Genomic DNA, 139,292 nt, shown 5'->3' on the forward strand with positions numbered 1-139,292 from the left:
ACAAAAAAAAGTACAGAACATATTTGTGAAACTGAAATAAACACATCATGAAACAAAGCATAGCCTTGCTCAAAAAGATCATAACACATAAATCAAATATACTTCAATAAAATAAAATTTTAAAAAATTTAATAGTGAATGGATTATCATATTAAGTGAAATAAGCCAGACAAAGACAAATATTATATGATATCATTTATATGTGGAATCTAAAAACTAATACAGATAAATTTACAAAACAGAAAGACACACAGACATAGGAAACAAACTTACAGTTACCAAAGGAGAAAGGGGGGAGGGATAAATTGGGAATTTGGGATTAACAGATACACACTATTATATATAAAATATAAACAGCAGGACCTACTGTATAGCATAGGGAACTATATTCACTATCTTGTGATAAGCTATAATGGAAAATAATCTGAAAATGTGCGCCTGAAATGTTGCATATCAACTTTAGTTTTTAAAAAGGTAATATCAAATGTGGTTTTATAAATGGTTAACCTAACACAGGAAAAAAAATTCTAAGACACACAGAAAAGAAACAGATTCCAAAAGCACTGGTGGAGACTTACTAAACTGATTTCCTGACCTACAAATTTTGTCCACAAGCATATTATTAATATAGGAGCAAATATATATGTAGGTTGTATCACGCCCTGGGCACTGCTCTAAGTACTTGACAAATACTGCTTAATCCTCACAACAGTCTTAGGAGGAAGGTAACATTCACTCCCATCTTAAAAGTAATGATACTAAAGCCGAAAAAGGTTAAGTAATGTGCCCAAGGTCACGCAGCCAAGAAAAGGTGGGGCTAGCTTAGAATTCTAGGCTGCCTTCACAAAAGGCCTTGCAAAAGGAATGTGATTATCCCTCATTTGACAGATTGGGTAACCAAGGCTCAAAGAAACTAAACGGCTAGTTCACGGCCAGGATGATTCTGAAAGCAGAGACTAGTTCTCAAGAGCAGACTTGTATAATCAGGGAGAAACGATGTCGGTGCTTAGATCCCGAACCAGGAACCCCTGTTTGTTCATCCAACCCGGTTACAAGAACAAGCCTCCTACTTTCACCAGCACTCAGGCCGTCGGACAAGAGCTTCGCTGTCCAACAAGGTAGTCACAAGCCACAAGCGGCTGATTAAATTTAATTCAAATTAAACCAAATTAAAACTTTGATGGCTCTCACTCACCACCTTTAAACATGCACTCATGAGCTCATTGTTAGCACAGTGCACAACATAGGCTACAGACCATTTCCATGGTCACTGGAGGTTCTGTTGGACAGGGTGGAATCTAGAGATTGCCTTGCAAGGGCTTGACAATTGTTTTTTTTCAAAAGCAGGGACTGATATTCTGGATTTTCTTTAATATATGCTAGAGCACATCCTATCCGATTTTTTCCTAACAACCACATCTAAGTGTGTTTTTATTGAAGTCACAGGCTTCCCTGGTGGCTCAGATAGTTAAAAAAAAAAAAATCTGCCTATAATGCAAGAGACCCAGGTTGGATCCCTAGGTCAGGAAGATCCCTTGGAGAAGGAAATGGCAACCCACTCCAGCATTCTTGCCCGGGAAATCCCAGGGACAGAGAAGCCTGGCAGGCTACAGTCCATGGGCTCACTAAGACATGACTGAGCATCTTTCACTTTCACTTTTTTTCATTCATTGAAGTGACATTGTCAGATTTTTCATATAAACTAACAAGGTAGTAAGTAAATAAAGCCCATAAACTCCAACTCCAACTTGGGTTTCAATCCATGGCCATGATTACTGATGGCATTTGTAAACTCCCACCTTATAAATTTCTTTTTTGTTGTTTTTGTTTGTTTTTTTCTGGCATGTGGAACTTCCCCAATCAGGGATCGAACCTCCACCCCTTGCAGTGGAAGCTCCAAGTCTCAACCACCACCAAGGAAGTCCCGCCTTGTAGATTTCTAATCCGGTGGCTTGAAACCCCAGATCTTGCTTCTGAATGTGGCATTCTGTGCCACATGATGTAATTATTGCCCTGAAGAATTACAAGTGCAGAACTCAGAAAGCAAAGTGTCTGCAAATGACAGCAGCTACCAGTCATTAAATGTTCTACCCACCTAGGGCTGGTACAGGCCTAATTGTCACTATTTTCATGCCAACCCTAAGAGGGCTTACTTGATAGCTCAGTTGGTAAAGAACCTGCCTGCAATGCAGAAGACCCCGGTTTGATTCCTGGGTCGGAAAGATCCACTGGAGAAGGCATAGGCTAGCCACTCCAGTATTCTTGGGCTTCCCCTGTGGCTCAGCTGGTAAAAAATCCACCTGCAGTGAGGGAGACCTGGGTTTGATCCCTGGGTTGGGAAGTTTCCCTGGAGAAGGGAAAGACTACCCACTCCAGTATTCTGGCCTGGAGAATTCCATGGACTGTAAAGAGCCGGACATGACTGAGCGACTTTCACTTTAACCCCTAGGAAGTACCTGTGATGATCTTCATTTTACAAAATGAGGCACAGTGGCTCACAGAGGTAAAGTCACCTGCCCAAATCCACATAGGCAATAAATATAGAATACAAACTAGATCTCTCCACCTCAAACTCCACATTCATCTTCTTCCTTTACCTAATCTAAAGAAAGGTTTCCCAGCTTGTGCTAGTGGTAAAGAACCGGCCTGCCAATGCAGGACACCTGAGTTTGATCCCTGGGTCAGGAAGATCCCCTGGAAGGGGCATGGCAACCCACTCCAGTATTCTTGCCTGGAGAATTCCATGAACAGAGGATGCTAAGGTCACACAGAGATGGACACAAATGAAGTGACTTAGCATGCACGCAACCTAAAGCAAACCAAGGAGAGACACGATTCTAGCATAAAAATAATTCTGATTCAGCCCACTGGAAATTCCTCATGATATGGATCAAAGCAATTAGGATTACAATAGACTAATCACTGAATTTATGCTGATGATAGAAATGTCAGAGGGAGGGTGGAGAGTTGGAAAAAATAACAGGCTTATGGGGGCAGATGAAAAGCCTGCAAAAAAAATAATAATAAAGATTAAAGCTAAGAGTGAGGAGAGGAAATGTCCAGCTGGCTAAATTTTTCCCCAGTCTGTTGCTGACACACCATCTAACTGGGCCCCAGTGCTCATCAACATCACCTCTGCCGTGGGATTGAAATTATACACTTTTCCATCTTATCCACTAGGGTCCAGCGCTGTGATGGAAGAAATTTTCACAAATTGAGATTCCAGGAACTCATTCTGGCTTATATATGAGCTAACAAACTTTCTCTTTTTTTGGCCTCGCTGCTTGACATGTGGAATCTTAGTTCCCCCACCAGGTATCAAACCCAGACCTTCAGCAGTGAAAGCACAGAATTCTAACCACTGGATCACCAGGGAATTCCCAAGCTAACTTAAATTTTATGCTAATTAGAACAGCAAGTTTTGTGGCGTATCAGAAGAAGTTCATCTGCTTTAACCATGAAAGAAAATGCATTTAAAAATTCAAATGGGGTAACTGTGGTTCAGTCATTCAAAATGGAGCTGAGTGGCTGCTGCGGATGTGGTTTCAGACACATTCCTGCATCACTTGAGAACCTGCATTTTCTGAACTGCACCGGATTTGAGAATACCACCAGCCATCTTCAAAACAATATCTGCTAGCAGCTGCCAGCTGCAACCTTATGGTCTCAAGAACTCCCGTTGTAACTAAGCAACCCACTTTGGATCCCAACCAATCCTTGCTTAAACAGCACCCTTACTTCTCGCCAGCTCCAGTCCTGACTCTTGACAAACAATTTATGTAATTTTGTGGTTTTTGCTTTTACAAGCCTCCCTCTTTTTGTAGTCTAGCGGAACACAATTCAAGCGCCTCTTGAATCTGTGTCTCCTGGGCTATTGCTCTGTTTGGCTCAAACAAAAACTCAAAATTTTCTAACACAATTCAAGCGCCTCTTGAATCTGTGTCTCCTGGGCTATTGCTCTGTTTGGCTCAAACAAAAACTCAAAATTTTCTATTCCTATTAACAGTTTGTTTATTGCTTATGTCCATTGACAGCTGTAATAATGGGAAGTTTTCTGTCTGAAGCTGTTCATACAATGGCCACAGCACTCAAAGAGCACCGAGAAATTGAATTTACATTTTTTATTTAATTGTAATGATTTAAAGTTAAATGTAGGGACAGGACTTCCCTGAATCTGCCTGCCAATTTGTGGGTCACGGGTTCGATCCCTGGTCCAGGAAGATCCCACATGCCTCACCACAACTAAGCCCAAGCGCCACAGCTACGGACCCCATGCTCTGCAAGAGGAGAAGCTGCCGCAATCAGAAGCTGGAGCACAGGCGCTAGAGAGGAACTCCCGCTCAACCGCAACTACAGAAAGCCCACTGGCCGCAATGAAGACCTGGCACAGCCAAAATAAAGTTTTAAAAGAACAGGAAGTGGAAACCAAAAAAAAGTAAGATATATGTAGCACGTGTGGCTGGCGGCTACCGTCTTGAACAGCACAGCACTAAATGGCAAGACGCAGAAGTCAGGGCAGGGCTTTCCCATTTGCGTCCCCCGAAACCTAACGTGTGAACCATTTGCTTAAGGGGCACCGTCTGAGGTCAGACTCCCTGGGTCCAAATCTCTGTTCTGGGAAACTTTGAGGAAGCTCTTAATCTTGTTTGTACCTCAGTGTTTGCATCTGTAACATATATATATATAAATGTACATATATATATAATGGAGTATTACTCAGCCATAAAAAGAATGAAATAATGCCATTTGCAGCAGCATGGATGGAGCTAGCAATTATCGTATTAAAGTGAAGTAAGTCAGAGAAAGACAAATATCATATGATATCATATTCTGGCTATTGTAAATAGCCCCAGTGAATACTGGGGTGCATGTATCTTTTTGAATTATGATTTTTTCCGGATATATGCCCAGGAGTGAGATTGCTGGGTTATAGGACAGTTCTATTTTTAGCTCTTGAAGGAACCGCCATACTGTTCTCCACAGTGGCTGTACCAATTTAGAGTCCCACCAACAGTGTAGGAGGGTTAAATCCACTGGTTTAAACCTGTATGTTTTTTCCCAACACTACAAGCAAGTAACTCAATTCTGACACTATCTACTGAGAGATAGCATCGGATTCCACAGGTTAAAAAAGCTCAGTCCAGGCCTCCTGCCACCCACTACAGATGTCAATCACAAGTCCAGGTTGTCACCTGTGCTTCTGACTGATGGGCTGTAGCTCAGAGGTTCCCACAACCCTCTCCTTGGTGTTGGTTAATTTGCTCGAGCAACTCAAGGAACTCAGACAGGGACTTCCCTGGTGGTCCAGTGGTTAAGACTCCTCTATCCCAATGCAGGGAGCCTGAGTTTGATCCCTGGTTGGAGAACAAAGATCCTGCATGCTGTGTTGCCAAAATAGAAGGGGGAGGGGAAGATAATGTCTTGAACTGAATAAAATGAAAATACAACATAATCAACTTTAAAAAAAATTTTTAATAAATAACTCAGAAAGACATTTTACTTACTGGATTACTGCTGCTACTGCTGCTAAGTCGCTTCAGTCGTGTCGGACTCTGTGTGACCCCATAGATGGCAGCCCACTAGGCTCCTCTGTCTCTGGGATTCTCCAGGCAAGAATACTGGCGTGGGGTGCCATTGGCTTCTCCAATGCATGAAAGTAAAAAGCGAAAGTGAAGTTGCTCAGTCGTGCCGACTCTTAGCGACCCCATGGACTGCAGCCTACCAGGCTCCTCCGTCCATGGAACTTTCCAGGCAAGAGTACTGGAGTGGGGTGCCATTGCCTTCTCCAACTGGATTACTGGTTTATTACAAAAAGATGTAACTCAGAGACAGCCAGAAGGAGGAGATGTACAAGGCAAGATACCAGGAGGGGGCGGGGGAGTTCCAGACACTCCATCCTCCTAGGACCTCTACAATTCATTGACCCAGAAGCTCTCTGAACCCCATCTTTTGGGGGGTTTTGGTGGAGGCTTTTGGGGTTTTGGGTGGATGCTTCATTACCTAGACATGACTGATTAAATCATTGGCCACTGGTGATTGATTTCAACCTCCAGCCCCTCTCTCTTCCTGGGAGGTGGGGGTTGGGAGGGCCTGAAAATTCCAACCTCTCTAATTACATGGTTGATTCCCCAGGTAACCAGCCCCCATCCTTAGGTGCTTTCCAAAAGTCACCTCGTAAGCATAAACTCAGGTGTGGTTGAAAGGGGTTTATTATAAATATCAAGACTCTTTTACCACTCTTATCACTTAGGAATTTCCAAGCATTTTAGGAGCTCTGTGTCAGAAACGAGGATGAAGACAAATATGGGTTTCTTATTATAAATCACAATATCACAGTATCTATGGTTGAATCTTGCTTGAACTGTCATTATAAAGGTTGTCAAATGGTGACCTTTACAATGATAATTATTCTTCTACATCATTCTTTAATTTGTAACTCTAAGAATGTGCTTTTGCTCCTTTTTATTTTAAATCAGTCTGTAGTCATGAATTCTTGTTCATTTAGTAGATTATAATCCTTTTTTTGTTGCTGTTGTTTAGTGGCTAAATTGTGTCCAGCTTTTTTGCGACTCCATGGACTGGAACCTGCCAGGCTCCTCTGTCCATGGGATTTCCCAGCCAAGAATACTGGAGTCGGTTGCCATTTCCTTCTCCAGGGGAAACTTCCCAACCCAAGGATCAACCTTAAGTCTCCTGCATTGGCAGGTGGATTCTTTACCACCACGCACCAGGGAAGCCCGATAATCCTTTACTATCTTTATTTAATCTGACATTCAATTTGTTCCAGATTTGGTCATAAGACGCCTCTTTAAGATGTCTTCCTGCGTCCTTCTGACATCCCCATCATTCTCTGAGTATTTCCTTACTTCTAGATTGCTTTTCTTTTAAAGATGGAGAAACTGAGGCACAGGAAAGTTGAATAATTTGCCCAAGTGGTCCTGATGTTAGTTGGCAGGACCAGATTTGAACGCAAGCAGTGTGGTTCCAGAATCCAAGCTCTTAACCACTCAACCATATTCCACCTCACAGGGGCAGGAATCATGACTTTTTCTTGGTAGCTAGTTCCCTGACCAGGGACTGAACCCTGGATGCCAGCAGTGAGGGTGTGGTGCCCTAACCGCTGGACAGCCAGGGAATTCCCCTTAATATATACACAAAGTGGGCTTCCCAGGTGGCTCTGTGGTAAAGAATCCGCCTGCCAATGCAGGAGATGCGGGTTTGATCCCTCGGTCAGGAAGATCCCCTGAAGGAAGAAATGGCAACCTGCTCCAGTATTCTTGCTGGAGAAAAAAATCCCATGGACAGAGGAGCTTGGTGGGCTACAGTCCATGGGGTTGCAAAGAGTCAGATACAGCAGAGCAGCCGAGCACATACTCGCACATAGATGTTAAGTATACATGCTTGGATTTATTCTGGCATTCTTTTTTTTAACTGAAGCATAGTCGATTTACAATGTTGTGATAGTTTCAAGTGTGCAGCGATGTGATTCAGATACATACATATCTATATCTATATTCTTTTTCAGGTAAACCATGACTTCTTGTTCAAAGCTATATCCGCACCACTCAGCATGATGCCTTACCCACGTAAGTATTAAATATAAATATGTTAAAAATGAAAGTGATGAAAGTGAAAGAGAAGAGTGAAAAAGTTGGCTTAAAGCTCAACATTCAGAAAATGAAGATCATGGCATCTGGTCCCACCACTTCATGGGAAATAGATGGGGAAACAGTGGAAACAGTGTCAGACTTTATTTGCGGGGGCTCCAAAATCACTGCAGATGGTGATTGCAGCCATGAAATTAAAAGACACTCCTTGGAAGGAAAGTTATGAGCAACCTAGATAGCATATTGAAAAGCAGAGACATTACTTTGCCAACAAAGGTGCGTCTAGTCAAGGCTATGGTTTTTCCTGCGGTCATGTATGGATGTGAGAGTTGGACTGTGAAGAAGGCTGAGTGCCGAAGAATTGATGCTTTTGGTGGTGTTGGAGAAGACTCTTGAGAGTCCCTTGGACTGCAAGGAGATCCAACCAGTCCATTCTGAAGGAGATCAGCCCTGGGATTTCTTTGGAAGGAATGATGCTGAAGCTGAAGCTCCAGTACTTTGGCTACCTCATGTGAAGAGTTGACTCATTGGAAAAGACTCTGATGCTGGGAGGGATTGGGGGCAGGAGGAGAAGGGGACGACCGAGGATGAGATGGCTGGATGGCATCACGGACTCGATGGACGTGAGTCTGAGTGAACTCCGGGAGTTGGTGATGGACAGCGAGGCCTGGCGTGCTGCGATTCATGGAGTTGCAAAGAGTCGGACATGACTGAGCGACTGAACTGAACTGAACTGATAGACCAGATAGAAGTATATTTAGCCAACATAGAAAGAATGCTGAAATTTCTCGGGCAGGCCAGTGGTTAAGACTGTTCACCTTCCAGTGTAAGGGTTTGGGTTTCATCCCTGGTCGGGGAACTAAGAAACCACATGCCTAGTGGGGAAAAAAAAAAAAAAAGAAAAGAAAACAGAAACAATATTGAAACAAATCAAATAAACACTTTTAAAAAAATGGTCCACATAAAAAGACTCTTTAAAAAATGAGATTCAAAATGAATTCTTGTCTTACAGAGTGATAAAACCTTACTCTCTGGGGCTTTATTGTTTACTGGGCAGAAGTCATTCTGTCAGAAATTATTTTCTTTACCAAACAAAAATTATTTGCAATGGTCCGAACTGTGAGTCAATAAATTTCTGTTATCTTAATCACTAAAGGTCCAGTGGTTAAGACTTTGCTTTTCAATGCATCAGGGGAGCAGGATGCAGTTCTTAGTCAAGGAACTAAGACCCACATGCCTTGCAGTCAAAACACTAAGACATAAAGCAGAAGCAATATTGTAACAAATTCAATAAAGACTTTAAAAATGGTCCACATCAAAACAAATGAAAAAAATTTAACTATGATAGTAATACTAAAATGATATGAACTGATAACAATGCAAATATTCCTGCCTGGCAGATTGTAGTTGACTATTTCTCTCTGGATACTGACCAGTTCTTTTAGCATTCCCGATCGTCTATATGCATGTGCTCTTGGAATTCTCCTTTGAACTGGTTGCAACATTTTACATAAGGGTCTCATTCATAAATGAGTTAAATAAAATCTTGGACATCCTGGATCTGTGTAAGAGGCTGATTTTACTTTTTGAAAAATAGTATCCATCAGCACCCACTTCCCAAATTTGGAACTTCCTCCAAAAATTAGAAAACTCTCACCCCTACAGAATGAGAGGTGATAAAAGGATGATTTCCAGTCTCAACACCCTCAGAAACCCAGGAGTCCTCTGACTTATACTAGTGAGATTGCAAAATACAGACTCAGAGTTACCTCTAAAGAGTGTAACACGCTGGTTAGTAGGTCTTGCTCATCAAAGCAAAAATCACACAGGTTACATTAACAATCTTCATTCCAAGGTGTTCCAGGGCTTCCTTCTTGACTCAGCGGTAAACAATCCGCCTGCCAATGCAGAGGATGTGGGTTTAATCCCTGACCTGGGAAGATCTCACACGCCATGGAGCAACTGAGCCAGGGGGCTACAAATATCAATCCCGGGCTCTAGAGCCCGGGAGCCACAACTACTGAGCACACGTGCCCTAGAGCCCATGGTCAGCAACAAAAGAGGCCACAGCAACAGGAAGCCCAAGCCCTGCGATGAAGGGTAGCCCCCTCTCGCCGCAACTAGAGAAAGCCGACATTCAGCAACAGAGACCCAATGCAGCCAAATACAAAAATAAATAAAATCAGATAACAGTAAAAAAAAAAAAAAAGATGTTCCAATAAGGTGGACTTCCCTGGTGGTCCAGTGGTTAAGACACAGTGCTTCCACTGCAAGGAACACGGTTTAAGCCCTGGTCAGGGAACAAAGATCCCACATGCCTCCCAGCACGGCCGAAAAATAGAAGGAAAAAAAAAAGGCATTCCAGTTAAGAGACAGGCTAGAATTCAGTCTGAACTCAACTTGGCTGAAACAGGCAGTTGAGTTTTTAAGAACTGGGGTGGGAAGTCGGGGTGGCAGGTCATCTCTGTTTGCTGATTGTCTTCACCCAAGGGAAAAGGAAATGGTCTTGCAACATCAGGACGAGGGGCGGTGTCACAAGCTGGACTGAAGTCAGGAAACTGGGAGACAGACGTACTGTCTCCTGTGATGTTTATATTTCAGAGAGATAGAACCCAGGTCCTTTCAAATGACAGTTCCTGGGGTGTAAAACTGGCAAGAGGCTTTTAGAGATTTATATGCAAACCCACTCCAGTATTCTTGACTGGAGAATCCCTTGGACAGAGGAGCCTGGCAGGCTAAAGTCCATAGCGTTGCAAAGAGTCAGACTTGAGTGAAGGGACTTAGCACGCATGCATACATCTCAAAAGGGCAAAAAATTTATGATGACAAGTCTTCTAAAGTACATGCTCTAAGAAACAGGAGGTCGGGGCATCTGTGGTAAGGCTGTCTGGATTCTGGAAGGGATGAGGGTGATAGGGAGTACAGTGGTTTAGAGGCAGGAAAAGTCTATCTAAAGTTTAGTTAAGCTGAGGGAAAAGTTACAGTGCTTGTGATCATGCTCTATAAAGCTGGTCAGCTTGGGTTCAAACTTGAACTCCATTGCTTATTAGCTGGGTGACATGAGGTAAGTTACTCAACCTCTCTGGGCCTAGTTTCCTCATCTTATAAAAAGCAGATGATTACTACTTAATTCATTAATATTTAGTTCAAAAAGCAGAGATATCACTTTGCCAACGAAGGTCCATATAGTCAAAGCTATGGTTTTTCCAGTAGTCATGTACAGATGTGAGAGTTGAACCATAAAGAAGGTTGAGCACCAATAAACTGATGCTTTCAAACTGCGCTGCTGGAGAAGACCCTTGAGAGTCCCTTGGACTGCAAGGAAATCAAACCAGTCAATCCTAAAGGAAATCAACCCTGAATATTCATTGGAAGGACTGATGTTGAAGCTCCAATACCTTGTCCACCTGATGTGAACAGCCGACTCTTTGAAAAAAGCCATTATGCTAGGGAAGATTGAAGGCAGGAGGAGAAGGGGATGACCAGAGGACGAGATGGTTAGATGGTGTCACGGAATCGATGGACATGAGTTTGAGCAAGCACTGGGAGATGGTGAGGGACAGGGAAGCCTGGTGTGCTGCAATCCATGGGTTCACAAAGAGTTGGACATGACTTATCAACTGAGCGACAACAATACTTAATTCACAGGATGGTTGGTTAGATTAAATATGTAAATCCAAGTACAGCCCTTAAACCACTATCTGGTACATAATAAATATATGACTTGCTGTGGGTTAAATTACTTTGCCGTTCTTAGCCTGCATTTCCCCAAACCATGCCATCTAAGAATTATATGGAAAATTAAATGAGAAGATGGATGCACACAACCTTAGCCCAAGCCTGGCATCTGGTAAGACTCTTTTAAAGGACCAGTATTCCCGTAACTATAGTTACCATTACTGATACTTGTATTATTTGTTGCTCAGGCTCTTATTCCCTATTTTGTTGCAATAATCACTATTTACTATTATTATTATCTCGCATATTCCCTGTTATGAATGGTAATATCAGCAATATTACTTTTTTTTTTTTAGCCGCCCCAAACCGCTTATGGGATCTTAATTCCCCCAACACAGAGTCCTTAGGACTTCCCTCGGGGTCCAGTGATTAAGACTCTGCACTCCCAATGAGAGGGCACAGGTTCATTCCCCAGTGGGGGAACTAAGATCCCACATGCCAAGCAGCGCAAAGAAAAGAAAGGAAGAAAGCACGGAGTTCTAACCGCAGGACTGCCAGCGAATTCCCAGTATTACTATCTCACTATTCCGCACATCTGGTCCCCCTCTTCAGGCAGTCCAGAAGCCTGCCAGGGTTTCTCCTTCCCAAGCCAGGCTTTCCCTCGCTGGCCCCCCAACCCTTCATCTGATTGGAGAAGGCGGTGGTGAGGCTCAGGCCCCAAGTTCCCAACAGGAAGCAAAGACTGACAGCAGCACCTGCCAGCCCTTCGGACACATGGGATGCCATGACCAAGCCACTGAATGATTCTTTTTTTCTTTTCATCGTGAAGCTAGGCTATTTTTTCCTATATAATTGTTAAAGGTTACTTTCCATTTACAGTTACTAAAAAAATACTGGCTATAGTCCCCGTGTTGTGCAATGATTCTTAAGAAACCAGATAGATAGCAAGGCAGGTAAACCCATGAAACAAAACTCCCCTCTGCTCCCAAGCATTGCTAAGAGTCCCATTCACCCCTCCACATTGCTCAGAGGTCTCACCTGGTCTCCCTCTCACCGGGTGGGACAGCCCACGTGCGCCGTTCAACTCAGGAGGTGAATGGTGTTCAAGTGTGACTTCCCCTGGGAGCTGTAACTCTGGATCTCAGTTTCTCTATCTCGGTCTTGGCATTCCCATCCTAGGTCAACTTCCCACGAGTCTGGTGTCAGCAGCGAACTAGGAATAACTCCTATAAAACACTACACAGGACTTCCCTGGTGGTCCAGTGGCTAAGACTCCACACACTTAGACTCCTTCAAAGCAGAGGGCCCAGGTTTGACCCTTGGTCAGGAAACTAGATTCCCACGTGCCGAAACTCAAACATCCCTCACAACTAAGACTGGGCACGGTCAAATAAAGAAATAAATATTTTTTTAAACTTTAAAACAAAACACTATACAAAGTAATCAAACTTTTATTGAAGCCTTTATGTGCCAGACACGGCACGGGCCCTGCTCTTGAGGAGCTCACAGTCTAGAAAAGAGAAGATGCCAAAAAAATGTTTCCCACAAAGATGGAAGGGCCTGGGGGGGCGGGGGGCAGAGCCATCAACACCCCCGCCTCTCCTATTCCAGGTTAGCTGGAACAGAGAGCAGAGAGCTTATCAGCGTCTCTCCCTCCTTCCCTGGGACAGCTCTGACTTCCCACTGTCCTTAGTATCAGGAGGACACCAGGGAGAGACAAAGATGCGGGGGATACAGCTGCTGCCCTCAAAAAGCTAGAACATCCCGGCAGGATATATATATACATATACAACGGTAACTTTATGTCCCAAAGCCGCAAACCAGTGCAGCAAAAGCTGGGGAGAACAGGGGCTGGGCCAGCCCAGTCCAGGGGGTGGGAAAAGAAGTAATGGAAAGGGAGATATCCAGGGCCCAGGAAGTAGGGCGAGAGGTGGAGAAGCTCATAGTAGGGCGCCAGCAGCCACAGCCAACAGAAGAGTCACCCATCCAGCCCAAGGAGCCGCAGAGCCTTTACTAGGGGTCACATATTTTACGGGGTATTGCCCCATATTTCTGCGGTCCTGGTGGCCACTAGCACCTCCAGCCAAGCTAGCTTCCTCTTCCTGGAAGGTCTCATGCCCCACCTCTTGCGGAGACGTCTGGTTGGTCTGAGCTGGGGTGATGGGTTTGGTGGTGGACCGGGTGGTGGTGGAGACTGGGGTAGCTTTGGTGGTGACAGTGGAGGATGGGGCTGAGGTGGAAGTACTGACAGATTTGGTTGGGGCCAGGGTGGTGGACCGAGGTGGGGGCAGCAAGACGAGAGGTGGGAATTGAGGGGAGAAGTAGGTCTTGTTGCGGAGGTCCGAGTTACAGCGGGACCCCTGGCAGCAGGAGCCGCTGAGCGTGAACCCTGGGCCTGTCGCCGAATCCCGGGTGCAGAACTCATCCTGGACGCAGCCCCGGACAGGCAAGGACACGGTCACATTGGCTGCAGGAGAAACGCGGGTAGGTCCATGCTTAGGGGTAGGGTAGGCACAGCCAGAACGAAACTTAGCGGCAACACGAGGTCAAGAACATCCAAAACAGGGGACGGAAGGGCTCTGCATCCATTAATCCCTATGTCTCCATTTGGGCCCCACTTTGAGAAACACTGTCCCGCTGTTTTTTGTATTCACTAGACCACATTTCCCATAGGACTTAAGAGGGAAAATGTGTAGAATGAACTACAAGTTCCACAGTGCTTTGGAAGAAAGGTTTGAACTGTGATATAACACCTCTCAACAGGATGAAAGAGAAGAACATTGCCTCCCTCTTCCTTCCGTGACTCCACCGTTGCCAAAATTCAGTCTTAGAGTCAGAACTCAGTTCAGTCACTCAGTAGTGTCTGACTCTTTGCAACCCCATGGACTGCAGCATGCCAGGCCTCCCTGTCCATCACCAACTCCCAGAGTGTACTCAGACTCATGTCCATTGAGTCAGTGATGCCATCTAACCATCTCATCCTCTGTCATCCCCTTCTCCCACCTTCAATCTTTTCCAGCATAAGGGTCTTCATCTCCCATAGTACACCCCGCAGAGGATGGGATTTCAAGAACTCATGGTTCCCTGAGGCAGAGACCTGGAGGCTGAACCACATCTCTTCTAACACTTTGGGGTGGACAAAGTATTAGGAGACACTAACCTTTGAGTTTTAAGGACTAGATTCCCCACGATGCCTGGGCAGAATCTTAGAGACTTTAATACATTTCCCGTTGCACATCCTCCCATTCTGCACCTGGCAAGCCTCTGTGAAAACATATTTCCTCCAAAACTCTGGGGCAAAAGTATTCCTATTCCCGTGCTATCCTGGGAATAGGACTGCATTTCTCATGACACTCTAGGACAAGCCACCAACTTAGGCCTACGGTTCCCAGAGGGCGCGGGAAGGTGAGGGAACCCTTTGGGAAGGGGTACTATTACCTACCACCCATGAGGCCTCAGAAAAGGCTACCACGACCAGTGCAGGCCAGGTGCTTTGGAGCGCCTCTCACCTGCTGTCAAGGTGACATTGCCGTCGAAACAGCCCTTGTAGAAATGGTCGCTGGCGTTGTAGCAGCTCACGACGGGAGGCGCCCTGCCCTGGCACTCCTTGCGGCTCAGTCCCACGCAGCTGTAGCACTCGACGCCGTTGGGCTGGTAGGCACTCTCATTGCCTGCGAGGGGGGCGAGGAGGAAGGAAGCAGTAGACAGGGTTCAAGAAGCACTGACCTGCTCGTCGTCCCTCGAGTCCATGCCTCCGCCCCTCGACGGACACGCAGCTCCGCCTCTAACCCCGCCCCCAGGATGTGACCCCGCCCCCAGCCCTTGAGGATTTTTCCCGCCTCCTGCTGGCGGCCGCCCCAGCCGCTCGGCCCAGGCGTGGCTCCGCCCTCCAGAGTTGTGGCTCCGCCCCCACCGACCTGCGGGGTTGAGCCCTCGCGAGGTGAGGTTGAGTTTCGCGTTGCAGCGGTCCTGGGGACACTGCTGCAGCTGGATGAAGGCCAGAATCCCGTAAAGGTCCAGTCCGCGGTCATTCTTGCCGGGGATTCCCGAACCGCAGCCCCGCACTGCCACCGAGAATTGCCCGTGGACTGCGAAGAGGGGAGGGGGCGGGGTCAGAGGGGCGTGGCCTCCTGGCGGGGCCTCGAATAGATCGGCCCAGAAGATAGGCAGGCCAAGGTGGGAGCACCGGGGAGAGGGGGGTTCAGAAGAAAGAGCAGATCCGAGGAGAAAGAACAGCAGACTTGAGAGATCTGAGTATGAGGGGACAGAGAAGCTGACAGGTACTGTACACAAAAGCTGGGACGGGGTAAGAGTGATAAGAAGGGGCACGACCACAGGGAGTCTCACCCGGAAAGCAACAGCAGAAAGAACTGAGACTGACGAAGAAGGCACAGGCTCAGAGATAGATGGAGCCTCCTAGCAGCTGTGACCTCAGACAGGGGCCGGTCAGAGGGACCCGAAGCCTCAGCCTTGGGACCCTAGGACAGTATCTCTAGGGTGGGTCTCCATCACCAAAGGCCCCATTGGATGGGGGAGGCTTGGTTGGGGTGGAGAGGATTTTGGAAGGGTCAGAAGGCGATAGCGAGATCTCAGTGAGCCAGGCTGTGCCCTTGAAGGAGACGAGGTCCCAGGTCTGGATTCTCCCAGGTCACCTCACCCCTGCGCAGCGCTCAGTCCTCACCTCTCTAAGCCCTAAGGGCGTGGGTGTGTTGAAAGGCCCAGGCCCTTGCAGACTGAAAGGGAAGAATGGGGATGCGTTCGAGTGAGTGTGGCCAAAGTCAGAAGGAGGGGCTGGACTATAGGGAGGCGGGGCCCGGATGGAGAAGCTGGAAGCTAGTACGCAAGGACCAGGAGGTTCCACTCACTAGTCTCCACGGCCCCCACAGCTTCTGTGCAGACTTCCACGCCTGGTGCACACTTCACCGTCTTCATCTTCTGCGGCGAGCACCCGTCATCTGCGTTCTGCACGCAGCTGTAACACTCCAGGGCCTTCGCTCCTGGGGGTGCAGAGGCAAGTAGAACTGAGCGATCCCAACTGAAGTCTCCTCCCCAAAGAAGAAATAGTCCTTCCCACTCCCTCCACCCCTGTGCAACTGTACCGCACATCCTTTTCCGGGGCAGGGAGATAAGGAAATGTGTGCGCGCTAAGTCGTTTCAGTCGTGTCCAACTCTTTGCTACCCTTTGGACTGTAGCCCGTCAGGCTCCTCTGTCCAAGGGATTCTCCAAGCAAGAATACTGGAGTGGATTGCATGCCCTCCTCAGGGACAAGGAAAACGTAGCCGCAAATCTGAGGCCAGGAGAGACACTGTGTCCCTTTCACGCCTACAGTGGGAGTATCTTTTTCACAGACCCTTATGCCCAAGGTGGGGGATCCCTGACTTAAATGGGGGGGGGGGACTCCTTCTTTCAGTTCTCCTCTTAGGATGGGAGAATTCTACCCACAGTCAAGTCATTCAGTGAGACTTCCCTCCCCACCCCCACCCCCACTCACCCCCAGACGTCTACTCAGGATGGAAGAAAGTTTCCACAGTCCCTTCTGCCCAGGGTAGCAAATCCTTCCTAGAGCACACCCTCCACCACCGAAGCAGGTGATCTTTCCCACAATCCCCCTGTTCCAAGTGGAAGAATTTTCCCCACAGCTCCTTCTGCTCTGGACAGGAGATTCTTCCCACAGCTCTCTCCATTGAGGGGTGGCAGGGTGGGGGCAGACTCTTCCTTAGACCTCCCACTGTGCCCCCTCCGCTCCCTTCTGGCAACAGACTCACTTTCTGGAAGCAGCAGGACAGCAGGAGCAGCCAGCCAATAGTCCAGATCGCTGCCCAGGAGCCTGCTCTCCTGGCGGGGTCCATGGTTCCGTCCTGCTCTCTCGGCTTCCCCCCTAGGTGTGCCGGCTCCCAACCCAGGCCCTCTTACCTGAGCCCGGGATGAGTAACCTCCCCCCAGGCAACCCTGGCCTTGCCCAACCGGGCCAAATCAGCGTCCGCTGTGGGGCGTGACACCCGCCCCTGGGTGCGTCGTCACCCACAGCTGCCAAGGAGGGAAAGGGCGGGAGTCATGGTTCCCTGGCAGTTCCCAGGAGAAAGTCTGTGTGTTTGGGGTCTGAGACGGGGGAGAGAGGAGAGGACTGAGGCTCACTGAAGGGGCCTGCTCAATGCTCAGCATCCAGTAAATATTAAATGAATGCAGGTTTGGGGTCAGGTGATGCTGGAGACTAAACAGAACCAGTGCTGGTCCTCCCAGAGGTCACTTTCTGATGGGGGAGAAAGATATGCATTAAATAATCATCCAAATTGTTATTTCCAGCCAAGACAATGAAGGAAGAAAAGGAGGGAGCCAAAAGGAGGTGTGGCGTCTAGAAGTAGGGGGCTGATCAGTGAAGCATCCTTGGAGATGTAGATCACTGAGTTGCCTGATAACCTTAAAGACTTGGAGGTTTAAACAGGGAAGCAGGTCGGGATGGGCGCAGAGCACATGGCAAAGCCCTCGGTGGGAAGCAACATGGACCATTCAAACATAGGAGAGCAGTGCCCCTGGAGCTCAGAGGGTGAGGGGACTGAGAGGGAAGCTGAGGCGCAGGAGCCAGGCAGGGGTCACACTGTTCCAGGCTTGCCAAGCCCTGCAGAGAGATCTGAACTAACTTTGAGCAAGATGGAGAATGTCTCTGGGGGTCTACGTCTGGGGGACACAATCAGACTTGCTTTTTCATCTGTCAGTCTGGCACCTGATGCAAAAACTTCTCAAGAAATGAATTCACTAAACCCAAGGAATTACGCAGCAATGAAAATGGGCCAACTACTGGCCTGGGCAGCAACTGAATCTCAAAAACTCTATGTGGAGCTCAAGAAGTCTTAAACAAATGAAAGATACCATGTGGCTCCATTTCTATGAAAGTTCTAGAACAGGCAAAGCTAATCAGTGGTGATAGAAATCGGGGTCATTTTAGGAAGGTATTGCCCCAAAAGAGTGAAGTAAAGAGTAAGTAGCCCCTCCTGTCTTCATCTGGGTGGTGGTTACACATGTAACTACAAATATGTAAAAAAATCACCAAACCATATGCTGTATATTTATGCACTTTACTGTATGTACACGATTCTTACAAAAAGAAAGGGGAGGGTCTTTCTTGACAGTGCAGTGGTTAAGACTTTGCCTTCCTATGCAAGGAGTGTGGGTTCGATCCCTGATTGAGGAGCTAAGATCTCACGTCTCATGGCCAAAATACCAAAACAGAAAACAGAAACAATATTGTAACATATTCAATAAAGACTTTAAAATGGTCCACATCAAAAAAATCTTAAAAAAAAATAGTATTAAAAAAAAAGTTAAAAAGAAAAGTGAAGTCACTCAGTCGTGTCCGACTGTTTGCAACCCCATGGACTGTCACCCACCAGGCTCCTCGGTCCATGGGATTCTCCAGGCATGAATACTGGAGTGGGTTGCCATTTCCTTCTCCAGTATTAAAAAAAAGAAAGGGATAAAGGCAGGGTGGAATGCCACTGTGGCCTCTGTAAAAAACGGAAAAGACTATAGTAGGGGCGAGAAAAGGAGGGCAGGAGACGAGGGAGGGAGCAGGGCAGTCTCCTGGGTGAGAAAGACAGCAACAAGCCTGATGACTGGGAGTTGGAGGCCTGTGGGCTCCGTTCCACCTCTGCACCAACACAGATGAGGCCGCACTGTGACTGTGATGGAGTGAGACACAGTCAGGACCACTGCCTCCCATGTCCAAACACAGAAACAAATAAGAACCCGGGGCAAACCACAAAGTGACTAAACATCCCCGTATATAAACTAATATAAGTGACTATGTATATTATTTATATTCTATTATTATTTAAAGCTACAGCTGTAATCTTCCTTTGTTTCTCCTGACTAATAGATGATGAGATTTACCTGTGGCAGGAAAATAGCGGCTGTGTTCATAAAAATTTTATCCGTTCCCTGGACCCCATGGGGTACCTCCCCCCACACACACTGCCAACAATGACTAGCACCTCAGTCACCTAGGCTGGGTCACTTGGCATCATGCCGCAGCTCAGAGAGAGAAAGTGAGTGACTGTGAAGTCATTCAGCACTGCCCCCTACCTTCCTGCCTCCCAGCCTGGGAATCTCAGCCCCACTTATGGTTTGCTCTGTGACCCTACCTAAGAGTCTTCACCTCTCTGAGCCTCTGAGGTGTCTTATAATAAAAAGAGAAGAGTCTTTCGTGGTGGATCGAGGCAGTGGACAAAATTTCAAGTTTGGAGTCGGACAGACTAAAATTTTACCCCCGCCTCTGCCATCCTCTCGCTCTGTGACTTCCAGCCACACCATCTCCCTCTGAATTTCAGCTGCCTTCTTTGCCAAATGGGTCTGAAACCCCCTGTCTCCTGAGGGATGGAGTGAGGCAGGGTGACAATACAAGTATTATTGTGCACTCCAGAGCAGGAGGCCCTGCAGGCCCCAGCTGCGTGGGAGAGTTTCAGGGAGGAACCCCAACTGGCCAGACCAGAAGAGCTGGCGTCTTGGGAGGGAGTGGGACCCAGGGTGGGGAGTCTCCTCTTGCTCAGGCCTGCCCGCATCCTGGGTGCTGACAGCCTGCCCCCCCGCCCCACCACCCCTGCAACATGGCCTGTGACCGGAGAACACAGCGAGGTTTAAATGCAGGGTCTATGCTTATAACTACTCTATGACTCTCCCCACTGCCCTGCACAGGGGTCATTGCAAACAGGTTTAGAATCGGTTCCCCAGAGATGAACAGAGGGGTCAGTGTGGAGGCACCAGGTCCGCAGCCCCGGAGGTCATGCCAGGGTGTCAGACAAGCCTGGGGCCATCTGCACTATGGATTTCCTGTCCCCTGGGGAAGGGTAGGCTCTGGGCCCGGTGATGTTCCCAGCCTCCCTCAGACCCACTCCCTCTGGGATGTGTCAGAGAAGGGGAGGGGTCAGAGCCAGGGCCAGCTACATAATTTGCTGGGCCCAGTGCAAAATGAAAATATGGGGACCTGATTCAAAGGGTAGGAAAGAGTGTAATGAAAGGTATTAGAGTAGAAATGCTGGGGACTTCCCTGGCAGTCCAGTCCAGACCCTGAGCTTCTACTGCAGGGGGTGTCGTGGATTCCATCCTTGATCTGGGAACTAAGATCCCACATGTCGCATCGCATGGCCAAAGAAAAAAAAAAATCTTAATAAATGCTACTTTCCTTTCTTTCTCCATCTCTCCCAACCTCACATGTCATGTTCCCTTGGTCTAATGTCTAATGTCATGTTCCCTTGTGCACAGGGATACTCATAGGACAAGCACAGACCCTCACAGGTATTTAGAGACCCTGCCCCACAACTAAACCATTCTGGTTGCTGGGTTCCCCTTCCACCAGTTGCCCACTGCTGTGCCCACCTGAGATGCTAGGAGGCATAAGTGTCTGACTCTCCTGTGGGCTTCCAGGCCCCTGCCGGGGCTTGTGGACAGCAGAGGTCACAGGGCAGGAGCGAGGAGGGGAAGGCAGACAGAACCTATCCCAGGGAGGTGGGAGATGACAGATGTGGGGCTTTGTTTGAGCCGAGGCCCCAATCCCCCCAGATCAAGCTCCATGTCCCTTCAGACTTCACTTCCAAAATGCAAATTCAAATGCAAAACTAAGAATTTCCAGATGGCAATCGCAGATGATTAAATCCAAGAGGGCTCTTCTTAACGCAGGGACCTGTCAACCCCATGAGTCACATGCCTGGGAAGCTGGTCCCTGTAAGGAGACCCAGTTTGCAGAGGGGCTGAGGATGAAATAATCCAAAGATCCAGATATCTCATACCTGGAGGTAGAGGCCAAGGAACAGTTGGGGTCCCCAAAGGCCTGGGGTTTGGGTTGTTTGCATTCTGGGGCTTCAGGAGGACAACTAGATCCTTAAGGAATCCTGGGACAGGACACCCTATCACACTGGAGGTGATAGGAACCAGAGGAATTGAATGCCTAGTTCCAGAGAAGTTTAAGGGAGGAAAAGGCCTATTCCACACAGGGACAGCCTAAAGGGGTCAAGGTTATATCTGGGAAGCTCAAGGGACTGTGGAAGCCCACCAGGTATCAAGGAGAGCTTCCTGGAGGAGGGGACACCTTGCTGCTGCTGTTGTAGTTGTTTACTCACTCAGTTGTGTCCGACTCTTTGCGTACCATGAACTGCAGCACACGAGGCTTCCCTGTCCTTCACTGTCTCCTGGAGTTTGCTTAGACCCATGTCTATTGACTCGGTGATGACATCCAACCATTTCATCCTCTGTCGCTCCCTCCTCCTTCCTCCCTCAATCTTTCCCAGCATCAGGGTCTTTTCCAAGGGGACACCTTGGGTGAGCCCTAAACGGTAACAAGTTCTGTCTGTCCTGTTCACCACCACCCCATCCTCAGCATCTCTCTCATCAATTTATTCAACCATCAGACATTGCCTCAGCACCTACTTTGCAGACGGGCCCTTTGTTGTGTGCCAAGGACTCAGTAGTGATGGAAACAGTCCAACCTCTGCCTCTTGGAGCCCCCGCCCAGCACATAAAACACTCATCAGCACGGATGACCGAGAGTAGTCAAGGCTCCAGGGGGAAGGTGCAGGCAGAATGATCAGGGCTGGGACGGGAAGCCCTGAGGAAACAGCTGACTCAGAAGAATCAGGGAAGGCTTCCTAGAGAAGGAACCATCTGAGTTTTGACCAAAATGATGAGTAGGGTGGAGTGGGGAAAGGTAACTTAGCAAAGGGAACATCGGGTATATTATTTACCAAGACTGAGAGATGAAAGGATAGCTTTATTTTCCCCTTTCGTGGAATGAAATGTGCCCTATGGTGCTGGAAATACATCCATGACCAGGCCAGCCCTGGCTCTGCCTTCTTGGAGCTCCCAGTCTGTCGGGACATTGATCCATCACCAGTGATGACCCAGGATGCTAAGGAATGGACCATGTGTGCGTGACTGCTAAGTTGTTCAGTCGTGTCCAACTCTTTGTGACCCAATGGACTGTAGCCCAGAGGAGCTCAAAGGAGAGGGTGTGTTTGATCCAGGTGGGGGAGTCAGGAAAGGTTGCCTGTAGGAGGCGACAATCCAATTAAGAAGCTAAGAACAAGGAGCTAGCCAGTTAAGGGAAGGGCAGAGGGAATCACATGTGCCAAGGCCTGGAAGGCAGGAACCTAGGAGTTCCTAGAAATTGCCAATTGCCTAGAAATTGCCCAGTCAGGTCCAAAAGGGTGGAAGCAGGCGGACCCACAAAGTGAAAAAACAAAATTGCCACATGCCTCTCTACACCCACCCCCTGCTCCCATCCAAGACCATGGGGTTGAAGAAGACCTCCATTCCTTATGGGAAGAACCAGCTGAGGGATGGCTGGTTGGTTGTTTTGGGTATCCGTAACTCAGATGCCTTGCCTAGGGGTCGAGGGGTCCCGTACGTCTATGCTGGGAACCTCAGCAAACTGTTTTCTTCCATGTTTAATTCGGTATCACAGGAGCAACAATAAATAGTTCCTTCCCGCCCCCGCAATTTTTCTCCAGTCCGGGGCAGAGCCCGAGGGGCTGGCTTCCCATCCGGAGAAGGCACCCGCAGCCCGGAAAAGTCGCGGCTCAGACCAGCCGAGCCATCAAACCCACAAAATTCCCTGGAGAGTTACAAAGGGGCGGGGGCAGGCTTCCCGGCAGTGGGCGTGGCTTCGAGACACTGCGCGGGGGCGGAGCTTCACTGAGACGTCCCCCGAGAGAGTGTGGTCAATCAGGGGGCGTGGTTCTCATCAGCCGCTGTAACGATGACGTCCATCCAAATACGCACCGCCTCTGGGCTGGGGGCCACCATGTAGAAAAGGCGTTCGTAGGTTTTGACACAGAACGTTAGGCGAGGGTTCGGGCTCTGGAATAAGTAGTGGAATGGAGGTGGTTAAGAGAACAGATATGACTCCACCGTAGTTCAAATTCCAGCCTTGCTATTTACAGGATGTGTAGAGTTGGGCAAGTAATTTAAACTCCCTGAATGTATGCGGATCTGTCCTCCTAAATGATGCTACCTACTTCTATGGGTTATGAGGGTTAAATGAATTAACACAGGAAGGCGCCGAGAATTATGGGAGCAAGAGGAATTTAAAGGAAGGACCCATGTCCCAATCCCCCAGCTCTACCTTCTCCTGTATTAGAAACTGTTGCTGTTGTTCAGTCGCTAAGTTTTGTCTAACTCTTTTGTGATCCCACAGACTGCAGCCTGCCAGGCTCGGCTCCTCGTCCAGGGACTTCCCAGGCAAGAATACTGGAGTGGGTTGCCATTTCCTCCTCCAGGAAGTCTTCCCGACCCAGGAATCTGAACTTGTGTCTCTTGCGTCTCCTGCACTGCAGGCGGATCCTTTACCACTGAGCTCCCTGTGCCATGCTTAGTTGCTAAGTCATGTCCAACTGTTTGCCAGCCATTGACTGTAGCCTGCCAGGCTCCGTGTCCACGGGGATTCTCCAGGCAAGAATACTGAAGTGAGTGGCCATGCCCTCTTCTGGGGGATCTTCCAAACCCAGGGATCAAACCTAGGTCTCCTGCATTGCAGGCGGATTCTTTACCACCTGAGCCACAGGGAAGCCCTACTGAGTCCCCTAGGAAGTCCATATATTAGAAATACAAGCATTCAAATTTCCCCTCTTCCTAATCTAGGTCTCCCTGGTTTGTAACTGGGAAGAATTTAGTCTACAACCTATTTATTGAGTACCTACTTGCCAACCCCAAATTAAGTAAAGCCTTTATGTCCATTTTCTGTCTTTAACCTCAACTCTGGAGACATGGGTTTGAGTGCCCATTCTGCAGGTGAAAACACTGAGGCTGGAGACTGGAAGTCACTTTTCTGATGTCCCACACCTGGGATTCCAACCTAAGCTCTAGAGACAGTTACTCTCCAGAGCTTTCTAAACATTGTATCAGTTTCTGGCACTGCACTTTTATAAATGTTCCAATTCCAGAATTCTCTGGGGAAAAATAAATCTGATAAGACACCACAGGACCCATTCCCATTTGGCAACTGTGAGAAGATGCTAAGAAATGATCCTCTCCTTTTGATGCTCCCAGGCAGCCTCAGTCCCCACCTTGCCCAATTCAGTCACTCATTCTTGACTTGGCATCTGAGTTTCCCAAATTTCTGCTCTCAAACTTTTGTTCCAAGAAAAATAACTGTGGCTGAGAGCCAGAGACTGAACTCTTAATTTCTGGCCCCTGCAGTGAAATGACCTGTTTGGGTTTCCTGTGCTGGGTGGAGTACCCTGACAATAGGGGCTGTGGGTGGCCCTTCCCCAGGGTATAAGCTAAGATTTGACTGGCGGGGCTCCATCCATGAGGGCAGGGCGGCACCCAACAGGGGCTTCACCTTGAAGGCACAGCGTAAGTGGTCATAGTAGACTTCCTCGATAGCCTGGAAGTAGATGACACCTTTGAGCTTGGTCTCTTCCTTATCTGATGGAGGGGGTGAGGGAGAAACAGAGCCAGTGAGAGATGGGTTGGGGTTGGAGGGGAGGGTACCAAGGGGGAGAGGAGTCTCTGAGCCCAAGTCCAGAGACTGGGGTTGGGGTGAGGAGCATGGTGATAGAATCTGAAGGTCCCTAAAGCGCTGTGGTTAGGAGGTGAGTGAATGTCGGTGGGAGACTGGCGTAGTGAATGGATAAGGCTGGGAGGTGGAGTCTGGGGAGCTGGAATCCTAGGTCCCCAAGTCTTTTGGCCCCTGAGAAGGGCAGAGACTCAAGGAGAGGTCCAGAATCATCGATTACCCTAAAGAGGAAGGAGGAGAGGCTTGGAACCCTAGATCTGGGGGCTAGGCACTGATAATGCTCCCCCTGGGTATGGGGAAACTGGGGTCTGGGCACACAAGTGATACCCAATGAGGGCTGGGTCGCTGAAGGAGGAAGCGACTAGGGGGTCCAGGCACATACATGGACCTAAGAGAGGAGAGACCTGGGGGTGGGGCTGCTATGTCTCTGGGGTGAAGGTCTGGAGTGGTCTCTTTCACAGACTTGGAGGCCCAGGCACCTCAGGCAGAGGGGCTGGGCTTACCGGCATAGTAGGCCAGGCGGCGGGCCTGGCGGTCAAAGCAGAACCATCGCTTCCTCCAGGTCTTGATACGGCCACCCATCTTCACCAGGGGTCCGCGGCAGCAGCCTCCGGAAACCTGTAAGTGTGGGCAGTTTTCCGGATTGTGGCCCCAGCGCTCCAGGTGCTGCCGGAGATCCAAGACCCGAGGGCCAGCAGGGCTGGATGGCGGCATGGGCGGGGCCTGGGGAGGGAAGAGAAGGGGGCTGTGACGTCACAGGGTCAAGAGCTGGGAGGGAAGTCTATAGCCTGGACCTGTGAGGGGAGCCCGTCGCAGTAGCTCAAGTGTAAGGACCAGCACAGCCTTTAACTTTGGCAATGACAATTAAGGTGGTATTTCTGACAGCTACTCTGACTGACTGACACACTGCCCAGGGCTTTACCAGCATCCATTCCTCAACTCCCCTCAATGGCCACTCTTGGGTCAAGGCTACTATAAGTCCCGTTTTTCAGATCACACTGAGGTACAGAGAGAAACAATCCACCTGAGGTCACACAGAGCTTCTAAGTGACAGAGCAGGGATGTGAAGCCAGGTCTTCCTGACCTTAGTGCTCACCCTGAAACACCAGAGATGTGTTAGAAAAGTGATAAACCCCAGTAAGCCCTCATCTACTGTATCTGTAAAACAGGAACCAGATGGTGAGTGGTTATAATGAGAATGCTGATTCCATTATTATTATTGTTGTTGTAGACAGCATTCTTGCTGTGATGAAATTGGTGATCATTACCTGTGCTAAAACACACACACACACACACACACACACACACACACACTTTATAATCTCTTTGCCCCCCTTCTCCTCAGGAGGTAGGTACGTCATTGTCCCCATTTTACAGATGTGGAAACCAAGATTCAGAGAGGTTAAGTCACAGGCCCAAGTCACACAGCCAGAGCTGATGAGCCAGAACTCCCCAGGCAGAGTGGTCAGCTCAGGTGGCCATAAAGTGGAGCACAACGAAGGCCATCAAAGCATCTACTGTTACAAGGTCTAGCCTGATCAAACCTATTCTTCCCGAAAGCTTCCTGCAAAGAATGGTAAATGATCCCCAAGGTCACACTGAGGCCTCAGACTCCAGCATGCAAGCAGACCCCTAAGGGATTTTCTTAAAATGCAGACCAGGATTCAGTTCAGGGATGCTGATGCTGCTGGCCCGTGGACCACTCTATGAGTACTGAGGGTTGAAAACACTGAAATAAGGCTAAAGCAAGAAAGGATGAGAAATAGAGGGGAGACTAACTGCATGGAGACAAGGGAGAGTGAGGAGGGGGTGGTGGGAAGAGCTGGGGAACGCACAGGAGGGGGAGGGGTGGTTAAAAGGGCACCCACTGGGCATCCTGCCAACTCCACACAGTAACACTAAGTGATCACCATGTACTGGAGGTCTGCTCTGCAGCCAGCACTGTGGCAAGTGATCACCTCTCTGCTTCTCCAAAACAACCCATTATTGTCCCCATTTCACAGAGGAGGAAACTGAGGCTCTTAAAGAGGAAGTGACTCACCAAGGTCGCCCAGGTAGGACATGGGTGGAGCCGGGCGCCAGGCAAGGAGAGCAGGGATGGGCTTGGGACTGGCAACTCCCCCACTGCCCACCCGTGTCACCTCCAAGGAATCCCTGCTCCTCTCCAAGTCTTGGTTTTCCTCATCCCAGCACCCTCCTCATGGGGCTGTTTCCTGGATGAGCTCGCTGTTGTCACCTGGTGAGTCCACCCCCAGGCGCAAACCCCAGGGACACGCTTGCTCACGGACGCAAGAAGGCAGCTCGAGGTGTGAGGGGGTGGGGATGGGGGACAATGCAGTCAGCAGGGGACTGGTTAATAAATGATGGTGCTACACAGCAGGCGTGTTTCATTTTTAATGAGGCAGAGCTTATGTCTGACAACCCGGAAGGCTCCACCAGCCTTCCTGCTTTAGTTTATTCCCGGCTCTTATCAGCACCTGACATGCTACTTATGTTACTTACTGATGCTGCTTTCTGTCTCTCTCCCCTGCTAAAGGCCAGCTTCCAAAAGGCAGGGATTGCCACTCCGCTGTCACCCAGGGTCTACCACACAGGGCGTGCTCACTCACTCAGTCACGTCCGACTCTCTGCGGCCCCATGGACCGTAGCCCGCCAGGCTCCTCTGTCCGTTGGATTCTCCAGGCAAGAGTGCTGCAGTAGGTTGCCATGCCCTCCTCCAGGGGATCTTCCCCACCCAGGGATGGAGCCCGAATCTCCTCCATCCTCTGCATTGACAGGCGGATTCTTTATCACTGAGCCACTTGAGAAGGCCACCATAAATAGACACTCCATAAACACTGGGTTGAAATGAATAAGGAAAGGCCTAATGTTTGAGAGAACCAGAAATGGGTTGGGAACCATGTACTTGTTTGTGAGGAACATAAATTCACCAAATGCAGGCTGATCGGTGAATGTGGAAAAGCATAAACACAGATTTGAAGTCTCCTCCACGACAGAAAACACTTGCGCCTCCAGGCTGGGAGAACTTCACTTTCCCAAATTCTAAAGTGTTTGCTCTAGGGGCTTCCCTGGTGGTCTAGGGGCCGGCACTCTGCACTCCCTCTGCAGGGGCATGGGTTCAATACCTGGCTGGGGAACTAAAATCCCACAGGCCACACGGGGAGGCCACAAAGATAAATAAATACGGTGTATGTTGTAACAAAAAAGTATTCATATTCTTAGTATAGGTAGAAATAAAAGCTTAATGAGGAGCTGTCAGCTAAACTCAGAGTAGGAGAAATTCTACAAGATAAAGGACTTTTCCACCCAATAAATGGCTTTTTTTTTTTTTTTTTTAAGCAGGGAGGGAGGACTCAATCTGAGAGATTTAAGACATTTTTACTAAAGGCACTGTGTGTGCTTTGTTTGGATCCAGATTTGAATAACCAACTATCAAAATCTATTTTCGAGACAATTTGGAGACAATTAGGGATTTTGTTAAAATGCAGACTGGGATTCAGTCATTCCAGGATGGGGGTCTGGAGGGGAATGAAGTTCAAGGATCCGATGCTGCTGGTCCATGGACCACACTATGAGTATTGAGGGCTGAAAACATTGAAGTAAGGCCAAAGCAAGAAAGGATGAGAAATAGAGGTGAGACGAATTGCATGGAGACAAGGAAGAGTGAGGAGGGGGTGGGGAGAGGAGCTGGGGAATGCACAGGAGGGGGAGGGGTGGTTAAAAGGGCAGCCACTGGGTCATCCTGCCAACTCCACACAGTAACACTAAGTGATCACCATGTACTGGAGGTCTGCTCTGCAGCCAGCACTGTGCCAAGTGATCACCTCCCTGCCTCTCCAAACTAGCCCATTATTGTCCCCATTTCACAGAGGAGGCAACTGAGGCTTCTAGCGAGGAAGTGCTCACCAAATGTTAATATGGACCATGTATTAGAATGCTACAAAATTAGTAATAATTTCATAAGCTATGACAGTGGAACTTATGTTAATATATATACAGATAGATAGATAGTAGGTACATAGTGATGTATGGAGGAAATGATAAACTATGTGGAACTGGCTTTAAAATGTTCTGCTGCAGAATGGGAAGTAGGTGTGGGTCCAGAACAACAAAGTCAGTAAGTAAAATAAGATTCCATATTGATAACCAGCGGAGCAACATGGAGGGCTTCCCTGGTAGCTCAGCGGTAAAGAACCTGCCTGCGAATGCAGGAGTCGCGGGTTCAGTCCCTGTGTCAGGAAGATCCCCTGGAGAAGGAATGGCAACCCACTCCAGGATTCTTGCCTGGAGAATCCCGTGGACAGAGGAGCCTGGCGGGCTACAGTCCATGGGGTCACAAAAGAGCCGGACACGACCAACCAATGAAACAACGGTCATGAGCTGCATGGTGGGCACATGGGAGGTTATTAATCTAGTCAACCTTTGTTTGAATATTTCTTAAGTAAAAAGGTTGTTTTTCTTTTTTTTTAAGAATCAAACAAATAAAATTTTAAATACGATTTAAAAGCCCCAGCTTGTGGTTACCCTCATACTGCAGTAACTGCTGACACCGGCACCCACTTACAGAAGAGGAAACTGAGGCACAGAGAACTGAGTGTGTCACATACCATGGATTCAGAGGACCCTGATGGGAACAGAAACTAGGTCTTCAGAGTTCCCCTTCTCTTGCCAAGCCCAGGACACTTTGGAGAACAGGAGAGGGTGAGATGTCAAAGGGCAGAGGCCAGGGGAAGTGAGGGCAGGGGCGAGACTCACCATGATGGCAGGTACAGGGGGGCCTGAGGGACTTTCCTTGCTTCTTGTCCCTTCCTGTGGGTGCAGAAAGAAAGTGTCAACAAGACTGGAAACCAATAAGAAGTGGGGGAAATGTACTGCGTTCCTGGGTTTGGGGGAGGAGGGGCTGGGGGTCTGGACTCCTGGGTCTGAGGGAGGAGGGGCTGGGTCTCACCCTGGCCTGCAGCAGCCGCTCCCTCTCCGCCACAGCCTGCTGCAGGAGCTGCTCCATTCGGGCGATGTCTGGGTAGAGGCCCTTGCAGCTGGGAGCAAGGAAGAGAGGCGGGGCCGGTGAGAGGAGCCCAGTCTCTTCCCCAACGTCTTCCCACCTTCTCCCTGACATCTCACCTATTCCCGGGGCCGCAGTTTAGCAGCTGATAGAGAGGGTGCCTCCCGGAGTCTCTAGCTTCAGGCGGGAGGGCCGAGGCCTCCAGGGATCCTGGGGGGAGAAGGGCCGGGGCAATGGGCTGGGATGCTTCCTGGTCTAAGCCTCCCCCTCTCTCCCCCAACGGGGGCATCCAGGTTTCTCCATCCTGTGCGCAGGGAGAGTGGTGATGTGAGAGGAGGGTATGTGTTGTGAAGTTGGTACTCACCGGCACAATGGAGCGACAGAGGCCGGGGACATCCTCTCTGACTGGCTCTCTCTCCCCTCTTCCGGGACAGGCTTCCAGTCCTCTGGAGGCCAATGGAGCCCTGAAACACACACAGCCCAGGCACACAGGAAAAGATGCTCAGTCTCCACCATTAGATCAGAGAACCGCCATCCTGAGACTGCCCGGGTGGTCCAAGGGTGAAGACTTGGAGCTCCCCATGCAAGGGGCCGGGGTTCGATCCCTGGTCAGGGAACTAGATCCCACATGCCGCAACCAAGAGTTTGCAGGTGGCAACTAAAGATCCTGCATGCCCCAGTGAAGACTGAAGATCCCCGAGCCACCCGGCGCAGTCAAATAAACAAATATTTTTTTCAAAAAAAGAAACCACCATCTCATTGGCACAGATCAGAAAGCCACTGTAAACACAATGCTGAGTGAATGAGTAGCCATAAGGGGTCACACAGTGTACTGACCAGAATGGGCAAATCCAGAGAGACAGTGGTTGCCAGGGGCTGTGAGGAGAGGGGAATTGAGGGGTGATGGCTCAAGGGTAGAGGGTTTCTTTGTGCATGCGTGCTAAGTCACTTCAGTCGTGTCCGACTCTTTGCGACCTCATGGACTGCAGCCCACCAGGCTCCACCGTCCATGGGATTTTCCAGGCAAGAGTACTGGAGTGGAGTGCCATTGCCTTCTCCGCCCACAAGGCTGAGGGCTGTTTTACTGGAAAAAATCTATGGAGGTCCGTTTGGCTCTTTTTAAAAGATAAAAATGGTAAAAAAAAAAAAAAAAAGAAAAAGAAAATGAATTTGAAAAAAGAAAGGAAATAAAATCAAAATGACAAATGTATAAACCTTCTGAGCCCCAACTCCATTTCTAGGACTTGTGGGTACACTCAGACATGTGCAAGATGGCCTGAGTTCAAGGTTAATTCCCACAGATGCCTGGAGACCACCTAGTTAGTTAGTTAGTGTTAGTCGCTCAGTTGTGTCCAACTCTTTGCAACCCCATGGACTGGAGCCCAGCAGGCTCCTCTGTCCATGGGATTTCCCAGGCAAGAATCCGGGAGTGGGTAGCCATTCCCTTCTCCAGGGGAGCTTCCCGACCCAGAAGTCAAACCTGAGTCTCTTGCATCTCCTGCACTGCAGGCAGATTCCCTGCCTAAGCAAGGAAGAGACCACCTAGGAGACCGCCTAAGTGCCCATCAAAAGGAGACAGGCTCGATAAACCTGAGATCATCCACGTGGAGGAAAACCCCAAAGCAGATAAAAGGCAAAGGATGCCGTTTATATCAGCTAGAAAATAATGTTTAAGGTATAAGCAAGTACAGAGAGTGCAAAGAGGATACCACCTACCCATAAAAAGAGGGGGAGAGTGTATACATGCCTGACTGTTTCAGTACAGAGTATTGGGACTTCCCTGGTGGTCCATTGGCTAAGACTCTGACCCCCCAATGGAGGGGGCCCAGGTTCCATCCCTGGTCAGGGAACCTGATCCCGAATGTGGCAATTAAGACCAGCATAGCCAAATAAGTAAATATCCAAGGTACAATGAAAGTCGTTCAGTCGTGTTCGACTCTTTGCAACCCCATTGACTATACAGTCCATGGAATTCTCCAGGCCAGAATACCGGAGTGGGTAGCCTTTCCCTTCTCCAGGGGATCTTCCCAACCCAGGGATCGAACCCAGGTCTCCCACACTGCAGGCAGATTCTTTACCAGCTGAGCTATCGGGGAAGCCCAAATAAGTAAAAATAAATACTTTTTAAAAACACAGTACATCTCTGGGAAGACAGGAGACACTTGTAACCCTGGCTACCCCTGGGAGGTGAATTGAGTGGATGGAAACAGCGGCAAGAAAGACCTTTTCTCTGAATGTCCTCCCTTTGAACTCAGAACAAGAGGAATATTCTTTTTCAAAATAATAAACATGACAACCAAGTGCAACCTGTGTTCCTGGACCAGAAAAAAACAATTTTTTGTTGTTGTTTTTTGCTAACAAAAAGCAAAAAACATTTGCGGGACAACTGACAAAAATATGAATAACAAGAGCTTCCCTGGTGGCTCAGTGGTAAAGAATCTGCCTGCTAATAATGCAGGAGACATGGGTTCCAGCCCTGGTCCAGGAAGACCCCACATGCCAGGGAGCAACTAAGCCTGTGTGCCACCATCATTGAGATCCAGAGCCCGGGAGCTGCAACTACGGAGCCCTCCGGCCACAGCTACCGAAGCCCATGCGCCCTAGAACCCGTGCTCTGCTGCAAGAGAAGCCACTGCAACGAGAAGACGGCAGCTGCAGAGCAACCCCCTCAGCACGGCTAGAGAAAACCAACAGCAGCAACGAAGACCCAGCACAGCCAAAATTAGATAATTTATATATGAATAACATTGTGGACTTGAATAGTATTGTCTCAATGTTAGCTTCCTGAATGTGACTGCTGTACTGTGGTTGCGTCTGGGAATGGCCTTGACCTCAGATGATAAAAAGTAGAAGCATTTAGGGATAAAGGGGAATCATGCTTCAGAAAAGAAGAATAAACGGTGTGTGTGCATGTGGGTGTGTGTGTACAGAGAGTGATATAGCAAATGCCAAATGTGGTAAACTGTTAGTCACACAATCTGGGTGACAGGTAGACAGGAATTCTTTCTGCTCTTCCTGCAGTTTTCCTGTAAGTCTTAAATCATTTCAAAATAAAATAATAAAAAAACTACCCCCCAAATGAAAATAAACTTATTTGAGAGTAACAAAGAAAGCAAACTAAAATCATTTCTTTAAAAAAAAAAAAAAAACCAGCAAAAACTCTGCTTGGATAACAAAAGATAATAAGAAGAAATAAGTTGTATAATTTGAGCACCAACACATATCGTGCATGCCAAGCTGCTTCAGTCGAATAAGACTCTTTTGCAACCGCATGGTCTGTGGCTGCCAGCTCCTCTGCCCATGGGATTCTCCAGGCAAGAATACTAGAGTGAGTTGCCAGGCCCTCCTCCTGGCCCAGGGATCAAACCCAAGTCCCCTGCATCTCCAGCATTTCCGGTAGATTCTTTACCAAGGAGCAACCAGGAAAGCCCATCAATATGTATGCTCACTGCTAAAGATCTTAACTCATCAAATATATGTAATTCAAAGAAAAATCGAATTGGTCACCAAAAGAACCAACTCTTTATTTTGAAGGTAGGTGAATGAGGTGAAATCGTCAAGCACTTTCTTTTCCTACAAAAACCATATCCCTGGGTAACCAAATAATCAATAAAGGCAAGTCCCTCTTTAGAAAAAATTGTCAATCAATAAACGAAGAAGGAGGACTTCCTTGGCAATCCAGCGGTTAAGACTCTGCACTTCCAGTGCAGAGGGTGGAGTTTCCATTTCTGGTCAGGGAACTAAGACCCCACATGCTGAGCGGGCAGCCAAAAAATATTAACTGCTTTTTTTGTTTTAAGATTTCTTTAACTACATTAAAGAAAAAAAAACAATAAAAATAAATGAAGTAATAACAGATGGGATTTTCCCACTCATGACCTTCGGGAATCAATCAATGGATGCCGCAAAAAAAGAGACACATGCTCCCAGGATGACTTGCCAAAATGCCGATCATGCAACTGCTCAGCCTCCCACACCCAACTTTACAGGAAAGAGAGGCAGAGCAAGGTGGTGTTGACCCCCACAGATGCAATCAGCAAACCCTGCCTGCGAAACTACAGAGCAACTGCCTGGTTTCTTCAAACATATTTCAAGAGGGACAATAAAAAAAATGTGAGTCAGTGGATTCTGCTGCTTCTGCTGCTGCTAAGTCGCGTCAGTCGTGTCCTACTGGAGTGGTTTGTCATTTCCCTCTCCAGTGCACGAAAGTGAAAAGTGAAAGTGCAGTCACTCAGTCCTGTCCGACTCTCTGACTCTGCGACCCATGGACTGCAGCCTACCAGGCTCCTCTGTCCATGAGATTTCCCAGGCATGAGTACTGGGGTGGGTTGTCATTGCCTTCTCTGTGGATTCTAGGAGATTTAAAAGAGATGCGCTGTGCTTAGTCGCTCAGTCTTATTCGACTCTTTGAGACGCCATGGACTGTAGCCCTCCAGGCTCCTCTGTCCACGGGGATTCTCCAGGCAAGAATACCGGAGTGGGTTGCCATGCCCTCCTTCAGGGGATTTTCCCAACCCAGTGGTCGGACCCAGGTCTCCCGCACTGCAGGTGGATTCTTTACCGTCTGAGCCACCAGGGAAGCCCATAGCCACACATACACACAGTTCAAAGTACAGCGTTTGGCGATAGACACTGAACTGATGGAACTTTCAATGTAAGAAGACTAGGATAAACGTCAGGCTAGTGGTTATTCTCCGGGAGACCGATAGGGGTCACCATTGAGCGGGGGTATGTTGTGACCTGACACCTGGGGCCGTCACCCCGAGTGTTCCCATTAATAATTATTAAGCTGTGCGTGTGGTCGATGTGATTCTTTATATCCGTATTATTTTAAAACGTTTTTTAAAATAGTAACCATGGGACTCCTGGGCTTCCCAGGTGGCTCAGTGGTTAAGAACCTGCCTGTCAATGTAGGAGACATGGGTTTGATCCCTGAGTCCCGAAGACCTCCTGAAGTAGGAAATGGCAACCCACTCGAGTATTATTACCTGGAAAATTCTATGAACAGAGGAGCGTGGCGGGCTACAGTCCATGGGGTCGCAAAGAGCCGGGCACAGCTAAACACACACCACACACACACACACACACACACACATAAACACAAAACCATGGGACTCCCCTGGCGGTCTAGTGGTTAAGACTCTACACTTCCACTACAGGGGATGCAGGTTTAATCCCTGGTTTGAGAATAAGATTCTACATGCCACGCAGCTTCATTCAGAAGATTAAAAAAAATAAAAATAATAACCAGTATTTACCAAGTGCTCAGTCTTTGCCCAAGAGTGTCTGTGGCACACCACAGACCCATTTAAGCTTCTAGAAGCCTAGGAGTCAGGAAAGGTTCAAACCACTTCAAAAAGATGAAAATGAGCCCCAAGTTCCTGGCTCTTCACTCTTCCCTTCCCTCAACTGATATTCCCAGCACTTCCCAGCTGAGAGACTGCTGGCACTGAGGAAGCACGTAGGTAAGACAGACTCGGTCTTTCCTGGTGGCTCAGACCACAAAGAATCTGCGTGCCAACGCAGGAGACCAGAGTTCCATCCCTGGGTTGGGAAGGTTCCCTGGAGAAGGGAATGGCAACCCACTCCAATATTCTTGCCTGGGAGAATTCCATGGACAGAGGAGCCTGGCGGGCTACTAACACACACTGGCAAGAGAGCTCCAAGTCTTGTCTGCATGGAGCTGACACTGTAGGGACTGAGTGACGTGTATATGTGTGTGTGTTCCGTCGTGTCAGACTCTTTGCAACTCCGTGGACTGTAGCCTGCCAGGCTCCTCTGTCTGTGGAATTCTCCAGGCAAGAATGCAGGAGTGGGTTGCCATTTCCTCCTCCAGGGGATCTTCCCAAGCCAGGGGTTGAACCCAGGTCTCCTGCACCCCCTGCACTGGCGGGTGGATTCTTTACCACTGCACCACCTGGGAAGCCCCAAGGAACTGAACAAGTCATCATTCAAGATGCATATCATCTGACATTGCTGTGAGTGAAGGGTGTTACAAAAGAGTGTTATAAACGGGGATTATAAAACAGGCTCACCTGCAACTGGAAGACCAGGAACAGCCTTCTGGATGCTGACCCTGAGGCCCAAAGGATAAGAGTTGGCCAGGGTTGCCTGAGGCGAAGGGTGTTCCGGGTGGCAGGATCGGCAAGTGCAAAGGCCCTGAGGCAGGAGCCAGCATGGCGTGCTGGGGCGGGGGGTGGGGGGTGGTCAGTGCCCCTGCAGCTGAACAGAGTCAGTACAGGGAGGGGGATGGTGAGAGGTGGGCAGGGGTCAGGCCACACCAAGGAGCCTGGGGGAACCATGGAAGGCTTGTGGAGGCAAGAGCTGAAAAGTAGGAGAGATGAAGATCACTCTGGCTATTGTTTTGGAGCCAAAAACTAAGGTGAAGAAAGTCACTGAGGAGGGTGGTAGAAGGTCGTGAAAACCAGAAATGAGGGTGGCAGTGGGTGGAATAAGAATTATAATAATTATAACAATATCAATCAAGGACAGCCCTGGTGGTCCAATGGTTAAGAATCCACCTTCCAATACGGGAGACATGGATTCAATCCCTGGTCAGAGAGCTAAGATCCCACATGCTGTGGGGCAACTAAGCCTGTAAGCCACAACTAGAGAGAAGCCCGCGTACTGTAACTAGCCCGATGCAGCCAAAAATGAATTTTTTTTAAAAAAGCTGGTCTTCCCTCATTAAAAAATGTAATACTAATCATTATATAACCAGAATAACAGGTGCCCACCTTTACTAAGCACCTGCTATGTGCCAGACATCACACCAAGTACTTTAATGCATTAGCCAATGAATGCTGCTATTATTCCCATTTCGCAGCTAAGTAAACTGAGGCACAGAGCTGTATCTCAGGTCAACCAGCTAGGAAGTGGCACAACAGGTACTGGAATCCAAGCAGAGTCAGTACTCTTAGGCATCACATGATCCTGGAAAGAAGGGGTGGGATTTGAGAAGGATTCAATAGGACTTGGAGGGAGAGACGGGCAGGGGCAAGGGGGAGTGATTTGATAATCCCTGCATTTATCTGCTTGTCTACTGTTTCTCTGGCTGCGTAAACAAAGACTCCCTGTGTTCTTTGTGGGGCTTTCCCCTGTGGCTCAGGGGTTAAAGAATCTGCCTACAATACAGGAGACTCAGGAGATAAAGGTTCGATCCCCTGGAGGAGGCCATAGCAACCTACTCCGTTATTTCTGCCTGGAGAATCCCATGGACTGAGGAGCCTGGCAGGCTACGGTCCATAGGGTTGAACAAAGTCAGACACAACTGAAGCAGCCTTAGCAAGCACGCACATACAACCTCATCCCTGAGGTCCCTCGTCACTGCTTATGCGCTCGTGTTAACCAGGTGCCCACTTGGGTTCTGAAGTTTCCTTGAGAAACCCTCGTCTCTGAAAGGCACAGGCTGAGGAATCAGGCAGCTTTGGTTCACACCAAGCTCTGCCGCTTAGTTGGGTGTGTGACTTTAGCAAGTCACGGCTCCTCTCAGGGCAACTCCCCGTCTGTAAAGTGAGCGAGGTCCTGCCGCCCTGCCGTGGCTGATGCAAAGATTCATACACTGACCTCATGCAAAACACACAGAAGAGTGCCTGGCACGGCCACCAGTGTCCAAGGGCCAGACACTTGGTGACACCCGCATGCAAGGTGGGTGTGGGGTCCACACTGGTGGGTACAGGGTCCACCTGGCCTTAGAGGCTCTGTGTCCACAGAAGCCACTAACTCAGGTAAGGACTCCATAGGAATGGCTCAGGCTTCCCACCAAGTCTTTATAGATATGCAATTTAATTATAAGGGTCATATTTACCCGAAGGCACATTCGTTGCCTGGCAACAGAGCTGACAATCCACCTTTATCAGCCTTCCAGCTAGAAAGTTACAAAGGCTCTGCTAACCCTTTACCTGGACAATAATAGGACCCAATGCTACAGTTTCTTCTGACCAAAAATAAAATTTCATATTAGGTGCACTTGCAATTTCATACATATATAACATATATTATTGAATTATATATTCAAGAAACATAATTTTAATATAAAATATATTAAGTTGAAGCATGTCAAACTGTCAGTATTTGACTGTTTCTCACCTTCAAATGGGCTTTCCTGGTGACACAGACGGTAAAGAAGCCTGAAGTGTGGGAGATTGGGGTTTGACCCCTGGATCAGGAAGATCCCCTGGAGAGGGGAATGGTAACCCACTCCAGTATTCTTGCCTGGAGAATTCCATGGACAGAGGAGCCAGAAATTATATGTTTCATGAATATATAATTCAATAATATATGCTATATATGTATGAAATTGTATATGCACCTAATATAAAATTTTATTTCTGGGTTAGAAGGAACTGGCTTTGAATCCATGGGGTCGCAAAGAGTCGGACACAACTGAGCGACTTTCACCCTCAAATAATAGCAATTCCGTGTGGTTCAAAGTGATAAGATGGCTTTGAGCAGATCCTGGCCTATATTAAGCTCTTAAATATTAATATCAATTACTATTTTAGCAATAGTTAATAATATATTAATATCATATTGTTATTATTAAGATATGTTGTGTATAATATAATATAATCAACAGGTAAATATTATAATATACGATATAATTAATTTATTAATGTTAACTTTTGAGCTTCCCTGGTGGCTCAGACAGTAAAGAATCTGCTTGCACTGCAGGAGGCCCACGTTTGTTCAATCCCAGGGTTGGGAAGATCCCCTGGAGAAGGAAATGGCAACCCACTCCAGTACTCTTGCCTGGGAAATCCCATGGACAGAGGAACCTGGTGGGCTACCATCCATGGGTCACAAGGAGTTGGATACGACCAAGTAACTAACAACAGCAACAACAATATTATGTTATTATTGTGGGTACAAAGACAGACAGACATGGATCTTCATAACATCATTGCTTAAACTACACGAAACTCCATCTGCCATCCTCAGAGAGAGGAGCTCCAGGCACCCACACAGAACTGTGTACGCACAGAAGCTCAGAGTGGTTCAGAGTGTGGGCTCTGAACACAGAGCGCTGAGTTCAAATCCCAGCCTTGCTATATACTAGCTGATTAAGAAACCTCAGCTGCCTCAGTTTCTTCCCTATAAAACGATAAGAAGAACCCAGCTTGTAGAGTTGTTGCAACGACTAAGTAAGTAAATCCACATAAACATTTAAAACAGTGCCTGGGGACTTCCCAGGTGGTCCAGTGGTTAAGAATCCACCTTCCTATGCAGGGGCGGGGGCGGCGGGGGAACTAAGATCCTACAGCCTTGGGGCAACTAAGCCCACACCCAGCAACTACTGAGCCTGTGGACCACAGGGAAGATCCAGCACAGCCAAAGAAAAAAAAATTATTTTAATTCATAAAATAAAACAGTGCCTGGCACACTATAAAGACTCCACAAATAAAAAAAAAAAGGCTTCACAAATTTTAGCAGTCTTTATGATTCTTACTGTTTATATCATTATTACAGAGCCATTGAAAAGGAAGAGGCACCTCTAAATGTATCGAAAGAAAAAATCTCCACCACAGTCTTGAGCTAGAAAAAAAAAAAAAAGCCAACTAGCAGCTAATACACGTTTTTGAAAAAAACATTTACGTGGTAGAACAACCGCTCACTCTTTCTAAGCGCTGACCCCATATCCATACAACAGCCCTACCTCTGGGTACAGCACGCTGCCACTGTCTACTCTATTTCATTTAAAGTTGCTAGCAACATATTCAATAAATGTTTTAACCCATTCATAAATTGGAACCCCCATTTTTCAGAAAATGTGGAAGAAAGAAACAAACAGCTACCAGGACCTCCCTGGTGGCCCACTGGCTAAGACTCCGAGCTCCCAATGCAGGGGGCCCTGGGTTTGATCCCTGGTCAGGGAACTAGATCCCACATGCTGCAACTAAGACCAGCTATAGCCAAATAAATAAATACAAGTACTAAAAAAGAAAAAGAAACAAATAGCTGCCCGGTCCTGAGGAGGAGGGCCAGGGCTCATTGGGCTGGGGAGGGAAGGACTGATTATCAATGTGCTCTGTTGGGTGGCTTTTAAAATTTACATCTGGGGGCCTCCCTGGTGGTTTAAGTGGTTGAGAATCCACCCACCAGGGCAGGAGACACAGGTTCGTTCCCTGGTCCGGGAAGATCCCACATGCCAAGGAGCAGCTGAGCCCACGCGCCACAACTGCCGGAGCGCATGCACCCTAGAGACAGCAAGGGAAGCCACTGCGATGAGAAGCCCAGGCACCACAGTGAAAGGCAGCCCCCGCTCGCCGCAACTAGAGAAAAGCCCGAGCGCCGCCACGGAGGCTCAGCACAGCCAAAAATTAGTAAACAAATACATCTTTTAAAAACTAACTAAATAAAATTAACACCTGGGTGGGCCCGGTTCCATTTCTCCAGGGGAGGGGAGGTAAGATGTTAGGCAGAAGAAAGAAAAAGTAATAAAGCTGGAGCTTGGTGAAAGTTAAAAATGAGGCTTGATCAGCCGCCCCTCTCCCTCCCTCCCTCCCTCCCCCATGCCCACAGCAGAGAAAGCCACGGTGACCAGCGAGACCCCCGGTGATGAGGTATTTGTGGGAGGGGGGGCACCTGGAGGGAGCTGTGAACAGAGAAGAGGCAGGAAGAGGTGGCGGCGGCCGTGTGGGCAGTGGGATCCTGGAGAACCAGCAACTGGCGGTCTGTCTTCTGGGTGAAGAGGAGCTGCAGGAGAAGGGATGGGGTGGAGGGCCACTGCCAGGATGCTCTGGCCTCCAGAGCATGGGTGCCCACTGCCAGGATGCTCTGGCCTCCAGAGCATGGGTGCCCACTGCCAGGATGCTCTGGCCTCCAGAGCATGGGTGCCCACTGCCAGGATGCTCTGGCCCAGGCCTCCAGAGCATGGGTGCCCGCTGCCAGGATGCTCTGGCCTCCAGAGCATGGGTGCCCACTGCAAGGATGCTCTGGCTCAGGCCTCCAGAGCCAGCCCATTTCTTGGATGGAGAAGGAAAGGCTCAAGGCCCCAAGATAGTGGGAACGCGGTCTCAGGGAAGGAGGACTTGTGTGCAGAGACTGCTGGTTCTCTGAGGAGGAGGCTCTGGAGGTCTGCACTCCTGAGGCCCAGAGGGAAAAGGGATTAGGGGTTGAGAATGGTGGATCCCAAGGGAGAATGGAGGTGGGGGGCCTAAATTCCTGGGTCTCAGGGAGGAGGGGGCTGAAAGGCACACGAAATCTCCATACCTTGGTGAGAGCCTGGTTGGGCTCAGAGAAGTCCCCGCCAGGGGTTCCCTGAAGGCAGTTAAGCTCAAGCAGTCGGCTCCGTTCCTGGGGAGGGCAAGACATAAGCAACTCCTACACCTCAGGGGACATATGGGGTGCAGGCGAGGCAAGGGTATGCCCCAGCAGGAAGTGGGGATGTAAGACAGGTGTGGGCGGTGAACTGACCTGCGTCAGGGCCTGAAGGGCCTCCTCCTTCTTCCGGCTCAGCCCCCGGCTCTCAGCGGCCATCTGCTCCCCCAGCGACTTGAGCTGCTCCTCCAAGACCTGGATCCGGCGCTGCGGGGCACCCGCCAAGGCCCGGGTTACTCAGCTGCCCCCGGGTCCCCAGCTGGTACCCCCAGAACCAGGCCCTCCTTGAGAGCCTGGGGTTTGCTCCACCCCATAACAGAGACCCTGGCATCTGGATGCCTGGGAGGGCATGGGGGACACAGAGTCAACCTTCGCTAGTGCCCTTCTTCCCTTTGAGGGCCTAGAAGAGACCTGGGGTGAGCTGGAGGGTGGAGGTTCCCATATCCAGAGGCTGAGGAAGACAGAGACCCAGAGAAAGTCGACATTGCCAGAACAGAGAGAGAGAGAGGGACTTTCCTGGTGGTAGAATGGCTCAGACGCTGAGTTCGCAATGCAAGGGGCCCGGGTTTGATCCCTGGTCAGGGAACTAGATCCCACATGCCAGAGCTAAAAAGATCTTACATGCTGCAATGAAGATCAAAGATCCTGCATGCCCCCACTAAGACCCAGCACAGCCAACTAAATAATAAATATTAAAAAAAAAAAAAAAAAAAAAAAACAGAAAAAGGGAAAGACAAAGAGAGAAACTGGAAAAGATACAGAATAAAAGAGTCAAGACAGAGGGAGAACAGACACAGAGCCCGTGAGACAGGAATGGAAAAAGAGCGACAGGGAAAACGTCCAGAAATAGAGGTGGGGAAAGGAGGCCCACATCGGAACTTTCTAATCCGAAACTCTGGGAACCTTTGTATTAAATACAGTCAAAAGCTGAAAGTTAGTCACACAGTCGTGTCCAACTCTTTGCAATCCCCTGGGCTGTAGCCCATCCATGGAATTCTCCAGGCAAGAGTACTGGAGTGGGTTGCCATTTCCTTCTCCAAAATACAGTCAAACTTGTGGCTTTTTCCAGCAGGACTTTTCAGAAACCTTGAAAGTGAAGTTCCCAGAAAGGACTGGTGGGAGCATCGTTTGAGATGAGGGCTGAGACATGGGGACTGTAGCGGCGAAGACCTAGCAGGTTCAGATCCCAGTTCAATCCCTTTGGGAGCAAAGTGACCTTGGAAAAGATAACTTGAGCACCTTGACCTTGAGTTTCTTCATTTAGAAAATGTGGGAAAAGATATGAAGACCTGTCTCCCAGGACTGTTGTAAGGATTCGATGACTTAAGATTCATGAAATGTTTAGGATCGTGCCCGCCCCTGGTCAATGCTCAATAAACATCAGCGACCATCATGACTGTTTTGAAGAACATGACAGGGAGGACACCAGGACAGAGAAGGGACGAGACAACGAGTGGAGGAGCCAGAGGGCAGCGGCGAGGGAGGCAGGCGAGCCCAGGCTGACTCACCCTGTGCTGCGCCACACTGGCCTGGAGCTCCTGGACCTTGCGGTCTGGCGCCCCGGCCCCAGGGCTGTCCCGATCTTCTTCCTCCTGCCGGCTCTCGCGCTCCAGCTGCTGGAACTCCAGGTCCTCGTAGGCACGCTGGGCCACGTCCAGCTGTTCCCTCATCTGTAGAACAAAAGGACTGGAGGCCTGGACCTCTAAGGACCAGGAGGGTGGAGGGCTGGAGCCACGACTCCTGGACAAGGAGGGAGGAGGGGCTGTGGGATCTAGACCCTGGTGTCCTGCGGGTTAGGGGCTTGGGGCCTGAGCTCCTAGGTGGGTGGGAGAGGAGGGGACTGAGGGCCCGGATGGCTGGGTCCTGAGTGGCCTGGATACCAGGTCCCCTTACCTCCTGCATTCCCTGCAGAAGCCGCTCATGCTGGTCTTCGGGCTGTGAGTCGAGCTGCTCCTGGGCCTCCTGAAGTCTTTGGCGAAGACCCTCCACACGATCCCGCTCCTGGCTCAGCTGCCTCTGTTCCTGCATCAACAGCAACCAGACTCTTAGCCTCAGCCTGAGCACAGGGAGGGAAACAGGCCAGCTGGGGCTAAGGCCAGCCAGATCTCAAGCTCCTTCTTGCCTGGGGAGTCCCCCCTCTCCAAGTCTGGGGTGTTGGCTCTATGAGGGCAGGGAGCCTGTCTCTCTGGTTCATGCTGTACAGGCCCACCCAGAGCAGACCAAGTAAACAGCTTTTTAAGAAATGAAGGAGGGGACAGTTGAATGGATAAAGATATGGTACACATACGCAATGGAATATTACTCGGCCATGAAAAAGAACGAAACTATGCCATTTGCAGCAACATGGATGGAATTAGAGATTAGCATACCAAGCGAAGTAAGTCAGAAGGAGAAAGATAAATACCATAGAATGATAATGATATGTGCCATCTAAAATTTACACAAATTAACTAATCTATGTAACAAACAAACTCACAGTCATACAGAATAGGCTTGTTAGCACAGGGAACTGTATTCAATATCCTGTGATAAACTGTAACGGAAAAGAATATGAGGGGTCTTCCCCTCGGTCCAGTGGTTAAGACAGTGTACTTCCACTGCAGGGGCCATGGGTTAGATCCCTGATCAGGGAACTAAGACCCCACATGCTGAGCTGCATGGCAAATTAAAAAAAAAAAAGAATATATATATATATATATATATATATATATATAACTGAATCACTTTGCTGTACAGCAGAAGTTAACACAACATTGTAAATCAACTATTCTCCAATAAAGTTTTAAAAAAGAAACAAATGAGGGAATGAATGCTAAACATATCCAGACTTGGTGATTGATGCTGGGGACCCAGAAGGGGGTCGGACCTGGGCCCTGTACTCCAGCAGGGGACACAGCCAGTTATAGCCTGGGACAATCAGGGCAGTGAAACGCAGATTCTGTGGGAACCAGAATGGGGGGAACCATTTCTATCAGGGTAAGCCTAGGCTTCCTGGATGTGAAGATTTTAAGGTGAGCCACACAAACCAGGGAGCATTGAGACCTGGGGAGCTGGAGAGGGCTGGAAGGGCTTTCTGGACTGAGGGAACAGCATGGTGCAAATGAATGGAAGTTGAACAGTACAGGAGGGACTTTCCTGGTGGTCCACTGGCTAAGACTCTGAGCTCCCAATGTAGGGGACCTGGGTTCGATCCCTGCTCAGGACACTAGATCCCACATGCCACAAGGAAGAGTTTGCAGGCCTGCTGCATGCTCAACTGCTTCAGTCATGTCCGACTCTTTGCAGTCCCATGGACTGTAGCCCACCAGGCTCCTGTGTCCATGGGACTTCCCAGGCAAGAATACTGGAGTAGGTTGCCATTTCCTCCCCCAGGAGATCTCCCTGACCCAGGGATCAAACCAGTTTCTCCTGGGCTCCTGCATTGCAGACAGATTCTTTACCACTTGAGCCACCAGGGAAGCCCAAGAGTTTGCATATCACAGCTAAAACATTCCGCATGCCATAATGAAGACTGAAAATCCCACGTGCCCCAACTAAGACTCAGCAGAGCCAAATAAATAAATAAAAATAAATACTTAATAAAAGAGAAGAAAAAAGTAAAGGAAGTGAAAGGGCAGACTGCAGTCAAGAAGAAAGAAGGTGGGATGGAGGGAAGAGAGGGGGAATACAGGTGAGAGATGACAGTGGAAAGGCAGACAAGACGAAGCTCGGGTGTGGTTTGGACCGCCAGGCTGAGGAACACGTATCCGGGGTCAGTGGGGAGTCACGGCAAGATTGAAAGGCTGGAGTAGGATCTGGGTATGGAACCATCCCTCTGGGAGATAGGTTCGAGGGGTAGAGACCAGCTCCTTCCTGAGTCCTCCGGGCAACAAGAATGAGACCTTAGACTTCCCTGGTGGGCCAGTGGTTAAGAATCCGCCTGCCAACGCAGGGGACATGGGTTTAATCCCTGGTCTGGGGAGATCCCACATGCCGCAGGCCAACTACTGAAGCCTGAACTCTGGAGCCCAAGTACCATGACAAGAGAAGCCACAGCAACAAGAAGCCCCAGCACTACAACCAGAGAGCAGCCACCGCCCACCGCAACTAGAGGAAGCCTGCACGCAGCAACGAAGACCGAGTCCAGCCAAAAATCAGTAACTAATGAAAATTTAAAAAAAGAATGTGACCTCGCCCGAGGTCCAGGCAGGGCAGATATAAAGGAGATAAACTAGCAAGAGAGATGCAGGGGGCACAAAGAACAGGACGTGGTGACTGACAGGCATAGGGTGAGAGATAAGGAGGCATGCAGAGCGAGGCTCAGGACTCTGGCCTGGTGACCAAAGGGACAGTGAGACGGGGATGGTGTGGAAAAGGGAGTTGCTGAGGTCAGCACGGGATATGGTGAATGAGAAGGGGCCAGACTCCTGGATCTAAGGCAGGAGGGGCTGGGGACCTGGATTCCTAGGTCTGAGGGAGGAGGGACTGGGGGTCTCGACTCCTGGATCCAAGGCAGGAGGGGCTGGGGACCTGGATTCTTGGATCTAAGGCAGGAGGGGCTGGGGTCTGGAAACCCAGGTCCTAGGGGAAGAAGGAGCATCTAGGAACCAATATCCTAGAAATCAGGACACATAGGTCTAGATTTTGAGAGGGAAATCAGGGCTGGGAGAAATACAGGCTCTTTGAGGTAACTGAAGACTCAGGATCCAACCCCAGGAAATTCCAATATGTCTAAGATAAAGGCAAAGAGAGAGACTGATAGAATTACAAAGTCACCATTTTCCAACGGGCAGCACTCTCCCGTCAAGCAATGACCAACAATGGATGTTAAAGCCTTTAGGTAAGTAACTATTAGGAAGGGATCAGAGTGACCTCATTGAGGTCTGGAGAATCAGAGAGAACATCCCCCAGGCCCAGTGCCCCAAATGCACCACAGCACATCCGAATCTGATCCATCTTATACATTTAATCAACCACCTGCTTCCAGGAAGCGAAACGAGATAAAGGACACCCCCGGCGTCCAACTGGTCACATACTGACCATGGGACAGAGGACTTGGTTTCTTCAACAAAGAGTTCAGGGGAAAAAACCAGTAGGCAGGGACCATTAGAGGAGAAACAACACAGGCAAGACATCGCAACCCATTACAATAACCCGATTCAAACAGCCAACTGTTAGCCATTGTTTTTGAGACAGTCTGGGACCCATGGAAACGGACTGGAGATGAGATAGTAATTCTTCAGATGTGATAATGACATAGGGGTGATGTTTTCTTAAGAGAGTTCTTAAAGAACTGAAGTATTCACTGTCAACATGATGTCTGGTACTGGATTTCAAATCTAGGGACAGGGAAGCCAACTGCAGGACATGAAACAGGAACGGAGGATTCATCGCAGCTGAACTGGGGAGTACACCACATGGCAACAGTCTATTTTTTGTTGGTTTGACATTTTTCACGAAACGACATTTAGAGAGCACAGAGAAATGGGGCAAGGGAACACGCCCCAGTGAGTCAGGCCCCAAAGTCATACAGGAGAGAGGGAGGAGGGAAACAGACAGGCATAGGTCCCCGCCGCTGCCCACCCCCAGCCCCAGTATCATGGCTTGGGCAACAGGGGGTGCAACCCCGGCCCCAGGTCCCAGGAGCACCACAGGAAGGTCTGTCCAACAAGGAAGAGAACCGACGATGAAGGTCCGGCCGGGCAAACACACCTGTTCCCGCTGCTCCTGGCCGCCCTTCTCTGAGTCCACCTGCTGCCCTAGCAGCTCGCGAAGCTGCTCCTCCTCCCGCCGAGCGGCCACTCGCTCCCCAGCCAGCTCACCCCGCAGCAGGGCCACCTCCACCTCCATCTGCAGAGAGAAGGCAAGAGCTGGGACCCAGAGGCCTGGGTCTGAGAGCAAGGAAGGGGTGGTGGCGCGCGGACGCCTGCTTGGGTCTGATCGAAGGACCTGGGAATCCGAACTCCTGGATTCGAAGAGAGTATGGAGCAGGCCTGAGACTCGGCTCCCATGGTTGTAAAGAACTGGGGGCCTGGCCTGATGGGACTCCCCACGAGTTGGGGCCAGACTTCCCAAGGGGTCTGCAGCCTCACCTCGATCCTCAGTTCCTTCCTCTGACGCTGTAGCTCTTTCACTCGTTGCTCCATTAAAGCCACGCGAGTCAGGGCCTCCAGCTGCTGCGCGCGAAGCCGCCGCGCCGCCCCTCGCACCCCTTCTCCGGACAGAGCTGGTGCGGGGGGCGTGGCCGGGGTCTGCACTGGAGACGGAGCCTCCGCCTGAGGTTGAAGAGGGCTAGTCAGCTGGGGAGGACTCGCCCCCTGCCGTCACTAAATAGGTCCCTGGGGCGGGGAGTGGGGGTGGGAGTCTGAGTTAGCGACCCTCAGCCACCAAGCTCTTTTATCCGAGGCGGGGAGGGTGCAGGTCCGACGACCGCTCGGCCCCAGGAGGTGGCTCAGGGACTCGCAGTCCGGGGAGGGGGCACAACGCTCACTCAAGGACGCTGTTTCCCATTGTCTTGGCCTCAAGTCTTCGAAGGTTCTGCATCTCTTTCTCTCTCCCCGGGTCTCTGAGCCTTTCCCCCTTTTCTCTGGGCTTCATCTTCCTGACTCAGTATGTCTTCTGTCTCTGAATCGCTATGTTTCTTTCTCCCTCGGAGTATCTCCCTGTCTCAAGGTTTCTCTGTCTCTCTTTCTGCTTCTCTGAGCATCACTGTTTCTGGGTTTCTGTCTGTGTCTATCCTCAACCCTCTGAGTCTCTTGTCTCTGCTCTCGCAGTGTCCCTTGACCCCTTTGGATCTTTGTCTCCCAGTGTCCCCGTCTCTCGGTCTCTATCTGGTCTCCCTATACCTGGCTCTCTGTGTCTCTGTCGCCCGCTTGGGTCTGCTCCTCTGGGTCCCCCCCACCCAGTGACTCTCGCCCCCCGGGTCCCTCACCGCATCGTGGCTGCTTTCGGTGCTGCTGCCTTCTCCCACTTCTTCCTCTTCCTTCGCCTGCTGCTCAGCTCCTTGGCCGCTCGGAAGCTCTGCCGGGGCCTCGGGCGCCTCCCGCTCGCGGGAGTCTTTGGGGTGCCCCCGGGGCTTGGAGGCCCCTTGAGATCGGACCTCTGTGTCGCACTCCGGGACCGCCGCCGGCGGGGTCCCCAGGTCCGGGCTGCTCCGCGTCCCCATGGCCGCTGAGAATTCCCGTCGGGTGGGCGGGGCCTGGGGTTACGGAGGAGTTGGGGGCGTGGCCCAGGGGGCCGGCGCTTCCCGCCCGAAAGCTCCGGAGAGCGCTCCAGAGGCGGGGCCTGAGAGTTCAAAGGATGGGACTGAACATTCCAGAGGCGGGGCCTGGAGCTTCCAGGGGCGGGGTTCGTGGCTCCTAGGGCGTCACGCCCCAAGAGGCGGGACCGGAATTTGAGTCCGGGTCCTAGTACGCCCCCTACCGGCGTCTCCCTGCTATCCAGGTGTCGAGCCTTGTACTTTGCCACCCGCCCCCAACTATCCCCTTGGACCACTTTAGAGCGACCCCATCACCATCTGCTTCGCGGACTCAGGAGCTGGGTTCCGCTCTGTCCTCTCTGGAGCCCCGTAGTCTCAGCTCTGACCCCCCTGCGTAAGGGAGCCGTGCCCCTGCCGCCTCACCCAGGGATCGGAGAGTCGGGTCTCCTGGTCTCCCTCTCCTGACAAACCAGGAGCCTTGAGTCCTCGGCTCCTCGAGAGCGAGATTCCAGAACTCCAGCCCCCGCGACCCCCACAGCCCCGGCCCCCTCACCGGCTCAGGCTTCGGCGCGCTCCGTTCTGCGCTCCGGCGCAGCAGTTTCTGCCCACTGGACAGGTGGCTGGGGAAGAGGGAGGAGAGACAGGCTGCTCGGTCCCCCTCCCCAGCAGCCCGGAAGTGGAGTGGGGGACAACAGGTCCAACAGCTCTCGAGGGAGGAGGGAGCGACCAGCTTGCCCCGCCCGCAGCCGCGGCAACGGGCCATCCTGGCCCCACCGGCCCCACCCTAGGGAAACCCAGCATGACGACCCCCCGGCTCTGCCTCCAGCGCCCCCAGTCCTGCCCCCGGGGGGCCAGGCGCCTTGGTCACCTGTGTAAAAGCGCCTCCCTAATGCCCAGACTCTCAGAATCCTGAGAGGAAGAGGGGAATGGAGGTAGGGGCCTCTCCCCTCTAATGAGCACTTTAGAAGGGCCCCAACCGGTTTGGGGAGCTGGACAAGAGGAGGGGGTGCCCTGAGCTGAGTCAGAGGCCCGCCCAGAGACAGCGGGAAGTGTGGCCCCCCCACCTTGCCATGGGTGGAGGGCAGAGGTTAAAGGTCTCAGCCAGACCCTTTCCTCTCTGAGCAAAAACAGGAAAATAACTGCTATGTGAGAAAGGATTTTTGGATGTCAGGAGCTGCCTATATAAAGTATAAACATTTTATACACATTAAATTATTTGATCTTTACAGCAGCTTACAGAGAAATTACTATCTCCATTTTATAGTCAGGAAACTGAGGCTGAGGGGGGCAAGCGTACCCAGAGTCTACACATGTTGTTAATGTGAGCAACATATCTGTTCTCTGGAAAATCCATAGTCTTTATCATTAGGTTTACTGTCATTCAAGCCAGGAAGTCCCTGAGAGATCATTCGAAAAGATAGTAACAATAATAGCTAACACTGATAGGAAATCTGCAGTGTAGGCAGTGTGCCAAGCACTTCATGTATATGAACTCACTGGATCATCACAACACCCTATTATTATTTCTATCATTCCCATTTTACAGATGAGGAAACTGAGGCTGGGAGAATTGAAGCACTTTATTCTGGGTCTCACAGGGCAAGTGGTTTAAATTCAAGACTGTTCTAATCCAAGGAGCTGAGAAACCCTGCCCCACATATTTGTTTGCTTCTCTCTTATGAGTTACAAAAATCTCCTCCTTCCAGGCTCCCAGGACCTTTATCCTGCCTTGCTCCCTGACCTCTCCAGGGACCAGAACTAACTGCAGATACCTCAGCCCAGAAACTCACTGGTTCCCCCAGAAAACAGAAGTCAGATTCAGAGAAAAAAGATTTTTATTTAAGAAGCTTGAGGGGGCTAGTAAGGGAGGGGAAGAGGAGAGAGGCCCCAGTGATGGCACGGCTCCCCTCACCCCACCTAGTGCATTCTTAACGGATGTGAGCTGTGGCCTGAGAGGCAGGGTCGGTCAGGAAGGGGGTGTCTGGATCCCACAGCGCATGTTAGCTGGAACAGCAAAGTCTGAAACGAAGAAGCTAAGAGTGAAACAAAGGGGCCCAAGCAGACCATCTGTCTTCCCCTCTGCCCCACTGGGGACCCAGACATCCCAATAGCTCTTCTTCTTTGAGAAAAGTCCAGACCCTCAGCACCTCCTCCCTCAGATCCAGGAGTCCAGATCCTCAGCCACTCACCTATCTGCTGAGGTTTAGGCAGGTTCAGTTTGTCCATGACCTTGACAAACTCCTCACAGCTGAGGGTGAGCCGAGGGTTCAGGGTCCGTTCCTCCTCCACAGTGGACACTGTAAGCCCTAATGGCCAAGGGAGTGGGGAGGAATGTCAAATTGTCCAGTGCTTCTGGCCTCCCAGAACTACATTTCCCAGGAGGCCTCAGGGTACATTTCTGGCCCAGGACTAACAGATTGCTTTCCCTCTAGCCAATAGGCACTATGGGAAATGTAGTTTCCCAGTTCCTTAAGGTCTATAAGGAAGTCCCAGGAAAGCCTATGCCTTCCGGAATTCCAGGCATTATATTTTCTACATCTACCCTCTGTATACCTCAGCACTTGATCTTTTTGGCCAGAGGAATTCCTGGGACTTGTAGTCCGAGAGCCGCACGAGCATGACAGCAGTTCAGTGCTCCCTCTCAAAAGCTAAATTATGTACATCCCACAACTCCTCCAGGAAGCCCTCACCGTGGTAATCATGAGCAGGGTAGATCAGACAGTTTCCTGGAAGAGTGAAGATCTTTTCATGAACTGAGTGGTACAAGGTCTTAGCACAGCCTGGGGAAGGAAAAGTCAGAGGTCAGTGGAACAACAGGTTGAGAGAAGCTCCCAAACTGCTTCCCTTCAGGAAAAAGACAGGAGGATAAAAATCACTGTAGCTAAACCTTCTCCCTCATTTTCTGCCAATAGCCCTTTGGGTAGAGAAGGAGAGGGAAGGGAATTCTAGGTAAGTGGAACAGCACATGCAAAGACTTGGGGAATGGTAAGAATTCAGCATGACTGTAAAGAAGGTCGGGATAGGACCCTGAATCACCAAGTCCCCTCGCTCTGGGGGTGCTAAGGAAGGATTCTGGGCAGGGAAAGTGGACTAGAAGGTAAGAAATTGAAGACATGAGGCAAAGGAGGATAGAGCCATAGTTTTGGCAAGAAGCTCTGAGTCCTAAATTGGGACAGGAGCAAACCTCTCAGAATGTTCTGCCATCTTTTCTTTCATCTTTTCTTTGATCTCATGACTGTGTTGGATGAATAAATGGAAGATTAGGAGCTTCAGAGAGAAAAAGACCGAGACCAAGATGGAAAGATAAGGAAAGAGGAAGCAAGAAGCAGCCTGGGGACGTGGCTACCCACAGCCAGCTCGCTGAGGCTGTCTCTTTTCTCTCATCCAGCCTCACCCTGCAAGGTGGCTGAATCCTCCCAATCTAGTGTCCACCCCATTCACACACATACTCAAAGGGCAGCTGAACCCTGACACCGTGAAACTAAACACCCTTCCCACAGTGAAACTCCTTAACGTAATTGCCCCCAGCAGCTAAACCCCAAATGTAACATCGTGCATGCTCAGTCACTCAGTGGTGTCCAACTCTTTGCAACCCCATGGACTGTAGCCTGTCAAGTTCCTCTGCCTATGGGATTTTTCAGGCAAGGATATTAGAGTGGATTGCAATTTCCTCCTCCAGGGGATCTTCCTGACCCAGGGATCAAACCAGCATCTCCTGAGTCTCCTGAATTGGCAGGAAGATTCTTTACTGCTGAGCCTCCAGGGAAGCCCAAGGTAACATCACACCTTAGCAATTAAACCACTGGACCTAACCACCTCCTAGCAGCTAAACTCCTTGAGTCTAATCCTGATCCCCTAAAAATCTAACATTCGTTCATTCATTCGTACAATGGACACTTAAAATCCTGGCATTCACGTAACCATACTAAAATCTTTCGTCAGGGAAAAGGGCCTGTGACCTTGCTGGAAGTCTGTCCGCCCGCACCCTCGGATAAGCAGGGCGTCTCCAGTGAAGGCCATGCTGTGGTCATTCAAGACGAAGGTGACACAGCCAGGGGTGTGGCCAGGGCTGGCCCGAGTCTCCAAGGCCTAGCAGAGAAGGAAAGTACGAAGAGTCACCAATAAGCCTATGGTTTTACACTCGTGGTAAAACTGGCCTCAGATGCTCCCACCTCATCCCAGGGTCACATTTAGATAATGTGTACTTTTTTTATTAAAAAAAAAAAAATGTAAGTTAGATCCTAGACTCAGACATCACTCCAGAGTAAACCCCCAATGAATTAAACTTAAAACAAGGAAATAAAATCATAAAACTAGAAAAACAACAAACATACAAAGAAATAATAGGTTGGCCAAGAAGTTCATTCATGAAGTTTTTAGCCAACCTGATATATGATCTCTGGTTAGAGAAGAACATTCATCTTAAAAGGCATAAATCATGAAGGGAAAGATCGGTGGTTGGAATTTTAATAAATTTGAGGTTTCAGAATGGCAACAACATCATAAATGAAATTTAAAGGAAATCAACACGCTGGCAAAATATTTTTGTAGCACATACATACCAGACGGTAGTCAGGATACTTTACGTACAAAAAGGATCTTGCATATCAGTAAGAAAAAGATAAGCACACTAATAAATGTGAAATACCAAACAGACATTTAAAATTATGTCATTGAAATAAAATTTAATGGTGCTATACACAAATATTCAATGGCATGAAAAGATGTTTAATAGCCAGCACATGCGAAAAAACAGGTTACAAAGCAACTGAAACAATGCCTATTTTAAAAAATGTATTAATTAGCTCAAAATATTTTTTTCTTTAGACTCCTCCTATATTATCTTTTTGTTTTACCGTGAACATGCCATTTTGTAATCAAAAATAAAACAGAAAATTCAGGATAAACTAAATAAACACTAAAAAAAAACCCCAAAATTCTAGAAGGAAATATAAAAGAATAGATCTATATTTATAGATACATACTATATTAATGTTTATATGACATTATGCATTATATATAATATAATATATATGTATATACATAAAATCTTGAGATAGAAATCCTGAGGCCACAAGGAAAAACAGGGACCACATAGTTTAACTTCCTTATAGAAAAGGAAAATCAGAGTGACAAAACAAAAAAAACTCAGAGACAATGTTAGCAGCATGTATAAGAAAGTGTTATAAAACCAGAATATCTGAACAGCTTCTAAACATCAAGAACCTCCAAAGAAAAATGGCTAAATAAAAGAACAGGCAATTCAGGGAAGAGGGAACAAACATCTGAAAAGATGTTTGATCCCCTTTAAAAAAGGGCAGGGAGAGAGAGATCTAAATTTTAAAACCTTTGTTTTTCATTTATCAGATTGGCAACTGTCAGAGTTGCTCAGGGTGTTTGAGACAAACCCTTTCATCCTTTGGGATGTGAGTACAACTCAGAAAAGCCATTTTAGACGGCAGCTAAGCAGCGTCTCGGAGAAGACTCCAGTACACCCCACTCCAGTACTCTTGCCTGGAGAATCCCAGGGACAGGGGAGTCTGGTGGGCTGCAGTCCATGGGGTCGCTAAGAGTCGGACACGACTGAGTGACTTCACTTTCACTTTTCATTTTCATGCACTGGAGAAGGAAATGGCAATCCACTCCAGTGTTCTTGCTTGGAGAATCCCAGGGACGGGGGAGCCTGGTGGGCTGCCGTCTCTGGGGTCGCACAGAGTCGGACACGACTGAAGTAACTTAGCAGCAGCTGCAAGCTGCATCTAGCAACATCTCAAAGGCACATATTTTCTGAGCTCTCAAAGCAACTACTAAGGCTCTGCTGTTAAGAACAACTGACACATAAGCACAAAAGCACCACCCAGGGAGCCCTGATTATCTAAATTCCCACATTCAGTTCAGTGAAGCAACTGTCAGAAAACAATTATTACCCCAGTGATCTAACAATCACTTATGAGATTAGTTTCCACTCAATATCACTCCTCCTCTCTTAATAGAGGCTCCTCCCACCAGTTAGCATGCTTGTCCAGGGCAGTCATCTGCTAATTATCAAAGGACACTATGTGCAGACTCTATATCCACAGCCAATATCTGTTTTAACCTTCCCCACTCACAGATCTCCAGTTTGGTTTGGGGCATCAGTGTGCCCAGCAGAAGCACTTTCCCAGTCTCCCTGACAGCTTGGGTGGCCTCTGGCACAGTTCTCTGGCCAATAAGATCTCAGCAAGTATCCTGAGAAATTCTGGGAAAGCTTTTCCCTTCCTGATAAAAAGGGACTGGCACTTGCCCTTTCCACTTCATCTGGCTCTGAACACAAGATGTGATGGCTGGAGTTGCAGCAGCTATCTTGCAACCATGAAGGAAAAAAAGCCAAGATAATCAACCCCACAAATGATGGTGATGCCAAATCAGAGAATAACTACGTTCTTCTAAATTTCCTGTTATAGGAAAAAGTGAAACTGTCTGTTCAAGCCACTGTATGGTTTTTTCAGTTACTATCTGCCAAACACCTTCTTAGCTCATCTACACTAGGGTACATGGGCAATGCCAAACAAGTGCAAAGGGAAATCACAAATCTTGCAAAATCTTGTGGGAAAAATCACATCCCCCGACCCCTCAAATTAATATTGCCTTTTGGTAGTGGAGGGATGATATTTCACTTTTTATTTTGTATGTTTCCATACTCTCTGAATTTTTTAAACAAAAAGCACGGAAATTTTTGAACTAAAAAAGGGGACGGATATTCAGGAGAAATGTTCAAAATATTTAACTTTGGTTATAACAAAGCTATGACAAACCTAGACAGTGTGTTAAAAAGCAAAGACATTACTTTGCTGGAAAAGGTCCATATGGTCAAGGCTACGGTGTTTCCATTAGTCATGTACAGACGTGAGAGCTGAACAATAAAAAATTGATGCTTTTGAACTGTGGTGTTGGAGAACTCTTGAGAGTCCCTTGGACTGTAAGGAGATCAAACCAGTCAATCTTAAAGGAAATCAACCCTGAATACTCTTTGGAAGGTCTGATGCTGAAGCTGAAGCTTCAATACTTTGTCTACCTGATGCAAACAGCTGACTCATTAGAAAAGACCCCGATGCTGGGAAAGATTGAAGGCAGAAGGAGGTGAAGGTGACAGAGGATGAGATGGCTCGATGGTATCTCTGATTCAATGGACACGGACTTGAGTAAACTCTGGGAGATGGTGAGAGATAGGGAAGCCTGGCATGCTGCAATCCGTGGGGCCACAAAGAGTCGGACATGACTTGGCAACTGAACAACAACAGCAAATAACATGGGTATTGGCCAATCAGAAGGGCGTCAGTCGTAAACAACCAGTAATTAGAGTATATAGGGGCTTCCCTGGTGGCTTAGCCGTAAAGAATCTGCCTGCAATGCAGCAGACCTGGGTTCAGTCCCTGGGTCGGGAAGATTCCCTGGAGAAGGAAATGGCAACCCACTCCAGTATTCTTGCCTGGGAAAGCCCATGGACAGAGGAACCTGGCTGGGTCCACAGGGTTTCAAAAGAATCAGAGCGACTAAACGACGGAGCGTGTACGGTTGACCCTTGAACAACTCAGATTTGAACTGTGCAAGTCCATATATAGGAGGATTTTTTTTTTCAGTAGTAAATACTACAGTACTACCCAATCTGGCTTAGTGAATCCATGGATGTGGAGAAAACACAGATAGAAGGACCGACTGTATCAAGATATACCCCGATTTTTGAATGTGGGGAGGGTCAGTGGCCCTAACTCCCTGAGTTCTTCAAGGGTCAACAGTATATGGCATATTAATTATGTGATGTGTATAAATTAAACACAATTTTAATATAAACTGAACACAATCCTGCCTGCCACAGGGATCAAAACCTCCCAGGCCCTTAATGACTAAGTCTGTGTCACAGGTGGCTTTGCTAATGGTCTGCTGCTAAGTGCTAAGTCACTTCAGTCGTGTCCGACTCTGTGTGACCCCATAGACGGAAGCCCACCAGGCTCCCCCATCCCTGGGATTCTCCAGGCAAGAACACTGGAATGGGTTGCCATTGCCTCCCTATTTATCTTTCCCTTCTCTGGAATATCTAGAATTTACCATCTCTGTCAACCCCCATCATCCTGTCCATCCCAGGCCTCACCTGCTTGGGCCAACCACCAGCCTCCTCCCTGGCCTACCAGCCTCCAGTCTACCTCCTACATGACCTGAGGGGGCTTTTCTACCACCCAGATCCCATTTTGTCCCTGCTCAAAACCCTTCCTAGGGGAGGGGGGTTCAAGAGGGAGGGGACACATATGTTCCTATGGCTGATTCATGTTGATATATGGCAGAAATGAATACCATATTGTAAAGCAATTATCCTCCAATTAAAAATAAATAATTTTTTTCAATCCAACAATTAAAAAAACAGAAAACCTTTCCCAGGCTCCCAGTGGCCCCAGGACAGTTCCAGCTCTCCAGCCCTGCTCTGGTGCCTGCTCACGTTTCCAGCCCCATGTCCTGACATCCTCCTTTCTCCAGCTACTTTGAATCCCAGAGTCATTTCCAGAAAACATCGGGCTTCACCACGCTTTTTCGCCCCGCCAATTCCCTCTTCTCCCATCAGTCTGGGCTGCCTACTTTTTACGGGCCTGATTGACTCCTTTTCAAGGCTCTCTTCTAAGGACTTGACAGGACGGAATTCATTCAGACCTCCCTGACACATCCTTACTCCGTAAGTACCATTCCTGTCCCCAATCTACAGATGAGGAAACTGAGGCACAGGATGAGAATGAACAAGCGACACATGACGATGTGGATGAATGTCACAGACACAACCATGAGCCAAAACAAAGAAGGGGGGCAGACATACAGAGTGACGCGGAGAGGGAGAGGATAAGTGGGGAATCTCAGAGTGCCTGGTGCTCAGGAAGGTAAGTGGTATTTCCTGAAGCTGAGGTTTCAGTGCTGACCCCAGATGTGAAATATTTCTCTCTCAGTGAAAGCGCATGGCTTAGTGGTTAAGAGCAGTCCCTGGAGCCATATGACATGGGCTGTAAATCTGGTTCTGCTTTTACCAGCTGTGTGACCTTGGGCAAGCTCCTTCACCTCTCTGGGCTTCTCTGCTCATTTGTAAAATGCGGATAATTGTCCCCATTTCATAGGGCTATGATAAAGATTAAATTATTTCACATATGTAAAGCATTTTAAAAATGCTCAGGAAATTCCCTGACAGTCCTGTGGATAGGACTCCACGCCCTCACTGCCAAGGGCCGGGGTTTGACCCCTGGTCAGGGAACTAAGATCCTACAAGCCAAGTGGCACAGCCAAAAAATAAAAATGCCTGGCATACAATAATTTCTGTATTATAAATAATAATAATGTTTTAAAATTCTAAAATACTGATCTACCGAAACCACCAAGCCTCCTGGGTTCAAATCCTGGCTCGGCCAACTTTCTCAGGATAACTTTTGGGCAAGTCACTTTTCCTCTCTGCACTCCCTCCTCTGTAAAATGGGAAAATACTTCTGATCTCACTACAGGGATGTTGCGGTTTAGTCACCAAGTTGTGTCTGTCTCTTTGCGACCCCATGGACTGTAGCCCCCACCAGGCTCCTCTGTCCATGGGATTTCCCAGGCAAGAATACTGAAGTGGGTTGCCATTTCCTTCTCCTAGGGGATCTTCCTGACTCAGGGATCTAACTTGGATCTCCTGCATTGCAGGTGGCTTCTTTACCCCTGAGCCATCAGGGAATCCCTACTTCATGGTTAGGAAGGTTTAATGAGATTTATCTGTCAGGGAAGACACAGTGGAGGGTCAAGAACCAGGTTCAGCCATAGTAACGCTTCGTCTGGGCTGCTCAGTAGTTATTAAAAGTCTGAATTTGCTGTTGACCCTTATCTTTCGGAGGATTTCTCAAAAATGTATATTTGTAGCTTCTAATTAAAAAAAAAAGACTGTGAGAAGGGCTTCCCTGGTGGCCTCCTGCACTGGCGGGAGCCATGAGTTCGATTCCTCATCCAGGAAGATCCCACAGGCCATGGAGCCCTTGGGCCACAACTACTGAGCCTATGAGTCGCTCAGAGCCTGGGAGTCGCGACCGTTGAGCTCATGTGCAGCGACCACTGAAACCCTCGCGTCTAGAGCCCCTGCTCTGCAAACAAGAGAAGCCGCTGCGATGGGAAGCCGAGCGCTGAAACTAGAGGACGGCCCATGCGGCAACGAAGACCCAGCACAGCCAAAAATAAGTCAACTTTTCAAAAAAGAAGAAGGCTTGACAGTAGACAGACTACTGCCTGAAGCATGAATAATCAAGTTGATTATGCAGTGGGTATTCTCCATAAACAGAGCTGCTGCTGCTGCTGCTAAGTCGCTTCAGTCATGTCCGACTCTGTGCGACCCCATAGACGGCAGCGCACCAGGCTCCCCCGTCCCTGGGATTCTCCAGGCAAGAACGCTGGAGTGGGTTGCCATTTCCTTCTCCAATGCATGAAAGTGGAAAGTGAAAGTGAAGTCGCTCAGTCGTGTCCGACTCCCAGCGACCCCAGGGACTGCAGCCTACCAGGCTCCTCCATCCATGGGATTTTCCAGGCAAGAGTACTGGAGTGGGGTGCCATTGCCTTCTCCCCCAACACCTGCTTCCAGGAAGTGGAATATATGATTCCCAAAGTCTTGTGAGCTACACACTGAGAATGTACTTCCAGAGCTTAGCACAATGCTAAGTGAGAAACACACACTCAATCTTTATTAACTATTATTAAGTTATTCATTATTATTGCCATCCAGTAGGACCTCCCTAGTGGCTCAGCTGGTGAAGAATCCACCTGCAATGTGGGAGACCCAGGTTCGATCCCTGGGTTGGGAAGACACCCTGGAGAAGGGAAAGGCTACCCACTTCAGTATTCTGGCCTGGAGAATTCCCTGAACTGTATAGTCCATGGGGTCGCAGAGTCCAACACAACTGAGCGACTTTCACTTCACTTCACATCATCCAATACAGAAATAATCTGCATTTAACTTCAGTTAATAGCAAAGGGAAGTTGTTGAAGAACAAGTTAAATGATACCAGGAAGCAACAACCAGACACACCCAGAAAGTGGGCTATTCTGCAAGACACCACCCTGGGAGCTGAAAAGTGGGCTATTCTGCAAGACAACACCCTGGGAGCTTCAGAAGTCAGTGTCCGGGGTTCCCCTGGGGGTCCAGTGGTTAAGAAGTCACCTGTCAATGCAGGGAATACAGGTTTGATCCCTGTTCTGGGGAGATTCCACATACCGAGGGCCAATTAAGCCTGTGACCCACAATTACTGAGCCCACACTCTAAAGCCCAAGTTTCGCAACTAGACAGTAGCCCCTGCTCACTGCCACTAGAGAAAGTTCATGCCCAGCAAGGAAGACCCATTGCAGCCCAAACTAATTAATCAATTTATTTTAAAAGTCAATGTCATGGGGCAGAAAGGGTATTAAACTGTTCTAGACTTGTTCAGTCACTTAGTCGTGTCCACCTCTTTGAGACCCCATGGACTGCAGCACACCAGGCTTCCCTGTCCTTCACTGTCTCATAGAGTTTGCTCAACTCATGCACGTTGAGTTCTAGACTAAAAGAGACTAAATACACATACCAGCCAAATGCCATGTATGAACTTTGATTGGGTCCTATTTAATAAAAGGATAGCTATAAAAATTATGCTTTTGAACTGTGGTGTTGGAGAAGACTCTTGAGAGTCCCTTGGACTGCAAGGAGATCCAACCAGTCCATTCTAAAGGAGATCAGTCCTGGGTGTTCACTGGAAGGACTGATGTTGAAGCTGAAACTCTAATACTTTGGCCACCTGATGCAAAGTGCTGACTGATTTGAAAAGACCCTGATGTTAGGAAAGATTGAGGACAGGAGGAGAAGGGGATGACAGAGGATAAGATGGATGGATGGCATCACCGACTCAATGGATGTGGGTTTGGGTGGATTCCAGGAGTTGGTGATGGACAGGGAGGCCTGGTGTGCTGCAGTTCAGAGGGTCGCAAAGAGTCGGACACGACTGAGCGACTGAACTGAACTGATAAAAATGATTCCTGAGAAACTGGGGAAATTTGAACATGGGCTAGATTTCAGAACTATTTAAGAATTTAAGAACATGTCTATGTTGTTAGACATGACAGATTTTTTTTTTAAAAGAATGGTTCTCAAGGGGGTGTCGTAGAGGGAACCCTGAGGGTCTGCAAGATCAAAACTATTAAACTATTTTCATAATGGTGTGAAGAGGCCTTCTGTCCTTTTTCACTCCCATGAGAATTCAGTGGAGTTTTCCAGAAGCTACATAACCTGTGATAATGTCATAACTCTGACAGGCGGATGCTTGCGTATTCTTGTGCTTTAAAAATAGTCTCAGTTTCAACTTCTGATACAGTAAATGTTTTTTGCATATCAGAATACTTATATTTTCTTTTTAAAACAGATATGATTGACATATAAACAATAGAGTAAATATTAACAGACAGAATCCAGGTAAACAAGAGCTTTTTAGGGTCCTCCATAAACCTCATGAACTGTAGCCCACCAGTCTCCTCTGTCCACGAGATTTCCCCGGCAAGAATACTGGAGTGGGTAACCATTCTCTTCTCCAGGGGGTCTTCCCAACCTAGGGATCAAACCCCCATCTCTCACAATGCAGGCAGATTTTTTACCATCTGAGCCACCAGGGAGGCCCTTTATAACTTTTAAGAGGGTTAAGGAATCCTCAGATCAAAACGTTTGAGTTTGAGAACTGCTGATATAGGAAAACAATCTTAGAAGTCTTTAGGGGGGAAAAGTCGGCAACTTAGTTTTGACTACAAAAGGAGGAAAAAAGTATTAATATATACACAAGAGAGAGAAATGAAGCAGATGTAGTAAAAAATGTCAGCAACCGGTAAACATCAGAGAAAAGATACGAGACTATTAACTGTACTATTCTTTTGATTTACTACAGTTTTGGAAACACTAAAAATAAAAAGTTGTGGGTGGGAGCAGCTAACATGGTGACCTAGCCCAGCCTCGCCTGTTCCTGAAACCTGAGTAATCCTCTGCAGGGATTCTGTGGGACCTGCCTAACCCCACATTCTTTTCAAAAATTTATTCTTCCCGTTCATGATGCATCAAGGGCGTAATACAGCTCCACAGCTGCCCTTTCGCCTATTTCCTGCAGAAATGTGCCTGCTAAGTCGGCTTCAGTCATGTCTGACTCTGCGACTTTATGGACTGCAGCCACCAGGCTCCTCTGTCCATGGGATTCTCCAGGCAAGAAAACTGGAGTGGGTTGCCATGCCCTCCTCCAGGGGATCTTCTCCACTCAGGGATCCAGTCCACATCTCTTATGCCTCCTGCACTGGCAGGCAGGTTCTTTACCATTGCGCCACCAACTGCCTGTTATGACCTAGCCTCTGACTGAAGTCAGGCAGGATCACACCTGGGAAGCCCCCTTCAGCGAAACTCAACACATGAGATGCACGCAAGCACGAGGCTCCTTCGCCTGGCAGTTCCCATGGCCCGCACTGCCCCCTGGTGGCAAGTAAACGCTAGCCTTTTCCCACTTGGTTCCCAAGTTCATTTCTCTGCTCCATTATTTAAAATGCACTTGGACATGGTATAACTAACTGCTGTTTCTATACTCGCTAAACTTGAAGATCTAAAGTGTCATTTTCCATTGTAGCTAAATACTCTGAAGTTTCATCAGCTAAACTTACTTTCTTTTGCGAAAAAAATTAAATGTATTTGTTCTGCTTAGGGGGACCAGGTACTTAAAAAGGCATCAAAAAATAAGATGGACGCTGTGTTGTACACATGAAACTAACAAGATACTGTAAACCAACTACACTTCAATTAAAAAAAATAAGATTAAGTGATGCATAGATAGAGGTATATGCTGTCAATGTTTTTTCGACTTTTATGTATGCTGAGAGTTTTTCATAAAAATGTTGGTGGGCGGTTTAGACTTGTTCTGGGGCTTCCTGGTAGCTCAGCTGGTAAAGAATCCACCTGCAATGCAGGAGGCTCCAGTTTGATTCCTGGGTTGGGAAGATCCCCTGGAGAATACCCACTCCAGTATTCTTGGGCTTCCCTGATGGCTCAGAAGGTAGAGAATCCACCTGCAGTGTGGGAGACCTGGGTTTGATCTCTAGGTTGAGAAGTTCCCCTGGAGGAAGGCATGGCAACCCACTGAAGTATTCTTACCTGGAGAATACCATGGACAGAGGAGCCTGGCAGGCTACAGTCCATGAGGTCGCACAGTCGGACCCGACTGAGCGACTCAGCACAGAACAGCACAGAGACTTGTTCTACAATATTTCATTCCAAACAGGAAGAACCGCTGAAATCCTCAGGTGGGCCAAATGAGAATCGCCTGTGAGGTTTTAAAGTCTACTGATTTCTGGTGTCTGCCTCAAACAATTAAATCAGAATCTCTTAAGTGGGACCTGCGGATTAGTATCTTGAGCAGCACCCTCTCTGCATCAATATGTGAAAGTTACTCAGTCGTGTCTGACTCTTTGCAACCCCATGGGCTTCTCCAAGCCAGAATCCTGGAGTGGGTAGTCTTTCCCTTCTCCAGGGAATCTTCCCAACTCAGGGATCGAACCCAGGTCTCCCACACTGCAGGCGGATTCTTTACCAGCTGAGCCACCAGGGAACCCCAAGAATACTGGAGTGGGTAGCCTATCCCTTCTCCAGCAGATCTTCCTGACCCAGGAATCAGACTGGGGTTTCCTGCATTGCAGGTGGATTCTTTACCAACTGAGCTAACAGGGAAGCTACATCAATATATGTAACAGGAAAGACTGACTTTCGGAATCTGCCACCCCTCATGGGAGCTGCTGGAAGGTTTACGTCTCAATCATTGCTTAATAAAACAGAAAGTCCATTCTACAATGAAACCATCCAAATGTGGTCCACTGTGAACACAAAATCTACAGCCAGTTCAAAAAAACTGGTGGTTTCTACTAAAGTTAAATGTGTGTCAGTTCTAAGACCCAGCAAGTCCACTCCCTGGAATTAAGGGTAATGCCCACCATTACCATTGAGGGTGATGTTCAAGAATCTTCAAAGCAGTGTTATACATAATAGGCCAAAACTGAAATCAACCATCCAAAGGATATATAAACTGTCATCAATTCACATGATAAAATGCTCTACAGCAGGGGCTGGCAAACTATGTGCCACATTTGGCCTGCCACTTGCTTTTATAAGCCCTGGGAACTAAGAATGGTTTTTCTTTTTGATGGTTGGAAAAAAAAAAATCAAAATAAGAATGGCATTTCATGACACTTGGAAATTATTGAAATCCAATTTTCAGGGGCCATAAATAAGGTTTTCGTGGAGCCCAGCCATGCTCATTCACGCCTGCACTGTCTGTGACTGCTTTCACGGCAGCAGGAGAATTAAGTAGTTACAACAGGGATCATGTGGCCTGCAAAACCAAAAAGATTCACTATCTGGTGTTGGGCAGAAACAGTGTGCCGGCTACTGCTATACAACACAAAAGGAAAGAACTACAATTATACAGAAGCATATGCAGAGTGAAGGAAGCAGACACAAAGAGCACACACGGATCCCTGTTTATCAAGTCCAGCACAGACAGAACCAGTTGGATTAAATAAGTCAGAACGGTCCTTTCGTGTGACTGTCAATGGCCAGGAAGGGGGACGCGGAAGACTTTTGGACCAGTGGGCTTGATTTGGATCTGGGCGGTGGATACTCCAGGATAGACATATGTAAAAAATTACCAGGCTGCACGTGTATAATATGAGCCCTTGTTATTATAATATGCATGTTACAATGAAACTTTTTAAAGTGGAGGGGAGGGAAGTGAGAGGGGAAGAAAAGTGCCCATCTCCAAAGGTTTATAAAGAACTCAGATGAAAAACAAACAAAAATGCTGCATAATCATAAAGACAGATAATAAAAAGTGTTGGCGAAGATGTGGAGGAACTGCAACCTTCACACAGGTGATGGGAACATAAGATGATACAGCCAGGACCTCCCCGGTGGTCCAGTGGTTAAGAATCTGCCTGCTGATGCAGAGCACGTGGGTTTGATCCCTGGTCGGGAAACTAAGCTCCCATATGCCTCCGGGCAGCTACACTCGTGCACCACCGCTAGTGAGCCTGTGAGCTCCAGAGCACACACGCCACACCTAGAGAGAAGCCTGTGGCCGTAATGAAAGATCCCACATGCCTCAACTAAGACCCAATACAGCCAAATAAATAAACATTTTTTTAAAATGTTAAAAAAAATTTTTTTTTTTAATGTTTATTTAAGGGCTTCCCTGGTGGCCCAGATGGCAAAGAACCTGCCTGAAACGCAGGCGACCCAGGTTCAGGCTGTGGGTTGGGAAGATCCCCTGGAGAAGGGAACGGCAACCCACTCCACTATCTTGCCTGAAGAATTCCATGGAGCCAGGTGGGCTACTCAGTCCATGGGGTCACAAAGAGTTGGACATGACTGCGAGACTAACACACACACACATTTTTTTAAAAAGATCAATTTGAAAAAAATAAAATTGTATAGACACTTTGGGTAACAGTTTTTGTTTGTTTGTTTGTTTTTTGGCTGCACTGGATCTTGGTTGAGGCATGTGAACTCTTAGTTATGGCATGTGGGATTTAGGTCCCTGACTAGGGATCGAACCTGTGCCATCTGCATTGGTAATGCAGAGTGTTAGCCGGTGGACCACCAGGGAAGCCCTGGGTAACAGTTTCTGATAACAATTTCTCAAACTGTTAAACAAAGTTAGCATATGATCCAGCAATTCCATCCCATGTATACACCCAAGAGAGATGAAAACACACACCCACACAAAACTTAAACATGAATATTCATAGAAGCATTATTCATAATACCCTCAAAATGGAAACAATTTAACTGCCCATCGACTGATGAATAAATAAAATGTGATATATTATCCATACAATGGAATACTATTCAGTAATAAAAAGAAATGAAACACTGGATACATGTTACAACATGGATGAACCCTGACAAATTATGGTAAGTGTTACAGTCACAAAGACCACATATTAGATGATACCATTTCTATGGAATATCCAGAATAAGCAAATCTATAGAGACTGAAAGGAGATTAGCGGTTGCCTACAGCCATGGGAGTGAAAGAAGGGCACACTGGGGTGACAGCTAAGGGGTGCAGAATCTTCTTTCTGGAGTGAGGAAAATATTCTAAAATGAATTGTGGTGAAGGATGTGCAACTCCGAATATACTAAGTCACTGAATATGTATTTTAAATGCGTGAACTGGATGGTATGTGAACTATATCAATAAAGCTGTGTAAAAAAACCAAGCACTGAGAGTTCCCTGGTGGCCCAGTGGACTGGACTCCATGCTTCCACTGCTGTGAAAAGTAAAAGTGAAACTGACTCAGTCGTGTCCGATTCTCTGTGACCCCATGGGACTACACAGTCCATGGAATTCTCCAGGTCAGAATACTGGAGCGGGTGGGTAGCCTTTCCCTTCTCCAGGGAATCTTCCCAACCCAGGGATGGAAACCCAGGTCTCCCACATTGCTGGTGGATTCTTTACCAGCTGAGCCACAAGGCAAGCCCAGTGCCGTGGCCCCAGTTTAATCCCTGATCAGGGAACTAAGATCCTGCAAGCTGCTCCACACAACCAAAAAAAGAAAAGCACTAAAACAACCTTCCATAGCTAAAGCCTTCCACACTGATTAACTGAAAACATCACTCATCCAATATAACAAAGGGCTCCCCTTGACACATAACTCCAACTGTTTCTAACACCTCTAATGCTTGTTAGAACCTGCCTATTAAACACAGTGTACATAAATGTCCAATGCATTTTCTTTTTACTTCCTTCCAGGAAAAGACTTGAAATAAAGAAGCTGTGACCAGTGGAGCTAAACCCTCTGATCCCAAATTAGGAGTCTGGGATTAACATATACACGCCACTATACAGGGATGCTGCGATTCATGGGGTCGCAAAGAGTCGGACACGACTGAACGACTGAACGACTGAACTGATACAGAAAATAGATAACCAACAAAGACCTACTGCATAGCACAGGGAACCCTACTCAATATTTTGTCATAACTCGATACGGGAAAAGAATCTGGGAAGAATGGGTCACTGAGTCACTTTGCTGTACACCTGAAACTAACACAACATTGTAAATCAACTAAATGCCAATATAAAATAAAAATTAAATTTAAAAAGTAATGATAAACCTTCCGATCCCACACACAGACCTCATGTCCACAAAATCTTCTGACTCAGATAGACTGATCTCGTTTAGCAAAACCTGGAGACAAAGTCCTCACCCTGTCATCTAACATTCTGTCTACAAAGCCAGCCAAACTCTCTTCAGTGTTTCGAAACTCTGATCAGAAATGAGTTCTGCCAGCTGTTTCCCCTTCCCCCTGAGGGCAACTCCCCCTAGCACCCTCCTCACCCATCATATTGCCCTGGGTTAAAATTCTGGCCGGAACCCTGCTGATATTGCTGGTTGCAAGAAAAAGGAGGTAGGAACCTTCAGACCATTGCTGTGTGAGGCAATAGCGGGGCTGGAGTTAGGGTGAGGCAAGCAGGCTCCTAAAGGGGCGCAATATTTAAGGAGGCACCCACTGGAAGGTGCCAGCCCTGTCGTTTCACAGACGTGAGAATGAGCGCCTCCTTAAGTGTTGCGCCCGAGGCACCTCACTTGCCTCACCCTAGTTAGTCCTTGCTCTGGGGCTGCTGGATGCACCTTCTTCTATCTATGACCTTGGAATTCCAGCTCCAGTTAAATATTATGAGACTCCAACTGCAAAGGAGTTGCCACAAGGTTACAGAAAACTCTTTTAAGTGTTGTTGACTTAAGGGGTTCGGTCAGAGGCACACCTGCCAGAGACTCTTGGCCCACTTTTCCACCTGGGTTTATGGTGCCCTCCTCCCAGAGACAGAAACTCCTCCAAGAGACAGATAGGAACTCAGGCCTGGCCGCCCCTCCTACCCCAGGTCTCAGAAGCCCAGGCCTCCATCCCCACTTCCCTTTAGCACAGGAAGTCCAGGCCACCTCCCTCTTAGGCCCAGCATCCAACTCACGAAGCGCCCGAACTGGATGGAGTCTCCATCCTCAATGTGCCAGTCAGCCTGGGCCCCGCTAAGGCGGGAGATGACAGACTGGCAGCCGGGAAGTAGGGACCGGAGCAGCCCGGAGCCGGTAATGTGGTCCGCATGGCAGTGGGTATTCACTGGGAGAGAGAGGAGGGCCAGGTCCGGGAGGGCACAGAGAGGACCCGGGATTCCAGCCCCCAGCGCCCGCCCCCGCCGGCCCTGAGACCCAGGAGTCCGGGTCTCCGGCTTCCCGCTCCAAGCTGCGGCCCCGCGCCCTCAGACCCTAGGAGCTCCACACTGACCCGCATACAGCAGCCGCAGCCCCAGCTCCTTGACCAACTGGGCATCTCGTTGCGCTGTCTCCAGAACCGGGTCGATCAGAACCGCCTCTCGGGACTCTCGGTCCCCCAGAAGATAAGTATAGGTGCAGCTCTTGGACTCAAACATCTGGGAAACGGGGCGGGTACAGCTAAGAGCGCAGAATCGGACTTCCACTCATTGCGGGCCCAGGAGCCCAGGCCTCAACTCGAGTGTCTTCCTAAGATCTCGGCCCAGAAACTCCAGACCCGTTTTACTGTCTAAACCAAAGAATTCCAACATCCATCCGTCCCCAAATTTGGGTCCCCATCACCCATTCTGAAATAGAGGCAGGTTGCCGGCCCCAAGCCCGGGGGATTCCAGAACCACCCCACCCTCACCCCACCCCCACCACCACCACCTTTAAAGGACTCAAGAGTCTAGCCCCACACCACTTCCTCCAAGATCTAGGATTGGGGCCAGGGTATCTCTCCGGATTTAAAGGACCCAGGAGTTCCGCCCTTGCACCCGCTCAGGACCCAGTAATCTTGCTCCCGGGTCCAGCCACAGCGAACCTGCCGTAGGAGAACGGGGGCTCCAGACCCTGTGTGTTGACTGAGCCGTCGGCCGGCGACCTTCAGTGCAGACCCCGCCATGGTGCCCAAGGAAGAGTAGGGACGGAGCGGAGGACGAATGCCCGCGGAAGCCCGCTGCTCCGCTGGCTGACCCCGGAGGGGCAGGGCGGGGGCGGGGCCCGCCTTAAAGGAGCCGCGACTGCCCGGACCGAGGGCGGGGCTGAGCAGAGCGAGGCTGGCGAGTTTGGAAAGACTGAAGAGAGGAGACAGCAAGACCCGGAGAAACAAAGAACAGTCACCTCACACCGGCCTGAATGGCCATCATCAAAAGTCTATGAACAATAAATGGTAGAGAAGGTGGGGAGAAAAGGGAACCCTCCTACACTGTTGGAAGAGTTACAACCACTATGTGGAGAACAGTATGCTGCTAAGTCGCTTCAGTCGTGTCCGCCTCTGTGCGACCTCACAGACGGCAGCCCACCAGGCTCCCCCGTCCCCGGGATTCTCCAGGCAAGAATACTGGAATGGGTTGCCATTTCCTTCTCCAATGCATGAAAGTGAAAAGTGAAAGTGAAGTCGCTCAGTCGTGTCCGACCCTTAGCGACCCCATGGACTGCAGCCCACCAGGCTCCTCCGTCCATGGGATTTTCCAGGCAAGAGTACTGGAGTGGGGTGCCATTGCCTTCTCCGGGAGAACGGTATAAAGGTTCCTTAAAAGAAAAAAAGCGTCTGCCTACAATGTGGAAGACCTGGATTCGATCCCTGGGTGGGGAAGATCCCCTGGAGAAGGAAACGGCAACCCACTCCAGTACTCTTGCCTGGAAAATCCCGTGGACGGAGGAGCCTGGTACGGTACAGTCCATGGGGTCACAAAGAGTGGGACACGACTGAGCGACTTCACTTCACTTCTTCACTTCAAAAAAATAAATAAATAAAAATACAACTACCATATGATCCAGCATTCTCCCTCCAGGGGCACATATCCAGAGAAAAGCACAATTTGAAAAGAAGTATGCCCTCCAACATACCCTGCAGCACTCTGTACCACAGCCAAAACAGGAAGTAATCTAAATGTCCATCAGCTGGGGGAATGGATAAAGAAAGTGTGGCACATAAATAAAAGGGAATATTACTCAACCATTAAAAATGAAATAATGCACCATGAATAGACCTAGAGATCATCCTACTACCTGAAGTAAGTCAGAGAGAAAGATGAATAGCATGTGCTATCACTTATACGTGGAATCTTAAAAAATGATACAAATGAACTTATTTACAAAACAGAAACAGAGTCACAGACTTTGAAAACAAATGTATGCTTACCAACGGGGGACAGGTTGAGGGGAGGGATAAATTAGGCATTAACATACACACACTGCTACATATAAAATAGAGAAACAGCAAGGTCCTACTGTATAGCGCAGGGAACTCTGCTCGGCATTCTGTAATAAGCTGTATGCGAGAAGAATCTGAAAAGAACGGATGTGTGTGTACGTAAAAATGAATCACTTTGCTGTTCACCTGAAACTAACACAACATTGTAAATCAACTCTACTCTGATATAAAATAAAAAATAAATTTTTTTAAAAATCAGAAAGACAAAACACAGGAAGATACTCAAAGGTCAAGGGAGGTACATTGGGAGAAGCACAGACTTCTTTCTCTGGAGAAGTAGAAATCCAATAAGAGACCCCAATACACTCATAGCTCTGGGGCCACTTTATAGGAAACCCAGGCAGTTGGACACTCATTTCTAGAAAAAAAAAAAAGTTTGGCGCAATGTCATTAGTGTCTTGAGGGGCTGTTGGATGGGTGCCTGGTTCTAGAACAACATATTATCCAATTAAAGTTTATTTTAAATTCGCTTAAGTATTTTATCCGGAATGTTTATCTCTTCCCAGGAAAAAAATCATTAAAAAAAATAATTTCCCAGAATTCCCTGGGCGTTCAGGGTTAAGACTCGGCACTTTCACTATTGACAGGTCTAAGATCCCACAAGCCATTAGGTGCAGCTAAATAAATAAATAAATGCTTGCTAAGTTTCTTCAGTCATGTCTGACTCTTTGCAACACTATGGACTGGCTCCTCTGTCCATGGGATTCTCCAGGCAAGAATACTGGAGTGGGTTGCCATTTCCTCCTCCAGGGGATCTTCCCCACCCAGGGATCAAATCTTCATCTCTTAGTCTCCTGCATTGGCAGGCAGGTTCTTTACCATTAGTGCCACCTGGAAAGCCCCAAATAAATACATAATTTTCCATGATGCCTTGCAAAATCGGGTTTGGAATCATTTGGCCTCTTTTGGAATGTGAACCTCTAAAAATGGCTTTTGTTAATTTACACCAAGGACCTAGAGTTGGTGTAAGAAACACGTCTAGTCATGGGCAGCCTGAAAGTTTACTCTTTGGAATCATATAAATAGCGAGAATAGGGCACCCCACCCTCACCTAGAGGGTCAGAGATTCAGAGGTCAACTGTATCACATCATTTTATATGAGATACATTAGCATTCCCCATTCTGTAGCCAAGAGGGGTCCTGAACTAACCACTCCCACCCCATCCCATGGATACTGAACTCATGTTCACGCTTAGTAGTTTCAGTCCTGTCCTACACTTCATGAGCCCGTGGACTGTAGCCCACCAGGTTCCTCTATCAGTGGGATTCTCCAGGCAAGAATACTGGAGTGGGCTGCCATGCCCTCCTCCAGGGGAACTACCCGACCTAGGGATCGAACCAGCATCTTCTGTGTCTCCAGGATTGCAGGCGGGTTCTTTACTGCTGAGCCACTAGGAAAGCCTGTGGATGCTGAGGGATGACTGTAATTCTCCCTATGTTTGGGGAGACAGCCAGTGCTCCGTCTTTGGTCCTCTCCCCTTAGCCAGCTTTGCCAGACTCCCAGTGTGTTTCTGATGGACTTTATGAGGGGAGAGACTCAGAGACAAGGAAGATGCAGAAACTCAGTGATATTGAGAGATAGAGAGAGAGATCTGGAGAGTTTCAGAGATACATGGAGAGGCATAGAGTTGAAATGAGGTGTGAGTCAAAAGGACTATGGTCACAAAGATATACCCGGAAGGACTTTACTGGCTGTCCAGAGGCTAAGACTCTGTGATTTCACTGCACAGGTTTGATCCCTGGTCAGGCTCAGTTGGTAAAGAATCTGCCTGCAATGCAGGAGACCCGAGTTCGATTCCTGGGTTGGGAAGATCCCCTGGAGAAGGGATAGGCTACCCACTCCAGTATTCTTGGGCTTCCCTTGTGCCTTAGCTGTTAAAGAATCCACCTGCAATGTGGGAGACCTGGGTTGGGAAGATTCCCTGGAGAAGGAAAAGGCTACCAACTCCAGTATTCTTGGGCTTCCCTTGTGCCTCAGCTGTCAAAGAATCCACCTGCAATGCAGAAGACCTGGGTTTGATTCCTGGGTTGGGAAGATCCCCTGGAGAAGGAAAAGGCTACCCACTCCAGTATCTTGAGCTTCCCTTGTGCCTCAGCTGTTAAAGAATCCATCTGCAATGCAGAAGACCTGGGTTTGATTCCTGGGTTGGGAAGATCCCCTGGAGAAAGAAAAGGCTACCCACTCCAGTATTCTGGCCGGGAGAATTCCATGGACTGTATAGTCCATGAGGTTGCAAAGAGTCAGACACAACTGAGTGACTTTCACTTTCTCTCAGGGAATAAGATCATGAATGCAACATGGCACAGCCAAAACAACACAAAAAAAGATATACTTGGAGATGCTAGAAGATTGTGGAGATGAGAAGAGATGTGGGGAGCAGGGAACATTAGAGCTGGGAGAGAGGTACAGAAAGGAGAGCCTGTCAGAACAGAGAAACACCCAGAGAAGGGAGAAACAGACAGAAAGACAGGCTCAGACTCAAGGAGAGAACTCGGTTCAGTTATCCTCACACATTGAGGTGTCCTGAATGTTTGGCTCAAGCTGGGTGAAGTTGGAGATGCAGAGGTGAGTCCTCAGTCTGGTTGGTGGAGAAAGAGGAGCAGACATCAGGCCTAAAACAAGGAGAGGTACAGGGATGGCCAGGAGCTCAGGGGAGAGAGAGGCCAGGAAAGCAGGGACTCTCAGTCACTTGACTGTGAGGATCCCCCAAATAAAACCTCCTCAGCCCTAGGGTCCTTTCCTAACTGTTCTGGCAGGATCTCTACCTGTCCCTTGAAGGCATGCACGCCCTCTGGGGGATTTGTAGAGTTAGCTGTGAGGCATCCTAAGAGTTAGAAACTACCATCATTCTTCCCAACTGTGTGACCTCAGGCTCAAAACTTAACTTCTTCTGGGCTTCTGTTTTCTCATCTGTAAATTGTGGCTGAAAATAGTTCCTCCCTCACTGTGAAGATCTAAGGAAAGATAACAAGCCTCCCAATGTTCACAGCAGCATTATTTACAATTGCCAAGATATGGAAGCCACATAAGTGAACAGCCACAGAGGGATGGCTAAGGAAGATGTGATGTCTATATACAATGGAATACGATTCAGCCATAAAAAAAGAACAAAATTTTGCTGTTTGCAGCAACATGGATTGACTTGAAGGGCATTCTGCCAAGTGAAATAAATCAGACAGAAAAAGGCAAATACTGCAGTGATATCACTTATATGTGGAATCTAAAAAATACAACAAGCTACTGAATGTAACAGGAAACAAAAGCAGCAGCAGCAGACTCACAGATAAGTACAAACTAGTGGTTACCAGTGGGGAGGGGCATTACATGGGTAGAGGATTAAGAGGTATAAACTAGTAGGTGTAAAATAGGCCACAAGGATATACAATGCAAATGGGGAATATAGCCAATATTTCATAATAACTCTAAATGGAATATTACCTTTATATTCAATAAACTGAATCACTAGACTATACACTCGTGATTTATATACTATTGTCACCAGCTATATTTGCATTTAGAAAAAAATCAAATGAGTGCATGCTTGCAAAAAGTTTGGCAGATCACCTGGCTCAGAACAATTTCTAGGCGTTTTCCTCCCAGGGAGGCGGCTCTGCTTATTTCATCATCCTTGACTCCTTCCCCCTTTTACTACTACCTCTCCATTCATGACTAAGCCCTGTTGAATTAACCTCTCCAATCAGATCACTTTTCCATTATCATGCCCTCTGCCCCAGTCACAGAGGCAGCAAAGCAAGAACATAAATGACATGAATTCCAGGGTTAGGCTGCAAGGGTTCAAATCCTGGCCCTGCTTCTTTCTGCTTGAATCAGTCTTAGTGCCTCTTTTTTTCTTTTGGCTGTTCTGGGTCTTAGTTGCCGTATACAGGATCTTCAGTTGTGGCATGCAGACTCAGCTGTAGCATGTCGGATCTAGTTCCCTGACCGGGGTTTGATCCTGAGCCTCCTGTATTGGGAGCATGGTGTTTAAGCCACGGGATCACCAGGGAAGTCCCAGTGCCTCATTTTTTAAAAAGAAATTATTTTTATTTTTGGCTGTGCTGTATCTTCCTTGGGGTGCATGAGGTCCTCGTTCCTGTGCACGGGCTTTCTGTAGTTGCAGCCAGTGGAGGCTACTTTCTAGTTGCCAGTGCACAGGCTCTAGCGGGCCTGCTTACTAGTTGAGGCACATGGCCTTAGCTGTCTCACCGCAACGAAGAAAGATGTGAGCTCTTCCCGGACCAGGGATGGACACCATGCCCTCTGGATTGGCAGGCAGATTTTTAATCACTAGACCACTAGACCAGGGAAGTCCCATTGTGCATCATTTTTATCATAGTAGCGCCTCCTCTCCAGAAAATTGCTGTCAGGATTAAATGAATGAACATCTATAAAGCACTCAGGACAATTTCTGATATAAAAGATCAGATGCTGTAATGATAATATAACTATTACAAAATTATATTATTTTAATAGGTAATAATATAATTAATATGTAACAGCCGCCTCATTGACTTGTCTTCCACTCTGCCTCCCGATGATCCATTTTCCATGCAGTAACCTTTTAAATGAACATTTAAAAATGTTAAAGAAGAGACTGAAGACCCACAGCAAACAAATCCAACATGTGGATCTTGTTTAACTACTGATTCAAACAAACCAAGCATAATAAAAATATTTTTATGGAATAGGAGGCCTGGTATATAGCTTCAAAAATCACCTGGGAGGAGTGGGTGGGGAAATGAGCCCAAATAATCCTTCCTTATAACTCCCGTGACCGCCAGGGCTTGCCAGATCTTGTGGATTATCAAACTGAAGACCCACCCATGCGGGGGTAGTTTATGGGCACTTCATGATCATTCCTGTGCGGGGCGGGAAGGTGCACCGTCACGCAATGGTGCCAAGCAAGCCACCCTGGGCCTAGGCATCAGGAGCTCCAGCCAGGAACGCGGGGGCCCGGGAAACGTGGACACTGCCGCCCTCCTTGCCCCAGGGCCTTAGCATTGGGGTTCGAGAGGCTGAGAATCCTGAATCACCCAACGGCGAAAAGTGCCGGGCGCTGTACAAATAACGTGACTTTCACTGGGCATCAGCTCCCTCTGAGCCCGGAGTCCCGCTTCCGTCCTCTCTCGAGGAAATGGCTACCCTTTCCTTGCCAATCCCTTGAACGGGAGAATAGGAGGCGGGTTCTTGAAACTGATTCGCGAGCCGGAGCTCAAGCTCCCAGCGGAATTCTCGAAAAGCAGCAGAACAGAACAAGAGAAGGCTGTCTCAGTGATCTCCGAGTTAGGTTTCCCCGCGTTAACTCCTGCACGTGCTTGACCCCAGTCAGCCACCGTAGGCCCCGCAAGCCGCAGGACACTTTCCTCCGGTCCTTCGGCCTATTTAGCTCTGCGCCTGCTCGCCAACTCGTTGGCCTGGCGCACCCACCCACTCCTTCCTTTCCATCTCCTCCGCAGCAGCCCCCGCGAGCCGCGACTGCGCATGCGAACTGACGCCCCCACCGGCTCGGCGTGGGAGGAGGGGATGGAAATAAGGCTGGGCCCAGCAGCTCGCGCGCGCTCCCTCCTTTTCCCTTCCGTCGCTGGGCGCGCGCCGGGTGGTGCAGCTCCCCAGCATCCGAAGGCAGCGCTGCAGTGGCCACGGCCGCCGAGGGAGGGGCCCGGAGCCCCGCCCCCAGGGAGGGGCCGTCCGCAGGTGAGGGGGCAGGGGTTCGGACCCAGACACCTGGGTCTTCGGGAAGTGGAGTGGGGCCTGGACGCCACAGTTCCCGGAGAAGGACCCATTGGGGTCCTGATGCATAGGTTCCGGAGGGGCTGCATTGGCGCCTGAGCCTTGGGAGGGTGCATTGATACCCGAATGCCATGATCCCAAGGGTAGCGTGAAGGCTCGGACGCTTGGACCTCGAGGGAGAAGTCCATTATGGGTCTCTGGATCGCAACACACGAGCCACGCTCTTTCTGTGTCTTCCTCCAGGTCTCCCCTCTCCTCTCCACGTCTCCAGCACCACTCCGGGGTTAAAAGGCAGTGCACGCGGCGTTAATGGACTGAGACTGAGCCAAGAGCCGGGTAAAGCTACCTATTGGGTGTGAATTCCAGCACACTGAGCTCGTAGGCCCCTCCCCTGGGAAAGAGTTGCTGAGCAACCGACTTCGGGTCTTAATTGTATAGCTCCACCCATCCGCGGCCGGCCCCGCCCACCCTGGGCTTAGGCCCCGCCTGCTCCGCGCCCGGGGCGGCTGGGAGTTAAAGTTGTAGAGGCCCCGCCCACTTCGCTGGAAGGCTCAATCGCAGGGACTAGGTTCCAAACAGACTGCTTCTGGGTCGGGTTTGCGTAACCCCGCCCACTGCACCCTCAGGCTCCACCCACCCTCGCCTTCTAGGACCCAACGTGATAGCCCCTGCTCCTGAACAAATTAAGCCCTGAATATGGGCTCTCAGTCCTATCCCCAACAACCTGATAACCCCCGGCGTCGCCCCCTCTCCCGGCTAGGTCCTCCCTCTAGGTTTCTGGGCCAGCAAGATGCTGGAGCGAGAGGCGGAGTCTGCGGCCGGGGGCGCCGAGCCTAGTCCCACTGACAAGGAGCCTGTGACCAAAGGAGAAGGTGAGGGCGTCTCCCCCGGGGTAGGGGGCGTTCTCCAGGAATTGGGGCCAAGAGAGTCACGTATTGTGGGAACCTTAGGGTGACAGTTTGAGGGCCCAGGGTGATAACCATTTCGGATCCCCAAAATGAATGTTCTGGGGAATCCTCCAGGTTGTCTTTGGGGGACCTCAGTGATCCTCTGTAAGTATTTCAGGGTTATCACTTGGGAGGATACTGGAAACGGACACTTCAGTGGCTTTGGGACAGCTTAGGTCTGGGGTTCCAGAGACATAACTCTTTGGAGCCTGCCTTAGGAGGATGCATGGCAGTGGGTGAGGAGCAGGATCAAGCCATTTGGGGAACCTCAGTATGACCCTGGAGGTGTCCAGATATACTAGAATGTCAAGGTCTAGGGGGAGTCTGGTCTAGATTCAGGGCGTTGGCTGCTTTCTGGAGCCCACCAACCCTCCTGTCCCCTAGCTCCCGACCAGGGCCCGCCGCAGAAGCCCAGCCAGTCTGTTCCAGAGCCCGCTGCCTCCACGGGGGCGCCTTCCCGACCCCGCCGGCGACCCCCGCCCCAGCGCCCGCACCGCTGCCCCGACTGCGACAAGGCCTTCTCGTACCCGTCCAAGCTGGCCACACACCGGTTGGCACACGGCGGCGCCCGCCCCCACCCCTGCCCCGACTGCCCCAAAGCCTTCTCCTACCCCTCCAAGCTGGCCGCCCACCGCCTCACGCACAGCGGCGCCCGCCCGCACCCATGCCCGCACTGCCCAAAGGCCTTCGGCCACCGCTCCAAGCTGGCAGCCCACCTCTGGACCCACGCGCCCACCCGCCCCTACCCATGCCCCGACTGCCCCAAGTCCTTCTGCTACCCCTCCAAGCTGGCGGCCCACCGCCACACGCACCATGCCACCGACGCCCGCCCCTATCCTTGCCCACACTGCCCCAAGGCTTTTTCATTCCCCTCCAAACTGGCGGCCCATCGCCTGTGCCACGACCCCCCGACCGCGCCGGGCAGCCAGGCCACCGCGCGGCACCGCTGCCCCAGCTGCAGTCAGGCGTTTGGCCAGAGACGCCTTCTACTCGTTCACCAGCGCAGCCACCAGGCGGAGAGCCCCGGGGAGCGGGAGTGAGCGCTCCTCTCGGCTCCGTGGCTCCTTCTTCTGCCAGCCCCGGTCAATAAAAAGGTGGCATCTCTAAGCCAGGCTGTATGGACTTGCCTCTTCAGGTAGACAGAAGGGAAGTTGCCCCCGCATTGGGCTCAAACTTAGAGGCGGAGGAATCCTTTGTTTGGGGGAAAGGAAAGTGTCATCCATGAGTTTGCACTGAGTCCCAAACCATGGACCTGGAGGTGTGGTTAGAAAGGTCTTGGCTCTAGTTCCCCCCCCGCCCCCACCTATTCATATGGCAAAGGTTAAACTGCTGCTAGCATCGTGTGCTGCTGAGGAGTGTGGAGACAAGCTCTTCTTGTTGTGAGTTTAAATTAGTGCCTCCACTTTGGCCGTTGACTATGTATGTGTGTGTTAGTCAGTTGTGTCCGACTCTTTTCGACCCCATGGATCCCTGTAGCCCCCCAAGCTCCTCTGTCTATGGGATTCTCCAGGCAAGAATACTAGAGTGGGTAGCCATTCCTTTCTCTAGGGGATCTTCTTGACCCAGAGATTGAATCCGGGTCTCCTGCACTGTGGGCAGATTCTTTACCATCTGAGCCACCAGGGAACCCCCCGACTATAGGTATAAAGAACTTCGAATGCATCTATGTTCACGTCAGCTATTCCACGTCTAAGAATTTATCCTAGCACTTGGGGGGGGGGGGAGGATGTAAGATTAAGGATGTTCACTGCAGTACAATGGCAGTGCCAAAGATGAGAAATAACCTGAATGCCCATTGATAGGGGACCAACTAAGGAATTGCAGTACAGCCACAGAATGGAAGATGTAGCTGCAGGGGGCAAAGTCAGCTCTACATGTATTGACATGTAGAATTCCCAAGGCACACTAAATCATAAAAGCAAGCACAGAGGGTGTACCACCAGTAGTATAAAAATTTTTCTAAAGCCCAAGCTTTGGAGCCATCTTTGACCCACTACTTAAGAGCCTCAGGGGCTCAGACAAGTTTTGTGATTTCTCTGGACTCAGATGCCTTACCTATAAAATGGGATTTTTTTTTTTTTTTTAAATTTTGGCCACACTGCACAACTTTCACAATCTTAGTTACCCAACCAGGGACTGAACCCAGGCTGCTGGAGTGAAAGTGCTGAGTCCTAACCACTGGACTGCCAGAGAATTTCCAAATGGGAGTATTATAAGGCCTTTACAAGCACCTTTTTGGGCAAAGATGGTTCCCCTTTTGGAGCCCGTTTCTCCTGCTATAAAACAAGGATGACTGAGCTAACAGTGGACTGCTCTTCATTCTACAGACATGTATTAGGCAGGTACTGTGAGCTGGGCCCTGCACAGGGTGTTAGGAACAGGGTGATAAGACAGACCTGGTCTAGTGAGGGGGTGGACACCAGCCAGAGTTGCAAAAACAAGAGAAAGAAGCCAAGGAACTTCTCTGGTGCTCCAGTGGCTAAGACTCCATGTGTCCAAAGCAGAGTGCCCAGGTTTGGTCCCTGGTCAGAGAACTAGATCCCACCAGCTGCAATGAAGATCCCATGTGCTGCAACTAAGACCTGGTTGTCCTTCAGTGGCTAAGTCGTATCCTACTCTTTATGACCCTGTGGACTGCAGCACGCTAGGCTTCCCTGTCCTCCACTATCTCCTGGTGTAGCCAAATAAATATTGTCTAGAAATAGTACTGTACAACATATAGGCTAAAAAAAGATAAAGAAGCCAAGCCCACTTTAAACAAGTAGGGGAGCCTCACCTCCCCCCATTCGAAGAATTATTACACAGCTGTCATGAGGCTGGTGATGTCGGTTTGGGAACAGGCTGGAGGGAGGGCACTGGGAGCTCAGAAACAGACCTATGCTTACAAGATCCTGTCAGGAGATGCTCCTCACTATATACTCAGAGGCTGGCAAATTTCTTCTGTAAAGGGCCGGGCAGTAGATCTTAGGTTTTGCAGGCCATACAGGGTCTGCCACTACTACCCAGCTCTGCTACTGTGCTGCAAAGGCAGACAAACACATTAGGATATAAGGATGGCCGTGTTCTGATAAAACGTTATTTACAAACAGCCGGTGGGCATATTCAGCCCATGGACTGTAGTTTGCCAGTCCCAACCATAGACAAGCCGGGGCAGGATAGCTAATCAGCAAATGAGCTGAGAGAAAAGAGAAGAAAATTAAATGAGACCCTGTGGTCCGCAGAATAATGGTCCCCCAAAGACGTCCACGTCCTAATCCCTGGAACCTGAGTTTGTGTTGGCTTCCACACGGCAGAGGGGACTTGGCATACATGACAAAGGATCTCATCTTGAGATGGGAGATTGTCCTGATTATTCCAGTGGGCCCAATGTAATCACAAGGGTCCTTACATGGGAAAGAGGGAGGCAGAGGAGCCAGAGATGTGGCAATGGAAGCAAAGACTGGAGTGAGGGGGGCCAGGAGTCAAGGAGTGCAGGCAGCTTCTCGAGGCTAGAAAAGGCGAGGAAATGGATTCTCCCCTAGAACTGCCAGAAGAAACACAACAAAATACAATTTTAAATACATAAATAAAATTAAAAATAAATTTTAAAAGACAGAAGGAACACAACCCAGACATCACCACGTTTTTACCCCAACTTAGACTGACTTTGGTTTACTGACCCCCAGAACTGTAAGAGAATAAAGTTGTATTGTTTAAATCCTGTGACCTTGGTAATTTGTTACAGCAGTGTAGAAATGAATACAGCTCTCCACCTTACAGCATACACAAAAATTAAGTTGCTAGTGATTTAAGATCTAAGTTTGAGACACAAGACTCTGGAGCATTTAGATGGGAATTAAAGAATATCTTAGTAACCTCAGAGACAAAGAAACTGACACAAAAAGTATAAATTGTAGAGGGAAAGACTGGTGACTCTGATCATAAACAAACCAAGTTACTGCTATGATAAAGATACATAAGGGTTGGGTTTTTTTTTCTTTTTGGCCCCACCATGTGGGATTTTAGTTCCCTGTCCAGGGATCAAACCCATGCCCTCTGCTTTGGGGATGCAGTCCTAACTGCTGGACCAGGAGGGAAGTCCAAAGATACAGTATTATGAGTATATGCATGCTAAGTTGCTTCAGTCGTGTCTGACTCTTTGCAACCCTATGGACTGTTCCCTGCCTGGCTCCACTGTCTGTAGGATTCTCCAAGCAAGAATACTGGAGTGGGTTGCCATGCCCTCATCCAAGGGATCTTCCCAGGGATCAAACCCGGGTCTCTATGTCTCCTGCATTGCAGGCGCATTCTTTAGCAGCTGAGCTATCAGGGAAGCTCATTATGACTGTATACCTGGCATATGCTGTTAGATACAGAGAGTTAGGAAAGGTCTTCTTGAGGAGCTATTATTTGAGCTCGGATCTGAAAGGTGGGGAGGATGGAATGTGAGGTGGTTTGTGGAATCTCCAGCATCAGGCTCCAGACAAATGAAAACCAGAGGCCGCAGGATGGCAGGCTGCTCAGCAAGGCCCTGGGAGAGGGACAGCCAAGGGGCAGGATCTCTCCTCCAAAGTCAGCAGTATGGCCTGTGCCCAAGTTTACCATGGGGCTTGTCTTGGCAGATCTCCTCGGAAGCAACCACACCGCTATCCGAGTCTCAAGGACACAAACTCATTTGGGATGTGTCCATCTGGTCCAACCTTAGCTTGTCTAGATCAGAAAACTGACTCCTGGAGAGATGGGATTTGGCCATACCCAGGCTTCCCAGGTAGTGCTAGTGGTGAAGAACCCAGCCTGCCAATTCAGGAGACGCAGGATAAGCAGGTTTGACCCATTATCATGGACATGTAAGAGACTTGGGTTCACCTCCTGGGTCGGGAAGATCCCCTGGAGGAGGGCATGGCAACCCACTCCAGTATTCTTGCCTGGAAAATCCCATGGACAGAGGAGCCTGGTGGGCTACAGTCCATGGCATCAGAGTCAGAAAGGGCTCATGCCCCTGATGCTGGCGATTCCATAAACCACCTTGCATTCCATCCTCCCCCCCTTTCAGATCTGAGCTCAAACAGTAGCTCCTCAAGGCCTAACTCTCAGACAGGACTGCGCGCGCGCACACCAGGGGACAGTGCTGAGTCTGGGTGGGCCCCGACGCCCTGCCGCTCCGTGCATGTGCTCCTGCCTTGCTTTTCCTCTGCCTGGGATGGTTCCCGCAGACCCTCCCTTGCTTCTCCCGAGTCCCTGCCGACAGGTGAGTGCTGAGATGCCTTCCCCATGACCTGTCGCTCTCATCACTGGATAACCCCACCCAGCTTTTTCTGCTCACACCGGGCTTATCGCCACGCTGCAAGACACTCGCCGTCTCTGACCCCCAGCAGAATGTCAGCGCCATGAGAGCAGGGACTCATGTCTCATTTGGCACACCAGAGCCCCAGTGTCTTACACGTGGTGGGTGTGGGTGGCACAGGAATAACCCCTCAAAGACACCCACAGACTAATCCCTGGAACCTGTGGATATGTTACATGGCAAAGGTGAATTAACAGAGCATGATGGGGCTTCCCCGATGGCTCAGTGGTAAAGAATCCACCTGCTAGTGCAGGAAACACAGGTTCGACCCCTGACCTGGGAAGATCCCACAGGCCTCAGAGCAACTAAGCCTGGGCACCACAACTATTGAGCCCACGTGCCCCAACTATTGAAGCCCGCCTGTGCTCAGCCATGAGAGAAGCCACCGCAATGAGAAGGCCGGGCAACTCAACTAGAGTAGTCCCCGCTTGGTGCAACGAGGAAAGCCCACACAGCAACGAAGACCTAGCACAGTCAGAAATGAATAAAACATTTAAAGACAGCATAAGGAAGGAAGGTTGCTAACGGGCTGACTTTAAAACCGGGAGATTATCCCAGGTTATCCAGGTGGGCGCAGCATAACCCCAAGAAGTCAGTGTCAGAGTGACGCAGCGTGAGAAAGACTCCACCGGCCGTTGCTGGCTTTGAAGACAGAAGGGGCATGGGTCGTGGGCTGCAAGTGGGAAAGATAAGGACAGACTCTCTCCCAGAGCCCCAGGAGGAGCAGAGCCCTGCCTGCGCCCTGATGGTTAGCCTGGCGAGACCCATTTTGGACCTCAAATCTAGGTTATGACCTTTAAGACACCAAGTCTGTGGTCATCTGCTCCCCAGCTCTGACCCTGCCCTTTGCCCTCCCTAGGAGGAGGTCCGAGCTTCTGGCTGCCGTCCACTGCACTGCAGGGCTGCCCTACCTGCTCTCCACAGTGAGGGAAGGCTCTCCGTCGGCACTGTCCAGACCAGCAGCCGGTGGGCACTGGAAGTGCGGCCACTGTGGCTGAGCAAGTGAATTGTTCATTTCACTGTTGCTAAGTTTTGGTTTCGTTTTTTTGCCACACCGAATGGCATGCAGGACCTTAGTTCCTTAACCAGGGACTGAACCCATCTTCCCTGCAGTGGAACTGCGTAGTCCTAACCACTGGACCACGAGGGAAGTCCTAAAGGTGGTTGTTTATTTTGTTTAGTAATTTTTGGCTGTACTACCTGGCATGCTGGATCTCCCCCAACCAGGGACTGAACCCATGCCCCTGCATTGGGAGCACGGAGTCTTAACCGCTGGACCACCAGATAAGTCCCCCATCCCACCCCCACCTTCTACCCTGATTCTCTAACACCCAGTCAGGTCCCACCTTAAATATGGTGGAGCCTTAAAGAGGGTCTGGGATTTGTGGAGGGTAATTTAAATGCCCCTTCCCTAGCTCTCCCTCCCAAATGAGGTGATGTCAAACCAGGCTGGGGATGGTTTCACAGCTACTTCTGAGAGCCCTGGAGAAAGGGAGATGTCCTTGGCCCTGGGGAGCTGAGACTTCAAGGGAGGCCACCCCATGAGCATCCCAACCCGCAGCCCAGGACCCCCAGAGGGACAACTGAGATACGGGAATGGGCTCCAGGGATCCAAACCAGCTGAGGGGTGTGTGCTGAACGTCAGATTCCCAATCCCCTGCCACCTGCTGCCAAAGCGGGGAGGCACCAGGGAGAGTAACAAGGAGCTCCTTCTCAACCAGGCCCCGGACAGAGAGCCGGTCGTTCTTCCGCAGACCCCAGGACAGGAGTCATTAGGTGGCCCAAAGACCCAGCCTTCAGAGCCAAGTGGAACCAAACCTGAGACAGAAGGCAGGGAGCCTGCTGGGGGTTCTCAGAGACGCGAGCGGGAGGGGCAGCTGCTCCAAGCCAAGTCTCCTTTATTAAACTCGTGTGGGTGTGTGTATGCGTGCACATGTGTGCACATGTGTGTGTATGCGTCCATGTTTGTCCACACACATTTCACGCCTGGGGCACCACCCCGTAGAGCTGGTGGGGAAGTAACTTCTGCTTCTCATTGCAACTGTAGATCCAGCGGGGGCGGACGAACACCAGGGAGGGGTTGTCCGTCAGGGCCTGCAAGGGGCAGGGGGCAGGGGGCAGTGGGATGGGTACGGGCAGGAACGTGAGCCAGGAGGGGCTGGGGGATGTGCTGGGGCAGGCTGGGCCTCCCTCTCCTGCCCCTCCAGGACTCACCTCCTCAAAGCTGGGGTCCCACTCCTGCGCGGTGATCACAAACTGGACCCGCTCACTCATGTAGTCCTCAAGCTCCCTGGTGGGGGATGCGAAGAGGCGGAGAATCGGCGCCGCGTCTCTTGACGCCCTCCTCCCCAACCACCCTAGAGGCCGTCCTCTCTTCACCCCCACCCACGTCCCCTGTGGGCCACCCGTGGGTCCCCCACTCCCACGTGCCAGGCTCGCCGTATCCATGAAACCGCCAGCTCCTGCCAGCACCAATCCTTTCAGAAGGGCGGTGAGAAGCCTCATTTTAGAGAAGAGGAAGTGGGGGTGAAAGGGTCGGGGACGGGGAGTTTGGGGGTGTGGTGTGGGAAGCTATGCGGCCAGGGCCGCAGCACAGCGAGCAGGGCTGGCACGGAGCTCCACAGCCTGTGTCGACCCTCAGGGTACATCCCTTCTCCATCCTCCCCATGACCTTCCACCCCCCACCTCCTGCCCCTGGAGACTGACCCGTTGAAGGCTGTGACATAGCGGCTGAGTGTCCGCCGCTCGTCTCCTGGGAACTCCCCGTAAAGGAAGAAGCGTTTGCCCTGGAAGAAGTCTGCAGGGGAGAGATGGGGCGGGGAGAGCCAACATGAACCCCTGGAGTCCCGGGGTGCCAGCCAGGAGCCACGGACATTCGCAGACTGGACAAGAAGGCAGGCGCAGTGGCTGGATGGGGTGCGGAATGTCCGTGGACACCCTGACTCAGAAGCCATCCCTGACAAGCAGTCAGGGGGGCAGGCCTAATGGGGTTTTGTTTTATATTAATGGTAATAGATACAATTACTATTAGCGGCAATGTGTTTCTTAAACCAGGTCAGTCAGTTCCTTCACTTGGTCTGGGCTGGAAACTTCACATCCTGCCACTTCCTCCACTGGCTAGCCCACTCCTTTTAACCAGTGCCTTCTCTGGTGCTGACCTTCAGGATGGCTCTTTGTTCCAGTTTAACATGATTTTCTGTTAAGTTGCCAAGGTCACCTTTGGGGCTTTGGAGGAGGATCAGAGTATGTTCCTGCCCATCACTTGTGAGGAACTGGGTGGAAATAGCTTTTTCCGGAGGCCACAGACCCTCGCCTCCACTCAGAGCCTCTGACCGTCCAGCTCTCCTTTCATTCTCTTTCGGCTGCGCCACGCCACATGTGGGATCTTAGCTCCTTGACCAGGGATCAAACCTGAGCCCCCTGCACAGGGAGCCTGGAATCTTAGCCATTGGACCACCCGGGGAGTCCCTCTCCTTTCATTCTTGACCAGAAGAGGCTCCGACGCCTGCCCCCATGTCTGGGGTGATGGATAGCAAGGCGGGTCCCAATGGAGATCGGCACAGCTGTATTCCCTGAGCCCCACCCCCACCGACAAAGCTGAACCCGGGGGTATAGCTGGGGTACCTGCAGATTCTTAAAGCCCCCAGGTTGGTCTTGAAGCCGAGGGAGTGGGAGGCCCCTGTCGTCAGGGGGTGAGAAGCTAAACGGGGTCTGGCAGGGGGCTGGGCTGTGAGGGAGGTGGTCACAGTGGAAGTCAGGATGGGACAGACAGGCAAGGATGCTGACAGGAAGGGAACAGGCCTGAGAGGATACGGAGGTGGCAAAGGTCAGGGAGGAGGGTGAGGAGCCTGGGAGACAAGTCAGAGTGGGCAGCGGCCATCCCGGGGGGCCTGGGGCAAGTCACCTTAGACAAGTGACAGGGCAAACCCCACATCAGGAGGGAGGGGTTCCCACCTGGGAGCTCGGGAATTGGCAGGTCGGGAGACTCCGGGGGGCCCTCGTGGTCCGTGTTCTCATCTGTGGATCCTGCGTACGGGTCCTCGCCATTCTCCTCCTGACCAGGGGGCTGCCTTTCTTCCTTCTGCTCGGCCACCCTGGAGAGGCCAAGAAGGGTGGGGAAAGAGTGTGCAGATCGGCTTCCCCTCCACCCAAGGCCGGGGCCACCCTAGCCACCCAGCCCCACCCTACCTTCTCAGCTCGTCCTCGGTGTCCCCAGAGTCTTCTGCCCCGTTGTCCCGTCCTTCTGTGAGCAGACACTTAGTCAGCTCGAGGCCCCTACCTCCCAGCCTCACACCTGAGCATAGGTGGGGTGTCTCAACCCCCAACCCAATCGCTCCCCAGATCCAGCTGGGGGTGAGGGGGCGGCCTCCCTCCACCCCCTAGGTCCACTGTCTAGGATCCAGCCCCATCTCGCTGGACCCAGGAGCTCAGGCTTGGAACTCCTTCCCCTTTGAGACGAGGGAGTCTGGGTCTTCAGCCGCTCTCCCCTCAGACTCTGACCTGACTGCTCCGCCTCAGTGTCGTCATTATCTTCCTGGGCCCCTGGTGAGGCTGGTTTGGTCTCTTCTGGGGTTGGGGGTCTCTGGGGTGAGCTAGGTCCTGCTGCCTGAGGGGGCTTGGCTTTGGTCTGGGGGCGCTGAGGAGGGAGGGTGGGTCAGGGAGGAGGGAAGGGGCAATGAGGGTGTGAGTGTGTGCCCGCAGGAGACAGGAGTAGGGAGTTTGGGGTACCATGTCCCCCCGACTCCACCCTCCCCCGTGCCGGGCAGGGGGCATGGACCTTTCGGGGAGCCTTGGGGGCTTCATTCCCACTGCTGCCGCTGTGAGAGCCCCCCTCGTCCTCGCTGCTCGAGCCTGACCCAGCCATGAGGTACCTGGAGGAGGGATCGGGCCTCAGACCAACAGCAGACGCGTCCTCCAGGGGAGGTGGGGAAGGGGCTTAAGAAGCAGCAGGCGCTTGCATTTACTATCAATAAATAAATCCTCAGGGTGCAGACGTGGTCTCCCTCCTGGTCTGCCCCTTCTCCCAGCTCCAGAAGGGCCCCGTGGACCTTCAGCCACCCACACCATAGACCACAGCAATCCCTGGCTTCCCCTCCGAGGGAAGAAATGTCTCATTTCAGAAACAAACAAACAAACAAAAATCAGAAATAATTCTCTCCAGCAAGCATCAAAGTCAGTTTCTCATTAGGAAAATGCCTACTGATCAAGAGAAAAATCTCGAAAGGCAAATTTCCTATGTGCCAGGCACTGCTGTGAACACTTGACAGGTTCAGAGTCGCTGAATCCTGAAGCGGGTGCTATTTTCAGCCCTGTTTTACAGAAGAGGAAACAGAGGCCCAGAGAGATGAATCAAGTGGCCCCAAATCACAGGGCAGAGTGCGTACGCAGCAGAAGTGAGTGAACCTGCTGGGGATGCTGCCCTGGCCCCCAAGTTAAGACCCTTCCGCACGTGATATGGTTGCTTCTAACCTGGTGACACCCTTTTCGGGAAAGTCACCCTCACTGTAGAACCAGGGCTTGTGGGAAAACTCAGAAGGCTTAAAGTGCTGGGGTCCTTCCCCGGTCGTCCAGGGGCTCAGACTGCTAAAGGAGCCCTGCCTCCCAACAGACACCAGGCTGAGCCAGCCTCGGCTCCTCTGCCTCCGCTCAGCCTGGAGAACCTCTTCTCCTTGAAGAACCCTGGCTCACTGCAGTTCTCCCTGTGGGCCCTCCTCCAAAGTATTTCACAATAAGTCTGGCCCCTCATCAAAGTCAGAGGCTCTCGAAAGGAGGGACCGATGTCTGTTGAATGAATGTCAACAGGTCGCAACACTTCACTCTCCGCCCTGAGCCTTTGTGAACGCTGTTTCTCCAGCCTGCAGCCTTTTCCTTTGCTAAGCATACTTTCCAGAGCCCTCCTGGGACCCCTGGGTATACCCTCCCTCTCCTCCCCATCTCCCAGCCCTGCCCCTCCTCCTCTAGGAAGTCGGCTGACTCCCGAGCTGGCAGGCCACAGCCTGATTTCTCCCCAGATCCCTGGCGCTGCCCGGCACGGGGATGAGGGGCAGGGTGGGGGTGTGCGTGTGCATGTGTAAAGCACACGTGTGCAGAGAGGCCTCACCTCCGCGAGGGCAGCCGCCGCCGCATGCGGTGACAGTCCAGCACCCACTCTTTGCGCACGATTCGGCCTCCGAGGCTAAGGACCTGGCTGTACTTGGGGGTGTTGGCAAAGGCGCAGCTGGTGGGGAGCAGAACGGAGGGCAGACTGAGCGGCAAAGGCAAAGAGACAAGGGGCATGGGAGAGAGACAGAGGGGCGGAGGAAGAAAAGAAAGAGAACGAGAGGCAGAGGATACGGAGAGGCGAGGTGACAGAGAGCAAGCAAGACAGAGCAGATGGAAGAAGTCGGAGAAGGCGCAGCGGGGAGTGAGGGGAAGGGACGCCGGCCTACATGAGGTGCGTGCTGTCTGGAGTCCAGTCCGGTCGATACTTGGCCCCCAGCTCAAGGGCCTTGTCCCGGAGCTCCGAGCGGAAGGGGTTCTGGAAGCCACTCAGCACCACCACCACACCCTGGAGGATCTTCCCCAGCTCCTGCGGGCCTGCGCGGGGGGCCTTGGGCTCAGCGCCTTCTCCTCGGAGCTTCTCTGGTGCCGCCCCTCGTGCTGGGGCAGGGGTGGGGGGAGTGGCTGGGGTACGGGGGGGAGCTGGCACTGGGGAAGCCAGACAGTGGATTCAGTTAGAAAATGTAGGGCTACACGCCCACCCCTCCTGTCTCAGACCCAGGAGTTCAGGCTCCCCAGCCCCTCCTCTCTCAAACCCAGGAGTTGAGACCCCCAGGCCCTCTTCCCTCAGACCCAGGATCCCTGCCCCTCCACCCCTGGACCCTCTGTGGGAACAAGGAATCCAGTTTGCTCACATTTGGGTCTTTTGAGGGCAGGTACTGAAGGCTGAGCTGATGGTTTGCTAGGGGTCTTCTTTTCTTCTTGGTTCAAATCCAGCTTCCTCTTGCCTTTGGGGGACTCCTGAGGCTGAGGGGGTGGGTTGTGCTGAGGCCTCCAGCTCCTCTCCTCCTTTTCTGCCCCCCCAGGGTCTGGTGATCTCACCTTGAAGGTGCTGCCTGCTGCCTTGGAGGCTGGGGAAGCTGAGGAGGCGGCACTGGAGGCCTGCAGCGTAGCCGCTGCATAGCTGGGTCCTGCCGGGTCACTGGCTGTCACTGCAGAGGGGGAGAGTGGATCTAGGATGAGGGGGCTGGACCCTCAGGCCTTCGGGCTCCTTTCTATCCATGGGTCACAAAGTGTTGTTCCCAAGACCCAGCAGTGACCCAGGGGTCCAGGCCCCAGCCCCCACTCCCTCAGGCCTAGGATCCAGGCCCCCAGCCTTTACTTGCTCAGGACCCAGGCTTTCTGTCCTCACCTGGGGGTGTCTTGTTGATACGACTGAAGAAGAGAGCCCCAGGTTTCAGGGAGCTGGCACTCTCATCCTCCTCCTTCACACGGAACTGGCCGAGCTTGGTCACCTTCTAAAGTCCCACAGGGTCAGTGCAGCGGGAGGGCTGTTGGCAGGTGAGGGTGAAGAGGTGGGGAGAAGGCTCTGGGCAGGGGCAGGGGCAGGCAGAGCTTACCTGGGATGAGGCCTCGGCCTCGTCTTTGTCTGGGGGGCTGTGAAACCGTACAAAACTCAGGCCATAGGGGGCATCCTGGGAGAGGAGAGGTGGGAGTCAGGGAGTCTGGCCAAGGACAAAGGCTTGGCCCCATCCCTTTCGTTGAGAGAAACCCCTTCCTGCCTCTTTCCCTCCAATGGATACACACATCTGGGGAGCTGCCCGGTTGATCATGACAAGAATAATAACCATACGCTGTCACTGAGCCCTAACTTGGGGTCAGGCTCGGCACAAAGCCCCTTATGTGCTCAGCCCTTGAGCCTCAGAGCAACTGGCAAAGGCTGCAGGGTCTAGGCAAATCCACTCTGCCTGCCAATTTTCTGCCCGTGGAATGCGAAGCGGGGCCGTGTGCCACTTCCGTGACTCAGAAATGCTCCCGGCTCTTTCCTCCTCTGCTGGGTGGATGCGGAACCATGAGATGGAAGGAACCTGGGTCCCAGGATGGCCAGAAAGGTGAAGTCACCAGCCCGAGATCACAGAGCTAAGGAGTGCAGCAGCCAGGCTTTAAACCAGTGTTCTGATTCCAGATCTCATGATGCTAACTCTGAGGCCCCCGCTCTAAGAAGCCACACGTCTCCCACAAGTCAGCAGATCCCCCTCCCAATTCCCCTGAGATCTTGCAGGTCACCCTTCCCAATCTCCCTCCAGGAAACCAAGATTCCTATATAGGGAGGATGGAAAACCAATTTCAGAGAATGCAGGGGCCTAGCCTCCTTGTAATTCCCCAGGGAGGCGGACTGTCTGGCCCTCCCAGCCCTCGGGGACTCAATATCAGCCTCTCGCCTCTCCAGTGGCGAGGAACCAAGGACCCCGCTCCCACCCTGGGTACCTTGCTGTAGGGCTGGCTGCAGACAATTTTGACTCGGTCCCAGCGCTTCTCTGCTGCTGCCCGGACCAGCTTGTCAGGCCCAAAGATACGAACGCGGTTGGAGTTTGAGCCACTGCGACTCTCGGCAGGGGACATGAAAGACGAGGTGACCAGAAGGACCTGGGGAAAGGCAGAGTGGCTAAGGTCCAGGCCTGGCTGGTGGCAATGACGCCTCCTAGGGACTGGAAGAGAGCAGGGGCCTGAGCAGAGTCTAAGGGTTCTCCAGATCCAGCTCTACCTCAGCGCTCCTCAAGGCTTCTAGACGCTTCTCTTCTTCCTGGGTGTCCTGTCAGTCCTTCCCTGACACAGGGCCCAGAGGGATCCTTCTCCTCCCAGATCTGAACCACCCTTCTCTAAATTCTTCCAGAGTCTTCCATATCTGGACATGCAGAGGGCTGCACAGCCTTGGGAACCCTCCCAGATCGGTTGGCTCCCAGCAGAGGATATTTACAATTACTTTTCAGAAATGCACGACTGAGTGAGCAGAAGGGAAGTGTTAGGGTCCGAAGGAACAGCCCAGAAACCAAAGAGATGGGGAGACACACCCACTATTAATTGTCTCTGGACTTCCCTGGCGGTCCAGAGGCTAAGACTGCATTCCCAATATAGGGGCCTGGGTTCGATCCCTGGTCAGGGAACTGGATCCCACATACTGTAATGAAGACTGAAGATCTTAGTGTGTCACGACTAAGACCTGGCACAGCCGAATAAATAAATTGATTAATTAAAAAAACTTTTTGACTGTTTCTCAATTCAGACCCATTTTGAAAAATAAAAAATCAAATAAATAAAATAATCAAGGAATATAATGGAAAAAATAAAAAAGAAGAAAAAAGTTTTAAAAACTTATATATATATAAATTCCACACTGGTGGCTCAGCTCTGGGATGCTGGGGACATTTCTAATTGCCAGCTGCGCCTTGTCCGGCTCCGCCAGCAGGGGGAGCCAGAGAGAGAGAGAGAGGCTGCAAGGCTGGAGAAGGGAGGCGGATTTTTGCAGATCAGGAGGGGCAGCATCTTAGGTGTGCTTTGCTGCCGTTTGTGCAGCAGTTCTTCCAAAGAGGAAGTAGGGGGTGGTGCGGGGAGTCACGCAGGTGAATCCAGTTTGCAGTGTCCCAGGACCTGCAGAACTAGCCTCACCGCACGTTCTCAGGCTAAGACCAGAATCAGCTGCGGATCACCCCCTCCTCAGGATCTGAGTTTGGGCCCCAAGGGTTCACCTCCAAGCTTCCAAACACCCTCATTTCAACAATTCCAACCTCTTCCTTTTGTTCCTCCAGCCCTAAGGGTGGTGGCTGCTCCCAGCAGGTGCTTCTGTGTTCTACCTGCGTCTTGTCCTCTTTAGTCCAATACTTAGTTACTAATTCTTTACATTAATTCTCTCTAATTATTTACATTAATTCTCTCTGTTAAACTAACTGGTGTAATTTCAGCCTCCTGCTAGGACCCTGACTGATACAGTGGGTGGCACTGATGTTGGTGTCTGCCTTGTTACTGACTTCAAGTGACACAAAGCCTGATTGAATCAAAGGGTTCTACACAGCAGGAATACTTTGACCACCTGATAGAAACCGCCAACTCAGTGGAAAAGACCTTGATGCTGGGAAAGACTCAGGGCAAGTAGAGAAGTGAATGACAGAGGATGAGATGGTTGGATGGCATCACCAACTCAATGGACAGGAGTTTGAGCAATCTCTGGGAGACAGTGAAGGACAGGGAAGCCTGGCGTGCTGCAGTCCATAGGGTTGAAAAGAGACGGGATTTAGTGACTGAACAACAACGTGATGTAAGCAGGGAGGATGGGGAGTTCAAAGCGTGAGCTCCAACTCAGGAAGAAAGGCATCTCAGGAGACACCCCTGTGCAGAGAGCTGGACCTTCCTTCCATGAGTAAATTAGGGAGAAACATGTCTGGTGGGGAGAGTCAGTGGGAGCCCTTAGCTCTGGCCAGAGCTCTCTCCCAGCAGAGAAAAGATGAAAAATTATCTCTAGAGACTCCTATCCCCAGATGGGTTTCCCTGGTAGCTCTGACGGTAAGGAATCTGCCTGCAATGTAGGAGGCCTGGGTTCAATCCCCAGGTCGGGAAGACGCCCTGGAGAACAGAATGGCAACCCACTATAGTATTCTTGCCTGAGATCTCTACTCTCAAGGATTTGGAGCAAAAGTCCACACTAGTTATCAGAATGGGAAAACCCAAGCTGAAACTGTAAGTGGTCCCATGTATGTAGTATCACCTGGTGCTGGCTGGAGCAAACCTCTTTGGAGGAATGTACTTCAAACCAGGCCCTCATAGAACTTCCACCTATATATTACCCAAGAGTGGAATTAACACACACACATACACATACACACACACCATTAGGCATGAGGAAATAGGCTGCCATGATTTAAGGTCAGCAAAAACCACACACTGCAGACTCAGACACACAAGGAGTACATGCATTGATGGGGAAATCCGGAAAGAGTGACAGACTGTATTTCCTTGGGCCCCAAAATCACTGTGGACGGTGACTGCAGCCATGAAACTAAAAGACACTTGCTCCTTGAAAGAAAAGCTATGACAAACCCACACACCGTATTCAAAAGCAGAGACATCACTTTGCTGACAAAGGTCTGCATAGTGAAAGCTACGGTTTTTCCAGTAGTCATTAATGAATGTGAGCACTGGACCAAAAAGAAGGCACTCAGCCAAAGAATTGATGCTTTCAAATTGTGGTGCTGGAGAAGGCTCTCGAGAGTCCCTTGGACAGCAAAGAAATCAAACCAGTCAATCCTAAAGGAAAGCAACCCTGACTACTCACTGGAGGAACTGAGGCTGAAGCTGAAGCTCCAATACTTTGGCCAGCTGATGGGAAGAGCTGACTCATTGGAAGAGACCCTGACGCTGGGAAAGATTGAGGGCAGGAGGAGAAGGAAGCGACAGAGGATGAGATGGTTGGATGGTATCACCTACTCAATGGACATGAGTTTGAGCAAACTCTGGGAGACAGTGAAGGACAGGGGAGCCTGGTGGGCTGCAGCCCATGGGGTCACGAAGAGACAGACAGGACTTAGCAGCTGAACAACAAACTGATATTATCAAACACACAACACACAAGTAAGTGTGCAACTTCCCTGGTGGTCCAGTGGTTAAGAACCTACCTGCCAGTGCAGGGGTCATGGTTTCGATCCCAGGTCTGGGAAGATTCACACGTCTCGGGGCAACTGAGCCCCAGGAGCGCAATTACTGAGCCCATGCACCAGTAGAGTAAACCCCACTCGGTGCAACTAGAGAAAGCCCGCGCACAGCGATGAAGACACAGTGCCACCAAAACTGATAAATAAATTATAAAATTAAAAAACCAAAAACCTCAAGGGAATGGGAGACTACTGATATACAGGTTTCCAGACTCTGCAGACATAAAGCCCTGAGCTGACCATTCCACTTTTCTAGGTAGATAAGAGGTTTACAATAAAGATCCACATGCCAGATTAGATACAGTTTTAGCAAAAAATGCACTGGCTCTTCTCATAATTAAAAAGTGGAATTTTGATCTGAATCTGTTTGCCAAGAAGAGACAACTTATTTTTTTTTAATTGCCCCAAAGATGGTTGATTTTATGTAAAATTTTAAACAAGGAGGCCATTAGACTGGGTACTCTAAAGCCTTAGGTGGCTTCAGTAAATCAATCAAAGTTTAAGCAAGAGTTGATGAACTCCAATCTAAGAAAATAAAATCAACTAATCATGAACAGCCGAGTCCCTCGATTTTCCCAAGTGAGAAAATCGTTTCAGGTCCAGGGAGGTGGGATGGAGTGGACTAACACGCATATACTCCTGATACCCTGTCAGGCAGAGATGGCTGATGAGAACCTGCTGTACAGCCCGGGGCGCTGCACTCCGGGCTCTGTGCCGACCTAAATGGGGAGGAAACCCAGGAGTGAGGGGATACGTGTGTACACGCAGCTGATTCACTTTGCTGCCCAGTGGCGACTAAACTAACACAACATTGTAAAGCAACTATACTCTTAAAAAAAAAGGTAGTTAAAAAAAAGTTCAAACTCTAGTCCATTAAATAACTGCTCTGCTCTGCTTTCCTGTTTCTCTCTAAACACCTCTGTCCTAGCCCACCCACAAAGCACCTCTAATCATTTTTCAGTTTTGGCTACCTAGTTTTGGATTCAAGTTGTCTGCTTAAATAAACTCTTTAAACCATAATGTGCCATCAATTTGCCTTTTCGCAACTTATGAAAGCTGTATTTTATTATTATTATTTTCCGTCACACTGCACAGCTTGTGGGATTTTAGTTCCCCAACCAGAGACCGATTGAATCTGGGCCCCTGGCAATGACAGTGGTGTCGTAAATACGGGGCCGCCGTGTGTGCATGTTAGCTAAGGGACTTCAGTCACGTCCGACTCTTCGTGATCCTATGGACCGTAGCCTTCAAGTCTCCTCTGTCCGTCCATGGGACTCTCCAGGCAAGAATACTGGAGTGGGTTGCCATGCCCTCCTATCCTAACCACCGGACCACCAGGGAATCCGCTAGAACCTGTAGAATAAGAATGTGTGTTCAAGGAAAACCTCATTGGTTGGAATGCACCTTGTATGATGGAAAAAGTACTTGATAAAATTCAACACACATATTCATTTAAAAGACTGGCAGGACCTCACTGGTGGTCCAGTGGCTAGGACTCTGCACTTCCAATGCAAGGAGCCTGGGTTTGATCCCTGGTCAAGGAACTAGATCCTGCATGCCGCATATGACTGGGAGCTGACTGTGGCTCAGACCATGAACCCCTTATTGCCAAATTCAGACTTGAATTGAAGAAAGTAGGGAAAACCACTGGACCATTCAGGTATGACCTAAATCAAATCCCTTATGATTCTACAGTGGAACTGAGAAACAGATTTAAGGGACCTGATCTGATAGAGTGCCCGATGTACTATGGACTGAGGTTCATGACATTGTACAGGAGACAGGGATCAAGACCATCCCCATGGAAAAGAAATGCAAAAAAGCAATATGGCTGTCTGGGGAGGCCTTACAAATAGCTGTGAAAAGAAGAGAAGTGAAAAGCAAAGGAGAAAAGGAAAGATATAAGCATCTGAATGCAGAGTTCCAAAGAATAGCAAGGAGAAATAAGAAAGCCTTCTTCAGCGATCAATGCAAAGAAATAGAGGAAAACAACAGAATGGGAAAGACTAGAGATCTCTTCAAGAAAATTAGAGATACCAAGGGAACATTTCATGCAAAGATGGGCTCGATAAAGGACAGAAATGGTATGGACCTAACAGAAGCAGAAGATATTAAGAAGAGGTGGCAAGAATACACAGAAGAACTGTACAAAAAAGATCTTCAAGACCCAGATAATCACGATGGGGTAATCACTCACCTAGAGCCAGACATCCTGGAATGTGAAGTCAAGTGGGCCTTAGAAAGCATCACTACGAACAAAGCTAGTGGAGGTGATGGAATTCCAGTGGAGCTGTTTCAAATCCTGAAAGATGATGCTGTGAAAGTGCTGCACTCAATATGCCAGCAAATTTGGAAAACTCCGCAGTGGCCACAGGACTGGAAAAGGTCAGTTTTCATTCCAATCCCAAAGAAAGGCAATGCCAAAGAATGCTCAAATTACCGCACAATTGCACTCATCTCACATGCTAGTAAAGTAATGCTCAAAATTCTCCAAGCCAGGCTTCAGCAATACGTGAACCGTGAACTTCCAGATGTTCAAGCTGGTTTTAGAAAAGGCAGAGGAACCAGAGATCAAATTGCCAATGTCTGCTGGATCATGGAAAAAGCAAGAGAGTTCCAGAAACACATCTATTTCTGCTTTATTGACTATGCCAAAGCCTTTGACTGTGTGGATCACAATAAACTGTGGAAAATTCTGAAAGAGATGGGCATACCAGACCACCTGACCTGCCTCTTGAGAAACCTACATGCAGGTCAGGAAGCAACAGTTAGAACTGGACATGGTTCAGACTGGTTCCAAGTAGGAAAAGGAGTATGTCAAGGCTGTATATTTCACCCTGCTTATTTAACTTATATGCAGAGTACATCATGAGAAATGCTGGGCTGGAAGAAGCACAAGCTGGAATCAAGATTGCTGGGAGAAATATCAATAACCTCAGACATGCAGATGACACCACCCTTATGGCAGAAAGTGAAGAGGAACTAAAAAGCCTCTTGATGAAAGTGAAAGAGGAGAATGAAAAAGTTGGCTTAAAGCTCAACATTCAGAAAACAGAGATCATGGCATCTGGTCCCATCACTTCATGGGAAATAGATGGGGAAACAGTGGAAACAGTGTCAGACTTTATTTTTTGGGGGTCCAAAATCACTACAGATGGTGACTGCAGCTATGAAATTAAAAGACGCCTACTCCTTGGAAGAAAAGTTATGATCAACCTAGATAGCATATTGAAAAGCAGAGACATTACTTTGCCAACAAAGGTCTGTCTAGTCAAGGCTATGGTATTTCCTGTGGTCATGTATGGATGTGAGAGCTGGACTGTGAAGAAAGCTGAGTGCTGAAGAATTGATGCTTTGGAACTGTGGTGCTGGAGAAGACTCTGGAGAGTCCCTTGGACTGCAAGGAGATCCAACCAGTCCATTCTGAAGGAGATCAGCCCTGGGATTTCTTTGGAAGGAATGATGCTGAAGCTGAAGCTCCAGTACTTTGGGCATGTCATGTGAAGAGCTGACTCATTGGAAAAGACTCTGATGCTGGGAGGGATTGGGGGCAGGAGGAGAAGGGGACAACCGAGGATGAGATGGCTGGATGGCATCACGGACTCGATGGACATGAGTCTGAGTGAACTCCAGGAGTTGGTCATGGACAGGGAGGCCTGGCGTGCTGCGATTCACGGGGTCACAAAGAGTCGGACACGACTGAGCAACTGAACTGAACTGAACTGAAGACCTGGCCCAGCGAAATTCATAAAGACTGGCAACATCAAGCATAATAACGGTGTGGAGCTCATACACTGCTGAAGGGAATGTAAAATGGAATAGAGCACTCTGGAAAGCTGTGCATTTCTAATCAGGCTGGAGAAGGCAATGGCAGCCGCTCCAGCATTCTTGCCTGGAGAATCCCATGACAGGGGAGCCTAGCAGGCCACAGTCCATAGGGCAGCAAGAGTTCAGACAAGACTTCAGTGACTAAACCACCACAATACTAGAAACTCTAGTTTGGGCTTCCCTGGTGGCTCAGACGGTAAAGTGTCTGTCTGCAATGCAGGAGACCGGCTTCGATCCCTGGGTCGGGAAGATCCCCTGGAGAAGGCAATGGCACCCACTCCAGCATTCTTGCCTGGAAAATCCGATGGACTGCGGAGGCTACCGTCCATGGGGTCACAGAGTCGGACACGACTGAGCGACTTCACTTTCACTTTTCTAAAAAGGTTAAAACAGAGATCTACCTGAAGACACTGCAATTCAACTCTTTTGAGTATTTACCCCAAAGAGATCTCTATACAGAGGCTTGTACAAGAAGGTTCTCAGCAGCTGTGTTCATAATAACCAAAAAGTGGCAGGGAGTTCCCTGGCGCTCTAGTGTTGAGAGGACTTTGCACTCTCACTCTCTTGCACTTTGACAGCTGGGGTCTGCGTTCAATCCCTCCTTGGAGAACTAAGATCCTGAAAGCCTCGAGGTGCGGACAAAAACAACCACCAAAAAGTGGCAACAGTCCAGAGGCCTGTCAACAAGGGAATGGAGGAACACGTTGAGATCTCCGCTTCCAGCGAAGCTTCTCAGCAACAAGGTGGAACAGACCGCTAACGCACACACAGTATGTCAGACCCTCAAAAACCAGTGTAGAGTAAAAGAAGCCAGCCACACACACGCTGAAAACCGCATACTGTAGCACCATTTATATGTAATTCTAGGAAAGGCAAAACTAGTCTGTAGTGACAGAAAAGGGGTAGTGCTGGCCTGAGCTGAGGGTGACCCCAAGTGACATGAGGGAGCTTGCAGGGAGGCCAGTGATGCTCTATGTCATTTTTTTTCCTTTTTTTGGCGCCACACTCCAAAGTATGTGGGACCTTAGTTCCCCTACCAGGGATCGAACCCAGGACTTCCGCATTGGAAGGCAGAGCCTGAACCACTAAACACCAGGGAAGTCCAGTGTTTTATGCTTCGATCTGGGGGATGGTTACCCAGGTATATGCAACTGTCAGAACGGTGGCCTGTGCGTTTTACTACACGCAAAACATACCTCAATTAAAAACAATTTCTCACTGCGAGGAAAACACCATTTCTTGTAGAAAACAGATTCATTCACTTACAATTATAAACTCTTTTCCACAATATGTTTATTTTTCACCAAAACATTTGGCTGACTCACCAGCTGGCTCACTATCATCTCCCCAGTCCTGCTTGCATTAATTCAACTGGTTTTTAAAAAAGGGATTGGGTCAACATTTAAAATATTTGTAATACAGCAAGAGACTCGTACACATCTGTCACAAATCAAATAGCTCATAGAGGCGCCCCAAGCAATCTGGAATGTCAATTTTCCAGGACATCTTGAAGTTCTGGGACCAGATAAAAGCAGTTTTGGTCTCAAGCAGGGAAAGGGAAAGTGTTAGTTGCTCGGTCCTGTCCGACTCTCTGCGACCCCATGGACTGTAACCCGCCAGGCTCCTCTGTCCATGGGATTCTCCAGGCAGGAATACTGGAGTGGGTTGCCATTCCCTTCTCCAGGGATCTTCCCAATCCAGGGATTTAACCTGGGTCTCCTGCATTGCAGGCATATTCTTTACCACTGAGCCCCCTGGGAAGCCCAAGAATACTGGAGTGGGTTGCCATGCCCTCCTCCAGGGGATCTTCCCAATCCAGGGATTTAACCTGGGTCTCCTGCATTACAGGCAGATTCTTTACCAGCTGAGCCACTAAGACGCCCGAGTCGTAAAACACAGAGGTGCCTTCTGTTCTTTCTGCAACTGTGATGCTGTTTTGGCACAGAGCTTATCACCTGGGTCAGCTCTTTATCTCTTCGAGCCCTGGGCTCCTCTGAAGGGCTGAGGTGGCCCAGGGGCTAGGAAACCCTGGGGGGGCAATGGGGGCATCTGGGCAGGGATCAGCAGGGGGCCCACCTCATGGCCCAGCTCACCTCATAGTCCTGCTCCCCGGCCCCTCCGGCCGAGCTGCCCACCAGCACCTCCACGAAGGCCGAGCCGTCATTCCCGATGTCCACGCTGTGGATCTGTTCCTCCTTCTCCAACTGCAGGGGAGACAAGGCCCAGGTCAGTGCTGCTCTGCCCTGTGCCCCACCTGGCTTCCTTGTGGGACCTCAGAAGACAGACGACCCCCATCTGGGCCACCTCGTCTCATTGCCAAGTGAACTCGGTAAGAGGGGGCAGGGCGGCAGGCTGCCACCGTGTCCCCTGTACACAGCACAGGATGTGGAGTCAGAGTTGGAAAACAGACACTGACCGATTGCCTACGCCCCGGCACCCACGTTCCTGGCACCACCAGACTCTGCCTAACCGGCTTCTAACCCGGCGCTCTAACCACGGAGCTCTCCTTGGCGGCGCTATGCAGACAAAGGGCACACCTGCCCGCAATCACACAGGATCCCATGGATGCTCCCTGAGGGTAGGGGCCTGGTCTGGTTTGGCTCACCACGGACTCTGGGTTTGAGTCCCATCTCTGCCACTCCCTAGCTATAGGGCCTTGTCAGCTCAGCTCTTGGAGCCTCAGTTTCCTCATCTGTAAAGTGGGGATGATCACCCTACGTAGGATAATGCACATAAATACCACGCTCACGGCATGGCATGCAGCAGGCACCCTGGCTACCAGTCAGGAAGTGCTATTAGCCACCACTCAATGATTATTTGCTGAAAGAAGGAAAGAGCTGAATTTCCCTGGTGGCTCGGGGGACAAGAGTCCGCCTGCCAGTGCAGGGGACAGGGGTTTGACCCCTGGTTCGGGAAGATTCCACAGGCCACCGAGCAACTTAGCCCACGAGCCAGAACTACTGAGCCTGTGCTCTAGAGCCTTTGAGCTGCAACTACTGACCCACGTGCCGTAACTACGGAAACCTGTGTCCCGTGCTCCGGAATAGAAGCCACTGCACTGAGAAGCCCACAACTGCAATCAGAGGTGGCCCCTGCTCAACGCAACTAAAGCAAGCCCACGCTAAAGCAACGAGGACCCGGCACGGCCAAAAATAAGAACTGGCCACAGGAAGTCTTCCCCCAAAGTCTCTGACAGTCCCGTCTGACGTAAACACATAGAAAGTCATGTGGGGGTGGAAGGCAGCTGCGGGGGTAGAAGGCAGCTGCAGGGGCTGAAGCAATCTCCTACTTTCCATCCTGGGGCTTTTATTATGATGATTTGTTTATCTGGCTAACTCGGGTCTCAGTTGCAACACTGGGGATCTTCGTTGCAGGATCCTTTGTTTGGATGACTGAGCTTAGTTACCCCAGGCATGTGGGATCTTAGACCCCTGACTAGGGATCACACCTGAAGCCCCTGTATTGCAAGAAGGATTCTTAACCACTGGACCACCTGGAAAGTTTCTGGGGTTGTTTGATTTGGCTCACAGCATGACAAGTGACTGTGACCCCCAAAGGTTCCTAGTCCGCCACCCCACACAGCCAGGAACATCCGATGACCCTATCTGCAATGTCACCTCCCAGCCGGGAGGTGGCCTGGAGACTCTGCTGGCACACTGCTACAGACAAGAAGGTCCCCACAGCCGAGGAAGGAGCCTGGGCTTGTGAGGAGACCAGCCCGAGTCCAAATCTAGCCCTGCTAGTGCCAAGCTGTGCAGCCCTGGGTGACATAAAACCTCTCTGAGCCGCGGTATCCTCATGAGTGAAGGGGGGGCTCCGCGCTCCTGAAAGGAGCTGGCGGGACGCAGAATGCTAACCATCGCAACGCTCCGCCACTGCGGCGGCGCCCAAGTGTCAGCAGTGCGGCAGACCTGTAACTCCTGCAAGACCGCCGACGCCTCTGGGGGCCGGGGACTATCTTTAGCTCCATTTCACGGGCGAGCCACTGAGACAGGAAGCAGCTGTGCAACTTCCCAGAGGTCACGAGGCTGGGCTACAGCCAGTGACAGCTGGGCTGCGTTCCTTCCAGACGTTCTGGGGGAGAATCGCTCCCTCATCTTGTCTGAGCTTCTAGAGCCCCCTGCCCTCCTGGGCGGCGGCCCCTTCCTCCAGCTCCAGAGCCAGCAGTGGCACCGCTCCAGCCTCTGCTTCCATGCCCACAGCTCCTCTCTGGTTCTCCAGTCGCCCTCCTTCCCTGATAAGGACCCTTGTGATGACACTGCTTCCCCCCAAATCATCCAGGCCCATCTCCCCTCCTCGAGATCCTTACACGGACTTCCCTGGTGGTGCAGTGGCTAAGACTCTGCCCTCCCAATGCAGAGGGCTTGGGTTTGAACCCTGATCGGGAAACCAGATCCCACAAGCTGCCGCTAAGAGTTCACATGCTCCAGCTAAAGGATTGCGCACACCACAAGGAAGACGGAAGATCCCGCATGCCCCAGCTAAGACTCAATGCCGCCAGATAAGTATTTTTAAAAATCCTCACAAAGTCCCCTTCTCCATATAAAGGACACATGCACAGGTTCTGGGGATTAGGATGCAGCCAACTTGTGTGTGTGTGCGCACTCAGTTGGCCAGTCATGTCCAGCTCTTTGCCACCACAGGGACTGGAGCCCACTGGGCTCCTCTGTCCATGCAACGTCCCTGGCAAGAATAATGGAGCGGGTTGCTCTTTCCTTCTTCAGGGGATCTTCCCGACCCAGGGATGGAACCTGTTTCCTGCATCAGCAGGCAGATTCTTCACCACTGAGTCACCAGCGAAGGCTGTGACACCTCTAGGGGCCGCTATTCTGTCTACCACGCTGAGCAAAGCTCTTCCTGGGCCGGGCATCACTGAATCCTCACCACCACACTGGGAGGAAGGGTCTGTTAACTCCCCCAGCCTTACAGATGGGGAAACCCAGATGCAGGCAGGAAAATCAATGGCTCACGTGTCACACACAGGTAATGCCTGGCACAGAAATTCAGACCAACTGCCAGACTACATGCCACCAGTGCTCTCCAACTCCACAATCTCAATCCTTCTGGTAAAACCTCAACATCTTGGGACTTCCTTGGTGGTCCAGGGGCTGAGACTCCACATTCCCAAGAGAGGGGACCCAAGTTCTATCCCTGGTCAGGGAACTAGATCCCACATCCCACAACTAAAGGATACTGCACGCCACCACTAAGACCCAACTCAGCCAAATAAATAAATGAATGTATATATTTTTAAAGTCAAAAGACTCCTTGCCCCTGCCTCCTCTCCCACTGGAGACATTGCTCCTTCCTCCTGACTGTGTAATATCCTCCCCAGCACTCGTCATCTGACATACGTTTGACTTATTGGTCTGTCCGTCTTTCCTTGCAAATATCAAATCTCCACAGGTCACATATGTGTCTTGTGATGTCTGCGGCACTATGTGCCTGCAACAGCCCTGGGCCTACAGAAGGTGCTGCGATGCAGGAAGGAACAAATGAATCTACCCACTCTCAAGTTTCCAGGGCCTGTCTCTGTGCTGACAACTCCTACAGCTCTGTCTCTGGCTCCAGGCCCAATCCCTGCCTGTCCCTTGGAAACTGTTCCTCGTGTCCCATGGCAAAGCTGGCATCCCAACCAGCTGGCCCCCCGCTCTATGGCTGCCCCCCTGCTCTAAGTCCTGCGTTTTGCTGACAGTTGCCATGTCCCCGTCGGTCTCCCAGGCCAGCGAAGCCTGAGCCTCCGCTGGCTCCTCTGGCTCGCTCACTCCCCACTTCCTGTCTTTCTTGCTCCCACTCCAACAGCGTTGTAGAATTAAAAGGGATGCTCCTCATCATAAAAGAGCCCAGCAAGACCATCCAGTAACACACACGTGAGTCCCCCCTTTACACACACACCTGCGTGCTGACACGGCACTTCTGCAAACACTATGTCACCGGATTTTCACGGTGACCCTGGGCGCCCAGCACATTATCCTCCATGGACAGGTGAGAAGACAGCTTCTGAGACATGAAACCATGAAACCATTGCCTGAGGTCACAGGGAGAGTAAGAGGGGGAGATGGGGACTTGAATTCCACCTGAGATTAACTTGTCAGCCACCTGCATCTCTCTCTCAGTTGAGAATACTGCCTCCAGGCAAATGTACACTCTCTCTGGGCCTAGTTTCTGCATCATACAGGGGATAATAATAGATTTGAGGTGATGGGATTTTTATGAGGATTCAATGAACTAACCCATAGGAGGCATTTAGAATGGTAACTGGCAGGGTTTTTTTTTTTTCTGAGGTGGGGGGCATTTTCCCAAGTTGGGCATTGAACCTGGGCCTCATGGCATGGAGTGGAATCCTAACCACTGGCCCACCAGGCTATTCCCAAACAGCTGTAACTGTGAATAAACTCTTAGCTCTCATTATTTTGACTATACTACCTTAGGGAACTATGAAATATTAAAAGTTCAAAAATCATTCACAAAATCCTGTGACTTTGTGTATAATTCCTGGGAGGAGAATTCCTAGCTTCTCTCTAATTTGCAAAAAGGTCTATGAAACAAAACATTTTCAGAACCACTGGGTAAGACAGACAATAATAAATTTAACACAATCCGGCAGGCCTTGCCCCCAGCATCCCTCCCCAAACACCCTTACATTGGAGGGATGAATGTAGCCAAAATCAAGAAGTGGAGGACTTCCCTGGTGGTCTAGTGGTTAAGAATCCGTGCCTCCAATGGGGCAGGGGGCTGGGGGGCAGGTTCAATCCGTGGCTGAGGAACTAAGGCTACAAAGTGTCATGTGGTGTGGCCAAAAAAAAAAAAAAAAAAGACAGTGACTTCCAAGGAGATTCAGTAGATACGACTCCATACTCCCAGGGCAGGGTGTCCAGGTTCCTAACCGTGCCCAGGTAACTAGATCCCACATGCCGCAACTAAGACCCAATGCAGCCAAATATGAATCAATATAAAAAACAAAGGAAGTCAACATACAGACACAAAGAAGGAAGAAAAAGATGGCTAGAGCACCCACACTGGGTTCAGCTCGCAGCACCACCATGCATGAGGGGTGATAACAGCTCCACCACCATTTGACTCCCTGGAGAGCCGGATCACGCAGGGTAACACCCAGGCAGCCCTGGGAACTCACTAGCTCGCTTCTCCTACCAGCTCCTTGTGCCTGATGGGAACAGCCTGTTGGGAAGTCTGTCACCATCCTGGGTCAAACTGCCCTTTTCCCTTTGCTGCCTCCCACTTCACCAAGCATGTACCACAGCACTCTGCATTCCACAATGGTCACTAAGGTGGCCACTTCACTTTGGCCCTTTCTAGGCCTCAGTTTCTCCATCTTTAAAATGAGGTTGATTGGCTTAGATATGAGACACCTTCCAGTCCTAAGCCCAGGGCCTTCAGAAGGCAGAATGCGTGGCAATGGTTTACTCTCTTCCAACTGAGGATGACAAGGCTCTGAAAACAGCAGCAACCTACCTGGACCACACACGGATTCATTCCTGGCCTAGTCTTTGCATCACCTCTCTCCTCTGCTAAGGGCACAGGGACCACACTGCTCACTGTCCAGGTGAGGTGGTGGGGACCAAAGAGAAAGTGCCTCAGCTCACTGCCAGTTAACTCCAGAGTAGAGTGTGGACCCTGGACCTACAGATTTCTATTAAGGAGATGGAGGGAGGGAGACTTCTCTGGGGGCCCAGTGGTTAAGACTCTGAGCTTCCAGAGCAAGGGGCTCCAGTTCCATTCATGGTCAGAGAACTAATATCCCACATGCCACCCAGCAGAGAGGGGAAAAAAAAAGATGGCGGGGGGTGGGGGGAGGTGGCAGCTGGCAGAATCACCTGGAGCACCACAGAGATGGTCTTCTCACCCGCCTTGGCTGCTCGCCATTTACGGTAAGTGTCTGCCTTGAGAAGGTTTTCTGCACAGTAGGTCTGGAAAGAAGAGTAGAAAAGGAAACGTTAGGGTTCAGAGGTGAGGGCTATGTCCCCAGCTCTCAGATTAGTCTGAGAGTTCTCTCAAGCCATCTGACATCACCCAGGTTTCAGTTTCCTTACCAATCCCCCCAAACTCTGGGGTTTGAGGAAGAATGGATACATGGATATGTATGTCTGAGTCCCCTTGCTGTTCACCTGAAACTATCCCAACATTGTTATCTGTCTATACCCCAATACAAAACCTTCTAGTGTTAAAATAATAAATCCCCCCACACTCTACCTGGAGTCCCCTCCAACATTTTCCCCTAGAAATTCACCTCTGCTCCTTCCCAGGAAGCAAAGCACCCTACTTTTCTCTCAGCAAATTTCTCGATCCCACATCTCTCCAAAATTCCCTATGGCCTCCCAGAAATTCTCCCATGACCCTCCTAGAATTACACAAAGTCCCCTTTGTGAAAGGAAAACCAAAATGAAGTCCGCATTGCTAAAAGTGTTCTCAAAGATTGACCAGGGGGCTACGGAGGAATTCTGACCAAGCGGGTCGCAGCTACAGTGGAATCTGACCTTTTGACCACTTATTGTATTCACACAGGCATCCAGAATATGTGCCAGAAACTCAAGGTACTTATCAGACCCTTACCCTCCGGTAACTCAGAACAGCGTCTTCTTTAAAGCCAAATATTTCTTTCCGTGTATCACAACCAATTAGAATTCTCTCCACACGACTGTAATAACCTGCGACCTCTGTCCTCATAAGCGCCTGATTCCCGCTGCCAACACTCCGTTCAACGGAATCTGTCTCCCAAACTGCAATTCGTAAGAACCCCAAGCTCTTTCTTGGCACCCCGCATACGGATTATCCCTCAACACCTCTGAGACTCCAGAAGTTCCAGAGCCCGCTGACGAATTCCTTCACTTCTTCCACCCTCCCCCACGCCAGTCCCTCACCGAGTCCTGGCTACTGCAGGACACCACATGGCGGAGGCGGATCTCCGGCATGTCAACGTCGAGAGGGCTTCGCCCGACCCAAAAGATGCACGAAGGTCTGAGTTTCGGGGGCTCACAGGGGGTGCGCCCCGTGCGGCCTTCACTGCGCAAGCGCACGAGGCTCGGGCCTTTCAAACCGCGGCGCGCCGGCGGTTACGTCACCACTGCGCATGCCTAGTGCGTCTCCGCGGAGAGCGCCGAGAGGCGCCGAGTTCCCTAGCAACGAGCTTTTCCCGCCTGGCTCTGGCCAAACGGCTCTCTCGCCCCTCCTCCCGGTCACTTTCACACCAGGCTTTCCTAGCAACCGGCTTGGCCTGCAGGATTGGTCCCCAGCAGAAATTCGCCATCCTCAGCGCCCTAACTGAAGCCTGGAAAGCAAGAGGCCAGCAATCTTGAGTGGATTTTTTCAGGAAGCCGGGAGCCTATCGCAACACGATCCCCTCCATGGCTGGCTGGCTGGCTACCCTCCCCACACCAACACACAGACACACATCCAGACACACACCCCCAGGAAAATCTCTGATCCCTGAAGATCAGGCCTGAGGCAGAGACAGTGTGTAAAGGACCTTAATAAACCACAAAGCATGTGCCCGAACCAGACACACACCCAGCCTTCCTTTTCCAATGGGAACTCTGGGCATCTGTCCACTACCGTCCCCATGCCCTGAACAAGCAGCCCTCTGTTCCGTCTCCGAGAGAGCCATGTGCATCCTGGGGTGGGGTCGGAGATGGAGACAGACCAAACACAGAAAAGGGAGTATGAGCCAAGCATGCGCCGGCAAAACAAGCCTGGACTTGCTGGGCGCTCACAGATAGTGCCTCACCCACACTGGGCGCCTCCTTGGGGAAGGAGAGAAGGGGGAGTGTACCTGAGTCCTATCAGCTGCTCTGCCCTACAGGAAACAAAATGACCTGATTCTGATCTTGGGCTTCACATTAGAAAAAAAGGTGGTGAGGGCCAGGGCAGTGGGACCTGATGGAAGAGAGGGTTGGAAGCCCAGATGGCTAGGGCTGCATGGAGGAGGGGGCTGGGCACAAGATGCCACTGCTCCTTTTGGATTCTGGTTCCCTCTCCCCAACTCAGAGCTGCAGAGACCTACCCCAGGGCTTACCTCATCATTTCTTAGCCTAGGGGTAAGGTAGGTCCAGACCCACCCCTTCCTAGCTTCTTATAAGAACAGCTGGGGACCCGGGCCTGCAGGGTCACTCATCCATCCATCATGAAGCCTTCCATGAAACCCGAGACCTTCCTGCTGGCCTCCGCTCTGCTCTGCACCCTCCTGGGTCTGGGTAAGTGACTAGGGCTCTGGACTCCTGGAACCCTTAATACAAGGGGTATGAGAGAACATTCTGCCAGGTCCTCAAGGGAGAAGGGAAAGAGAAGGTGTCCTGGGAATTGAAATTCATGGAGAAGGCAGAGGGTAAAGGAGAGAAAGCCTGGGTCCCCAAGGGAGGAAAGCTAAAAAACATATGTGGGTTTAAATCTCTGAGAAAAGAGGGGTTTGGAAGGGGTCTGCTCCCTGTATCCCAGACAGTTTCTCAAAATAGACACCTGAATTCTAGAAAATCAGATGAGAGTATGATTAGTATTTTTCATTAGTATGAAAAAAATGAGGCGATGTCGAGAGACTTTCTTTCTCCCAGGACTCTAAGCAGTTCAGGTCCCCGGTGTCCTCCTCCCTTAGATGTAGGGGTTCAGGCAGCTCCACTTTCGCCAGGACCCGGATGTCTTATGTCTGGGCCCCCAGTTGCCTCCTCTCTCAGGACCAAGGAATCCAGGCCCTTATCCGCTTAGTCCTCGATCTTTCTTCTTGACCTGGGATGCAGATCTCCGCTCAGGTACCCCTGCCTGAGCACCCACTGCCTACCGGACTTAGCCTGGTACCCACAAGGGAAGGTGATCCCACTTCCAAAACCAGCTGGACATGAAGGTTCACGAAGGCCCATGAAGGAGTTCCCTAGTGGTTCAGTGCAGAATCTGCCTGCCAAAGCTGGGGACATGGGTGCAATCCCTGGTCCAGGAAGCATCTACATGCACTGGGTCAACTAAGACCCTTCACCACAACTACTGAGCTCAGGCTCTAGAGCCTGTGCTCTGCAAGCGGAGAAACCAGCACAAATGAGAAACCACAAACCGCAAGTAGGAAGTAGCATCTACTTGCTACAGCTAGACAAAAACCAACAAGAAGCAGCAACCCAGCACAGCCAACAATAGAAAAAAGAAAATTAATAATATAAAAAATATTTTCAAAGTTCATGGTATCTTCAGCAGGATCCCTCAAGGTTTATCAGGGGGTCTAGCATCAAAAGTCCCCAGCCTTGTAATTTGATAAACTTGCTCCCTGATCAGAGTTGCTTTCTGCCACGCCCCAGAGAGCAGCTTTGCTCCGAGCCCCATGGCATCCCTGCTAAGCTTCAGACAGATCCCAGTTCAGCGGCCAGTGTCCTCCCCATGAATAATTAGGGAGAAACCAGTCCTTCTTCCTTCAGACCCCTCCACCCCATCCCCATCCGGATTCGGGAGTCTCGGCCCACAGACTACAGCACCATTCACCAGAGCCCCGCTCTCTAACTGCAGGGTACCCGCTGAGCTGTGAGGTGTGTGTCGGTGACGGTCCCAGTTGCACTGGGAAACTGCAGACTTGTGCCCCGGATGAGGACTCCTGTGTCGTTGTCGTGACTGAGACCAACAGAAGTAAGAGGGCACGGGCTGGTATCAGATCCAGAGGAGGCGGGGGGCACCTTCATGGTGGCAGATACCGCCATGTGCTGGGTGAACCTTTGAGTGATGATTATGTCAGGAAAGAGGGAAAGGCAATCTCGAGGTGGGTAGTGGACAGAGAATCCTGTGGAATGACAGGAACCACTGTTGCCAAGGATTTCTGAAGATGAGACTCCAAAGAGAGGATGGGGAAGTGCAGATACAGACTTTCTTACCAAAGAAAGAATTAGGAAAGCAACAGACATGGGGGAAGAGTGGAATCCAGAGAAGCGGAAAATCTAATATGTAAAAGGTGAAGGAGTGGGCGTAAAAAGGACTTGGGTGACTTGCAAAGAAAGTGATCAGGTTGATTCTCTGGAGCTGGGAGGGGTCTCCCAGAGATGCGGTCTGCAACAGACTGTTCCTGACATGAGAAAGAGGGAGATACTGGCGCTACTGGGTGTGAGCTCAGCTGTGTCTGAGTCTTTGTGACCCCATGGAGTGTAACCCTTCAGGCTCCTCTGTCCTGGGATTTTCCAGGCAAGAATACTGGAGAGGCTTGCCATAGCCTCCTCCAGGGGATCGTCCCCACCCAGGGATGGAACCCGCGTCTCTTGCATCTCCTACATTGGCACGGGGGTTCTTTATCACTGCACCACCTGGGAAGTCCCAATACTGTCATAGAGAGAGAGACGTCTAAGGACAGATGATCCCGGGGCACACTCCATGAAGTCGCCAAGAATCAGGCACAACTGAGCACCCACACACCCAAGCACGGGGGGTAAAGAGCAGAAACCCTAGGCCTGGAGGAGCCGACCCAGCCTACGGTGGGGAAGGGGAAGGCCAGGGAGACTGGAAGACACCACTTCAGGAAGACCTGAGAGAAGCCAAGGAGGGCAGGAAGAGACCATAGCCAGGAAGTCTGGGGAGTGACCCTGGGAAATCCGGAAGCGTCTACCTTAGGTGGAGAAGGAAATGGGTGTTACAGCAGGTGGGGATGGCAGCCCCATCCCAGCATTTGGTGGGTGGAATTCCAGGGGTCAGGGGAAGGCTGAAGACTGGAAGAGACCATTCACACAGGCATAGGGGTAGTCACAGGTGGTCTGGAAAAGACCACTGCAGGTGGGAGCCCTGCAGGATGGCAGTGGGGTGGCCCTGGGGCTGAAAGGCCTACCCTGGAGAGTCCAGCACAGCCTGGGGGCTGCGGGAGGATGGGTTGCATATGGAATGAACCATTCAGAGGATGCCCCAGGCAGAATAGAGGTCTAAATTGGGGAGGTGGAGGAGACCTGTCTAGACAGCAGTGGGCTGAGGCAACTCTAAGGTGGGGGAGACACCCCAGGGCAAGGGTCCAGAGCAGGGGCCACTGAGCCCCCTGCCCACGGCCATCCTGCAGAGGCCTCCTTGGCGGTGACCAGCTACAAGGGGTGTGCGAAATCCAGCGAGTGTGATTCTGGACTCTTTGGCATCACCGTGAACCCTGAGAACTACATGGGCTCCAGGAGGCGCTGCTGCCAGAAGGATGGCTGCAACCAGGACCCCCTGCCCGGTAAGCCCCAGCTGAGCCTGATGGCTGGAGTCCCGCCCTGCCCACCCCTCCCCCGCAGAGCCAGCTCTGAGCACCTGTCTCTGACCTGCGCTGTCACGGGGCAAGCGTCTTCCTGGCGCTGAGCCTTGGTCTCTTGTCCTGTAAACTGCGGTGTCCAGGGACGTCCCTGGTGGTCCACTAAGCCTCCATGCTCCCTATGCAGGGGTTGGATCCCTGGTCAGGGAACTCGATTCCACAAGGCGCAACTAAGATCCAACACAGCCAAATAAACATTGTTTTCTGAAAATGCAGTGTCCGTTACCAACAGCTGTCCGCTGATGGGTTGGGAGGTTGGGAAGGGGACTCGCGTCTCCGATTACCTGACCCTCCACCCTCCCCTTCAGCGTTCGTGAGAAACCACACAGAGAATGGCCTTCGCTGTCCTTCCTGCATCGCTGCCTTTACGGAAACATGCACTGCCAGTGAGGAAGCGCTCTGCGTTGGCGAGGAAACCCGCTGTGTCACCCTGTCTGGCCTGGTCCAGCCTGGTAAGGGGCACCTGGAATTCGGGAGGAGGGACAGGGGTCCAGACAGGCCCAGAACTGGAGCCTCATGCTTCCAGATTCTAAGGGAGAGAGTGGCTCCAAAGATCTGGGGGAGAAGGTTTCTGGGGCCTATGACCCTGGACTAGGAGGAAGGAGTCTGGCGATCCTGACTAATCTAAAATCCCTTGCAGCAGGTGTCAAATTTGCTGTCCGGGGCTGTGGTATGGAGACTGCCTGCCACACCAAGCCTGGGACCCTGGTGCCCTCAGGCGCTCGTTTGTTCACCATCAAGAAGACCAGCTGTCTTTGAAGCCCCCAGGCTTCTGGCAAGGCTGAGTGAAGAACTGAGGCCCATGTGGTGTTTGGCCTCCATTTCTTCTCATCTATGGTTCTAGAAATTGCTACGGTTCCCATGTGTCTATAAATTAAACAAGTTAACAATCCTGAGTCTGTGATGTGCTGTATTTTGGGGAGAAGGGATGCAAGAAGCAGGGTCCTGAACCCTTGGGAACCGTCTCTTTGTAAGAAAGAAAGGGAAGATGCTACCTTTTCTTAAGGGATTACTTCCTGTCTGGTCCCCATGCTAAGTGTTTTCCATGCGGTACCTCATTTCATAATCACAACTCAGTGACGCTGAAAGTATTGTCCCCATTTTACAGAGGAACACACTGAGGCACGGATTGTGGTGTCACTTACCCTGGGTCAAACCGCTGGGAGGGTCAGACTCCAGAGTCCATGATCAGCTCTCCTAGTTAACCTGTTTTTGCCCCAGAGTTCATGTTCGTCAATGTGGATATAATAGCTATAACTTTAACGGGCTGTCTTAAGAGTCAAATGAAAGAAAACGAAACAAGGACTTAGTGCCGTGCCTAGCACCTTTCAGGGGCTTCCCTGCTGTCTCAGACAGGAATCTGCCTTCCAATGTGGGAGACGCGGGTTCGACGCCTGGATGTGCAAGACCCTCTGGAGAAGGGCCTGGCAACCCACTCCATTATTTTTGCCTGGAGCATCCCCCGGACAGAGAAGTCTGACAGGCTGCAGTCCATCGGGTCACAAAGAGTCAGAGCCCACTCAGTGGCTGAGCACACTGCACTAGCGCCTTTAAGACAGTGTGCATTCTGGAGACAATGTGTCTGGCCAATACTTACCACCCTAATAGCTACTACTTACTCAGTAGTCATGTGTGGCAGATGCTGCTGTTGCTGCTGCTAAGTTACTTCAGTCGTGTCCGACTCTGTGGGACACCATAGACGGCAGACCACCAGGCTCCCCATTCCTGGGATTCTCCAGGCAAGAACACTGGAGTGGGTTGACATTTCCTTCTCCAATGCATGAAAGTGAACAGTGAAAGTGAAGTTGCTCAGTCGTATCCAACTCTTAGTGTCCCCATGGACTGCAGCCTGCCAGTCTCCTCCGTCCATGGGATTTTCCAGGCAAGAGTACTGGAGTGGATTGCCATTGCCTTCTCTGGTGGCAGATGCTAGACCTTGGCACCTATCAGGATACTCCGGATTATGCTACAGTAACAAGCAAGTCCCTAAACTCAGTCTTTAAAACAACAAAGTTGTATTAGTCTGTTGATGCTGTAGTAATGTTGTGTAACAAACCATGCCCAAATTGAGACTTGTAAAAAGAGACGTTCTTCTTCCTAAGGGTTTGTAGGTATCTGGGGCGGCTCTGTTTCTGGCTGTGCACTGGTGGGTTTGGCTCCCGTTTGGGAGGGGACTCTAGTTCTCCTCTGTGCGGTTCCAGAGCCTTCTGGGACTGTGACTCCCTGGTTAACGTCCTTCTCATGACAGATGACAGGGGCACAGAACCCAAGTGCACCAAAGGTCCCTGCGGAGGTTTGGGGGTGAGAAGGAGTTCCATCCTGCACACAACCCCAGCATCCCTCCTCTCCAGGGACCCTGAAGTCCTCACCCTGGATCCCTCCTCCCTCAGACCCAGCAATCTCGGCTTCCAGCTCACAGAGTCCCAAGCATCTTCCACCCCCCTGAAACCCCAAACAACAGACACACAACAGAATTTCTACTTTTTTATTCACTCCTCTAAAAAACACCACAGGCAAACCGCCCCTGGGGCTTCATGGTTCCCTACCTCAATGGACACACATGTATCGTTATCCAGACTGGAAGAAATTCAGCTAAGCTGATGAGGCTTTTGGACCTCCTCTGCTTCTGCCGGTGGCAACACTGAGTTTGTTTTCTTGAATTTCTGCCTTCAAGGGCCTGCCAGCCTGCAGATGCCACGTAGATTCAACCTGAGGTCAGCCAGTGATCCCTCCACAAGGGAGTCTTCAGTCTTTTCTGTTTGGATGCTCCCAGAGACAGATGCCTCACTAGCAACTTGCAGATGGAATTCCTATTCCCCAAGAGGGACCAAAGGGTCTCCAGTTCTCTCACACAGACCCCAATTCCCTCCTCTCCATGGAGACCTTTCACCAGCCATGAATTACGAAGCGAGGACCACAGCCCTCTGGGAAGCCAGGAGTTCTGAGACTCCAAGAACTGTCCTTCTCCCAAAGAAGATTTAAAGCCCTCTTTGGATGCAGGCCTATCCCCAACCCCGGAAACCTACATCGTATACCCTATGTGGCTCAGAAGCCTAAGGATTCCAGCTCCCTGGGGAACCCAGAGCCCCCTCCTTCATGTCAGAATCCCCAGTGTGAAGGAGACCGCCTTCATCAGCAATCAGGGCGTCCAATTCCTACTCTGCAGGGTGACTAGACACCTATTAGATCTACTTTCTACTCTTAGAGACCAAGATAGCCTCATTCCAGGAGTCCAAACCCTCAACTCCCTTGAGGAGTTCCATAGTCTAATGGTCCCCAGAGAAATAAGGAATTCCGTCCCTAAAACTCTTATTTCCCTTCAGGACCTAGGAATCCTGGAGACTATATATCACCCACTCCAGCCCCTGGTCAGAGCCCTTATTCCCTTCAAGCACCCAGGATTCTGACAGCCGACCCTTCAGTCTGCGATCTCTCAGGCCCAGACATCCCATGTTAAGCGTCTGGACCCCGCGCCCTCTCCCTCTCACCGGGTCTTGAGTCCTCAGCCCCAGCCAGGCAGCTAGGGCCCTGGGCACACGCGGAAGTCCTGGCCCTCAGCCCAGCTCTCACTGCGCGGGCACCTGCGGCGCCAGCACTGCTTTGGCGACCGCGCGCATCTCGACCAGCGCCTGCTGCAGGGCCACGCCGCGCGCCGTGGATGCTGCGGGCTGCTGCTGCTAGGTCGCTTCAGTCGTGTCTGACTCTGCGCGACCCCATAGACGGCAGCCCATCAGGCTCTTCCGTCCCTGGGATTCTCCAGGCAAGAACACTGGAGTGGGTTGCCATTTCCTTCTCCAATGCAGGAATCTGAAAAGTGAAAGTGAAGTTGCTCAGTCGTGTCCGACTCTTAGCGACCCCATGGACTGCAGCCTGCCAGTCTCCTCCGTCCATGGGATTTTCCAGGCAAGAGTACTGTAGTGGGTGCCATTGCCTTCTCTGGTGGGATGCCGGCACAACACTAATCTCCAGCTGCTCCTCGTCAGGCTCCGCCAGCAGGGGGAGCCAGAGAGAGAGAGAGAGAGAGCACCTGGGCTGCTGCAAGGCTGGTGAAGGGAGGCAGGATCGTGCAGGTCACGTGTTCAGCACCCCAGGTGTGCTTTGAGGCCGCTTTGGTGGGGGGGGGGGCGGATCTGGGAGGGGTCGCGCAGGTGAGTCCAGGTTGCAGTGTCCCAGGACCTGCAGAACTAGCCTCACCGCACGATCTCAGGCTAAGACCAGAATCAGCTGCGGATCACCCCCTCCTCAGGATCTGAGTTTCTGCCCCAAGGGTTCACCTCCAAGCTTCCAAACATCCTCATTTCTGTAATTCCAACCTCTTCCTTTTCCTGCTCCAGCCCTAAGTGTGGTGGCTGCTCCCAGCACTTGCTTCTGTGTTCTACCCGCGTCTTCTGTCCTCTTTAGTCAATGGTGGTGCTTTAGTCACCAAGGCGCGTCCGGCTCTTTGCGACCCCATGGAATGTAGCCCGCCAGGCTCCTTGGTCCATGGAGCTCTCCACGCAAGAATACTGGACCCCACTCAGTGACTGCCCTTTCCTCCTCCTGGAGATCTTCCCACACCAGGAATCCAACTGGTGTCCCCTGCATTGAAGGCAGATTCTTCACTGACTGAGCCACCTCCTTACTAGTTCTTTATATTAATTCTCTGGTAAACTAACTGCTGTGGTTTCAGCCTCCTGGTGGGACCCTGACTGATACAGGGTGGCACTGATGTTGGTGTCTGCCTTGTCAGTGATTCCAAGTGGCACAGAGCTTGCTTTTCAAAGGGCTCTAGGTGGCAGGAATACTTTGGCCATAGGATGTGAAGATCTGACTCACTGGGGAAGTCCCTGATGCTGGGAAAGTTTGTGGCAGGAGGAGAAGGGGGTGACAGAGGATGAGACGGTTGTATGGAATCACTGACTCAACAGACATGAATTTGAGCAGACTCTGGGATATAGTGAAGAAGCGGGAAGCCTGGCGTGCTGCAGTCCATGGGGTCTCAAGGAAGCGGACAGGACTTAGCGACTGAACGACAATGTGGCGGGAGCAGGATGGGAAGGGAAACAGGGCATGAGCGCCCACTCAGGAAGACAGGCCTCTCAGGAGCCGCCCCTGGACTCTCGGAGCGCAGAGCAGAGGTCTCCTGCTGCGGGTAAATGAAGGAGAAATGTGCCTTGTGGGGGTGTCCGTGGGTGGCCTTAGCTCTGCAGGGACAAGAGACAAAACATGAAAACTTCTCTCTGCCTCTCTGCAGACTCAGTAGCCAATAATGGCTTCCCTCGGGGCTCTGATGGTAAAGAATCTGCCTGCAATGCAGGAGACCTGGATTGGATCCCTAGGTCCGGAAGACCCCATGGAGAAGGGAATGGCAACCCACTGCAGTATTCTCATCCATGATCGCTACTGTCAACAATTTGGAGCAAAAATCCTAACTAGTTGTCAGTGTGGAAAGACCCAAGTTGAAAACTCTAAGTGGTGCCATATATGTAGTATCACCTGGTGCCAGGGCAGATCCTCTTTGGAGGAATGAACTTCAAACCAGCCCCTCAAAGAATTTCCACCAATATATTACCCTAAGAGGAATTAACACACACACACACACACACACACCATTCAGTTCAGTTCAGTTCAGTTCAGTCGCTCAGTCGTGTCCGACTCCTCGCAATCCCATGAATTGCAGCACGCCAGGCCTCCCTGTCCATCACCAACTCCTGGAGTTCACTCAGACTCGTGTCCATCGAGTCAGTGATGTCATCCAGCCATCTCATCCTCGGTTGTCCCCTTCTCCTCCTGCCCCCAAGCCCTCCCAGCATCAGAGTCTTTTCCAGTGAGTCAACTCTTTGCATGAGGTGGCCAAAGTACTGGAGTTTCAGCTTTAGCATCATTCCTTCCAAAGAAATCCCAGGGCTGATCTCCTTCAGAATGGACTGGTTGGATCTCCTTGCAGTCCAAGGGACTCTCCAGAGTCTTCTCCAACACCACAGATCAAAAGCATCCATTCTTCGGCACTCAGCCTTCTTCACAGTCCAACTCTCACATCCATACATGACTGCTGGAAAAACCATAGCCTTGACTAGACAGACCTTTGTTGGCAAAGTAATGTCTCTGCTTTTGAATATGCTATCTAGGTTGGTCATAACTTCTCTTCCAAGGAGTAAGCGTCTTTTAATTTCATGGCTGCAGTCACCATCTGCAGTGATTTTGCAGCCCCAAAAAATAAAGTCTGACACTGTTTCCACTGTTTCCCCATCTATTTCCCATGAAGTCATGGGACCGGATGCCATGATCTTCGTTTTCTGAATGTTGAGCTTTAAGCCAACTTTTTCACTCTCCTCTTTCACTTTCATCAAGAGGCTTTTTAGTTCCTCTTCACTTTCTGCCATAAGGGTGGTGTCATCTGCATATCTGAGGTTATTGATAGGCTGCCATGATTAAGGATCGGTAGAAACCACAAACTGCAAACTCAGACACACAAAGATTGCATATATTGATTGTGGAAACCCGGAAAGAGTGACAGACTGTATTTTCTGGGGCTCCAAAATTGCTGGCACGGTGACTGCCGCCATGAAACTAAAAGACGCTTGCTCCTTGGAAGAAAAGCTATGACAAACCTACACATCGTATTCAAAAGCAGAGACATCACTTTGCTGACAAAGGTCTGTATAGTGAAGGCTATGGCTTTTCCAGTAGTCATGTACGGACGTGAGCTTTGGACCATAAAGAAGGCTGAGCACCAAAGAGCTGATGCTTTCAAACTGTGGTGCTGGGGAAGACTCCAAGGAGATCAATCCAGTCCATCCTAAAGTAAATCAACCCTGAATATTCATTGGAAGGACTGATGCTGAAGCCCCAATACTGTGGCCACCTGATGTGAAGAGCTGACTCATTCGAAAAGACCCTGATGTTAGGAGGGCGTCCTTGGTGGTCAGATGATAAAGCATCCGCCTGCAATGTGGGAGACCTGGGTTCGATCCCTGGGGTGGGATGATCCCCTGCAGAAGGGAATGGCTGCCCACTCAGTGTTCTGGCCTGGAGAGTTCCACAAGCAGTCAGTGGGCTTGGAAAGCGTCAGACACAACTGAGTGACTTCCACTTTCACGGATGCTGGGAAAGAGTGATGGCAGAAGGTGAACAGGGCAGCAGAGGCTGAGAGTTTAGATGGCATCGTGGGCTCACTGACTCAATGGACATGAGTCTGAGCAAACTCCAGGAGCCGGTGAAGGACAGGGAAGCCTGGTGTGCTGCGGGCCATGGGGTCGCAAAGAGCCGGCCACGACTAAGGTACTGAACAACAAACTGATATTATGAAACGCACAATATAAAAGTAAGTGGGTAAGAATCCCCCTCCAGTGCAGGACTCTCAGTTTCCATCCCAGGTCTGGGAAGATTCCACATGCCTCAGGGCAACTGAGTCCAAGCACCACAACTACTGACTCCAGGCACCAAAGGCCTGTGCTCCGCAGTAAGCAAAGCCTTTGTATGAGAAGCCCGTGCACAGCAATGAGAGTAAACTCCACTCGCTGCCACGAGAGAAAGCGCACGCTCAGCAATGAAGACCTGGTGCAGCCAAAACTGATAAATAAAGTGTAGTAATTGGAAGGAATGATGCTGAAGCTGAAACGCCAGTACTTTGGCCACCTCATGCGAAGAGTTGACTCACTGGAAAAGACTCTGAGGCTGGGAGGGATTGGGGGCAGGAGGAAAAGGGGACGAGAGAGGATGAGATGGTTGGATGGCACCAAACTCCATGGATGTGAGTTTGAGTGAACTCTGGGAGTTGGTGATGGACAGGGAGGCCTGGCGTGCTGCAATTCATGGGGTCCCAAAGAGTCGGACACGACTGAGCGACTGAACTGAACTGAACTGAACTGAATAATAATTTTTAAAAACCTCAAGGGAATGAGGAACTACTGACATAAGCGTTTCCAGCCTCTGCATACATAAAGTCCTGAGCTGACCATTCCACATTTCTAGGTAGATAAGAGGTGAATAATAAAGATCCACATACCAGATTAGATACAGTTTTAGTCAAAAATGCATTGACTCTTCTCATAATTAAAAGGATGGAATTCTGATCTGAATCTCTTTGCCAGGAAGTTTCTTTTCCTTTTAATTGCCCCAAGATGGTTGATTTTATGTAAAATTTTAATCAAGGAGGCCATTAGACTGGGTGATTCTAAAGCCTTAGGTAGCTTTAGTAAACCAATCAAAATTTAAGCCAGAGTTGATGAACTCCAGTCTAACAAAATGAAATCAACTAATCATGAACAGCCAAGTCCCTCGATTTTCTCAAGTAAGAAAATCCTTTCAGGTCCAGGGAGGTGGGATGGACTGGGAAACTGGGACTGACACCCGTATACTCCTGATACCCTCTCGGCAGAGACGGCTGATGAGAACCTGCTGTACGGCACGGGGCGCTGCACTCAGGGCTCTGTGCCAACCTAAATGGGGAGGAAATCCGGGAGTGAGGGGATACGTGTGTACCGGCAGCTGATTCACCTTGCTGCCCAGTGAGAACCAACACAACACTGTAAAGGAACTATATCCCAATAAAATTGATTAATTTGAAAAGTTCACGCTCAAGCCCAGTAAATAATTGCTCTGCTTCCATGTTTTCTCTCTGAAATCTTCTGTCCTCCTACCCACAAAGCACCTCTAATCATTTTTCAGTTTTGGCTGTCTGACTTGAATTGTCTGCCTAAATGAACTCTTCAAACTATAATGTGCCGCAGTTTACCTTTTACAACTGATAGGACCTTTATTTAATTAGTACCAATCTTTTTGGTCACACTGCACAGCTTGTGGGATTTTAGTTCCCCAATCAGGGACTGACTGAACCTGGGCCCCTGGCAATGAGAGAGTGGCGTCCTAACCACTGCACCACCAGGGAATTCCCTAAGACCTTTAGAATAAGAATGTGCGTTCAAGGAAAACCTCATTGGTTAGAATGTACTTTGTAAGGTGGAAAAAGTGCTGGTTAAAATTCAACGCACATCAGTTAAAAGACTCGTAGGTCTTCCATGGGGGCCCAGTGGCTAGAGTCTGCACTTCCTTGCAGGGGCCTGGGCCCGATCCCTGGTCAGTGAACTAGACCCTGCTGCCACGTGCAGCTGCACCTAAGGCCTGGCCCAGCGAAATCAACACATGAGGCCTGGCGATGTCAAGGGTTCAGTGAGGGCGTGTCGCTCACAGACTGCTGAAGGAAACGTGACGTGGAACAACCACTTTGGAAACCAGTCCATTTCTAATAGGAAAGCAAATCTGCCTGCATGCTAAATCAGTTCAGTTGTCTCCAACTCTCTGTGACCCTATGGACTGTAGCCCACCAGGCTCCTCTGTCCATGGGGCTCTCTAGGGAACAACACTGGAGTGGGTTGCCATGCCCTCCTCCAGGGCATCTTCCCAACCCAGGGATCGAACCCGCCTCTCCTGTGTCTCCTGCCTTGCAGGCAGATTCTTTACCACTGAGCCAACAGGCAAGTAAGTCCTAGACCTAAGGACTGAAGACCCTGCAATTTAACTCTTTTAGATGGTTACCCCAAGGATATCTCTGTACAGAGCCTTTACAAGAAGGCTCACAGCAGCTGTGTTCATAGTAGTCAAAAAGTGGTGGGCAGTTCCCTGGCGGTCTAGTGGTGAGGGCTTTTCACTTGCACTGCTGGGGTCTGAGTTCAATCCCTGCCTGGAGCACTAAGATCCTAAAAGCTGCGAGGTGCGGACAGATACAGCCACCAAAACGTGGCAACAGTCCAGAGGCCTGACGTCGAGATCTCCGCTTCCAGTGAAGCTTCTCAGCAACAAGGTGGAACAGACCACTAACGCACACACAATATGTGAGACCCCGTGTTCCCAGCTCCACCAGACTCTGCTGGACCGGCTTCCAACCTGGCACCACAAGCTCTCCTTGATGGCGCTATGACAAATTGTGTATCCATCACCCCTGCCTGCAATCACATAGGACTCTGTGGACGTTCCCTAAGGGTCGGGGCCTGGTTTGGTTTTGTTCACTACTGGTTCCTGAGCTTGGGCCGAGCTCTGCTGTACACTAGCTATAGCACCTTGAAGGCTCAGCTTTTGGAGCCTCAGTTTCTTTGTCTGTAAATTGGGGATGATCACCCTATGTAGGATATGCTTTACAGATGGGGAACCGAGATGCAGACAGGAAAATCAACAGCTTGCATGTCACACACAGGTAATGACTGGCAGAGAAATTCAGACCAACTGCCGGACTACACGCCAACCGTGCTCTCCAACTCCACAACTTCAATCCTTGTGGTAAAACCTCCACATCTTGGCACTTCCCTGGTGGCCCAGGGTTAGGACTCCCAGCTTCCACCGCAGGGGGCCTGGGTTCAATCCCTGGTCAGGGAACTAAGATCCCACTGCCACATGGCACGTCCAAAAAAAAATCAAGACTCAACACCTCTGCCTGGCCCAAATTAAAAGCATGGGACCCTCCATCCAGTAAGACATATACCTTTGTATTTTAATGACTAATTCAGATTTCACATATGAGTACTTCTACTTTTAACACACACAGATGCTCCCTTGTCTGTCTTTCTTATGATAGACAAAAATTTCGGATTAAAAAATATGGAAACAACCCAAATGTCCATATGAATGGACATATAGTGCATGATTCCCTACAATGGAACAGTGAAAAGGCAAGTATTAGTCACTGAGTCAGGGCCCACGCTTTGTGACCCCCATGGACTGTAGCCCGCCAGGCTCCTCTGTTCATGGGATCTCCAGGCAAGAATACTGGAATGGGGTGCTATTCCCTTGCCCAGGGGATCTTCCCGACCCAGGGAACGAACCCTGGTCTCCTGCATTGCAGGCAGATTGTTCACCATCTGAGCTAATGGAACGGTATTCTGCTATAAACAGGAATGAAGCTCTGATGCAAGTTACAACATGGAGGAAATCCGAAAACTACGTGAAAGGAGCCAGACACAACAGGGAGCATACTGCAGGGTCTTATTTATAGGAAACATTCAGGACAGACAAATTCGGAGAGACAGAAAGCACATCAGCAGTACATACACACACTAGTATCCAGTAAATAACCAAAAGGACCTGCTGTGTAGCACAGAGAATGACACGCAATATTTTGTAATAACCTATAAGAGAAGAGAATCGGAAGAGCAATATATAACACATACATGTATAAATACGAATCACTGCTATACACCTGAAAGTACCACCACACTGTAAACCAACTCTACCTCAAGCTTTTTACAAAATCAGAGAGAGAAGTTCAGAAAAATAATCATATAGTTTTTAAAATATAGGATGTAAATATTAGGATTTAAATATTAAAAAGGTTAATATCAAAAGTTGATTTAAATATACAGTAGCAATGTTAAATTCAGATTAATTCAATAAATTCGAGTGAAAAATAAAAAATAAACAACTGAATTTCATGTTTTTTTGCTTTTTTAAAAATGTACATCAGCAGTTGCTAAGGACAACTGTGGGAAGAGGGTAAGGGAATGACTACTGAATGGTTCTGGGGTTTTTTAGGGTGACGTGATGAAAATGTTCTGGATTAGACGCTGTAATGAATGCTGCACGCTGTGACTATACCAAATCCTCTGAATCACACACTTTCAATGGTTAAAGTAATGAACTTATGTTACATGAATTTTATCTCATGAAGAAAGAAGAGAGTGTTCGCTAAGTATCAGCAGTTAGGAGAAAGGCTTAAGCGCACGAGACTCATCTGGGGCCCAGGTCTGTGTGCACCTGTCTCAGGAAGACAGGATTCACGACAGTGGCATAAATGAGACACGGAAGGTCTGCCAACAAGGAGACATCTAGTTAAAACAACTTTTCCAAGATAAATATCATATGATATTGTCTCTATGCAAAATCTAAAAAAAAAAATTATACAAAAGGACTTATCTACAAAACAGAAAGAGACACACAGACTCAGGAGAACAAATTCATGGTTATCAGCGCGAATGCAGAGGCGGGGGAGGGACAGATAGGGAGCTCAGGATTCACATGCACACAGAGTTATATGTAAAATAGATAACCAACAAGAACCTACTGTACAACACAGGGAACTCTACTCAGTATTCTGTGAGAACCTGGGTGGGATATAACTTTGACAAAGCATAGATACATGTATATGCATAGCCGAATGACTTTGCTGTACACTTGAAATTAACACAACATCGTTAATCAACTCTAACTCTGCTTCAACATAAAATAAACATGAAAGGGCCTTCCCCAGTGATCCAGTGGTTAAGACTCTGAGCGTCCACTGCCGGAGGCACAGGGTCGATCCCTGGTTGGGGAACTAAGATCCTGCATGCCGCCCACTGTGGCCAACAAATTAAAAAAATTAAATTAAAATTTTAAAACAAGGTTCCACATCCATGAAAGGCAATGTTATGCACCATTCAGAAGAATAAGGTAGAACTTGATGCCATGACAGGACCTCTAAGATATGGTTTCTTGGAAAAAGCAAGGGTGATGACCATTACATATTACGTATTTTAAAAAAGGGGGTTCAGGTGAATCCATATGCTTGTATGTGGACAGAGGGACCTGGGGAACCACATGAGAAGCTGCTCACGATGACTGCCACAGGAGGGAAGACCTGGGCAGCAGGAATGGGGGGATGGGGCAGGAGGGGACGGAAGCAGGTGGCCTGTGGTGAGGACTTCCTTTTCAGTGTACACCCTCCCTTTTGTGCTTTCTTCAGTTATGGACCACATGAGCCTCCGCTGGCTCCTCTGGCTCGCTCACTCCCCACTTCCTGTCTTTCTTGCCCCCACTCCAACAGCGGTGCAGAATTAAACAGGATGCTCCTCATCATAAAAGAGACCAGCAAGACCATCCAGTAACACACACGTGAGTCCCCCCTTTACACACACACCTGCGTGCTGACACAGCACTTCTGCAAACATGATGTCACCGGATTTTCACGGTGACCCTGGGCGCCCATCACATTATCCCCCATGGACAGGTGAGAAAACAGCTTCTGAGAAAGGAAACCATTTGCCTGAGGTCACAGAGAGAGTAAGAGGGGGAGATGGGGACTTGAATTCCACCTGAGATTAACTTGTCACCCACCTGTATCTCTCTCTCAGTTGAAAATACTGCCTCTAGGCAAATGTATAATCTCTCTGGGCCTAGTTTCTGCATCATACAGGGGATAATAATAGATTTGAGGTGATGGGATTTTTATGAGGATTCAATGAACTAACCCATAGGAGGCATTTAGAATGGTAACTGGCAGGGTTTTCTTTTCTGGGGTGGGGGGCATTTTCCCAAGTTGGGCATTGAACCTGGGCCTCGTGGCATGGAGTGGAATCCTAACCATGCCTCACCACGGTTTTCCCAAACAGCTGTAACTGTGAATAAACTGTTAGCTCTCATTATTCTGACTGTACTACCTTAGGGAACTATGAGATATGTAAAGTCCAAAAATCATTCACAAAATCTTGTGGCTTTGTGAATAATTCCCGGGAGGAGAATTCTCAGCTTCTCTTTAATTTGCAAAAAGGTCCATGAACCAAAACATTTTCAGAACCACTGGGTAAGACAGACAATAATAAATTTAACACAATCCGGCAGGCCTTGCCCCCAGCACCCCTCCCCAAACACCCTTACATTGGAGGGATGAATGTGGCCAAAATCCGGAAGTGGAGGACTTCCCTGGTGGTCCAGTGGTTAAGAATCCGTGCCTCCAATGGGGCAGGGGGCTGGGGGCAGGTTCAATCCCCAGCTGAGGAACTAACGCCCCAAAGTGTCATGTGGTGTGGCCAAAAATTAAAAATAAAGAAAGACAGAGACTTCTCAAGAGATCCAGGAGCTACAACTCCATGCTTCCAATGCAGGGTGTCCAGGTTGCCAACCCTGGCCAGCTAACTAGATCCCACAGGCCGCAACTAAGACCCAACGCAGCCAAATATGAATAAATATAAAAAACAAAGGAAGTCAACATACGGACACAAAGAAGCAAGAAAAAGGCGGCTAGAGCACCCACACTGGGTTCAGCTCGCAGCACCACCATGCATGAGGGGTGATAACAGCTCCACCACCATTTGACTCCCTGGAGAGCCGGATCACGCAGGGTAACACCCAGGCAGCCCTGGGAACTCACTAGCTCACTTCTCCCACCAGCTCCTTGTGCCTGATGGGAACAGCCTGTTGGGAAGTCTGTCACCATCCTGGGTCAAACTGCCCTTTTCCCTTTGCTGCCTCCAACTTCACCAAGCATGTACCACAGCACTCTGCATTCCACAATGGTCACTAAGACTGGCCACTTCACTTTGGCCCTTCCTAGGCCTCAGTTTCTCCATCTTTAAAATGAGGTTGATTGGCTTAGATGATATGAGACACCTTCCAGTCCTAAGCCCAGAGCTTTGAGAAGGCAGAATGCATGGCAATGGTTTACTCTCTTGCAAATGAGGATGATAAGGTTCTGAAAAGAGCAGCAACCTACCTGGACCACACATGGATTCATTCCTGGCCTGGTCCCTGCATCACCTCTCTCCTCTGCTAAGGGACAGGGACCACACGGCTCATTGTCCAGGTGACGTGGTGGGGACCAAAGAGAAAGTGCCTCAGCTCACTGCCAGTTAACTCCAGAGTAGAGTGTGGACCCTGGACCTACAGATTTCCATTAAGGAGATGGAGGGAAGGAGACTTCTCTGGGGGCCCAGTGGTTAAGACTCTGAGCTTCCAGGGCAGGGACTCCAGTTCCGTTCACGGTCAGAGAACTAAGATCCTTCAGGCCACCAAGAGAGGGGGAATAAAACAAGATGGCGGGGGTGGAGGTGGCTGGCAGAATCACCTGGAGCACCACAGAGATGGTCTTAGAAGCTGCCCGTCATTTACGGTAAGTGTCTGCCTTGAGAAGGTTTTCTGCACAGTAGGTCTGGAGAGAAGAATAGAAAAGGGAATGTTAGGATCCAGAGATGAGAGCTATGTCCCCAGCTCTCAGATTAGTCTGAGAGTTCTCTCAAGCCCTCTGACATCACCCAGGTTTAAGTTTCCTTATAATACCCCCACATGCCGGGGTGCGGGGAAGAATGGATACCTGTATATGTATGTCTGAGTCCCTTTGCTGTTCACCTGAAACTATCCCAACTTTGTTATCTGGCTATGTTGCTGCTGCTGCTAAGTCCCTTCAGTCGTGTCCGGCTCTGTTCGACCCCATAGATGGCAGCCCACCACTCTCCCCCATTCTTGGGATTCTCCAGGCAAGAACACTGGAGTGGGTTGCCATTGCCTTCTCTTTTCTGGCTATACCCCAATTCAAAAACCTTCTAGTGTTAAAATAATAACCCCACACACACTCTACCTGGAGTCCCCTCTAACATTTTCCCCTGGAAATTCACCTCTGCTCCTTCCCAGGAAGCAAAACACCCCCCTTTTCTCTCAGCAAATTCCTCTATCTCACATCTCTCCAGAATTCCCGATGGCCTCCCAGAAACTCTCCCATGACCCTCCTTGCTGCTGCTGCTAAGTCCCTTCAGTCATGTCCGACTCTGTGCGACCCCGTAGATGGCAGCCCACCAGGCTCCCCCGTTCCTGGGATGACCCTCCTAGAATTGCACAAAGTCCCCTTTGTGAAAGGAAAACCAAAATGAAGTGCGTATTGCTTAAAGTGTCCTCTAAGTCGACCGGGGGTCACGGAGGAATTCTGACCAAGCGGGTCGCAGCTACAGTGGAATCTGACCTTTTGACCACTTATTGTATTCACACAGGAATCCAGAATACATGCCAGAAACTCAAGGTACTTATCAGACTCTTACTCTCCAGTACCTAGGAAAGCTTCTTCTTTAAAGCCAAATATTTCTTTCCGTGTATCACAGTCAATTAGAATTCTTCTCTCTCCACACGACTTTAGCCCCTGATTCCCGCTGCCAACACTCCGTTTACCGGAATCGTGTCTCCCAAACTGCAATTCTTAAGAACCCCAATAAAGCTCTTTGTTAGGCCTCCGCATACGGATTATTTTTCAACACCTCTGAGACTCCAGAAGTTCCAGAGCCCGCTGACGAATTCCTTCACTTCTTCCACCCTCCCCCACGCCAGTGCCTCACCGAGTCCTGGCTACTGCAGGACACCACATGGCGGAGGCGGATCTCCGGCATGTCAACGCCGTGTGGGCTTCGCCTGACTCAGAAGATGCACGAAGCTCTGAGTTTGGGGGGCTCTCAGCGGGCTGGGGGCGGGGGGGGCGGCCCTGGGCGGCCTTCACTGCGCAAGCGCACGAGACTGGGGCCTTTCAAACCCCGGTGCGCTGGCGGTTAGGTCACCACTACGCATGCCTAGTCCGTCTCCCCGGAGAGCTGCCAGACGCACCGTTCCATAGCAACGAGATTTTCCTGCCTTGCTCTGGCCAAACGGCTCTCTCGCCCCTCCTCCCGGTCACTTTCACACCAGTCTTTCCTAGCAACCGGCTTGGCCTGCAGGATTGGTCCCCAGCAGAAATTCGCCATCCTCAGCGCCCCAGCTGAAGCCTGGAAAGCAAGAGGCCAGGAAACTTGAGTGCATTTTTTCAGGAAGCCGGGAGCCTACCGCAACAGGATCCCCTCCATGGCTGACTGGCTGTCTACTCTCCCCACGCCCAACACACACAGACACACACGAGAAAATCTCTGATCCCTGAAGATCAGGCCCAAGGCAGAAGGAATATGTAAAGGACCTCAATAAACCACAAAGTATGTGCCCGAACCAGACACACACCCAGCCTTCCTTTTTCAGTGGGAACTCTGGGCATCTGTCCCCTACCATCCCCATGCCCTGAACAAGCAGCCCTCTGTTCAGTCTCCAGAGACCCATGTGCATCCTGGGGTGGGGTCGGAGATGGAGACAGACCAAACAAAGAAAAGGGAGTATGAGCCAAGCACATGCTGGCAAAACCAGCCTGGATTTGCTGGGCACTCACAGGTAGGGCCTCACCCACACTGGGCACCTCCTTGGGGAAGGAGAGAAGGGGGAGTGTACTGAGTCCTAGCAGCTGCTCTCCCCTACAGGAAGCAAAATGACCTGATTTTGATCGTGGGCTTCCCGTTAGAAAAATAGGGGGGCGAGGGCCAGGGCGGTGGAACCTGATGGAAGAGAGGGTTGGAAGCCCAGACGCCTGGGGCTGCATGGAGGAGGGGGCTGGGCACAAGATGCCACTGCTCCTTTTGGATTCTGGTTCCCTCTCCCCAACTCAGAGCTGCAGAGACCTACCCCCAGGGCTTACCTCATCATTTCTTAGCCTAGGGGTAAGGTAGGTCCAGACCCGCCCCTTTCCAGCTTCCTATAAGAACAGCTGGGGACTCAGGCCTGCAGGGTCACTCATCCATCCATCATGAAGCCTTCCATGAAACCCGAGACCTTCCTGCTGGCCTCCGCTCTGCTCTGCACCCTCCTGGGTCTGGGTAAGTGACTAGGGCTCTGCAGTCCTGGAACCCTCAAAACAAGGAGTATGAGAGAACATTCTGCCAGGTTCTAGAGAGAGAAGCAAAAGAGGAGGTGTCCTGGGAATTGCAATTCATGGAGAAGGCAGAGGGTAAAGGAGAGAAAGCCTGGGTCCCCAAGGGAAGAAGTGCTAAAAAACCTATGGGTTTAAATCTCTGAGACAGGAGAGGTTTGGATGGGTTCAGCTCCCTATATCCCAGGCAGTGTCTCAGAATAAGACACGTGAATTCTAGAAAATCAGATGAGAGTATGATTAGTATTTTTCATTAGTATGAAAAAAATGAGGTGAAGTCGAGAGATTTCCTTTCTCCCAGGACTCTAAGCAGTTCAGATCCCTGGTGTCCTCCTCCCTTAGATATAGGAGTTCAGGCAGCTCCACTTTCTTCAGGACCCAGATGCCTTGTGTCTGGTCCCCCAGTTGCCTCCTCTGTCTGGACCAAGGAATCCAGGCCCTTATCCGCTTAGTCCTCGATCTTTCTTGTTGACCTGGAATGCAGATCTCTCAGGTACCCCTGCCTGAGTGCCAACTGCCTACCAGACTTAGACAGCCTGGTACTCACAAGGAAGGTGACCCCACTTCCGAGAACCAGCTGCACCTGAAGGTCCACAGAAGTCCGTGAAGGACTTCCCGTGGTTCAGTGCACAATCTGCCTGCCAAAGCCGGGGACAGGGGTGCAGTCCCTGGTCCAGGAAGCTTCCACGTGCACGGGGGCAACTAAGACCCTTCACCACAACGACTGAGCTCATGCTCTAGAGCCTGTGCTCTGCAAGCGGAGAAACCAGCACAAATGAGAAACCCCACACCGCAGCTAGGGAGTAGCGTCTACTCACTACAGCTAGAGAAAACCAACAGGAAGCAGGAACCCAGCAGAGCCAACAATAGGAAAAAGAAAATTAAAACTATAAAAAAACTTTTTAAAATCCATGGAAAGCTTCAGCAAGCTGTATCGGGGTCTAGCATCCAAAGTCCCCAGCCTTGTGATTAGATAAACTTCCTCGCTGATCAGAGTTGCTGTTGGCCTGTGCCAGAGAGAAGCTTTGCTCCCAGCCCCATGGAATCCCTGCCGAGCTTCAGACAGATCCCTGTTCAGCGGCCAGTGTCCCGCCTGTGAATATGCAGGGAGACACCAGTCCTTCTTCCTTCAGACCCCTCCACCCCATCCCCATCCGGATTCGGGAGTCTCGGCCCACAGACTGCGGCACCTTTCACTAGAGCCCTGCTGTCTAACTGCAGGGTACCCGCTGAGCTGTGAGGTGTGTGTCGGTGATGGTCCCAGTTGCACTGGGAAACTGCAGACTTGCGCCCTGGATGAGGACGCCTGCGTCGTTGTCGTGACTGAGACCAACAGAAGTAAGAGGGCACGGGCTGGAATCACATGCTGGGGAGGCGGGGGGTGCCTTCAGGATGGCAGAATCCGCCACGGGCTGGGTGAACCTTTGAGTGATGATTATCAGGAAGGAGGGAAAGGCAACCTCGAGGTGGGTGGTGGAGAGAGAATCCTGTGGAATGACAGAAACCACTGTTGCCAAGGATTTCTGAAAATGAGACTCCAAAGAGAGGATGGGGAAGTGCAGATACAGACTTTCTTAGCAAAGAAGGAATTAGCAAGCAAAGGACATGGGGGAAGAGTCAAATCCAGAGAAGGGGGAAATCTAATATGTACAAGGTGAAGGGGTGGGTGTAAAACGGACTTGGGTGAGTTGAAAGGAATGTGATCAGGTTGAGTCTGGGGGCTGCGAGGGGTCTCCCAGAGATGCGGGCTGCAACAGACTGTTCCTGACAAGAGAAAGCGGGAGATACTGAGGGTGGTTGAGTTGGGTGAGAGCTCAGTTGTGTCTGAGTCTTTGCGACCCCATGGAGTGTGACCTGCCAGCTCCTCTGTCCTGGGATTTTCCAGGCAAGAATACTGGAGAGGCTTGCCATAGCCTGCTCCAGGGGATCTTCCCCACCCAGGGATGGAACCCGCGTCTCTTGCATCTCCTACATTGGCACGGGGGTTCTTTACCACTGCACCACCTGGAAAGTCCAATATTGTCATAGAGAGAGAGACGTCTAAGGACAGATGATCCCCGGGCACACTCCATGAAGTCGCCAAGAATCAGGCACAACTGACCACCCACACACCCAAGCAGGGCGGGTAAAGAGCAGAAACCCTAGGCCTGGAGGAGCCCACCCCGGCTGTGGTGGGGAAGGGGAAGGCCAGGGAGACTGGAAGACACCACTTCAGGCAAGACCTGAGAGAAGCCAAGGAGGGCAGCAAGAGATCATAGCCAGGAAGTCTGGAGAGTGACCCTGGGAATCTGGAAGCGTCTGCCTTAGGTGGAGAAGGAAATGGGTGTTACAGCGGGTGGTGATGGCAGCCCCATCCCAGCATTTGGTGGGTGGAATTCCAGGGGTCAGGGGAAGGCTGAAGACTGGAAGAGACCATTCACACAAGCATAGGGGTAGTCACAGGTGGTCTGGAAAAGACCACTGCAGGTGGGAGCCCTGCAGGATGGCAGTGGGGTGGCCCTGGGGCTGAAAGGCCTACCCTGGAGAGTCCAGCACAGCCTGGGGGCTGCGGGAGGATGGGTTGCATATGGAATGAACCATTCAGAGGATGCCCCAGGCAGAATAGAGGTCTAAATTGGGGAGGTGGAGGAGACCTGTCTAGACAGCAGTGGGCTGAGGCAACTCTAAGGTGGGGGAGACACCCCAGGGCAAGGGTCCAGAGCAGGGGCCACTGAGCCCCCTGCCCACGGCCATCCTGCAGAGGCCTCCTTGGCGGTGACCAGCTACAAGGGGTGTGCGAAATCCAGCGAGTGTGATTCCGGACTCTTTGGCATCACCGTGAACCCTGAGAACTACATGGGCTCCAGGAGGCGCTGCTGCCAGAAGGATGGCTGCAACCAGGACCCCCTGCCCGGTAAGCCCCAGCTGAGCCCGATGGCTGGAGTCCTGCCCTGCCCACCCCTCCCCCCAGAGCCAGCTGTGAGTACCTGTCGCTGACCTGCGCTGTCACGGGGCAAGTGTCTTCCTGGCGCTGAGCCTTGATTTCTTCTCCTGTAAACTGCGGTGTCCAGGGACGTCCCTGGTGGTCCACTGACTAAGCCTCCATGCTCCCTATGCAGGAGTTGGATCCCTGGTCAGGGAACTCGATTCCACAGGGCTCAACTAAGATCCAACACAGCCAAATAAACATTGTTTTCTGAAAATGCAGTGTCCGTTACCAACTGCTGTCCCCTGACGGATTGGGAGGTTGGGAAAAGGACTCGCGTCTCCGATTACCTGACCCTCCACCCTCCCCTTCAGCGTTCGTGAGAAACCAAACAGAGAATGGCCTTCGCTGTCCTTCCTGCATCGCTGCCTTTACGGAAACATGCACTGCCAGTGAGGAGGCGCTCTGCGTTGGCGAGGAAACCCGCTGTGTCGCCCTGTCTGGCCTGGTCCAGCCTGGTAAGGGGCACCTGGAATTCGCAAGGAGGGACAGGGGTCCAGACAGGCCCAGAACTGGAGCCTCATGCTTCCAGATTCTAAGGGAGAGAGTGGCTCCAATGATCTGGGGGAGAAGGTTTCTGGGGCCTATGACCCTGAACTAGGAGGAAGGAGTCTGGCGATCCTGACTAATCTAAAATCCCTTGCAGCAGGTGTCAAATTTGCTGTCCGGGGCTGTGGTATGGAGACCGCCTGCCACACCAAGCCTGGGACCCTGGTGCCCTCAGGCGCTCGTTTGTTCACCATCAAGAAGACCAGCTGTCTTTGAAGCCCCCAGGCTTCTGGCAAGGCTGAGTGAAGAACTGAGGCCCATGTGGTGTTTGGCCTCCATTTCTTCTCATCTATGGTTCTAGAAATTGCTACGGTTCCCATGTGTCTATAAATTAAACAAGTTAACAGAACAATCCTGAGTCTTGGTGATGTGCTGTATTTTGGGGAGATAGGATGCAAATAGCAGGGGTCTGAACCCTTGGGAACCGTCTCTTTGTAAGAAAGAAAGGGAAGATGCTACCTTTTCTTAAGGGCTTACTTCCTGCCTGGTCCCCATGCTAAGTGGTTTCCATGCGGTACCTCATTTCATAATCACAACTCAGTGACGCTGAAAGTATTGCCCCCATTTTACAGAGGAACACACTGAGGCTCGGATTTTGGTATCACTTGCCTTCAGTCAAACCGCTGGGAGGGTCAGACTCCAGAATCCACGATCACCTCTCCTAGTTAACCTGTTTTTGCCCCAGAGTTCATGTTCGTCAATGTGGATATAATAGCTATAACTTCAAAGGGCTGTCTTAAGAATCAAATGAAAGAAAATCAAAAAAGGACTCAGTGCCATGCCTAGCACCTTTCAGGGGCTTCCCTGGTGGCTCAGACAGGGAAGAATCTGCCTGCCAATGTGGGAGACGCGGGTTCGATGCCTGGGTGTGTAAGACCCTCTGGAGAAGGGCCTGGCAACCCACTCCATTATTTTTGCCTGGAGCATCCCCCGGACAGAGGAGTCTGACAGGCTGCAGTCCACGGAGTCACAAAGAGTCAGAAACCACTCAGTGGCTGAGCGCACTGCACTAGCGCCTTTAAGACAGTGTGGGTTCTGGAGACAACGTGTCTGGCCAAACAGTTACCACCCTAAGCCTACTACTTACTCAGTAGCCATGTGTGGCAGCTGCTAGACTTTGGCATCTATCAGGATAGTCTCGATTATGCTACAGTAACAAGCAAGTCCCTAAACTCAGTGTTTAAAACAACAAAGTTGTATTAGTGTTGGGGCCTTTAATGGACCAGGACCTGGAGGTCCGGAGGTGACGATAAGAAAGTGAAAGAGAGAAGGAGGCTGATACTCCCTGGTTTACAAAGTAAACCAATCAAATCCTTGATACAGGACTTCACCCTCTCGAGGTGGGGTGAAGGCACAGGGCACCTTGTCAAGAGAGTCTTAGAAGCCCCAGCAGGAGAGTGAGCCTGACGGGTCTCTGCACTCCAAGGAATCAGCTGAGGAAAGAGAGAGAGAGAGAGAGAGAGAGAGAGAGAAAGAAAGACACGGGGACCGAAGTTCTGATGGAGCAAAGGTGCTTTAATGATTTCCCTGTGAGTATTGGGCTTCGCTGGTGGCTCAGACAGTAAAGCGTCTGCCTGCAATGTGGGAGACCCGGTTTGATTCCTGGGTCGGAAAGATCCCCTGGAGAACGAAATGGCAATCCACTCCAGCACTCCTGCCTGGAAAATCCCATGGACGGAGGAGCCTGATAGGCTACAGTCCAGGGGGTTGCAAAGAGTCGGACACGACTGAGCGACTTCACTTCACTTCACTCTGTGAGTATATAAAGGCTATGGTACAGAAGTGTCTTTCGACAATGATAAAGGTCAGAAAACCAAACGTACAGTACCCATTACCAAGGGAACAAGGGATGATGATGGTCACAAGGTCAGGAGACAATCCATATCTCAGGAAAGGGAATCGAGACTGAGCAGTTTTGTCGTAAAGATCATGTTTACTAAAGGAGATTGAAGTCTGTCTCACACAATGACCATAGTTCCTGGGAGCATCGTGCTGTTCCGCTTAAAAAGAAACACACGACTTGTGAGAAACAGCAGCTAGGCATCCACCTGTTAAACATTCCCTGACGTTTTCCCCTTATTTGTTTATAATACTTGTAAAAAGAGTTCTGACCATTAGAGTTTGTTTAGTTTTAACAGTTTTGCCATGAATCTTGGTAGCGCTAGATGACAAATCACCAAATTAAGACAATCACCAAAATTACAGTTTTAGACCCGATGTTGTGAGTAATGCTTTGAAACCATCCGCGTGGGTCTAGCCCGGATAATTGATCAGCTAGTTGTTCAGCTAAAGTTTCCAAATTAGTGGAAGAGGGCAGATTATTAGAAAAGGTTTCAAATTTCTTTGTGTAATAATTGTACTTCCAGAGAGGCATTATCATGTATGTTTTGTAAATGAAATTTGATTTGTTCCCAGTTGTAGGCACTATTATTGAAATGAACAGGAGTAACGCAAAATTGAGTAGAATTCCAATCATAGTTTAGCATCACCTATTTTTTTTTTAATTTTTTATTTTTTTTTAAATTTTAAAATCTTTAATTCTTACATGCGTTCCCAAACATGAACCCCCCTCCCACCTCCCTCCCCACAACATCTCTCTGGGTCATCCCCATGCACCAGCCCCAAGCAAGCTGCACCCTACGTCAGACATGGACTGGCGATTCAATTCTTACATGACAGTATACATGTTAGAATTCCCATTCTCCCAAATCATCCCACTCTCTCCCTCTCCCTCTGAGTCCAAAAGTCTGGTATACACATCTGTGTCTTTTTTCCTGTCTTGCATACAGGGTCGTCATTGCCATCTTCCTAAATTCCATATATATGTGTTAGTATACTGTATTGGTGTTTTTCTTTCTGGCTTACTTCACTCTGTATAATTGGCTCCAGTTTCACCCATCTCATCAGAACTGATTCAAATGAATTCTTTTTAACGGCTGAGTAATACTCCATTGTGTATATGTACCACAGCTTTCTTATCCATTCATCTGCTGATGGACATCTAGGTTGTTTCCATGTCCTGGCTATTATAAACAGTGCTGCGATGAACATTGGGTCTCTTTCAATTCTGGTTTCCTCGGTGTGTATGCCCAGAAGTGGGATTGCTGGGTCATAAGGTAGTTCTATTTGCAATTTTTTAAGGAATCTCCACACTGTTCTCCATAGTGGCTGTACTAGTTTGCATTCCCACCAACAGTGTAGGAGGGTTCCCTTTTCTCCACACCCTCTCCAGCATTTATTGCTTGCAGATTTTTGGATCGCAGCCATTCTGACTGGTGTGAAGTGGTACCTCATTGTGGTTTTGATTTGCATTTCTCTAATAATGAGTGATGTTGAGCATCGTTTCATGTGTTTGTTAGCCATCCGTATGTCTTCTTTGGAGAAATGTCTATTTAGTTCTTTGGCCCATTTTTTGATTGGGTCGTTTATTTTTCTGGAATTGAGCTGCAGAAGTTGCTTGTATATTTTTGAGATTAGTTGTTTGTCAGTTGTTTCATTTGCTATTATTTTCTCCCATTCAGAAGGCTGTCTTTTCACCTTGCTTATATTTTCCTTTGTTGTACAGAAGCTTTTAATTTTAATTAGATCCCATTTGTTTATTTTTGCTTTTATTTCCAGAATTCTGGGAGGTGGATCATAGAGGATCCTGCTGTGATTTATGTCTGAGAGTGTTTTGCCTATGTTCTCCTCTAGGAGTTTTATAGTTTCTGATCTTACATTTAGATCTTTAATCCATTTTGAGTTTATTTTTGTGTACGGTGATAGAAAGTGATCTAGTTTCATTCTTTTACAAGTGGTTGACCAGTTTTCCCAGCACCACTTGTTAAAGAGATTGTCTTTACTCCATTGTATATTCTTGCCTCCTTTGTCAAAGATAAGGTGTCCATATGTGTGTGGATTTATCTCTGGGCTTTCTATTTTGTTCCATTGATCTATATGTCTGTCTTTGTGCCAGTACCATACTGTCTTGATGACTGTGGCTTTGTAGTAGAGCCTGAAGTCAGGCAAGTTGATTCCTCCAGTTCCATTCTTCTTTCTCAAGATTGCTTTGGCTATTCGAGGTTTTTTGTATTTCCATACAAATCTTGAAATTATTTGTTCTAGTTCTGTGAAAAATGTTGCTGGTAGCTTGATAGGGATTGCATTGAATTTGTAAATTGCTTTGGGTAGTATACTCATTTTCACTATATTGATTCTTCCGATCCATGAACATGGCATATTTCTCCATCTATTAGTGTCCTCTTTGATTTCTTTCATCAGTGTTTTATAGTTTTCTATATATAGGTCTTTAGTTTCTTTAGGTAGATATATTCCTAAGTATTTTATTCTTTTCGTTGCAATGGTGAATGGAATTGTTTCCTTAATTTCTTTTTCTACTTTCTCATTATTCGTGTATAGGAATGCAAGGGATTTCTGTGTGTTGATTTTATATCCTGCAACTTTACTATATTCATTGATTAGCTCTAGTAATTTTCTGGTGGAGTCTTTAGGGTTTTCCATGTAGAGGATCATGTCATCTGCAAACAGTGAGAGTTTTACTTCTTCTTTTCCAATTTGGATTCCTCTTATTTCTTTTTCTGCTCTGATTGCTGTGGCCAAAACTTCGAGAACTATGTTGAATAGTAGCAGAGCATCACCTATTTTTGTACATCTATTAATTAATCTCCAACCCATTTGATTGCTGTTTTTAGTTCCCGTATTTCATCTTGAATATCCTCATCTATCTGAGCCTGAGTGGCCTGCATAGTATGGGCATCTTTAGTCCAATTTTGAATAAAATTATGTGTTTGAATTGAGGTTTGTAAAGCAATACCAGTGACAGCAGCAGCAGCTATTAATGCAAATAGCTGTTAATCCTAAAATGCCAAAAATCAGCCATCCAATGAATCGTTTAGATCGTTGGAGCAATTTAGTAAGTAACCAGGAAGCAAGTCCAGCCATGGGACCTTCTTCCCAGGGCCGGTGGAGATTTATTGGTAACCACAGATTATGTCGAGATCAAAGAATCAGAAGGGAGTCATTTCTCAAGGAAATAAAGAAGTTAAGACTAGTATATAATTTACCATTTATGCAAGTTACAGAATGTCAAGTCTTATTGAATTGTAAATTTCCTATAGCTACAACAGAAGGAAGTGGAACATAGGCTTGTATAAAATATGATTGATTATACTGAAAGAAATAATGGCTATGGCTACCACTAGTCCCTGTGAAATGTCCAGCCCAAGTCCCAAGTTCCTCAGTGTTTGCAGCAAGTTTCCAATGTCCCATTGCTTAGGCCCAATCTGTTCATCAAGAACGATTTGAGGACGAGGGAGGACCATTCCACTGTCAAGCCATCCAAGAAGTCCTCCGTCATGGTAACGCTCCATTGTAGTATTAGTAACTGTCCATGCCGTTTGAGTAACATAATCACACACAGTTCTATCTGAGCAGTTAGATAACCACATACCATGGGGTCCTCAATCGACAATTGTATGATTAGCCATAAACATTAATTTTCCTGATTTGGCCTGACATTTGTCCCAATGAACAGGAATATATTTAAAGTTCTTATTAGTAAACTCTTTGCATAATGTTCTTTGTTCTTTCCCTAAAGTTTCAGTAGTATAAACATGGTTCACGGACAAAGAAAGGGTAGTAAATAATCCAAGCAGTGTCCGAAAGTCCTCTTTTAGAGGCAGGGTGAAAGCCCAAGTTTGTCGGCTAACATTTATGCATAATTTTGTTGGGCCCATATACAAAGGAAGGCCTTCATAACCTAGAGAGATAGTAATTAGTTTTTCTTTTTTTTCAGGATGAGAGGGCCCCTCCAAGTTCCAAGGAGCGGACGTATGTGTTGAGTCATTAGTAGATACGATTGGTCCTATATCTGCCCGTTCTGTAACCTACAATAAAAAAGGGGGGTTAGGTATGTAAGCCCAATAAGTGTGATCAATCAAGTCAGCTGGAGCGGGGGAAACAAAAGCAAGCAAAGCAAGCATAGTGAAGAAGAATATTTTCAGGATTCTGAGGCATTCCCTGTTGAGAAATCAGATTTTCAGTTTGATGAGCAAGCGTTTTTATCTGTCCTCAAATAGGGAGATCATACAGTTGATGACATTGACTGCAGTGTTCTTTTGGAAATTTTTAAAGTCACCATGGCTTGGATTGGAATTTCTTCCTCCTGAGGTTTTTGTTGTTTCGTTTCTAGTCTGAATGCTGGGGGGCCCCTTAGGTTGAATCTTCTGAAGAGGAAGTTATATGAGTTTGTTGGCTCCATCTGGAGAAATAGAAGCATATCCCTTTCCCTGTAAGATTAGTTTCTTAGATTTCCACAGATTAGTTAACCCGTCTTGATATCAAATGGGTAAAGGAGGGGAGGTGTCCTTTAATGTTTCAAAATGTTTTTCTGCTTTTGTCAAAATATCTCCTTGGAGTAAGTTTAAAAAATTTAAAATAAATAAAGCTATATTAACAAGAGTTATAGAAAGAAAGGAAAGCGATAATGACGAAAACATTGTTAGGAAATATTTCAGTCCAAAAGAAAAAAAAATCATCTAGAAATCTGTTTGGGACTGGTATTTGGCTGTGGTTTTGAATTAATGGGTTGATTTTCTCTTCATTCAGTATATACATTTTTCCTGATATAAAAAGAAATGGGATCTGACTGTGTTTTAAGTGGTTTGTGTTATTTGGGGCAAAGGATTAGGAACAAACATTCAAATATTTCTTCCTAAGAGAAATTATTGAAAGTTGATGCAGAACAACTTGATAAATGAAATGTTGCTCATATCCAAATATATTTGACCTTGTCCTTGGAAAAGAAATGCAGCCTGGCAGCTGTTGAATCTCTCTGTTCAGTGTGTCAAGGAAGATGATTATACTTTCAAGACAGACCTGAAAAGAAGGCGAATATTTTGCACTTTTGATATTCTTAGGAAGAAATAACTTATTTGGCAAATGGTGTCCTTTTTACGTTGCTTTTGTTTTGTATGGTGAAACAGGCATTGAAGTTGATGTTATTTTAAGAATCTTACAGACTGGAAACAGAAATAAAGCTATATTGACAGTAGTTATAGGCTTAAAAAATATATTGCGTCAGAATCTAGTAATGTCTGCTCTGGTTAGGAGAAGTGTTCCTGTGTATGTTTCTTTATTTAATTTTCCATTTGTAGTTACAGTGTGTAATGTGTTTGTTTAATTACATCTTGTGTTTGTGGATGATAAGGAATGTTTGTAATCTGTTTAATAGAGAATGAATGTAAAAATTGTTTAGAAATATAGGTAGGGCCATTGTCTGTTTTTATAGAATTAGGTATTCTCATTACTGCAAAGTAAGCTAACAGGTGGGTTATAACATGTCGTGTAGTTTCACCTCGGAGAGGTGTGGGCCCTATAAAGGAAGAATTTGTATTGATTGAGACACGTAAGAAGGAAGAGGAAGAAAGTTCAGGGTAATGAGTTAAATCCACTTGTCATAAAATTTTCTTTCATTTGTCATAAACCCTTTTTACATTTTTGTATTCATCATTTTATTTGCCATTTCTTATATCTTTTTATTAAAAGCATATATCTTATTTTTCTTTAGCAATTATGAAGTCTTATATGTTATTATTTTTATAGATTGGTGAATAAACTATTAATAAATAAATATAAATATATAAATACCACACAAATATATTATAAATTATATAAAATATAAATATGTTTTGTTATATTTATTAATAATTTAAAATCTCTTTAGTTTTTCTATAAGAAAAACTTTTTGTAAGGGGAAGTTAGTGTTCAGTAATTAATTTTTAAAATCTTATTTCACTTGGAAATGACCTAGCTATTTAATAAACTTTTATTATTTAGTTTAGTATAAGTCCAGAAACTTAAGTTACTCCAATCCTAAGAGATTATTTTAGATTATAATAATAGATTCTATTAAAAATATACTTATTTTTAATAGTTTATCTAAAAGTTTTCATCTTATTTATATGTATATATATATATATAAAGAGT

The 139,292-nt window shown here is 49.5% G+C and overlaps 7 protein-coding genes across 15 annotated transcripts; 3 read left to right on the forward strand and 4 right to left on the reverse strand.

The window, feature by feature from the left end:
• LYPD3 (LY6/PLAUR domain containing 3) lies at nucleotides 12,719-17,222 on the reverse strand. The gene is made up of 5 exons (XM_018062512.1): nucleotides 17,066-17,222; nucleotides 16,151-16,306; nucleotides 15,203-15,373; nucleotides 14,795-14,956; nucleotides 12,719-13,752 (listed from the first exon to the last, which is right to left on the reverse strand). Exons 1-5 carry the CDS (start codon nucleotides 17,133-17,135, stop codon nucleotides 13,226-13,228), a joined length of 1,086 nt encoding a protein of 361 aa, XP_017918001.1. The 5' UTR covers nucleotides 17,136-17,222; the 3' UTR covers nucleotides 12,719-13,225.
• Nucleotides 22,023-48,959, reverse strand: PHLDB3 (pleckstrin homology like domain family B member 3). Of its 2 annotated transcripts, none has more exons than XM_018062514.1 (16): nucleotides 48,842-48,959; nucleotides 48,022-48,288; nucleotides 47,183-47,365; nucleotides 46,803-46,940; nucleotides 43,005-43,133; nucleotides 42,620-42,781; nucleotides 41,208-41,318; nucleotides 41,004-41,087; nucleotides 40,377-40,487; nucleotides 30,157-30,256; nucleotides 29,912-30,002; nucleotides 29,739-29,826; nucleotides 29,546-29,599; nucleotides 25,294-25,513; nucleotides 24,614-24,699; nucleotides 22,023-23,130 (listed from the first exon to the last, which is right to left on the reverse strand). In XM_018062514.1, the coding sequence occupies exons 2-16, from the start codon at nucleotides 48,253-48,255 to the stop codon at nucleotides 22,996-22,998; spliced, it is 1,926 nt and encodes a 641-aa protein (XP_017918003.1). In that variant the 5' UTR covers nucleotides 48,256-48,288; nucleotides 48,842-48,959; the 3' UTR covers nucleotides 22,023-22,995. The 2 variants fall into 2 exon arrangements, with proteins under 2 accessions (XP_017918003.1, XP_017918002.1); XM_018062513.1 differs by having other exon boundaries at nucleotides 48,022-48,374; nucleotides 48,842-48,958.
• On the reverse strand, nucleotides 50,106-68,382 carry ETHE1 (ETHE1, persulfide dioxygenase). 2 transcript variants are annotated; one of them, XM_018062515.1, is made up of 7 exons: nucleotides 68,220-68,382; nucleotides 67,650-67,794; nucleotides 67,336-67,484; nucleotides 52,248-52,377; nucleotides 50,979-51,068; nucleotides 50,478-50,594; nucleotides 50,106-50,307 (listed from the first exon to the last, which is right to left on the reverse strand). In XM_018062515.1, the coding sequence occupies exons 1-7, from the start codon at nucleotides 68,298-68,300 to the stop codon at nucleotides 50,255-50,257; spliced, it is 765 nt and encodes a 254-aa protein (XP_017918004.1). In that variant the 5' UTR covers nucleotides 68,301-68,382; the 3' UTR covers nucleotides 50,106-50,254. The 2 variants fall into 2 exon arrangements, with proteins under 2 accessions (XP_017918004.1, XP_017918005.1); XM_018062516.1 differs by lacking the exon at nucleotides 67,336-67,484 and having other exon boundaries at nucleotides 68,220-68,367.
• On the forward strand, nucleotides 74,331-77,399 carry ZNF575 (zinc finger protein 575). Its single transcript, XM_018062517.1, has 4 exons — nucleotides 74,331-75,309; nucleotides 75,589-75,681; nucleotides 76,106-76,217; nucleotides 76,677-77,399. Exons 3-4 carry the CDS (start codon nucleotides 76,136-76,138, stop codon nucleotides 77,330-77,332), a joined length of 738 nt encoding a protein of 245 aa, XP_017918006.1. The 5' UTR covers nucleotides 74,331-75,309; nucleotides 75,589-75,681; nucleotides 76,106-76,135; the 3' UTR covers nucleotides 77,333-77,399.
• XRCC1 (X-ray repair cross complementing 1) lies at nucleotides 83,423-106,218 on the reverse strand. 5 transcript variants are annotated; one of them, XM_018062523.1, is made up of 17 exons: nucleotides 106,004-106,218; nucleotides 104,960-105,052; nucleotides 99,218-99,328; nucleotides 90,082-90,240; nucleotides 89,214-89,288; nucleotides 89,006-89,111; nucleotides 88,696-88,805; nucleotides 88,509-88,620; nucleotides 88,044-88,302; nucleotides 87,716-87,832; nucleotides 86,393-86,486; nucleotides 86,116-86,251; nucleotides 85,804-85,858; nucleotides 85,570-85,709; nucleotides 84,322-84,412; nucleotides 83,830-83,905; nucleotides 83,423-83,709 (listed from the first exon to the last, which is right to left on the reverse strand). In XM_018062523.1, the coding sequence occupies exons 1-17, from the start codon at nucleotides 106,052-106,054 to the stop codon at nucleotides 83,596-83,598; spliced, it is 1,899 nt and encodes a 632-aa protein (XP_017918012.1). In that variant the 5' UTR covers nucleotides 106,055-106,218; the 3' UTR covers nucleotides 83,423-83,595. The 5 variants fall into 5 exon arrangements, with proteins under 5 accessions (XP_017918012.1, XP_017918010.1, XP_017918009.1 ...); XM_018062521.1 differs by lacking the exon at nucleotides 106,004-106,218 and adding an exon at nucleotides 105,696-105,824; XM_018062520.1 differs by having other exon boundaries at nucleotides 88,509-88,805.
• On the forward strand, nucleotides 106,903-111,256 carry LOC108637993 (phospholipase A2 inhibitor and Ly6/PLAUR domain-containing protein-like). 2 transcript variants are annotated; one of them, XM_018062524.1, is made up of 5 exons: nucleotides 106,903-107,332; nucleotides 108,621-108,737; nucleotides 110,140-110,292; nucleotides 110,676-110,819; nucleotides 111,008-111,256. In XM_018062524.1, the coding sequence occupies exons 1-5, from the start codon at nucleotides 107,263-107,265 to the stop codon at nucleotides 111,124-111,126; spliced, it is 603 nt and encodes a 200-aa protein (XP_017918013.1). In that variant the 5' UTR covers nucleotides 106,903-107,262; the 3' UTR covers nucleotides 111,127-111,256. The 2 variants fall into 2 exon arrangements, with proteins under 2 accessions (XP_017918013.1, XP_017918014.1); XM_018062525.1 differs by having other exon boundaries at nucleotides 111,011-111,256.
• LOC102183358 (phospholipase A2 inhibitor and Ly6/PLAUR domain-containing protein) lies at nucleotides 127,487-131,654 on the forward strand. Of its 2 annotated transcripts, none has more exons than XM_018063279.1 (5): nucleotides 127,487-127,739; nucleotides 129,014-129,130; nucleotides 130,533-130,685; nucleotides 131,072-131,215; nucleotides 131,407-131,648. In XM_018063279.1, exons 1-5 carry the CDS (start codon nucleotides 127,670-127,672, stop codon nucleotides 131,520-131,522), a joined length of 600 nt encoding a protein of 199 aa, XP_017918768.1. In that variant the 5' UTR covers nucleotides 127,487-127,669; the 3' UTR covers nucleotides 131,523-131,648. The 2 variants fall into 2 exon arrangements, with proteins under 2 accessions (XP_017918768.1, XP_017918767.1); XM_018063278.1 differs by having other exon boundaries at nucleotides 127,490-127,739; nucleotides 131,404-131,654.

Source organism: Capra hircus, chromosome 18 (assembly GCF_001704415.2).
Source record: "Capra hircus breed San Clemente chromosome 18, ASM170441v1, whole genome shotgun sequence".
Lineage (NCBI taxonomy): Eukaryota > Metazoa > Chordata > Mammalia > Artiodactyla > Bovidae > Capra > Capra hircus.

What these genes read in the sequence shown, in the direction of transcription:
- LOC108637993 (XM_018062524.1), top strand. Translation starts at nt 107,263, where the DNA reads ATGAAGCCTTCCATGAAACCCGAGACCTTCCTGCTGGCCTCCGCTCTG. An exon ending in CGTGACTGAGACCAACAGAA is followed by an intron (nt 108,738 to 110,139) that starts GTAAGAGGGCAC and finishes GCCATCCTGCAG; the next exon opens with AGGCCTCCTTGGCGGTGACC. An exon ending in GTCTGGCCTGGTCCAGCCTG is followed by an intron (nt 110,820 to 111,007) that starts GTAAGGGGCACC and finishes AATCCCTTGCAG; the next exon opens with CAGGTGTCAAATTTGCTGTC.
- LOC102183358 (XM_018063278.1), top strand. Translation starts at nt 127,670, where the DNA reads ATGAAGCCTTCCATGAAACCCGAGACCTTCCTGCTGGCCTCCGCTCTG. An exon ending in CTGCACCCTCCTGGGTCTGG is followed by an intron (nt 127,740 to 129,013) that starts GTAAGTGACTAG and finishes GTCTAACTGCAG; the next exon opens with GGTACCCGCTGAGCTGTGAG. An exon ending in CGTGACTGAGACCAACAGAA is followed by an intron (nt 129,131 to 130,532) that starts GTAAGAGGGCAC and finishes GCCATCCTGCAG; the next exon opens with AGGCCTCCTTGGCGGTGACC.
- PHLDB3 (XM_018062514.1), bottom strand. Translation starts at nt 48,255, where the DNA reads ATGGGGACGCGGAGCAGCCCGGACCTGGGGACCCCGCCGGCGGCGGTC. An exon ending in CCAACCAGGCTCTCACCAAG is followed by an intron (nt 40,488 to 41,003) that starts GTATGGAGATTT and finishes CTTCTCCTGCAG; the next exon opens with CTCCTCTTCACCCAGAAGAC. An exon ending in CTGTTCACAGCTCCCTCCAG is followed by an intron (nt 30,257 to 40,376) that starts GTGCCCCCCCTC and finishes TGTGTGTTTCAG; the next exon opens with GGCTCCATTGGCCTCCAGAG.
- XRCC1 (XM_018062518.1), bottom strand. Translation starts at nt 105,809, where the DNA reads ATGAGGACAGAGGTCGCAGGTTATTACAGTCGTGTGGAGAGAATTCTA. An exon ending in CGGCGGCTGCCCTCGCGGAG is followed by an intron (nt 86,487 to 87,715) that starts GTGAGGCCTCTC and finishes TCCCTCCTCCAG; the next exon opens with GTACCTCATGGCTGGGTCAG. An exon ending in ACCGAGGACGAGCTGAGAAG is followed by an intron (nt 85,710 to 85,803) that starts GTAGGGTGGGGC and finishes TGGCCTCTCCAG; the next exon opens with GGTGGCCGAGCAGAAGGAAG.
- ZNF575 (XM_018062517.1), top strand. Translation starts at nt 76,136, where the DNA reads ATGCTGGAGCGAGAGGCGGAGTCTGCGGCCGGGGGCGCCGAGCCTAGT. An exon ending in GCCTGTGACCAAAGGAGAAG is followed by an intron (nt 76,218 to 76,676) that starts GTGAGGGCGTCT and finishes CCTGTCCCCTAG; the next exon opens with CTCCCGACCAGGGCCCGCCG.
- LYPD3 (XM_018062512.1), bottom strand. Translation starts at nt 17,135, where the DNA reads ATGGACCCCGCCAGGAGAGCAGGCTCCTGGGCAGCGATCTGGACTATT. An exon ending in GCGAGGGCTCAACCCCGCAG is followed by an intron (nt 14,957 to 15,202) that starts GTCGGTGGGGGC and finishes CCCCCCTCGCAG; the next exon opens with GCAATGAGAGTGCCTACCAG. An exon ending in CAATGTCACCTTGACAGCAG is followed by an intron (nt 13,753 to 14,794) that starts GTGAGAGGCGCT and finishes TTTCTCCTGCAG; the next exon opens with CCAATGTGACCGTGTCCTTG.
- ETHE1 (XM_018062515.1), bottom strand. Translation starts at nt 68,300, where the DNA reads ATGGCGGGGTCTGCACTGAAGGTCGCCGGCCGACGGCTCAGTCAACAC. An exon ending in CCCCCGTTCTCCTACGGCAG is followed by an intron (nt 67,795 to 68,219) that starts GTTCGCTGTGGC and finishes CCCGTTTCCCAG; the next exon opens with ATGTTTGAGTCCAAGAGCTG. An exon ending in GCGGACAGACTTCCAGCAAG is followed by an intron (nt 51,069 to 52,247) that starts GTCACAGGCCCT and finishes TTCCTTCCCCAG; the next exon opens with GCTGTGCTAAGACCTTGTAC.